Source organism: Myripristis murdjan, chromosome 15 (genome assembly GCF_902150065.1).
Source record: "Myripristis murdjan chromosome 15, fMyrMur1.1, whole genome shotgun sequence".
Lineage (NCBI taxonomy): Eukaryota > Metazoa > Chordata > Actinopteri > Holocentriformes > Holocentridae > Myripristis > Myripristis murdjan.
The window spans coordinates 27903545-28047723 of NC_043994.1; the positions used below are offsets into that span (position 1 = coordinate 27903545).

The 144179-nt window shown below is 43.0% G+C and overlaps 7 protein-coding genes and 1 long non-coding RNA gene across 8 annotated transcripts in view; 5 read left to right on the forward strand and 3 right to left on the reverse strand.

Moving 5' to 3' along the window:
• Nucleotides 1-254: 254 nt before the first annotated feature.
• LOC115373126 (L-threonine ammonia-lyase) lies at nt 255-16645 on the forward strand. Its single transcript, XM_030071394.1, has 11 exons — nt 255-490; nt 4125-4452; nt 5158-5274; nt 8734-8975; nt 9820-9985; nt 11623-11722; nt 11898-11973; nt 12382-12507; nt 13141-13308; nt 15615-15672; nt 16436-16645. Exons 1-11 carry the CDS (start codon nt 375-377, stop codon nt 16532-16534), a joined length of 1596 nt encoding a protein of 531 aa, XP_029927254.1. The 5' UTR covers nt 255-374; the 3' UTR covers nt 16535-16645.
• A 1961-nt stretch (nt 16646-18606) lies between these two features.
• Nucleotides 18607-23907, reverse strand: tmem254 (transmembrane protein 254). Its single transcript, XM_030071407.1, has 4 exons — nt 23798-23907; nt 21512-21615; nt 20516-20575; nt 18607-19530 (listed from the first exon to the last, which is right to left on the reverse strand). The coding sequence occupies exons 1-4, from the start codon at nt 23882-23884 to the stop codon at nt 19410-19412; spliced, it is 372 nt and encodes a 123-aa protein (XP_029927267.1). The 5' UTR covers nt 23885-23907; the 3' UTR covers nt 18607-19409.
• Nucleotides 23908-27843: 3936 nt separating this feature from the next.
• LOC115373130 (retina and anterior neural fold homeobox protein 2-like) lies at nt 27844-29929 on the forward strand. The gene is made up of 2 exons (XM_030071400.1): nt 27844-28183; nt 28899-29929. Exons 1-2 carry the CDS (start codon nt 27941-27943, stop codon nt 29661-29663), a joined length of 1008 nt encoding a protein of 335 aa, XP_029927260.1. The 5' UTR covers nt 27844-27940; the 3' UTR covers nt 29664-29929.
• An 8400-nt stretch (nt 29930-38329) lies between these two features.
• rhoq (ras homolog family member Q) lies at nt 38330-55994 on the forward strand. The gene is made up of 5 exons (XM_030071404.1): nt 38330-38908; nt 39311-39369; nt 47424-47588; nt 50760-50855; nt 52302-55994. The coding sequence occupies exons 1-5, from the start codon at nt 38767-38769 to the stop codon at nt 52461-52463; spliced, it is 624 nt and encodes a 207-aa protein (XP_029927264.1). The 5' UTR covers nt 38330-38766; the 3' UTR covers nt 52464-55994.
• Nucleotides 55995-63031: 7037 nt separating this feature from the next.
• Nucleotides 63032-66527, reverse strand: LOC115373138 (uncharacterized). Its single transcript, XR_003929502.1, has 3 exons — nt 66449-66527; nt 63360-63444; nt 63032-63211 (listed from the first exon to the last, which is right to left on the reverse strand). It is a non-coding gene; the product is annotated as an uncharacterized LOC115373138 (long non-coding RNA).
• Nucleotides 66528-86376: 19849 nt separating this feature from the next.
• Nucleotides 86377-99709, forward strand: socs5b (suppressor of cytokine signaling 5b). The gene is made up of 2 exons (XM_030071393.1): nt 86377-86758; nt 92693-99709. The coding sequence occupies exon 2, from the start codon at nt 92712-92714 to the stop codon at nt 94404-94406; it is 1695 nt and encodes a 564-aa protein (XP_029927253.1). The 5' UTR covers nt 86377-86758; nt 92693-92711; the 3' UTR covers nt 94407-99709.
• Nucleotides 99710-130812: 31103 nt separating this feature from the next.
• Nucleotides 130813-134950, forward strand: prop1 (PROP paired-like homeobox 1). Its single transcript, XM_030071403.1, has 4 exons — nt 130813-130900; nt 131975-131977; nt 132558-132787; nt 134564-134950. The coding sequence occupies exons 1-4, from the start codon at nt 130813-130815 to the stop codon at nt 134948-134950; spliced, it is 708 nt and encodes a 235-aa protein (XP_029927263.1).
• An 8161-nt stretch (nt 134951-143111) lies between these two features.
• mcfd2 (multiple coagulation factor deficiency 2, ER cargo receptor complex subunit) overlaps nt 143112-144179 on the reverse strand; it is a 6466-nt gene continuing 5398 nt past the window's right edge. The window contains exon 4 of the mRNA XM_030071405.1: nt 143112-144179. This exon is cut by the window's right edge and continues 997 nt beyond it. The gene's annotated coding sequence lies outside the window, so the exon portion shown is untranslated.

A 144179-nucleotide genomic window follows, 5' to 3' on the forward strand; every position in this document is an offset into this window, starting at 1 on the left:
AGTCGCCTCCTCAGTGTGGATGAGCCTCCAGATCATTGTTCCCTAGATAAACTCTAAGTCTGCATCTATCGCCTTAGATGTCTGATTAGCGCCACGTCACAGAAGAGGGAAGTAATCCCAGTCTGGGCCCAGGAATAGAGCGCTGGAGGAGCCAGGCCACCGACGACGGGCTGCAGGGCCACCAAGCATGTGTCCCGAGGTAATCCCTCCTTAAATAGCCAGGTGGGGAGGGCAGGAGGGAGGGAGCCGGGGCAGGGGACGTGACACCGTGGGAGCAGCAGCAGTCAGTGTCCTCCTGTCCCTCGGACACAGCGCAGCCGCCGGAGGAGGAGAGGGATTCAGACCGAGAGAGAGAGGAGAGCGGATCGTGCAGGATGAACTTTGCCGCTCAGTTTTTCTACTCGAGCTACCTGAGCGAGCGACTTGAGCGGCTGCATTCACCCCATCTAGCGATTAAAGACAGCGAGGAGAATGACCCCTTCTGGCAGAGGTGGGAAATTACAACCTGCGACCCCCCAGACCCTCCAGAGCTCCCTCCCACCCAGATCAACCCCGTAGAGGCAGATGTAGCTCCCAGCCAGGCCTCAAATCGGCCTCCATCCCGAGACCAGCAGACGCCAGAACACGCAGCTAAACCTCCTGATCTGAGTCCTGGAGCAGATCCTGCTTTGATAAACACCGTGCCTCCTCCTCCTGCTCCTCCTCCTCCTGTTCCTTCTTCTCCCTCTTCTCCACCTTGTTGCCAACCTATCCAAAAAGACCCATCCTCAACTCTCCTCTCTCCTCCTCCGCCGCCTCCTGCTCTCCGTAATCACACACACAAATTAACAAAACTCTCTGCTGGGACAAAAACTCTTCCAGACCCAGGTTTGGCTGCTCCGGCCCCCAAACCCAAGACCTCCAAACGCCCTTCTGAGGCTCAGAGGATCCTGCCTGTACCTGCTCCTGCTCCGACCAGGCCCATATCCCCGTCCTCCCGCCGCTTGTCCTCCGCCCCCTCATCCTTCTCAACCTCCATTAGCTCCATTCCAGATTACGGCGGTAGAGGAGAGGTGTACCCTCCCTTCCCGGTCCTGGTAGACTTCCTCCTCCGGCTGTTCCTTTCCTTCATCCTGCTCTTCATTCCCGGGTAAATGACGCAGAGCGACAGAAAGATAGATGCGCTAAAAAATGAATTTCAGGATTTTTGCACAGAGCACCCGACGGGTTACACTGCTGTTTGTACAGTAAGTCATTAACCACAGAGGAACAAACTAAATACATGTTTCAAGTACTCCGATCTGAGTGTGTAAACTCTCTGGCATTCATTGTATTGCCTTATGTGGAGTACAAGGCCCTTCTGGCATGCACGCTGAGCTAAAACAAACCATAAAGAGACTGTAAAAATGCTTTATAGCCCCCGTCTGAATGACATACAGATGCTGAATTGTGAGTAATGATGAGGCAGCAAAGGAGTGAGGTCATGTGGGCCTGCTCCGACTACAACATCTGACACCGTGGATGTTATCAGAGCTGAATGTCCTCGGTGTTTGGAGGAGTTTTCCCGTGTATATGTCGTCTCGTTCGACTGGGAAAATGAACTTTAATAAGGATGGATCAAAAAAAGGGCATTAAGAAGCAGAGGGGCTGAAATATCTGGATCCATTTCCGCTTTGCTCTTATTTTTTCTTCATTTGTTTTCTTGTTGTTTTTTTTTGCACCATGTCAAATTAAAAGAGCCTGTTTTTTTTTTTTTTTAATATCTCTGCTTCTTAATGTCATTTTCTGAGTCTCGGCACTGGCTGGTGTGCTCTTTGTTCCCTTGTGACGGTGGTTTTGAAGGCTCGGTTTGACCTACAGTAATCACCAGCGCCTGGGTCACAACACAGGCTGAGTATCAGATGATTTTTTATTCACAGCTTCATAACAAGCGCACAGTGTTTGCCCCCCCATGGGAAAGTGAAAGTGACTGGCATTCGTGGCAGAGGGCAGCGACAGAGAGAGGCATCCGCTGCAGAAGGGGGTGAAAGGTCGCTGTATTGTTGTTTGTGGCAGATCACTGTGATATAAATAGAGGGGGAGACTCACAAAGGCAAAAGGCACCGAACAGGAGCTCAGATGTGGTTGTTTGAGGACGCTGCTCCACCTGGTGGCCTGGTGATGCCGGCTGAGACACTAAATGTGGATTCCCAAAGTGAAAAATGGTTTTATCTCTGTATACTTGACAGATGGGTGGTGCAATAACATCACAAGGTCAATTTATTTTTCCTCTCTGTGGCTAAAGACTCGCCTGACCCCTCTCGACTGGTATTTCAAGCAGTTTCCAACTTGTTAACCATCCATGACGTGCTTCATACTCCATAAAGAGGCCATTAATTGACTAACTGGTTTGAGAAAATATGCAAAATCTCCATCTAGGGGTTTGTGTGGTGTTATTTGACTAGTGAAGGAGTTTAGGAGACTCAGAATGGAGATGGATAGCGCTGCTTGATTATAGTCGATCGAGTGAGTGATTCTCCATCAAACTCGCTCAGCGTCCGGCGTGCGTTGCCTCTTTAATCGCGGCGTGGCTCCTAAAGAGGAGCCGAGCGGCCCCGATGAATCACGGGCGGACTTACAGATGTGATCAGTCACACCGAGCGGAAGCCGGCGTGACGTGAAAAGTGAATCAATTCACCCGAGGCTGAGATGAATTGGGCATCCTGCCTGACTGGATGTGTGTGTGTGTGTGTGTGTGTGTGTGTGTGCATCAGTCCAGGAGGGGGATTCTCTTTCAAACTCCAAAACTGCTAGAAAACCTGCTAGAAAGATTTTGACGTACAAATCTGACGTTATTGAGAGTGAGGGCTGTAACTGCAGCAGATTATGACTGGATTATGAGCGAATAAAAAAAGTGAAATTACTCAGCGCCGGTGTGTGTAGGCTGGGAGTAGAAGTTAACAGCCCGTGGCGTCCTGCAGCTATTATGGATCTCGGTAGTGCTGCTTTGCATATTATCCTTTTCTGTTCCTCGGAGAACACTTTCAGCCAAATAGAGGCCAAATAGAGGCCAAATAGAGGCTCTCTACTTTGGTTTATGGACATTTAGAACAGAAACATTTACTTACGCACCGATAGACCCAAACCCTCTTTTTCACCTTTTCTGCCCTGCCTCAGTTTTCTGTCTGTACAAATGATTAATCGCACTTTTTACCTGAACAATGCCCTCAACAAGCAGGGCCACACGGAGCCGGCACCTTTTAATGCAGCAGTGCATTCAGCACAGAATCCACAAACTGGATTTACAGAGACAAGAGTGTATAGAGCTGTGTGTGTGCTGTGTGGGTGAACACACTGCAGGCGAGGGCAGGGAAACTACACTGTTGAGTCTTTGAGCTTTTTCTTCTTTTTCAATTCCTATTCCTATTCCTGAAGCGACCTGAAGTTTGTCATTTAATAGTGTGTCTAAACCAATGGCTCTAACATCTTTACATCATACATTTGCATGAATACATTTTATAGCGTTTTGTTGTTGTTGTTTTTTTGACTGGAAATGTTGCTCTTGTACATTCTGCACGTGAAATCATTTCTGCTGTGTTACGTCGATGTAACGCTCGTTTGCTGTGGATCCTGAATCTCATTTTAAGGATTTTTAAGGAGTCATTTTCAAAAATCTTCCTGAAAAAAACCAGTTCATCTCAAAAGGTGACGTGTGATTATCGCCACCACTCACAATCTCAATCTGGCAGAAAACAGACCGCAGGTTCACTTCTGGTCTCCTGTGCGTGTGCCGTCGTCTCTCACCAGGGCAAATATTTGGGTAAAACGGGACTGAACTCTAATTACAGCCAGCCTATGGAAGCTGTGATTAACCTGCTGCACGTGTGAGACTCACGGTGCTTGGTGTGAATAATCTGTGAATAATCCCACATCACTTTGTGAGATGAACTATTTCAGGACGAGCTGTGAAAACGGCTGAGGTCGCTGGAGGGGGACGCTGTAGATCCCAGAGCAAGAGCCACTCGTCTCAGTGATGGAAGATCGCACATTCCCGACACATCGTTCATTATTATTTTAATGTTGTGCTATGAGGCATTTTGCTAAAGTAGGGGTTAGTTATTTATTCCCTCTTTCTTCCCCCGTGTCGTTGTCTCCCTCCTGCCCAGAGATGAGCTGCGTCTGGGCCCCAGTCCGCCGGGCGGCTCTTACAAGGGCCCCATCAGCAACGGCTCCGTGGGCCGCCGACCCACCCTCATCGAGCCGGAGCGGCTGAAGGACTTCGGGGAGGAGGAGCTCCTCAACGGGGACGTGAGGGTGTGGGAGGCGACGGTGGTGTGTCCCCCCGAGGTCCAGCTCTTGGACCCCCCCAAGACCAGGAGGGTCAGCGAGTTCACGGCCCCGGTCAAGCCTCCTCCCCCGCAGTACCTCCGCTTCGAGGACATCAGCGCCGCGGCCTTCAAGATCCAGTCTGGGATCCAGAGGACGCCGTGCACGGTACGCTGGCACCGCTCGGCCCTCTGGGACACGCAGGGGAGGGTGACCTTTGACCTCCAGCTGGTGAACAATATCAGGAGAGCCATTTTTTCATGTTTCTTTACCAATGATCTATCTCTTTCTCGAGTTTTGATGAGGGATCAGCTAGTAATCAAATCAAACCAAATCTGCACTTTACACATTTATATGCACGACTATACAATACACAATAAACTGTATATATTTGATGAGGTGAATTTTTTCCCCCCCACTATTTTTTGTGTGAATAAAATGCACACTTTTCACATGAATGTTGTAAATTCACGTATTTTGGTTGACATTTTAATATTTTCTCTTTTACGATACATGTAATTTTATCTTTGTATTTGTTATTACATTGCATATATTTACATATATCATACATATTTTTCCTTTTTGTTGCCATTTTTGTCCCAGCATACTATCATATTATCATGTATTATTCACATACTTACAATTTACACATTCTTGTGCTGTAGATGGAGGTTAGCCCTTTGTTTTATGCTGACTTGCATTTAATTTAATGCATTTACATTATTTTATTTTCTTTGCTGCAGCGATGCAAGTTACAATCTAGGTTTTTCTAAAGGTCTTTTCGATATCATCAAAAAATAGAGATTCAAAGGAATATTTTGAAAAAAGGAAACAGGTTCATATGAGCTTACAGACGTTTGTGTGTGTGTTCAGTACTCCAGACTGTCCAAACAGTACGGGATGGAGATCTACCTGAAGAAGGAGCACCTCAACTACACGGGCTCTGTGAAGGAGAGAGGAGTGCTCTACCTGCTGACATCACTCACACAGGTAAACAGAGAGAGAGAGAAAGAGAGAGAGAGAGAGAGAGAGAGAGAGAGAGAGATGACCTGCTGCCTCTGGGATTATGTAGACACACATGAACTTTCTGGCCTCTGATGAACTCTTGCAGGGACAAAAGTGTGTGTGTGTGTGTGTGTGTGTGTGTGTGTGTGTGTGTGTGTGTAGTTGTAGGAGTAGTCAGTAGTAGGTTTATTTATATAGCACCTTTTCACATAATTAATTAAAAGACAAACAGTGAGCACATAAGAAAGACAATAAAAGATAAAAGACAACAAAATCCAGACTAAAAAGATGAAGTTTTAGCTGCTCCACTGGTGATAACTGAGAGGGATTATTTCTGTATGAGGGTATACATTATTATTATTATTTATTTATTTTTTTTAGGTAAATCCTACTCATTCTGCCCACAGAGTCCAAGAAACGACAAAGCCAAAGGCAGAGGATTACACAGTGTAGGAGCAACTCGATCCCCCTGATATACAGACAATAAAACTTTATCAGAGGATTTAGTTCTGATATGGTGCGATGGCAAATTCGATCAGATACGCAGGACGGTGCCTGACGATGTAAAGCTCTATAGGCGAACACTGAAGCCTTGCAGAACTCGTACAGCGGCGATCTGAATCATTTGCAGCTGATCCAGGGAGGATTTGCTGAGGCAAGGAAAAAGTGAATTACAAGAGTCCAGGCGCGCAGAGGTGAACATGTGAATAATGAAAAAAATCGACCCTTTTAAACGTAGACTAAAAATCCATCTCTTTGGTCTGGCTTTTATCTAGTGTCTTATAATTTTATAATTTTATGGTTTTATAGGTATTATTTGTTTTCTTGTTATTTTACTGATTGCTTCTATATATTATATATATTATTTGACCAGGACTCCCTGGAAGAAGAGGCATTGTGTCTCAATGGGACCTTCCTGGTAAAATAAAGGATAAATAAATTATATTCTACATTTTATTTTATTTTTATATTTTATTCAGTATCTTATTCTTGAGTTTTCTTTTATTCTTTTAAATTTATTCTTTACTCTCTTTTCTGATTATTTTTTATTTTTATTTTTTTTTATTATTATTTTTTTAAATTCTTGATCTTTTATTTTTTAATTAACCAGATTTTATGAGTGTGCATCGGTCTCCTAGTCCTTTTACTTCTTATTTTATGCTTATTTGTCAATCAAGATGTGAAGCACTTTGAATATCGTGCATTTGTTTGAAAGGTGCTATATAAATAAATTTGATTGATTGATTGATTGAATGATTTCCAGAAACCAAACCATGAACCAACAATATGAGCTAAACTAAGTGAAAACGACAAATGCTGCGTCTCGGTTGAATGCCTCCTCCAACCAGTCAAGTTGCAGTTTACATCCATGTCTGTCCACACTCATATAATATTTGTAGTGAAGACTATGAAGGACTAAGCTTCTGTTTTTTGGTGAAGTGGAAGTTACAACTATACTGACATCCAGTGAGTAACCTCCAGTGAGAAACATGCTGTGTTCCGTTCAGAGGACTGGCAGAGAGCTTCGTCACCGGGTGCAACCATGATGGAAATGCAAAGGGGCGACTCATGCAAGCACCTCGGAGTCCAAATCACCAGACACTTAAGCCTTTTCAGCAAGGGAACAACTGAGTATCTGACCAAACATGAAATATAATCACAATTCCTCTTCTATCACCTTCTGTTCCTGAGTTATGGAGTCGAATAATGGCCAGAACATTATAACTGTGTCCCAATTCAGGGTCTGCATCCTTTGAAGTCCAGGTCCTCCAAAGTCCACGGCCTTCGGAGGACCTGGACTTCGGACGAAGCGTCCTCCCCGTCAACCAAATGGGACGGTCTAGCCTTCGGAATATTTCCTGGTCAGGTAACCGCCGTTCCCATGACAACAAACTCCGGAGACAGAAAGATCCAGGTTAAGATCCGTCAGACAAGACAAAACAGTAAAGAAAGGGGTTTTGGTTTAACATATATGGCGTTGGATGTTCAAATGAGTAAAAACCGAATATTTTATAATAGTGAAATCTGAATTTAGATGCCGCCGTCGCCATTTCAGTTAACTTTTTTAGACTGAGCAGCAGCACGCAAAGCATCTTGGGATACGGGAGCCCGAGAAGGATAGTCGCAGTGCGTCCTCCGAATCGGCTACCAACGGCTGAAAAGGAGGACGAATTTGAAGGATCCTTCGACTTTGGATGAATTGGGACAGGCCTTGGCGCAGTGTTGTGACGTAACTGGCCTTCAAATGCGGACTTTGAAGGATGCAGACCCTGAATTGGGACAGATGTCACAGTGGAGGTGACCTTTGACCTTTTGGATATAAAATATCATCACTTCATCATTTTATCCTATAGATATTAGCGTGAAACCCTGTCATAATTAGTGTATGAATTGTTGATTTATGGCCAAAAATGTGTTTTGTGAGGTCAGAGAGATCTTTACCTTTTATCTTTGACCACCAAAATCGAATCAGTTCATCCTTGAATCCAAGTGGACGTTTGTGCCACATTTAAAGAAATGCCCTCAAGGCTTTTCCTGAGAAATTCACAAGAATGGCACAGACAAACGTACGGGCAGACAGAGCACATCGAACCTCCGGTCATGGCTGTCAGCAGAGCGGAGGCAGAGCAAAAACAGTCTCCCGCACGGCTGTAATGTCATTTGTTAAAATCCATTAGGTACAAATCAAACAGCCAGTCTCCTCAAGGCGGTATCACTGCCTCCGTGCCAGTGACGTGCACGCACACCGTGCACCGCGGCTGTGCACGCTCACCGCTCCTCCCCACGCAAACCTGGCGCTGCCCGGTGCCGTTACGGTACTTTAACACCGTCGCTACCTTTAGCTCCAGACTTTAGCTCCCCACTCTGCCTCGGCATCAGAGCCTCAGCAGGAACTTTTTCATGAAGTTCCAGCCATTCAACAAAGTGACTTACACAAGATTTGAACAACTCTGTGTTTCTGTGTGTGTGTGTGAGAGAGAGAGAGAGGGGAGAGAGAGAGAGAAAGACACACAAGCAAGTTTGTCTCATAATTCTGCAGATTTTGACGTGTCGAAGATTAAAACTAATTTCAGTCATTGTCAGCGGCATGAATAATAGCAAGTTGTTATTTTCAGTCTTACACTTTAAAATGATATGTGGCAATGCTGGCCTAACCCAGCGTGTGTGTGTGTGTGTAGGTGTATGTGTTCATGAGCGTGTGAGTGTGCAATATTTACGCATGCACGTGTACAGCACACTGAATAAAGGTTTGGTCTGGCAACACTAATGCAAGTGTGTGAGGAAGGATGAGTTGTGTGTTTTTCAGTACAATTTTACAATCCAATCCATAAGCAGTGTGACATTAACTCTCAAAAAACTTTAACAAATAGGAGCATTTCACACTCATTTTCCCTCGGTGTATGGCCTTCCTCATGTGTGAATCCTGCTGTCGCGTCCCTGCAGGGGCAGCAGAAGAAGGGCGTGATCGTTGCCACCGACTGTAACTTCTCCATGGCCGTGGCCCACCATGCAGTGGAGCTGAAGATCCCCGTGTTTGTCATCATGCCGTCCTCCTGCTCCGCGCCCCGCCTCAGGAACTACAGGGACTACGGCGCCATGGTCATCTCGTACGGAAGCACGGCCCAGGACTCCCAGAACCACGCCCGCCATCTGGCCAGGGAGAATGGATACCTCTACCTGGAGGAGTGAGTCTCACCGGCGCTCAGTTTCACAAGAGTGTTCATAATAAACTGAGACGAGGCCGATTGGTCTTGGATGTCAGAATGAAAAAAAGTTTTTGACTGAACGCTTTACAAAGAACAAAGGTTTCAAAAACTGCAGCCATGTCTGTTGGGATGGAGTTGAGGCACACTGCTAAATAAACCACTTCTAGAAAAGGCCTCTTTGCAGGAGCACCTGTGCAGGACTGTCCTGCAAATTCACTGACCTGAGGACCCGCCTCCAGGCTGCTCATTGGCCAGTCCTCCTCCTCTCTCATTGGCTGCACTGATGCGTCGGCTGTGTTATGACTGAAGGTGACTCAGTGTGCTGACTGAAGTGTCAGGGCAGCCAATCAGAGAGCAGGACTGCCGGGCAGTGAGCGAGCTGCAGGCGGGACCTCAGCTCAGTGACCTTATACCTGCTCCAAATCCTAAACACTTGTCCTTGTACACAATATATTTGGACATATACTTGATGAATTGTCAAATAATTTGCTGATGATACTTATACTTCCCAGGGAATGACCCTGATCGATTTTGGTGTCAACATGGTGTAATCTTTCTTCTAGGGACATTCTTAAGTCAAATTTCATATCTCAAAATTGATTGAATAGATAGATAAACTTGATTAGCACATTCAAACTTTAGAAAGCTATATTCTACTATTGCATTCACCTTGAAAATTGATTCTTTTGTCTACAATAGCAAGAGCTTACAGACAGGAGGGAGAATGTGACATGATATATGCACGGTCTGCAGCTTCAGGACTCTAAAAAAAACCAATCAGTGTTTCCTCTCTGAGCTCTTATTTGTCTTTCCTGCTTGCCAGAGATGAAAGTGCAGCGTACCTCGCAGGCCTGGGCACCGTGGGCATGGAGATCTTTGAGCAGGTGCCCAAGCTGGACGCAGTGGTGGTGCCGGCCGGTGGGCAGTACGGTCTTCTGGCTGGCACGGCGGCGGCCATCAAACACCTCAATTCACGCATTCTTGTTATAGTAAGTGGGCTAAGTTGGTTCATTTTGTAATAAAAGATGTAACATGAGGCATTTAACCCTATAAAGCCATTCGTATCATATATGATACACATTTTCAATTCCGTTTTTCGTTTTCAGTTTAATCAATACTTGACCAAAATACTGTTGTATACCTTTGAACACTTCGCCTGTTCACCCTGGACCATACCATTGGCACTTCAAGTACATATCATATTTCATACTCCAGAAAGGTCGTGTAATAACATATTTTTTATTTTTTTTTTATATATATATTTTGTTATAGGACTAAATAAAGGGTTCAATTTCATAAAAATGGAATTTTCTGCCAATTCTTTCATAGTTCAGGCTTTATAGGGTTAAAACATCTGTGAAATTAATTATGATGAATAGGTCTAATTATTGTAAAGAAACAAGACCATGGTTGAGATGACTGACAGCCTCTATTTGACACTGTTGGCTCTATCAGCAGTGGTATCCACATCGAGCTGAATGGAGGTCAACTGGACTTGTTTAAAGTTTCTCAAAGACGTTTCACTCCTTTTCCAAGAGGCTCCTTCAGTCCTGACAGACCAGAGGCGAGTCCCAGGTGTTTAACCTGTTGGGGACGTTTTCCAGGTGTTGGCTCTTTGGTGCTCCTCTGTTGGAGTCACCCGTCCACGAGTACACGATGCTCCTGTCATCCCTTCCCAGGAAACTGAACGGTTCACTCTTTACAACTTGTGGCCCAAACAACCATTTTTCACTCCTGGAGTCACGCGTGGAAAACGTCCCCACACAGGTCAAACACCTGGGACTCCCCGCCCAGTCTTGTACTATTAGCAACATGGGTGTTTCCCAAAATGACACCCACATTCCCCATACGCACTGTTCCTTCTCATCGCAAACAGGGTGTTGCTACTTGCCCCCTTTCCTCTCACTTGCATCACTTCAGATGTATCTGTTGTCTCTCTGGCTTCACTGAAGTTGATAAAACATTGATAAGGTGATTTTTTCCCCCGTTGCCTTTCCCTCTTTCCACCATCTGCCATTGTGAGACACTCAAAAAGCTGCAGCTCTGTTTGGCCCCCTCTTCCTTTTTCTGTGCAGTAAAGCAATCTACCTTTGTGCTGCAAAAAATTAATTTTGCTACAATAAAAGATTTCTCTCTAAATCTGACTCAGCGTGTAAACACAGAGGCAGGTAAAGGCTTCAAACCTTCTCAGTGATGGTAAATTTGTTTAATTATGCTATTGTCTCACAGCAATTTACTGGTGTTAAAATGTAAAATGTAGTATCATTTATTGTAGTGGACAGGTTGCTGCATGAGTAACTTTATTTTGAAACTCACAGCGCATATGACCTGGGTGTACAAAATAGATAGTAGCGGCACTTGCTCCATCAATACAAGAGATTTAACAGGCAATTTCAAGAGAAAGCCGTCCTCACGTATTGATGTTACGTCCACGTCTGTCAATGAAGGAGATGGAGCAGAGAGGGATCTTTAAGCCTCGCAAATGAGGCGAGAATTGCATAAAAAGGGGGCTGCAACTCCTAATAAGAAAGGTGGTGTCTGGCAGAATCAATAAGGCAGCATGCACTGTAAATTCATTCAACACTGTAGGATTTTTAAATCTAACAGGATTGATTTTCTTCGACAGGGAGTTGAACCTGAAGATTTCCCTCTGCTGCTACAATCCCTGAAAACAGACTGTCCAGTCAAAGACATGGCCAGCATCCCCAATAAGAAACTCTATGGAGGTAATCTCACTTCATTTCATACAGGGCCAAAATGTGGCTAAGTAAGGTAGAACCGCTGGTGATGCTGATCAGTTCTGTCTTTGTTTATGTCCTGTTTTTCCTGTACAAGTTCACATGACACTGTAATTTCTGTGGTGAGAGAGCGTCAGACTCCTGTCTCTGTCTCTGCTGTCAGATCTTGTGGAGCATTCGCTGGGCGTCAACACTTTCCAGCTGGCAAAGAAACTAGTAGACAAAGTCATCTCTGTCAGGTATTACATCTGTGCCGCAACCTTTCAGCACATTCTTCCCCTTTTCAATTTAAAACCTTCATCTGGAATGACATATTCAGCCATTGGAAAAAAAAAAAAAAAAGAATGAAATATTCTGGGTTTCTGTTCAAGTTCAAGGTATGACTCATTTGAAGACATTTCAGGACATTGGCAGGCCAGACATCCTTATTCAAGCATGAAAACATCCATGTGTTGAGAATTTTAATGTGAATACTTTCCTCCAAAATGGATTTGATTATTTTGGAATGGAAGCCTTTCATTTTTTTTTTCAAAACCCACAAAATCGTTAAACCGTCTGTGTAATTTCAAATTCCACATTTGATTTTGCCACGGCTTCTGAATATCTCACTCTCGTCTGACGTCTGTCTCTCGCTCGCTCGCTCGCAGGGAGGAGGACTCTCTGGTGGCGATGCTGCGCTTCCAGGAGTTTGAGCGCTCCACCGTGGACACAGAGGGAGCCATGGGACTGGCCGCCATCCTGGCCGGACAGCTACCAGAGCTCAAGGGCAAAAAGTGGGTCGGACTTGTTGAAATTGTGATAGCTCGCCCTGAAGCCCGTAGGGAAATTTCCCTGTGCTGTCATCCCTGCAGGAAGCCCGGAGGTCACGGTCAGCAGCCCTGAAGCTGACAGCCATTTAATGTCCTGACCTTAAATGATTTAACGTCTCATTCAAGGACACGTCAGCCTGGTAGATCTTTGCCAACACGGGGACTTAATCTTTCTAACCACTGGGTCACCTCACTGTGGCGTTCACCATAGAGCTGCTCAGGCCGTCATCAAGACCGCACAGCTCAATAGATATGGCATACAGATCATATAACACACACCGATGTGAGTGGAGATAACATTAATGCATTTGCAAGGGGGAAAACTCGGTAAATGTAACTCTGATTTTCACATTTCTTCAAAAATCAGATGCCACTTATGTGCAGAGTGAATTTTGGGAATCTTTGAAACATTTCAAATATAGGCGTCACTCTAAAAGTGGAGCTGTTTTTTTTTTTTTTCTTTTTTTCTTAATGCCTGAAAAGCTGACATTTTGGCAGTAACAGGGATTTCATTCGTCAGCAGAGATAATCTGTTTGGCTGCAGATGAAACAAGATTCCCTCTTTCTGTGTGTGTGTGTGTGTGTGTGTGGCTGCAGGGTGGCGGTGGTGGTGAGCAGCGCCAACATGGAGCTGGAGCTGGTGAGGCAGTGCGTGGAGCGAGCGCTGGTGCTGGACGAGCGGGTCAGCAAGTTCTCGGTGCAGCTGGGCGACGGGCCGGGAGACATGGCCAAGCTGCTGGACTTCCTGTCCAGAGAGGACGTCAGGTGGGGCTCACCCTGCCGCCGGCGTGTCACATTAAAGGAATACACCGTCATATTGAAGGAATACACTGTGTCCATTCATGAGAACAACACTGAGATCCTCCTGGTGTCCCTGGCAGGCGCTTCACTCACACTTTGTCGCTCGATATTTTTAATACACGTTTCTCACAAATGCATACACTCTCGCAAGACGCCTGTGTCTCCATGGCAACAAGAGACCCTCGGCTGGCCACGGGCGTCAGACTCACATTAGGTCGTGGGCTACACCCGATCAAAAGGGACCGTCACCGGGGCCAGACCGTTTCAGCCTGCCTTCTTATTTATTATTTTAAATCAGTGAGAAATGGCGTGCTGGCTCATGAAAATAGCTCATAATGTAGAATTACATAAAGCAGAGGAGAGAAATGCAACAAATATGCAGCATAAAGGTTTGCCAGAAGAAAAAAAAAATGACTGCCGCTTCCTTCTTTCTTGAAGAAATTTTACATTCCACGTCCAGCTTTTGCTTTACTGGCAGGCTTGCTAAACCAAGATACCACAGAAACCGTCAGCGCTGGTTTTTCCTTTACTTCCAGACGATGGGTAGTTTGTAGAGCTAGGTCTAATTAATTTATCATACAAACCTCTTATTTTGCTTAGTACACATAATTCTTTTTTTTTTTTTTTTTTTTAATTATGTAATAGTGTTTTTTTTTTTTTTTTCCCCTCTCCCTCCAAAACGTCCCGGAGGCCAGATGATCTCTGACATCTCAGTGCTCGGCTGTTTGATTTGTTCAGGTTTTTCTAAAACGTGGCGACGCCGCCGGCTGACATCCAGCTAAGTTACGACACGAAGCGCGCCGTAACCTCGCCGGCGCTGCAGACGCGCGGTTGTGTTTATAATCCCGAGCTCTGACAGTCAAAGTGCTGCTGGTCTGCTGCCATGGATTCGCTGCCATCTGTGCCTCTCTGCCTTGTTTACATGAGCTGTGACATAAATGATGGTATACTCCTCACCTCCTCCGCCAACTCTACCTCTCGCCCCTCCATGCTGCTGTTGTTGTTGATGATGACGGTGATTTAAAGTGAGTGCTGAGCATCCAGTCACTCCACGCGACTCCGGACCGTGTCGGCGACATTAAAGAAGCCAAATAGTGCACGATTTTCTGGCAGATTCGTGAAACTTGCATGAGTTATAATGATTAAAAAAAACTACTAATGCGAGTTACCAAGGACTCTCCATGAGTGTTAAGGCTTTCTGAGGGCAGTTCACACCCTGAGGTCACCTGAGAGTCGTTGCCTGTTGTTAAGGTCACACGGTGGTCATGTGACGGTCGTCGAGGTCACACGGCGGTCATGTGACAGTCGTTAAGGTCACTTGATGGTCATGTGACGGTCGTCGAGGTCACATGATGGTCATGTGACGGCCTCGACCACTCTCTACTTTGCCGGTTTCTGTAAGAAATGAGAACACCTTAAAAAAAATAAAAATAAAAAATGCAAAATTGGTATATGAAACAAAACGTCCTGTGAACGTTTTCCCTTAAACTGTTTGAGTCTGCGCGTCATAAAATAATAACAAATTTTGCCACTAAATTGTTAATTATTGTACTTTGAGTAAGTTTAATGGCCTACTACAGCTTGATATTCTGTATGCTATTAGCACAGAGCGTCAAAGACAAATTATTGACTGGGAACATGAATGATTTCAGAGGCTATGCTTTCCTCATCACATAACCGTTCAGATGAAGGTTGGAATAGTTATGATATTATTATATTATAATAATTAATTTTTCCACCTTTGGGGTATACACTTTTGACCTGTTTTCTGCACGTCCTTATTAAGCTGTAGGATTTTTACCCCTCTACTTTTAATTCATACATTTCCACTGAACAGCTTCTATCATTTGAATTGTTTGGTTATGTTTGACTGCTGCCTGTGCTCTTTTTGTATTTCTATCCTATTTTTGGGGTCTGTATAATGATCAACACATGAACGCAGAAGTGAGGACAGACCTAACAGTTTTAAAACTGTCCAGCTCATGTAATATTTTTAAATATGAACTTGAATTCCTCTGGATTACATTTGTTTCAATATGTTTTTCAGTGGACAGTCCAGGAAAATGACTTACGCCCTCTCCTTTAGCATGACAGTCAGTTCACCTCCTGCCAAACACAAAAACAGAAGCACCAAATGAGTCTCTTCCTCACCTCTGCTCCTCGCCGACCGCGGCCGGCGTGTTTCATCGCGTCCAAAAAAATGTCACCTTTATATTATACGTGCTCACAAATGCCATCTTTAATTTCTCACCGTTCCTCTTCACCTTCAGATTGTTGGACGTCTGCCATCGGAGACACAACGACAAGTCAGAGCTCTTCAAGACCAAGGTAGGCTGACGGAGGCCTAATCCAGCCTCCCTCTTCCTCCTCCTCCTCCTCCTCCTCTCCAATCCACTCGTCTGTGTGTTGTGCCTGCTTTGCCATGGAAACCTTGGCTTGGAGTTGACAGTGAGCTGGCAGGACGGGGTTGTGTCACCTCGAGGGACAAAAACACAGACAAACGCTGCTAAAATCAAGAGAAATTCAAACTTTCTATTTATCTTATGATGGCATATCCTGACATAAATCAATGCTTAAGCTGTGCTGCAAAAATATCCGTCTTATCAAGCCATTGTATCTGGGATGGAGGCTTCATATTCTATATTTTCATGAGACAGGTCAGAAGACCTACCAGTGAAGTGAGGGGATTTCACTTGTTTCGGATGCAAATGGGCTTCTTCCAGGCGTTTTCTTGTTTCCAGATCAGTGATCTGCCTCATTCTGCCCGCAGCAACACAGGAGAAACTAGATTGGGCATAGGTGCAATTATGTGGTTTTACTGTCAGATTATTTCGCTTGTTTTCAGAAAAAACATTTTTAAGACGCAGCACTGGACCAAATGACTTGTTAAGATGGATTTCCAAAGTAATGGAGCAGCGCAGTTCATTACCTGCTTCTGTCATAAGGTCGGCCCTGTTGGATAATTAGCTGGCAGCTCATTCCCTGCTGTCAGCCTCTGTGTGTGTGTGTGTGTGTGTGGGTGGGTGTACTGCTGCACGCATGCATCTGATGTCAGAGGGTTAACTAGCTGTGTGTGTATGTGTGTTGACAGGTGGAGTGTGTGGTGGAAACCAGGGATAAGGCACAGAGCATTCAGCTGCGCAAGACGCTGTGCGAGCGCTACCCCTCTCTACGCTGGCTGGACCGGTGATGCGGACTGGCACACACCAAACACCAAAAAAAAAAAAAAACAAGATTTGCGACACAAATCAAAAACCGTAACGACATGCAGTATTCTTAAAACGTGTGAAACAGATTCCTGTAACATTAACACTTTGATCAGATCATATGTGAACTCCACTGGATGAAAACACTCAAAGGCGCCGGCTGCTGGGCTCGCACAGGGAAGCCTTGAGGCTGTAGAGCACTTATAGTCCAGTAATTTTAGGCCAAAATTGGGGTCAACCTAGGACAAATTGCAAGAGAAGCAAACTCAACTGATTTTGTATCCTCAGTTTGTCCTGAGTGAGGGGAAAAAAAGTCCCAAGAAATCCCATTGGTGGAAAGTTTTGAAAATCACCTATTTATGACCACAAATTACCAAAAAAACACTGTTTTTAACACACAGGGGAAAGGGGTTCAAAATTTTACTTTCAGATATCACTATAAAAATTCACAAGTTGATTACACACACAAAGACAAGAAAAAAAGTCAATGACAAGTTCTTTGAATTATTCTGTTTTCACATGCATATCACACATTATCTGATTTAATATGCGCTAATAAGGAATATAAGGAATAAATGCCAGAAGAGATATTTAAACAGTAAATTAAAAGGTTACTATATATATAGTAACCTTGAATTAAAAGGTTACTATATAACAGTGAATTAAAAGGTTACTATATATATAGTAACCTTTTAATTCACTGTTTTAATATCTGTTCTGGCATTTATTCCTCATGTTCCTTATAAGTGCATATCAAATCAGATAATGTGTGATATGCATGTGTAAACAGAATAATTCAAAGAACTTGTAATTGACTTTTTTTCTTGTCTTTGTGTGTGTAATCAACTTGTGAATTTTTATAGTGATATCTGAAAGTAAAATTTTGAACCCCTTTCCCCTGTGTGTTAAAAACAGTGTTTTTTGGTAATATGTGGTCATAAATAGGTGATTTTCAAAACTTTCCACCAATGGGATTTCTTGGGACTTTTTTTCCTTCACTCAGGACAAACTGAGGATACAAAATCAGTTGAGTTTGCTTCTCTTGCAATTTGTCCTAGGTTTTTTCATAAAATGACTGGACTATTACTGTCACACTGCTACTCTTACTAGTTCTTTCACCATGGCACCATGTACTTAGAGAGTTGAGGTGATGATACTGTATTAGCTGGTTTTGAATATAGTGCTTGATGCTTGTCATTAATCCCGAAACACAAATTACACACTCTGCACTAGCTGCTCTTGCACATGTAGACCGTCTGAGGCTTTGCTCCTGTAGCTCCCAGGCTCTGTGCCGCTGCTCCGTACACAAACACAATACACGAGTCATATTTTTCCAAAGCACACTGTTTTTAAACTGTTGTACATATTTCTGTATTTCTAACACTGTCTGAGGTGGTAGTGGTAATCTAATCAAATGTGTTCTATAAATAAAAACTGGAAGTGTTGTACGACCCGAGCTGAGGAGTTTGTGCAAGTGCAATTTTACATTTGGGAGTATTTTTCTTTTTTCTTTTTCCTTTTTCTTCACGTGCTGGTGCGTTTAATGACCACGCCGTTGCAGGGGAAACTAGGATAGTGGGCCAAACTGGCTCCTCTTTCGCAGTGAGGAGGGTGGAGATTAAAGGTGTCACTGTATCCTGGCGATGATGGTTATCAGTGTGTGATTAATGGCTGGAGACAGCTTCAGCGGAGAGTGGGTCTGTTTAAGACGGCTAATGCTCTTAGTTCGTTAGCAGAGGACATTGTGACCCTGAGCTGCTGCTTTCGCCTCGTCTGGACAACTTCTGCCGGTGTGACACAAACACCTCGGCTGCTTCTGGGGCCTCTGCATGCAACAACAACGTGATTAAGGGCCACGTCTGAAACTGTGACTCTTACAGAGACGTTTCTTTTCTGATAATGAACAGATTAAAACTGCTTTCAGCCATTCTGCAGAAGTAGAAATGAAGTACATATTTCTATGTTTTTATCATTCTTTGAAATAATTCTCCAACAAAATGCCTGATGAATGAAATGTTTTAAACATTTTCAGAGGAGTGAATAAGACAGCAAAAGGTGGTTTGTTAAATCATGAGTCAGTCTTTATTTTTTTTTTAGTGTTAACCATGAGAAATCCACACTTGAGATCTGAATTCAAAGCACTTCAACCTGAAAGGCAAATGGGAGCGGGAATCGCGTTCAGCGGCTCCTCTCGTTCTGTCCATCGTGACTTCTGAGGCTGATGGCTCTGCACCATCTGCAGCCAGTCTGCCTGACATTATCTTCAGCACAGCAGCAGAGAAAACACCATTATCGGCCCCATCCGAGTTCAATGTAACCGTCATTAGAGTGCAAAACATTTTGTAGAAAAGTTTCCCTTTGTATGGACAGATAGGATTCTTCCCATAACTTCTGTGAGGATTTATTTGTACGCTTTATGATCAAGCACAAAAGAGCACCGATTGAGATGAAGACTAAACAGTGTTAGCCGTAACACAGCTGATACTAAATTACATTGCATATTGTCATAATCTTCCCCTGCTTCAATCACTATAAAAATTATCAGTAAACGTTTAAATGCTATCGTTTGAGGTGCTACTGCCCCCTCTGAGCTTTGTGTGCACAAGCTTATGGAATGAAATATCAATATTGGTCCAGCATAAGTACAAACTCTGAGAAATTGCTGTAGTGCATCTACCCAAATTCACTTTTGACTTGTCTGATTTTAGGATGTGAGAAAAATTACAAGTAAAGGCTCAGGTGTCGCCCCTGACAGGATCTGAAGGGGAAGACTGGTAAAGAGAAGCGGTGCAAGACGGCAACAGATTTGTGAGATTCAGCTTCTGTCGTGGCGCCGCACGGGTGCCCCCCTCGTCGGCCTCAGTGATGTTTGGGGCGTTCGGGTTTGTACTTGATGAGCAGGCCGAGCGAGGCGAAGCCGAACAGCACGGTCTGGACGAACCACAGGCAGCGCGTCGCCATGCTGTCGATGCCTTTTTGGCTGCAGGGTGACGGAGAACAGCGAACAGCACACGTTAACCACATCACGATCCGGCAAACACGCTCACAGAGATGAAGAGTAACCAAGTACATTCACTCGAGTCCTGCACACACAGTCTTGAGGTTCTGCTATTTACTTCCATTTAGTGAGACTTTTTATTTTTCCTGCTCAGAGTGACTTTGCAGAAGAAGCTTTTCCATGCAAAACATCAAATATGATCAAGAGTTAGAGTGTAAACAAGCCAACAGGATACAGAGCAGTCAGAGCTACAACATTAAAATACTTCTTACAGGTTAATGCAGCGATCATTTGATGACTACTTATGCCTCTCATAATTAAATACATTTTCCTGATAACACCTCTATTCTTTTACAGATGTAAAATTGTCAATGCAGGATGTTTGCTGTTTATGCTGCAGTTTTCCATCATGCTGTTTTTACTTAAGGATTCAAGTGGTTTTTCCGCAGCTGGGTGGTAATTCCCTAAAGCCTGAGACCCAGCATCAAATATCATTTGCCAAGAAATCTTCAAACAAGCTTATTTTGACTTAATATATTTATTAGGTCAGTGTGTTAAGCTGTGGGATGTAGGTGAACAAACAGTGATACGGATGTTCTTGATTTTTACTCTCCATTCTAATGATAAAATTTACAAGACCACATCAGGACAAGGTGCCACCCTCTGCCAAATCCAGCTGGCACGCGTTCAATCCAATGTAATTATTCCATTTTTGTCAAAATTTCCCACAAGACAAGATAAAGCCTGAAGCGGAGGCACAGCGAGACGGGCCGCTTTTAGACGTTTATTTATGCTGACATGTTTTCAAGATAAATATTCAGGCTTTTGGGGGGGATTACAGCGTCTTGGATCGGATACACGATCCTCATTCATTCTTTCATTGTGGAAGGTGAAGGAACCTGTGCGGAAAAAAAACATGAGATCACAGCACCACCTTGTGGAGAAAAGGGGTTTAGCTCATTCTTACCTGCATACCTTCAGTGCAATACAGGCTTCAAAGGCATGAACAGCCCAGGCCGCCCACCACCTGGAACACAGACACGCATGACCAGCTGATAGAAGACTCAATGTGACTATCAACATCATCCTTAAGAAATAATATTGTGTTTTGTTTTGTTTTTTTTTATGTATATATATATTCAGTGAGCACTTCAGTCTCTGAATCTGATGAAACTTGAGGCCATGCTTTGTTTTTGTCACAAAATCACAGCTGCCACTATTTCAGTTAATAGGAGCCAGACTGATAACTAGTCTATGAAATATTTAAGAGCTGCAGGACAAATAAACCACATTTATTTAGCATAAAACAACATTTTTAATTGTTTTTTGATCGTGCAGGGAACTGATCAAAACCACCAAGCAGCAAACCATGCCTTCCATTTTTTTTACTTACAAGTTCTTACAGGACGCACAGGCTCAATGGCCATCACATGACTTTAAGACAACAACAACAACAACAACAACAAAGCAGGGTTATCCTTTAATTGCTGTATTCAAACCGAGGTGTAATATTGTAATGTTGCTGCAGCAGTCATGTGACCGTACGACTGATTAGCACAAGTGCTGTGTGTGAAACTGTGGTGATGATAATCTGTAAAAGCTGAAAAATCATTAAGGATGTGGTTGATTAAATAGTGTATTTCAGCCCTCTGTGGGCACTTCGCACATCATTTGAATCCCATTCACGCCGAGCCACCTGAGGGCCAAATCTGGGGGAAGTGGCTGCCTCCCATTCAAATGACAGGAAAAGCACAGCATTGTTTTTTTTAATTATTATTATTACTAAGACTTGTTAGGACGATGGATTTCAAATCCTTCTCTGAAGCAATTGGTATTGTAAGTAGACCATCTATAGTTGAAATAACAACCGTTTCCACTCTGATGTGTCCGATCTCACTGGTATAGCCTCGACTATTTTCCTCCAAAGACATAATTAACAACAGTGTTTCCAATGCCGTCTTACCCTTTGTACATTAGGTCTGCATGGTTATCCACAAGGTGTCTGGACAAGGTGCCGAGCGGGCCGAGGCTTTCAAATGGGATTTTTTCTGGCACAAACACAGTGCACTGCAAAACACAGGTACAGCATGTCATCTCTTAGCCTCAATCCAGTATATTTACTAATACAAGAAGGACACCCTTAACAAACCATCACAGGGAAAGTCACACACAGTCACACAAAGCACCAGTGCCATGCCTTTGTCATCCTCTGTTCACCTTTGACGTGTCAGGTATGTGAACAACATGGATTATATCTGCGGCACAGAAAAAACATAAAGGGCTTTTATCTTGTCGGGCCCCTCAAAACTCACAGTCCAAATGGTGAAGGAGAGAATAGAGGCAGAACTTTGTATTTATGTGAAAGGGCATATGGACTAGTTACTAGTTAATTAGGACAATCATCATGAACTTTCACTCCAACTGTACATTTTTCATTGTTTCCTCTCCTCTATACTTAAGAATATCCCGGATTTACATATTGAGAAACTCTGCTACGGGCTAGAGCCAGTTTGCCAGTTATGGAGACAGTAACGCCAAACTCCTTTCACAAATATTAGCATTTGGACGCTTTCTTGGCTGTCGGCTATGTTCACAGCTCTGTCTCAGACATAAAAACGTGTTTGCGAACCGCAACCGTCTTCTAGAAATTCGGCCTACGGCTGAACCACCATGTCACCTTTACTGTAATAAAAACTCAGGTTGTGTAGGTTGACAGCTGGCGTGTCTTAGCGGAACAAACTTGTGAGAACAATCACAAGCGGTCTGACGTTATATAGCGATAGATGAAGAATAGTCCAGTCATTTTATGAAAAAACCTAGGACAAATTGCAAGAGAAGCAAACTCAACTGATTTTGTATCCTCAGTTTGTCCTGAGTGAGGGAAAAAAAGTCCCAAGAAATCCCATTGGTGGAAAGTTTTGAAAATCACCTGTTTATGACCACATATTACCAAAAAACACTGTTTTCAACACACAGGGGAAAGGGGTTCAAAATTTTACTTTCAGATATCACTATAAAAATTCACAGGTTGATTACACACACAAAGACAAGAAAAAAGTCAATTACAAGTTCTTTGAATTATTCTGTTTACACATGCATATCACACATTATCTGATTTGATATGTGCTAACAAGGAATATAAGGAATAAATGCCAGAACAGATATTTAAACAGTGAATTTAAAGGTTACTATATATATAGTAACCTTTTAATTCAAGGTTACTATATATATAATAACCTTTTAATTCACTGTTTACATGTCTCCTCTGGCATTTATTCCTTATATTCCTTATTAGCGCATATCAAATCAGATAATGTGATATGCATGTGTAAAAAGAATAATTCAAAGAACTTGTAGTTGACTTTTTTTCTTGTCTTTGTGTGTGTAATCAACTTGTGAATTTTTATAGTGATATCTGAAAGTAAAATTTTGAACCCCTTTCCCCTGTGTGTTAAAAAACAGTGTTTGGGATTTCTTGGGACTTTTTCCCCTCACTCAGGACAAACTGAGGATACAAAATCAGTTGAGTTTGCTTCTCTTGCAATTTATCCTAGGTTGACCCCAATTTTGGCCTAAAATTACTGGACTAGAAGTTAAACTTTTATTTAAGTAACTTCACTGCTGTATAGTGGATTGTAAAGGAAGCCGAATGACGCAGAATCATTGTGTAACTTCAGATTGTTATACGGGTTTTAATAATATTGCATTGTGATTTGCCGATAACTACCTAAGCATAAAAATGACAGATTTTTGAATGGAGTCTGGTTTACACCATTGTCACCATACAAGAGAACGGGCCAGTGGGGGCTAATATGAACTGGTTTGCCAAGTAGCTACGTGGTAAAAAAAAAAAAAAAAATGAACTTTGCCCACAAGCTTTGTACAGACCTGTGCTAAAAGTCAGATTGTGATAGAGAACTGGGGGGATACCGATAAGATTAACTGACATGGCATTGACCTGCAATTTTTTACTTGCATGCATTCCATAAATATGCACAAATTCACAAACGAAATATCTAGTGCGATTGACTAAAATTAAAACAAACCAATATCGAGCTATGTTTTTTTCTAATTACAGTAAAGTCTGTGTTAACTGGCCGGGATGCATTTAATGAAACGCAATAGCGGTCTCTCCGGTGCGACCTGACACGGTGGCAAGAGCAGAGCCGAGACAGAAAACACCAAATACGCGTCGTGTCCTGCTTTTATTTTACTTTCATTCGGCTTGTATCTGATTCGCTTAACTTACAGTGAAATATCCCATCGAAAGCGTCACTGTTATTATCCAAAACAGGCTCGTTCTTCTGAAGTAATCGCACCCATCACTCTTAGCCATGGCTGCTCCGCGGCGGTCCCTCTGTCAAATAGGACCGTGTAATAACAGCGGCACAAACAGCTGGGGCGAACACCAGGGGACACCACACCGAAAACACATCTGACAAACTTTGAAAATATTTCATAAAATCCATCTTGTATCCTCATTTGAGATTTTTTTTAAAAATTTATTTATTTGTTTATTTATTTATTTATTTTAACAAAAATGACTGAGTATGTAATTTATAGTGCAGGAGCTTATAGGCTACAGAGAGCATAGAGTTCATTGAACTGCTGCCCTTCTCAGTTTCTTTGGTGGGATTTTAACATAGGACAAGGTGTTTTTTTTTTTTATCTAATTTATTATGGTAGGGGAATAAGCTAGACCAGCTGTGGTAGTTCTTATAACTAGTAGCAAATTGTTTATGGAATAATCAGTAATACAGATTCTGCCAAGAAATATATAAGAAGAGGTTAGAGAGAGAAAGAGAGAAAGACATTGATTAAATTTCCAAGGTTTTTAATATCATGGACCTTTATTGGAGTTTTATACCTTTATATAAGACTTAGTGACTTAGTGACTTTGTGCTTCATCTTATTTTCCAGGTTTGAAAAGAAAAAAAGAAAGAAAGAGAATTAATACTTAAAGTGTTATCCAATGGGCAAATAAACAATAAACAACCTATTTTCTTAATCTGGCCTTTTATTGTGGAGTAATGATACAGCCTTGGTTTTCAGAGTAATCATTTTTCACATTTTTTTCCACATTTTTTTTTTTTTTATCCTTGTGTTTATTTTATTTTTATTTTATTGACTTTTATTGACTTTTATTACTGTGATGTTGAGTCTAGCATGATTTTTATTGTTGTCTGTTAGTTTTTTGTTTTTTTTTTTCTTTGGGCTGCATGTTCATATGAAAGGTGCTGTATAATTATAGTTGAGCTGAGTTGAATTAGCAGCACACATCACTGGTGTGGTTTAAAGGCCATTTCACTTCACTTCATATACGTTTTTTAACTGCATTATAACTCAAAACATGAGATGAATCTGCAGCTTTGTGCAGATGTGTTGTGCTTCTCTTTTCTCCGTGCAGCCCCAGGAGTGTGTCATGTGACAGATTCTTTGTTTTTTTTTTTTTCTTGTTGACGATTATGCATGACAATTTACATGACAACACAAGCTGATCAGATGACTTTTTTTGTCTTTTCAAGCCTGTGGATAACAATAACTAAGCACAGCTCTTCCTAATGATTATGCATTAGCTGAGGAGGCCGCGATCTGAGCCACGCAGCCTTTAGTTATCTTTAATCACTTACTCAATCATTGTATGTAAACTTGGGCATAGCATGTATTTAATCTGTTGAGATAGCTTGTTGATAAAGTGGGGAGGAGAGTTCGGCTTTTCAGATGGTGAAATAAAGTGTACGGTGCAAGCTTTACAACATGAACACAGGTGATGCAGTGGAATAATTTACTGGGTGGAGACTCCAGATGTTTGTGTGCAACCTCAGTGAAGCTGTGAGCTGCCAAAGTGCAGAGGCCTGATGGGATTTGGATAAACCCCAGAGAGAGCGTCCGGGCTTGCCTGGGACTCTCAGGAGCCGTGTCAAAGCACGGAGACATTGATCCTGCCGCTCGCCCAGATAACGCATGAAAAGGAACGCTCCTGCCTTGTTTTGTTTTCTCAGATAACCTCCAGTGAAGTTACAGCTCAAAACAACCTCCCCGCTTTTCTGTCTCATCCTCACCTGAAACTGTTTCTGCCCCTTGACCCCTGAAATATTCCAGTCTTATCCGGTAAACCTGCACTTTAATGATCCAGTTCAGAATCAGAGTCAGGAATACTTTACTGATCCCCAAGGGCTCAGCTGCAGTAGCTCAAATACTCAAGAGATGAATTAAACTCTAATAAATAGAAAAAGAAACACAAAATTGAAAAGCATTTGTATTTTGTGCAAAAAGTATGTGCATTATTTATAGACATGTGCATTAATACTCCTTGTGCATTATTTGCAACTGTAAAAAATGTGCATTATGTCTAAATTATTTCTGCATTATGTCTATTTTTGGTAACATTTACATTTCACATCAGCTTAGAAAGTGTAACTGCAGAATGAGCTTTGACTTATAAATCTGCAACATTACAGAGAACCAACAGGAAGGAGGTCAAAGGTCAAGACAGTAATTTTGCGACTGTATGTGCTGTGGAGGAACAATGAGATTTTTTTTTTTAAATAAACATACAGTATAGCACAGATTATCTTTTGGAGATTGCGTGACGCTGGATTGTGTTTCTGAATGCATGTCAGGGAGGATTTGACCCTCTGAGGTCAAAGGTCGCAGCATCTGCTTGGTCAAGGCCTGGGCAAACGTCCGCTCACTTTGACTCTGCCATTCACTGGAATGAGCCGCAGCAACAAATAAACTGTGAGTGGGTAACTGTCCAATTAATCACAGAATAATTATCCACCTTTGTTTTTCCTCCTGTGATAAGCGGGAGCTGCTCTGCATATGAACAGAAACCGCAGCTGCTGATAGGCTTCGGCTCAGAATGGGATTTTGCATTTTGCTAAGGGCTGTGAGTTAATATTTCTTCAGGTCTATTGTTTTGTTGATTAATGTTCAACAGTTTGCCAACTCTCTGATGTTTGTACTCAGCACTCATCAGTCGGCCCCCGGTAGCCAAAACTGATGTGGAGATAGTCGAGAAATATTAAGCATTTATTGTTTTTCTTTTGTTTTGCTTTAACAAGAAACCCCAGCTTTTAAAATGCCACAGTCACTGTGATTGCCTATCTTATCATATAAAAATATAGGATGCAAAGCACTCAACTCTACAAAAGTAAGAATTTCAAAACTGACATGTTTTGAAAAAGGTCTGCACCCTATGATTTATATTTAGCATATGTTTTCAGAAATAAAACTGAAATTCAAGTCATCGTGTGCAGATTTGTATTAATTCCATGCTGTCTTTTTACATTTTAACATCCATATTTCTCTTTATATAAACAATAGGGCAATAAACTGTTCATTAAGGCAAACACTTTGAGAAAGATTTGCTCTCGCCAATCCCAAAACCATTCAGCGCCACTCACTAAGTCATATTTGCCAATGACCTTGCCATTACTTTGATAGGGATTAGGTGATAATGGGGGGTGGATGGGGCGTTCACTTTGGTCACTGTACCTCTTTTTTACCATTGATCCTCAAAGACAACACAACACACACACACACCAGCCCAACCCCAACACACACTTGCTGCACAATCAGCACCTTTTCTGGGGAGGGGTTACGGCGGTCTTCTGGGGTCTCAGGTGATCGATATAAAAAGCTTCCCTGACACAAACAGGACACAGAGATTCAGAGAGTCTCCGTGAAGGGACACACACTGCTATCCTCAACTCCGTCTCCTGGAAACTCCACTGGAAATCCATCTGGTTCCTAGAAATCCATTTTAGCGCCACTATGTGGAAGGACTCCAGTGTTGGTAAGTAGCTGCTTCTGGCTGGCAGACACAAATACTTGGCTTTGGATCCGGTCTAGATGAGCAAAGGCTTGTACATGATGAGATTTCCAAGAGTATAGCTCTGTTCGGTTTAATTTGCAGTTTGTAGCCGTGCCTTGGGTTTGTACATGTTGTGTGTGGACTGAAACGGAGTTGACTCGTAGCTGCAAATAATTCTCGATGTTGAATGAACCTGCTCGGAGGGCCAGATGGTTTGGGGTTTAAGGCCCCGGGATAGCTTAGAAAGTGTCAGGCAAGTTGGCAGTCAGAAAAAGGGCAACGAAATTGAATCTCAACTTCTTTCCAGAGGTTTCGCAGACCAGATCTGACACTGTCCTCGATGGCAAAACCCAGCATTCTGGTGTCTCATAGGCCAAAAAACCTTGTAGGGAATTTGCAAATACTGGACCAAGGTTTGGTAACAACAGTGGACAAAGAAGAGCGGAGACTGAAATAAAAAACAGAAAAAAAGTTGAGAGCACATATGACTCAGCATACTCATTGTCCTGTGTCTCTGAGCATCAGTTGCGGTTTAGTTGCAGATGTTGAGGGTAGTGTGAGGGGCCAAAGCTGATGTTGAGAAGTTACGAGAAACTCCTTCCTGACGTGGGACCCTCCTCTCTCCCCTCAGAAGATCCCGTACCCGTGGCCTCCGGTGGGGCTTCCTCCCGCAGCGCCAGCCGCAGGAAGAGGACCAGCTTCTCCAAGGAGCACGTGGAGCTGCTGCGGGCCACGTTTGAGACCGACCCCTATCCCGGCATCAGCCTGAGGGAGAGCCTGTCCCAGACCACAGGCCTACCAGAGTCACGCATCCAGGTACGCAGTCTTTTTACACAACACTAACGTCTAAATCCAGTGTCTCGGGAAGGGACGCTGGATCCAAAAAAGCTGCAAAAAAGACCTTTTCAGATACTGGAACACACGTTGAACAATTCACTTTTTCAGCTTTGTTTGTTTCAGCAGCATGAGCCTGGCCTGGTGCCCTGTCGCTTGTCATAGTCAGATGAAATGAATCAAGCTGAGCTATTGAATTTGTCATTGCTGTCCATGCAGTCAAGTGCAATCTAGTTTCTGAAACGTGTTTATTTGGAGAATTGGGGATACATTTTTTTTTTTTTTTTTGCCATGCACAGAAATGCCTACATATGCATGCATTACTCATGAGTATACAAATGGAGACACACACATGAATGCATGCGAGAACACACACACACACACAAACACACAAACACAGATACTGTTAATATGGATTTTTGTACTGGGGGTTGTTGTCATAAGAAAGGCTCTGTTTTCAAATGTATCCTGCATAGAGTTGTTGATACCGCTATCTCTTTATCACTTTATTTCTTTATCTCTGAGATGACACAAACTGACAAAAGCTAGATAGCTGCCTCTATGCCGCTGGTGTCTGTGTGTTTGCCCAGAAAATGATTAACAGGCACACAAAAGCAGAATGCGCCGTTTATCTGTTCTCGCTGTGAATCTAACCTTTCTATCCTTTCTTTCTTTCTTTCTTTTCTTTCCTGTCCAGGTGTGGTTTCAGAACAGAAGAGCCCGCACCCTGAAGTGTAAAGGGGCCAAGAAAGCGCTGTGGCAGTCGGACAGCCCGTCCCAGGACGCTCTCCCTCCGTCCCACACCATGGCAGCCAGGAGCCCCCAGCCTGGCTTGGTCCCGTTGCCACCCCAAGGCCCCCCGCCGGCCTACCCGACCCAGGTGAAGGAGGAGATGGAGGAGGACTGCTTCTATGGACGATGCCCTCCAGCTTACTCCAACCACGGAGAGCATGGACATTTTGGCTACGGGTTCCAGCAGGGCAGACTGCTGGGCGGAGGCTCCAGCCCGCCTTTGAAGAATGGCTGGCCTCAACAGGGTGGTCAAATCCCCCCCGCCACACCGCTGTGGTGCCCCTCTCCCCTGGAGATGAGAAACTACGGCTTGGGCTCCAGCCAGGCCGCCACCTTCATGTACCCCGGCCCAGGAGAGCAGCAGGTCTTCATGCCCTGTGGAGGCTCCACGTCCCAAACCTCCACGCCCGACACGCCCGATTCAGGATACTGGGAGGGCGGCCTGGAGAACTCCCCGCCGCTGGAGGGTCAGTACGCCCAGATGGAGGATTCCTGGAACGGGATTGGTCTGGACGGCTGCGGGGAGTCAGGACATCCAGGGCTGGTCCAGCACCCCCCCCTGCCTGAGCTGTCCCTGCATGAGATTTTGGGCGAGCTGGAGGAGGACTGGTGGGGAGGAGAGACTGGACTGGACGGCCACTCTGCCGAGGAGAAACTGGCTTTCTGCTGAGGACGGTGTGACAGAGCGTGCAATGGACAGTTTTGATAAAACATAGCTGATCATATGTATCATTTTGATTTGGTGCGATAACTTGGTCATTGTGTATTTCTGTTGTATACAGAAGAAGTGGACTTGGGAAACTAAGAAACTAAGAAAAGTTAAGGCTACAATTGTTTATTTGCCCTTTCAAAATCAACTCCATTTCCTCAATCTATTTATTCACCTATTCATTATTTATCGCCTCTATTTATGATTTTCTGCACTTTTATTTAAATAAATCAGTTGTAACAAACCCTAAAGCAGTTTGTTTCTGTTGCCACATGTAAGAATTTACTCTGCTACTTTCCAGCTCATTTGATTTAAAGGGAGCGGGCCTCGTTTGTTCTTAATATCAGCACGGCTCAAATCCATCACATGAATTCCTCTGTTATCCAGATGTGACAGATTTGCTATCAAGCTGGGTGCAAAAAGTAGGTCACATCCCTCAGCCAGCAGATGGCGCTTGTGAGTTCAGGACATGCAGGTGAAGGTGACGGATTATTCCTGACCTGGAGGAACGTGTCGCAAAATGAAGATGTATACTTTAAAATGAGAGTCAGGCCTAAGCTGACAAAACAACCTGCATGTGGCATGAAAGTAAAATTCACTATTACATATTACTGAGCTCTTTTGTGACAAATATCGTTTTTAAAGGGTGTATTATAAGAATCAAACAGTGACTGTCAGTGTGCATTTCCCCCCTCAAAATGTACACATTGTTATGCAAACCTTCAGAATGAAACCCTTTACATGTTTCGACATCCTGCAGCATTTTATTTTGGGATGTTTTTTCAGCCGGTTTGTTCAGACATTTTCTGCTTTCAGACACATGAAAAAAAAAAAAAAAGCCCCTTTCAGTTTGTTTTCCGACTCTCTTTTGTCCCTTTAAACACGCTCCGTTAGTCCACCATCAGGTTTTAGGAGTGAAAACACCGGGTCGTGATGAAAGGGAGTCTCTCGTCATTTTTAGCTTTGGCCAACAAACATCCCGGTGGCTGTTTTCTCTCCTGACCCGCTGACCCCAACACATATTTCTCTATCAAACACACAATGGCGAGTGCGCACGGCAGTATGCAGGATGTTGTGCTGTTTTGGCATGTCGCCCCTAACCTCCAGCGGAGAGGAAGGGTGGTGTCCTTTTGTTTGCGTCTGGCGTGGGTTCCTCTCCCGCAACACAATAGGCCGGGGCGCGGGAGGGAACGCGGCTCTCTGGCCTGTTTTAGTCACTAAAGATAGCTCGGGGAAGGAAGTGCCGCAGACGGCCGGGCCCTGACGTGTGGAGACAGGTGTTCACCGGGACCAGGCGACGCAGGCACTTGAGTGAGAAGAATACTGACAAGCCAGAGCAGGACTTGGCTCATATGAGGCTCTGATGACCAACACTGATAACTGCACTTCTGGACTGAGGCTGCCGATGCTCAGTGCAGATATTCAGGTTCTTGTCCTTTTAACACTTTAAAGCCAAAAAAAAACAAACAAAAAAAAAAAAAAAACACATTATAAGGATTAAAGGAATACTCCAACGTTTTGGGCAAACTACCAACAATGTTTTTCTGACTTCCCCAGACGGAGTCATACCTGTCAAGTATCCCGTTTTGGCTGGGATTTTCCCGTATTTTACCTCCCTTTCCCGGCCCCCTCCCGTATTAGTATTTTCCCGTAAATTTCCGGTATTTAACCTGCATTTATTAAAAATAATAACAATACCCCAGGGCGAGCCGCCCATTCCCAGTCAGACTGGTGTGATCGCTCCGTTCCGTGCTTGAATACAGTACACTTCCCCCGCTCTGGCACGGTTGGAGGGGGTGTGCTTCAGCGCAGTACGGGCGCATACACGAGCACATGCACGGTCACGCACACAGTGCGCGGACGTAAATCATGCAACTTTCCTCCTGCCTCTGCAAAATTGTTTAATGCACGCAGTGTGATTACTGGCGAATGGCCGCGTTGCGCAACCAATAATCAACCATGTTGTCTGTGTCATTGTCCGTTGTGCTGCTGCAACCGCGGATAAACCGCCGCAACCACAAAAATCTCCCGTTTTTTAATACTCAAATGTTGACAGGTATGGACTGAGTCAAGATGTTCGATACCATTTTCACCTCTGTACGTCCAGTGGGTCGGTTCATAGAGGTAGCATTTCATGTTAGCTTAGCATAATGACTTGAAGTCTATGGGAGTCGTTAGCCTGGCTCTGTCAAAGAGAGAAAGCAAATTTTCTATGAAGTTTTATCCTCCGTAAAGTGGGAAAAACTATGAGCTACTTCTACTACTCATTCTGCTGTGATTATTATTGATGCTACAACAATGACAACAATATTATATGACAGTAATATTATATTGATCATACACAATACAGAGAGGCAGATATACCAGTTCAAACCCACTGACATCAGTGAATTAGTCCCTACACTTATATATATCTAAAGAAACTGCGAAACACAGAGTTTCATGTGTCTTGTACATAAAAACCCCTGACGCCTAATAACGCCTTATTTTGTTTTTTGTAATAATTTTGGGACACAAAATGATTTCCCTTTTTCTTTTTGCTTACATTTACTGGCAGCTCCATTTTCCTGCTCTCTATCGATGAATTAGTATCACCCATCAGACGAAAAAACACAGAAATCCTATTACTTATCTTATAATAAGAATCTTATTTCTGTGTTTTATGTTGTAAAATCTTTGCACATATTTATACATAATGCCATTTTTACAAATTTTCTGATGCACATATTTTAATATTTATTATGTCTTTTTTGATTTCTTATAATTTAACTTATGCTTATAGTTTAATTCTTCTCTTGAGAATTTGAGCCACTGCAGCTGAAACACTTTCCCCTTTGCGATCGATAAAATATTTCTGTCAAAAGTCAAAAGGTCAGATGTGACATGTTTCCTAATCCCTCATCAGATCATGAACAACACTTGGTTCAACGTCAGCTGAGGACTCTAAACGAAATTTGCAATATTTTTTCAGCCGCCCCTTATGATCCCAGCTCGCTTTGCAGTCCGAAAGCCTACATTTCACCGGTGTTTGTGCAGCTACTTCCAGAAAACCAATCTGTACTCTCACATGACCTGCAGCTTCAGTGACGTCCATGAGAAAAAACCACATGAATCTGCCACGAGAAGAAAAAAAAAAAAAATCAAATTATCCCTCAAGTCTTTTGAAGTCGGGCAGTAACATGGGATTTTTCTCCCCATTATAAAGACATAAAATCTAGATTTATGGTGCTAATCAGTTCTCTTGTTCTTACTGTAAATGATTTAGTTGGCGTCTCCGGGACTGTGCTCGACTTGGCCTCGTTAGAGAGTTTTGCGATTAAGAGAAAGCAGCCATTGCATAATATAAAAACTGTACAAAAAAAAAAAATACTATTTAATGGCAGCAGGGTCAGCAGATCTCAGCGGTACAAGATGACATGCAGTGTGTCGCGTCATGGGTTGTATCATGTGTTTCAGGGTTACTGTTTCTAAAGGTCCACCTATTACTTCCCTATATGCTGTCGCCCAGTCCTAATCAGCTGGGCAGTTCATGTGAGACAGTGTGTGTGTGTGTGTGTGCATGGTTAGAGGTGTCTAGTGAGGTTTTGACATGACCAGCATTTCTGACATGGCCAGCATTTTCCTGTTGACAGCTTCTAGACGTACACCCAGTCCTCCAATCAGCCTGTCTCTGTCTGTCTGTCACACACACACACACACACTCACACACTCACACAAATGAGGCCCTTGCCGGTGATTGACATCTGAGTTAATCTCATAGAACGATATTCTCTTTTGTTCATTTTTCATTCCTCAGCCCGTTGGCCGGATTACAACTGTGTCCCCTGCTGAATGAAACAAAAAAAAAAAAGAAAAAAATCACTCCCAGTGAATTATTACTTGCAATTAAATGCAATAGTACACACACACACACACACACACACACACACACACACACACACACACACTGAGCGATATAAAATTCTAGGATTCAAAGGAATAGTTGTCACTTTGTAGACTCGGTCATCAAGTGCACACACACACACTCTCACACTCACACACACACACACACACACACACAAACAAACACAAGTGTTCGCAGCTGCAGTGTTTAACAAACGGGGGGCAGACAGGCGTATGAGTGATGGTCCTCAGCTGCTGGCAGTTCCAGGGGATGAAGCCTAGCCTTCACTAAAAATATGGCCTGTAATTTAACCAAACCCTCCCAGGGAGTCAGCGCTGGCCACATGCTCTAATTTAGGAGCTCATCTGAGAGCTTTGTGATTGCACTGCACCACTCTCTCCTGTCCCCTGGCTCGTCTTCACTTCGCACGTCCAGGCTGTGATTGATGCCGGTCAGCGACAGGGAGGAAGCGCCTGTGCGTGGTGGGTGTGTGTGTGTGTCTGTGTCTGTACGCATGCCCACAGGTGCGGCTGCGTAGTATACGATGCTGAAGATACGATCCGGAAACTTGATAGGGGACAAGGGACTGAAGGGCCCTTGCATTTGTTTGCCTTTCCTGAAATAGAAAAAGCGAGGCACTTGCTGGCCGCAGGCTGCAGTCCACTGTAAATAGCCTGATGTAACAGTATACTATTGCATATATGTTTCCTTTCAATTGAAAATCACCCACGGTGGTAGTAAATACACTCGGAGGCAGCTAGACGCTTCGTTTCCGTCCAAATGCCGCCCAGAGCTCACGTTTCTCTGCTGAGAAAACACACTGCACAGGCACGTTTCATATTTACATCTACAGCACTCAGGTGTTAATGCGCCGAGATACAGAATTCAGCGAACTAATATATTTTATTGAAGCCTTCACCTTTAAACTTAGTCGAGTCCAGAAATAGACAGCTGATATTAAATGTCGTCCACACGGGAAATAAGGTCAGCCGCTCGCTAATGAACTCGAATGCAGCAAAGTCCTCGGCTCTAACCTATGGCGAACTACGAAACCACAGCCTGAGAGCAGAGGGAGGGATTTTGGAAAGGTGTCCCACACAACAACACCACCCCTTTCCAAAACAAAAAAAAAAAAAAAAAAAAAACAAGTGGAAAGAGTGTCCTTTAAATACATTTTAGAAGGATAAGCATAAGTATAAGACTATTAAAGGAATGCCAATAAATAAATGAATAAATAAATAAATAAAATAAATAGACAAATAAATAAATAAAAATAAAATCAAAAATGTAAATCAAAAATAAATAATTATAAAAATAAAATAAAAAAATAAAAAATATATGTTGTTTGATAAAACCACTATAAATTCACTATTAAATCAAGATACAAACCTTTTTAATTTGCAGAATAGAATTTAACAAATGGTGTCAAATTGATGTGAGTTATATAATGAAATGTCATTAGAAGACAACAAAAATTAATCATTTTTCTGAATGTATTGATGTTTTTATTTATTTATTTATTTTTGTTACATCACATTTTGCTAAATGAGGATCACAGGCTGCAGGCTGTGGCTTACCCAGGTTTTTATTTACCGCTGCCTCCCTGCCTTTAGGAACACTGAGGGGATATTTTATATAATGTTGCACACACACACACACACACTGGCAGCAGCATGGATGCTTCCAGGAGGCTGAGTTTTTGTGATTTCAGCTGAAAGGGCCTTGCTGCTGCTCTGCCCAGCCCATCAGGAGCAGCGGGGTCTCCAATGCAACACCTCCAGCAGGAGTACTACATGTATGAGGTAATTGTTGTTTGGTCATGTGAGTTGCTGCAGCAGCTGTCAAATGTGATGATAGCAGGAGGAACTCTAGCCCCGCCCCCTGCAGCTGATTGGCCAGCTCACATCTGTCTAGGGACCATCAACCAAGATCTCAGCCTATCGCAGGACTCAGGGCTCAACTCCACAGTCCATGGAAAGGCAAAAAATATTGGTGCCCTTTTTTTTTTTTTTTTTTTTAGTGTTATAATTTTCTATTTTTTAATCTGATCTTTTTTTTTTTTTTTAGTAAACTGCTAATTTTCCTTGTATTCCCATATTCTCTCTAATGGTTGTAAATAATGCATTAATCTCATTTCTTTTTCTCCCCTTCTTTGTGGCTGCATGTATAATTTTTGTTTTAATATTATTAAAATTTAATATTTTTTCCATGCATTTTTCCTTGTGTGAGTGTATTGTACAGTTATAATGCTACAACTCATATTTTTTTTTTTTTTTTTACATTTTTTTACATTCACACATTTCCACCCAAATACCATTAAAATGTCATAATCGTCAGCTGAGTAATATTTAACACTTACTCATTTACTTTATTCATACTTAAAATCTATTTTGAATTTTCTTTCCCCATGTTCTACTGTCATTTTGCTGCTTCGGTGACCAGAATTTGAATTTGGTATTATTAGAAGTTGATTAGAAGTTAAATACATAATATGGGACATGTTAATTTTGCTGTCTCTTGTGCCAGACAACGATACAACTAAAAAAAATTTAAAAAATCATGACTTTATTAAGGACGATTAAATGGTAACAGGCCAGGAATTACATTGCACATTTGTGACATCCTCAAAACAAAATATCTGCAAACAAGCTGATGTTGGTACCTGGTAACACTTTATGAGCCAAAATCTGGAAAATGTCAGAGGGATTCTTGAGCAAAAATACACAAAACTCTGCAGCAGAAACCTGGTACTTACTGCAACTTAGGCCAAGGTTTTGTCTGCTGTAAGTCACAAATTAACAGTTTAATAGCGATGATTTTTTTCCTCTGAAGCAACAACAAAATGTGACTTTGGATGAGACAAAGCAGAAATTACTGTTGCAGTGCATGAAGAAATTTGACAGCTTGACAGTTGGAAGAGACATAAAACATGAATTTTAATATCACTGTTAATGACTTTCCATCTTCTCTTCTCTCTGGTCATTTCTTTCTCTCTTTTTACATTTATATCAAAGGAATCACTCCTACAATCGCAGCTAAACTGCAGCCTGTATAACGGCATTAGGTTTATTACACTGGTACCTCTATTTACTTTCTTTGTCGGGCTTTTATTATGTAGCATAGAGCCATGTTGAGGAGATTTTTGAGAATTACGAGCGTCAGTAACAGTGTGATAAATCAGCTTGCTGGTAGCAGAGTGTTACTTGGTAATGTCAGTGCCGGCTCTGAAAAGGGAGATTAAAAAGAGAAGAGCAGCCTAGAGCACAGAGATTCTCATACTTTTTTAATATCAAGGACCCCTAAAGAGATATGCACATATTAAGCCAAGAATACTTGTTTTGTAATATTTTGTCCCTGAAAAAAAAGTAGTGATTTGTTATTTTACTTGATGACCCCCTGGAGTCCTTCTTGGGCCCCCTGGAGTTCCCGAGCCGCCTCTTGAGGAACCATTGGCTTAGAGAGCTGACAGAAGAAGAGACAGAGAAATGTGGATGTGCATGTGTGTATGCATGTGTGTGTGTGTGTGTGCTTTCCCATTGTACAGAGCCCGGTTTATTAAGATGTTTATGAGTGCACTAATTCAAGGAGACAGCCACACCTGGCCAACTGCACCACAGAGGTCAAATCTCTGTACCTCCCCTCTCTCTTTCCCCAAATCATACCTCCTCCTGTGGCGCCTCCATCTGCAGCTCGGCGGTCCCATCTCTCATACCTCTCATTCATCCACCTCCCACACACACACACACACACACACACACACACACACACATACAGAGTGGTGAGCCTGCATCATCTATTCATGCTGAACCACAGTCATGTAAAAAACAGGCAGAATTTATGACATGCAAGTGGCAAAGCAATAGATTTGGATATCTAATCAAACAGTTTGAACAGTTCTTTTTAAAAAATGTGTACCATGTGATATAATAAGACAGGACAAAAACTCAGTATAACAGTGTATTCCTATAATATTCCTAGATGAACCCATTTTATCTCTATGATTCTCCACTGTGAGTTACAGCATTGTACTTTATGCTGATTCTATCTCTATAATATTTCTGTAATATTCCCATAGGGATTCCTTTAAGATGGCCATGGTACTCAGCTGTTACTTTACAGTGACTTTATCAAATTTAATGATACTTATTTGTGTATTTTTGTTATCAGTATCAGTATTACTGTAATATTATTACACTGTAATATTCCGATAGAGACTTAAAGTGTGCCTGTAATGATTTGTAAAGTTTAGTGTGACATTAACATTGTTTAGTGCTTTTATTTGGTATACCTGTAGGCTAATATTATATAATGGTATTTCTATAGGGACCTTAAGCGCGTCTGTGGTGCTTGTAATGGTCTTATGGTACTTTTTAAATTATTATTAGTAGTCTCATTATAATATTCCAGTAGGGACTTAAACTGTGTCTGATGTGCTCAATAGTGAATCTGTAGTGTCCGTTCTGCTCTATGGTATTTTTTTTTTTTTTTTTTTTTTTTTTTTTTATACACCTATGGTATCACCACAACATCTTTGTCTCTGTAATATTCAGATTATAGTTTTGATACGGTGTTTATAGGCCTACAGTATCCTCCTAAAATGGGATTATAGGATTACTTTAGAGTATCAGAGTACGTCCCCAGCAGGCGGAGTGTACTTTATCCAGAGCCCCTTGGTTTCAAACCCAAGCCCCGCCCCTCCACCAAGCGCACCCACCTTATCCACCACCACAGTGCGCCAGGCAGGCAGGGACCCGGGAGCAGGGGCGAGGGGCACACCGGGGAGCAGGCACGGCGGACCGGACTCAGCACGCGTGGCGGCGGCGGCGGTGGTGGCACCTCCGGGAGAAAAGGCAGTAGCTTGTCGGGGCAGGGTGGGGAAGTCCTGCCGGGACCGCGGAGAGCTGAAGGATCCTGTGCATTTTGTCAAACCGTGGAAAAGGAAAGGAAACTCCTCTACGGCCAAATTTGGGAGTACCGTAACCGGTGGGGAGGAGGGGAGAGAGATGCAACTGCCGCCCGTGTCGGTGCGTCGCGCAGTCGGGCTCCGACGCTGGTGATGCCCGCCGTCCGGGGATCACCGCCCAGCACCAGCAGCAGCAGCAGCAGCAGCAGCAGCGGCAGGAGCAGGTCGGGAAAACAGGGCGTCGGGGGGCGGATGATGAGGATGGTAACGTCGGGATCATGGCAAACGGAACCGGCACTATCATGTTAAAATGCGTCGTGGTCGGAGACGGTGCAGTGGGCAAAACGTGTCTCCTGATGAGCTACGCTAATGACGCCTTTCCCGAGGAGTATGTCCCCACAGTGTTTGATCATTATGCAGGTAGGAGCACAATGAGACCCGGGCACATCTGTCCGTCATGAGCGACACCGTAAAGGACACATCCCTTATGTAAACTCATACAAAAGCTATTCTGCTTAATCTGCGGTGCAATAAAATCCATCCGCGTGAATAATAACACACCGAGGAGGGTGATATGAAACATGTTGGAGTTGGAAAATGTGCCCTGGGTTTCCTCTGCCACTCTTTCTCAAACTGCATTGGGCTGCATCTGTTGCTATAATCAAAACCACTTGTTTGCCTTCTCCATAACAGAGAGGGGTAGGGGACCCCAGCACCACCCCCACCCCCCCAATCCCACCCCTCCTCCATCCTCACCCCCATCACCCCCCCTCACCCCTTCCTTCTCTCACTCTGAACTGCTCTTTGTCTTTTTCCTTGCAGTGAGTGTCAACGTCGGCGGAAAGCAGTACTTGTTGGGACTGTATGACACAGCTGGTCAGGTACAGTTTATTTTTTACCCTGGCCTTGTGCCAAGCATGTCAAGGACACTCTCTCTCACACACACACACATGCACACACACACACGCACACACACACACTGAGTCGCTATCTCGCTCTCCCCATGTGCTCCTGGGACCACGAACTATCCAGCGCTGCCTCTGACACACCCACGGGCTCCATATTCAGGCCAGACGCTAAGCTGCAACAGGTGATGGTTTTTGCACATGGGTTTAGTGCCAAAGTCTGGTGTTGCATGGGACAGTGGTGGTAGTGAGGGGGTTTCAATAGGTCTATTATGTCGAGAACAGGGCTCCTATGTCCAGTAGTGATGTCACAGTTTGGTTAATAGGGCTGCCTAATGCCTGGGCCGCTTCTTTACAATGTGCCATTCAGCTCGCAAGAGTTAAAACTGTACTGAAAATGCACTGGTCTGCATGCACGCACGCACGCACGCACGCGCGCACGTACAATAATGTTTCCACTCAAAAGAGGAGCCTATGTACACACACGCATACACGCCCACGCACACTTAAACAGGCATACAGATAGAGCCGAGCTTGTATAGATGCACAGCAAAGCTCATTCAGAGAGGATTCGCTAAACTGTGAGATGTAGGAAAGGCCTCGCATCGTTCACTCCCGAAACTTCCAACACATTTATAGGGACTGAATTTAATGGGCTAAAGTAGAGGATGAGATATCGTTTGATCACAGTGATAGATTAGATTATTACACACACTATACAGAGTATGCAGCTGGTCCTGAATGTGCTGCTGATGTGTTTTTATTTATTTTATTTTTTTTTTTCGATGTGGTTTCCAAAAGCGTTTCTGGAAGTTGTTTTGCTCAGTATGTGCTCGCCGTTCTAGCAATTAAAGTTAAAGGATCAAGTTTGGACTGGCTTAATGCCGCACCTGAACACGCCCGCTTGACGCCCGTGCGCTCATTCTCTGCCCCCGGGGACCTTTGACCTCTCGTCTTTCCAGCACCTAAAACAGCACGCATGTCACATGTTGAATAGTTAACACTTTCCTCAGGACCGGATTTAACCGCGCGGCGTCCAAATGCGTCCCGAGCTGAAATCCGACCCATTCTTCGGAAAGGTGAAAAGCGCCGAAAGGTCGCCTCGGAAATATTCAGCCGCTCCCATTGTTGTTCATTCATGAATGCTAAATGAACCAGTCCATGAATAGCAAATCACAGCGTCCCTCCCTGCCTCCTGGACTCTGATTCCCACCCAAACAACTACCTGTGACTGCGTTTTTCTCAGAAAACAGATGGTAGTGGAATCACTACTCGGTTGTAACCGAGGAACACGGCCTTATTGTCTATTCCAGTGTGTTTGATCGGGTGTGTGTGTCACAGGAGGGGTTGTTTTTAGCTGATTCAGAGCATCTGTGAAATGGAGAAGTTCCCCCAGATGTCGGCTGTGGGCGCCGGCGGCCTCCCAGAGTAAAGTTACTTCTCTTCAAACGCAGCCCCTCCGCCCCCAACTCGGCTGACCTCTTTATACCGAGCACAAGGCCAGCTGGTAATGTTTATAGCCTCAGCATCTGATCAAAGACCCGGCGCCCCGGAGAGAGAGAGAGACGGAGACAGAGAGAGGAGGGGGGTGGGAGAGAGAGAGAGAGAGAGAGAAACTGAAAGAGGGAGAGGAAGAGAGAGACGGGGAAAGAGGAAGAGAGAGAGACAGAGGGGGGAAACCAAATAGTGAGAAGGAGTGAGAAGGAAGGAGTGTGTGTGTGTGTGCGTGCAAATGTGGAATCCTGTAAGTCAGACCACATCATTGCCCAGAATGTGGATATATTCAGTCATCATTTGTCTACATTTAGCTACTTTCACTGTCTCTTTCTCTCACTCCATCCGCCCCCCCACCACCACCTCTGGCCTCTGCTACACATGTTTTACTGGCTCCAAGCTCCCTTTTTAATATTTATATTCCCAGCATGGCTGCAGCTCCCACAATGCCTTGCTGTTTCACTGGGGATGTCTCAGCAGAGGTGGGGCAACGGGGCCTTTACAGATTACCCCGTCATGGATCCGTGCCGCGGCGTCGGCACCGCATGTCAGAGTCACATCACAATCACGGCGCGGCACTGAACCGAGCGCGCCGCCGTGCTTTGTCTGCTGTTGATTCTGCCTCCCTGCCTGCTTTTGTCTGCGAGCTGCCACGTCGCTCCCTCAGGCTCAGCCTATTGAATTATTCCATATGGAAGGGGCTGCAAAGTCTGTTTGCCGAATGTGACGAGGGAACAGAGGGAAAGTCTTTACTTATTCATTTATTTTCCTGCCGCTGCCGCCGCCGCTGCCGGGGCTGCACTCGTGGAAATCTAGCATCGCTGCCCTAGGAGGAGCAGGAGGAAACAGGAAGTGGATGCTAAGTGCTGTTGTACCCATGGCAACACTGGAGGCACTGGAGCAAGGGGGGGGGGGGCTGGTTGGGAGATGCAGCCCCATGAGATTTGTCTCCTGCAGCCCTCTTAACCCTCCCTTTATTGCCGTGTAGTTGCTCATTTGTCCCCTCAAACGCTCTCACACTCAGCTGCACATCCCATAATCACTTTTCCCACTCCAGTTCACCCATTACCCCCCCGTCTTTGTGAGGTTTGGTACAGTCTGATGACTCTTTTTTGACTCAGCAGCCCAATGTGGCCCGGTGACCCTGAGACGTCCCAGCGGGGGGAGGGGGGTGATGGGGTGATGGGGCGGAGGAGAGGACTGTAAATGGCTTTGCCCAGCTGGGGACCTGTCGCCGCTCAGCTGAGCAGGACCAGGACCCCCCCCCCCCCCCCCCCTCCCCGCGTCCAGCTCCAGGATGTGGATGGCACTCCATAATAATCCTGATTACATCTCTTGTGTGGAGAGAGCATCGCGCCAAACTCCATTAAAAAAAAAAAAATCTGGCAATCCGACCTCACTTTGCTTAGTGGCAAATCTCCATACCTCCTGAATTACGAGGTTTTTTTCTCAACGATTTGGTGCCATTATTCCATCCAGTGGACATTAGATCCAAGAGGCAGCGCTTATTTCAATGAAATCTCAACTTTTAGGTGTGGTTCTGGTGTTCATGGCTATATTTTGTGTAGCCTGCTTTTGTTCCTGTGTGATGTCTGGATAACCTGCTGCTGTAACACAAGAACTTCCCAATTTGGGATCAATAAAGCACACATATCGGTCTATCTATCTGTGGCACACATTGCAACTAATTATTATTTTCATTACAAATTGATCTGCACTGCAAAAACTCAAAATCTTACCAAGAATATTTGTCTTATTTCTAGTCAAAATATCTCATTACACTTAAAATAAGACATGATCACCTAAGAAATAACTTGTTTTTAGACAATTTTCACTTGTTTCAAGTGAATTTTCACTTGAAAATTTGCTTGTTTCATTGGCAAAATGAAATTTTTTAACTGATCAGACATTGTCTATAAAGTGTCAGGAATATTGACAAATGGCCATCACAACTTACCACACTCCAAACTTCAGCATTTGGGAAACGAGTAAATGTTTGGCATTTTAAGAAAAAAAAAAAAGACATTTAAAGGTGCAATATGCAAAATTTAGAGTTGGTTGAGTGACTCAAGGTGAGGAAGAACCGTGTAGATTCAACAAATTTCCAGATTTTTGGTCAGTTGAGTCTAAAGAGTTCTCACTTCAATGCAATTTTACATGTGTGTCTTTTATCGATTATCAAAATTATAATCAGTTAATTTTGTGTCGGCCAGCTAAACGATTAATCCACGTTTGTTTCAGCGTTAACCATCTAACATTGTGTAATTTCATCTTGAAAGTTACATTTTTACTGAAATAAGTGCTTTTTGGTGTATTGGATGTTATTCCACACGGATTAACGGCGCGTAATGATTCATAAATGTTCGTAAGTCGTGTGCGATATAAACAAGCCGACATGAATCCGCCAGATTTTTGAAAGGAGTTTGGCTCGATTTTCCCGCCACACGAGATTAAAGAGGATCTCGAGTCGGATCTCTCGTTCATCACCGTTAAAGGGCAAGTAAAACACGAACGGGGATGAATTGCTTTGTGGAGAAGGTGCAGAGCGGCGGGTTCACAGGGGTGCGACGTGGACGGAGGCGTCTGGCGTCTGGCTTTGCTTTCCCACCCCCCGGCGGCCATGTTGGAGAACGAGCGCCCACAACTCGGTGACACAGCAAACATATAGAGCCCCGAGGAGGCGAGAGAGAGAGAGATAGAGGAGACACAGAGAGGCCGGGGTGGGAGGAGGAGGAGGGGGGAGGAAGAGGAGGAGGAGGAGGAGGTGGCGGTGACTCACTCATATCATAGCGCTCATATGTCACTGAGTCAACAGCACACATTCACACAGCTGAGCTCACACACTAGCCAAATGAAAATGCCAAGCCTCACCCTGACGGAAATGTATGGGCATGTGTAGAGACAAGCTGGTATGAATAAGATCTATTAACAACCTCCACACGCACACACACACACACACACACACACACGCACACACACACTCTTATTTCTGTATTTTCTCCTCTCTGATTTCCCTCCCCCCCGCCTTTCCCCTGATCATAATATTTACTGTACACTCTCCAGTACCTAGGAGAGTGTGTTATGTAATGTGTTGCTGATGTACTCCTGCAAACTGCACTGTTCAAACTGTGTCACATACATAACATATGCCTCTTGGTGCAAACTTTTATCCCGAGCGCCTCGCGGTACCACGAGCGAGGCTCAAACCTTGGCAGCGTCTGAGCCACGCTCTGCTCATTGAGCTATGTAGGAGTGTGTGTGTGTGTGTGTGAGTGTGTGTATACTACTCAATACACACTATAGCGGGCATATTGTATTATGTAATGTGTCGGGGATGTACTGAGGAAGCAGTGGGAGAGACGGAGAAGCTCCGGGCCTGTTTACAGTAAACTGCTGAGTGGCTTACACTGTGTTCCTCCGTGTCTGAGCTGCACCGGGGGATCGGCTCGCTCGCTCGCTCAGGAAGGGGGGCAAAGGTCACGGGCGCACATACGCAAACACACACAGTCACGGTACATCTGATCCCAAGTGACGGATACATATGGGGGCCACGGAGGAAAGCACATACGCACAGGCGAGCTCTAGATGTGCTGGAAACTCGTTGTATCTGCCTTTTTTTTAATATATTTATTAAATTATTTTTAGTCTCTCTATAAGAAGAACCGACTTTGCCTCAGCTTTTAAAATGTACAAGTGAAAATCAGCCCGTAGTGTTTGCAAATCATCTTTAGAGTTTGTTTCGGCTTGCTTGGCGGACCAGGTGGGTGGAGTTTACTGCATCTGGACTGAGGTTATTATCTTTATTGAAAACTAACAATATAACAAAAATTAGGTGTGGAGAAAACATTTTTTTGTAACTGAGATAAAAATGAAAATGAGGCTTTACAACAAAAAAACGATAGCTAACCGAAACTGTGTGCTAAAATAACCTAAAATGACAGAGAAAGTGTCTTTAGTTTTTCTATTTCATACCATTTTTTTTAATAACTGGATGTTTTGTTTAGTTTTTATTGCACAACTTTTTTGCTCACCCCTGACAAATACTTCATCTTACAGAAAAACCCCATAAAACCAAGCATTTCAAAAAAAAAGAAAAAAAAGAAAAGCTAAACTAGCAAACCGGCTTTAAAAACAAATTAAACCCAAACTGAAACTGAAAATAAAGACTTAAAGCCAAATAAAAATAAAAAAAATCAACGAGACATGAGAACTGTAAAAACCTGGATCTTGATCTTGTAACCTTGATGTTGCGTCATCACATCATCCGCTGAGAAACTGAACATGTCAGTCTTTCAGCGTTGTAAAAAAAAAAAAAAAAAAGTATTTATAATGCCTTGCACTTGTTGATCAGCTCTGTGTGAACGCTGCAGAGCCGTGCATGACCTCTAATTAAATCTGCAGGACGTTAACAGGAGCGACAGACGCAGAAAGTGACACGAAAACATCCTCAATTTGCAGGATGTCTCTCATGTCAGAACAGGAGGGGCTTTTATTTTCTTAACTGTTCTTGCGTCAATGAAACAATCAGGGTAAATAATAATAATAATGATAATGATAATGGCTTGTTAATTTGAAAAAGTAACTAAGTAATGTGCCATGTTTATATCAGCTGATCGATATTGGCTCATCACAGACACATTCATAATATAAATTGGCTCATATACAAAAAAAAAAAGACAAAAAGAGAAAAATTGCAATAAAAAAAAAACAAAAACACTTGAGGTAATTTAAAAAGCTTGTTTTCATGAAATAGTCAGTCCAGCAGACTTTATTTGTTCACGATGCTTTGTGCAGCAGTGAGTTGGCAGAAGGGCCAATCACAGCTGAGCAGATGGCGCTGCGGATTGTGCTAAGAAGTTAACAAGTTTATTGTTCAACTGTAAAATATCAAGCCTCCACTCCACCATGCTGCAGTTATTACAGCTACAAGATCTGATTAGCAAATTTGAGGCTTCCTGGCTCCAAATGGCTTTTCTTTTTTTTTTTGTTTTAGTTCAGTCTCAGTGAGTCATGTCATGTAAGAAAAGTATGCTGAGATAATTTTGCTTGTGACGCTCAGGTAATCATCTTGTGCGTCACACCCGACCCGTCTGGGAGGTTCTAACAGCCACTATGAATTATTTGTAAATTCACAGTGAGCCACGTTTAAAACTCATGAAATACCGTAGTCATTTAGAAGTATGAGAATGAGTGACTCATAAATTTTTGAATGATACCCAGTTGACCTCTCTCTCATCCAGCGAGGAGTAGTTTGAGTCATCTGCATCCCGAACACGAGCCGGGAGATTGGTGCACTGTTTCCCTAATCTGCTCCAATCTAATATAAAGTCAATATATCTTAAAGTCATTAAACAGGCGGGGAGGTATGACGCATTTGCGTGGCTGATCTAGTGCTGTTTGGTGAATCTTAAGTCATTCCCTTCATTTGCATAACCTTTTTTTTTTTTTTCCTTTAATCCATTTGCATGAGAATGAGCTGTCTCCGAGGTTTCCCTCCACAGCAGCGGGATCGTATCGGACCGCGGTGTTGTGCATCTGGTCGGGAACGGGAAGGGGGGGGGGGCGGCGTGAAGGCGGGAGGATGAGAAACGGTCGCGCCGGCGCTTGCTCGGTTGTCCGAGGCGTTGCAGCAATCTCGGGCACAGTTGGGTCTTGTATCTAATTAGCTTTGATTTCCAGGGATGTTGACAGTAAACGCCCTGGACAACAGAGTGAGATTGATTCACTTGGCCCGAGCTCGTCAGGTTGAATCATATCTAATGACTGGAGATCCATTGATTCCCTGTGGCTCGTAGCTAGCCAGAGACAGCTATCCTGACGCGAGCGGGCATCGCTCAAAAACGTCTGTCACCCCAAGTGAGACGGGTCATGAATATGCATGTGCGCTCAAGTCGGACAGTCTGTCAGAAGGGTTTATCTTTGGCGTGGACAAGGGAGCGCTTGATCTCGTGCACAAAGGAGAGGCTTGCGTATGTGAATTAGCCATTTACACCGCACAAATATCAGGGGTGGCAGTGTGTCTGGTTTTGAACGTTTCGTGGCAGTGCCACTTGCTCAGCTTGCATTAGAGGACTGCAAATGTGAGGCAATCCTTAATTCTGTGTGCCAGAGGGAGAGAGAGCGAGAGAGCTGGGCAACGAGAGCGAGCAACTCTTATGTGAAGGTCATCTTCTGCACATTCTGTCGTTTCAGTAACTCAATTCCAGTTGCCATTTTTTATGCCTATCATTCCTGTCATAAACCTGCTCATCATTTGCACAAAACAGCCGAGCAGCTTGGCAGCGCGCACGCAGGAAACGCAGCAGATAAGCACACCAGAAAGTTTGCGCTCACACTTTCTCCCCCTGACTCTCCTGGCTCCTGCGAAAAGAGGAAAAGGGTGCCTGCATTTTCGAGCTCACTTTTCACACGCTTTAATAATTCATGAATAATAACTCCACAGATGTGACAGAACGGAGATGATCGCGTCTGTTTTTCCTCTGCCTCCCTGAGCCCAAACGTTAAACCTGACCCGCTGCCGTCCCGTCTCTCTGCAGGAGGACTACGACCGGCTGAGGCCGCTGTCCTACCCGATGACCGATGTCTTCCTCATCTGCTTCTCGGTGGTGAACCCGGCCAGTTTCCAGAATGTGCGGGAGGAGTGGGTCCCCGAGCTGCAGGAGTACGCGCCCAGCGTCCCCTACCTGCTCATCGGCACTCAGGTCAGTCCCTGTGGCTGCAGGCTCCGAATCGCTGCTCGCATCTGGCTTCTGCATCGATTAGTCGACTGACACAATACTCATCATTTTAGTCATTTGTCACATAAACACCCCTAACACCTGTTGATTCCAGCCTCACTAAGATGCTAAGATTTCTCTTCTTTTCTCTATTTATGTCACTATCAAATGAATACTTCTGTTTTTGTTGGCTGCTAGTCAGATTAAGGAAGCGATTTGAATACATCACATTAGATTCTGCTGACTTCCCATGAGCATGTGTGATTATTTTTGACACTTTAAAGACACTTTACAGAGAAAATGATTTAATGATTAACCCTATAAAGCCATTTGTATCATATATGATACACATTTTCAATTCCGTTTTTCGTTTTCAGTTTAATCAATACTTGACCAAAATACTGTTGTATACCTTTGAACACTTCCCCTGTTCACCCTGGACCATACCATTGGCACTTCAAGTACATATCTTATATCATACACCAGAAAGGTTGTGTAATAACATATTTTTTTCTTTTTCTTTTTTTTTTTTATATATATTTTGTTATAGGACTAAATAAAGGGTTCAGTTTCAAAAAATTGGAATTTTCTGCCAATTCTTTCATAGTTCAGGCTTTATAGGGTTAACCATAACAGTAATCAAAGTGATCGTTAATTGCAGCTCTGCTCTCTGTTTTAGGATGTAAGCCATATGACACCTGTAAAAATGCTGTTGAAAAGACAATAACTAAAGATGTCACGTGTGTTCCTGTACCTGTGCTACACACACGTCTTCTTTCACACACATCACCGTTTCCATTTGCTTGCACGTCTTGCTTGGCTTCCCCCAATACCAATTAAGTGCCTGTATTTTGCCTTCTTTCCATTGTTGTGTCTCGTTATCTTCCGTGCTAATAGTGGCTCAGCCGAGCTGCGGCGGGTGCCAGAATCATGACGGTTGTCTCAGGTGAACGGTGTTGTCATGGCAACGCTGACAAACTCCAATTTCGGCGTTCGAATTCAAGTCCCATGTAGGTTGCATAACGCAAGATCCAGTTTTATACCACGTCCAGATTGGAATAAATAAGCGTGCAGCTCCATGCAGCTTGTTTGGGGTTTTTTTTGTGCCGTTTGAGTCGAAAACATCAGAAAAAAAAAAATCTGAAGTGGGGCTTTCAGCTGCAGTGTGAGCTGTGATATGGGCTTTTTCAGCCGTACTGTCTGATGGCTTTGGGCTGAATCAGTGCACACAGCGTTACTTGACTGCATTCGGCCGCTGGTTCAGAAACAGTACAGCCATAATTTATCAGCAAAAGCCACATGCGAGCAGTCACTTTTCCTCATTGTTCTGAAATGTGCTGCTTTCGGGGTAAACCAACTGGACCAGCAGCTGCGCCCTTTGTTTTATTTGCTGTTTAACTCTTTGTGGGAAACGGCCCGTTGTGTTCCTCGCGTGTCAAAAATGTTGTTTTGGTTTTGAACTGGAGAACAAGCGCCCCGCTCAAAAGTCAGAGGTCAGAGACGATTGAAAAAAGATCTTTACACAAAAACTAATATACAAAAGCAAATACACTCAGTGTCCATTTTATCAGCTCCACCTGCACAGTCTAATCCAATATAATCCAACTGTTGTGCCGTAAAGTTTCCTCTCCTGCTGCATATAATGCTCAGGTTTTCTTGTTGTCACAGTGATAGAGGTGTTCATTCACTTCTATGTTTGGCATTGAGCTCATAGTTTGTGCTGCTGTTGGACTGGACTGCATTTTACTGACAGCTGTTTCCACTATTCTGTCCCGCCTCATGTATAATAAATACGGAGGGACAAAAAATCAGAAACACCTCAATATAATGTAGTCCAGTTCAAGACCTCTGCAAACTACAACCTCAGTAATAAACACAGACTTAAATGTACACATTCTCGACAATGTCAACACAAACTGAACATCATAAACTTTGTTAAAAGGTAGAATTTATGGCAGAGCTGCTGCATCAGACTGGAGAGGTGGAGCTGATAGAGTGGACACTGAGGGTAGATACTGTATATATAAAATATATGAAAGTATATAATTTTAGCCGGCCTCAGCTCCTCAGGTAGACTGATTTGAAGTCGACGAGCCGTGACTGAGATGAACTGATTGTCTTTCGACTTGAGAACAGCCGGTACGAGCCCCGTGATTCGGCTCTTATGGCGTTAAAGGGCCTGTGATGAACGTAACACAACGATGCTAAAACCAGGGGTGATTTTTAAAAAAAAAAAAATCTTTTGAAGAAATGGCACAAACTGTAAGCATTAGCTCATTGCTTTGCTTCCACCCACACTGCCAATACCATATGTACTCTTAAAAAACGAGCTCTGACTAGTGGGTGTCTCTCAGTCTGTGTTCCCTGGCAACCGAACACCAGAGAAGCCAAGACCCAGCGGTGATGAGGAGGATGGAGTGGGTGTCTGATTTATCTTGTGTCAGCTGATATTTACTGCTCTTTTATCAGCTCCCGTCATAACTCACTCTCCTCCTTTCGGCTGCATGCTGATACGTACGCACGGCCAGAGCTGCCGCGAATCAAACAAACCCACAAATGGGTTAATTAAGGGTGCTCCGTGTACGAGTTGTGTTGATGCGCGGCGGCGGGGCCCGTGCACAGTGCAGGTGGATGTTTTTTTGTGTAGTAATTGGTTATTAGTGAGATAGGGAGAGCGCGTGTGAGTGTGTGTGTGTTCTGCATTCCAATGAATAAAAGAGGAGTGAGGAACCTTGTGGTTGGCTGTGAAATGACTTTGCACAAGAGCAGGAAGTGTGAGCCAACATGGCTTTGTTTCAAAATGAAAGAAAAAAAAAACTCAGTCCATTACACAACTCAACTGTCCAACTGGCAGCTCAAAGCTACGGTTACGAGCACAGGTCTGAGTGCACGGGAACAGAAAAGCACCGCACAGCTGCCTCCGTATCTGATTGGCTGTTGACTGGGGCTGCACGGCAACTGCACGTCATGATTTTACTCTTGGCAGTCGGAGAATAATAACGGCACATCAGCAGTAGCAAAATATTTCATCTGCAACATGCACGGTTGTCAAAAAACATTCAAGATGTTGATACGAGATGCTTTGTGCGGAAGCGCTGCAATCGTGCGTCCATCCTGTCCACCTATCTAACAGGAAGTGTGTGTTATCTCCCTCAGATTGACCTTCGTGATGACCCCAAGACCATTGCCAAACTGAATGACATGAAGGAGAAGCCCATAGCCACCGAGCAGGGACAGAAGCTGGCGAAGGAGGTACGGACATCTGTCTGCCCGCCCCGAGCAGAGAGACATGTAGTCGGACCAGGACAGAGAGAGAGAGAGAGGGAAAAGCTGATTTTTTTCCACCGGTGTTGCAGAATTGAGCTGCCGGGTCTCATTAGATTCCTGTGTGTTGAACTGACCCCGGGAATGTCTCTCTAGGAATGTAATTTCTTTAGTGAAATGGCTGGAATTCAGACCTCTGTACATATTTCACCTTAAAACGAATCCAGCAGGACATTCTGGGTCCTCCTGGATGTCCCGCGTAGCCACGGGCTGTAGGATGCACACACACCAAGTGCGGTTCGTGATTAATCGCTGCTGTCAGGCCGAAAACCTAAAATACACAGCAAGTCGACCTTTCAGAAAATGCAGAAAATTGGAGTCATTTTAAAACCGGCATCCATGCATTTTTGGCAGAATGCATCAGGTTTTACACGGGGGCCTCATGAGTGACGGGGTCACGAAGCCGGCCGAGGCCACAGAGGTTTGTGTAAGATATAATTTCAAGTGAAAATATGAAAATCGCTCAAATTGGGGCTACAAGAATTTCATTTAATGGCGGTAGTATTTTAAGACAGGATCTGGATGCTGTCCATAGATCATCAATCCACATATTTTTTAGTGTATGTCAAGGTTATAAATCCTTAATAACTGCTGGCTGACCGTTGGAGAGACCCAGCTCTGATAGCTTAAGAGGAAAATCGAGGAAAATTGTTTTAGACTTTTTACTACTGACCATTTTCCAAGCATACCATACCATTTCACATTTTTGAATGTCAGAAGTAATAGCCATATGACTTTTGTTCAGAGAGCAATACTTTCTTTTTTCTTTGTGTCTTTCTTTCACATTAATTATGATAACTTTTTGGAAGCAAGAAGCAGCCAAATCACATCATCGCTGTCACAATGTCCTTGTCTGCTTCATGTTCGTCTTCTGGGCTTGATTTTTTTTCTTCTTTTTTTTTTTCTTTTTTAATTTTCGGATGTCAGAGCTTCCCACCAGCATGTGAACACACCAGACGACATGCAGACACTTTCAAATCACTGCAGGCATTAAACTGAATTGCCATGCAACGATAAAGCTACTTTGACAAGCTGTGATGGATTGCGTATCTTAACCAAGTTTTCAAGTCTCTGAAAATTGATTTTCATACCGTCCTGAAATGAATGGGAAAGAATGTCTGCCTTGAGGGATGGAGAGCGAAAACACACATCTGAATAAAAGGTAGGCCTATAGTATGCTTTGGAAATGGCCAGTATTAATGCAGAGGACACATGAATTGCAGTAAAAGAGCTGGAACTTGCAAAAACAGTGGCAGTGGAGTCTCCGCTGCTGGGTACGGGACGCTCTTCTGCCGCATCACGACTTTTGATATTTGTGCAAAACTCGTGCAGCTTTAAATAAGTGCTAATTGGCTGTGCTTCCTCCCTCATCAGATCGGTGCATGTTGCTATGTGGAGTGTTCAGCGCTGACCCAGAAGGGCCTGAAGACGGTGTTCGACGAGGCCATCATCGCCATCCTGGCCCCCAAGAGGAAGAAGGGAGCCCTGAAGAGGAGGCTGGGACCCCGCTGCATCAACTGCTGCCTCATCACGTGATGCACAAGCCCAGACACCATTCAAACAAAAATCCACAAACCAAACCTGGACTTGAAGGCAAAAGACAGATGACGGAAAAAAAAAAAATGCATAGACGGGAAAAGAGAGGCAGAGGGAGACCGAAGGACCGAAAAGGACAAAAACAAGAGCTGCTTTTAAGCTGCGGCGCTCTTGAACGGCCACCGGTCTCTCCTGCCGTCCAGCACTGGGGTTTAGGATGCAGTTTACTACCAAAGGAGCACAAAACCCAAGTCAGTCTCTTCTGATAGACTTTGTTTGCCTCAAAAGTACCTTCTTTTATAACCATTTTTAATCCTTTTCCTGTATAAACTTACTGAAAGCTGTCATGAGAAAAGAAAACACCACAAAGTGGACATTTCGAGTTTTAAGGGAAAAGCTACCCTCTAAAGAGGTCAGATTATTCCTGTGCAACTGGATGGTTCAAGCTTGCGTCTCAATTTGTGAATACCAACATTTCTCGCCTTCCTAATTTGATGCCATTGAGAGAAACAGCCTGGAATTGATCCGGTGCGTTGAAAATAAATGGTGAGGCTGACTTTAGTGACACTGTGATCAGATTTCTGGGTGTATCGGTGCACTTTCTATATTCAAAGAAAGTGCTGCAAATCCCCTGTAGGCCCACAAAGTCTGTCTCCAATTATTTGTCATTTGAGGATCTCCAAATTATACCTCTCGAAGGCCGAGTTTGTTCCTCCAGTTTCTCGCTCTGTGAGTGTCTTTCACATTCACAAATTTTAATTTAACTGTCCACGATGGAAGAACATATATGAATTTTGTTTGGTTTTTATTCCTCTTAAGTTATGGTATGTGTGTGTGGATTGTTTTCCCAGTATTTTTTTTTTTCTTTTGAAATCATATTGATAACAATAGAATGGATGGGTTTATGTAGCGCTCTGTAACTGGCCTCTAAGCGCTTTTCTCTTTTGTGTGGGGTAGCACACACACACAATCCAAAACCAATGAAAAACGGTTCTGAAAATAGACTTTGGACCCACAACTATATTATTTTATACTTTGAGAGTATTGTTTTTCCTCCCAGCCTTTATGAAAGCTTCATGATTTTGTAGAAATTAGGACTGGGGCTGATGTTATTAGAAGCCGAAGAGGTCTACTCCAAAATACTATATATCTACTTTTGGAAAAAAAAAAAGAAAAAAAAAAAAGAAATATATTATCTGAAATTTATGGTTCAATAGCTCTAAAATATAGATGATCCAGTCTGTAAAAGTATTATTTTGTCCACCGAGGACATAAGTTACATACTATGCTTTAAAAAGTACCATCGTTTCTTTTTATTTATTGTTATCCATCATCTTAAAAGCAGATGTCATGCTTTTCAAATGGTGGGTATCTCTGGAGACGAGGCTCCTCGCCCAAAGAAGCAAACGCGCACACTTTCATCAACATCGTGGTTAAATTGACCTAATACTGTATATCTGATGCACAACACGAAGCACAGTCTGCGTCCCCTCATGTCCCAACAAAGCACATCCCTCCGCTCCCCGACGCTGTCCCTCTCCCCCGTAAAAAAAAAAAAAAAAAAAAAAGGCTGATTTAAGCACAGAGCATGCACACTTTCCAATCAGGCACTAGTGAGAGCACAGTCCATCATCTTTCCGTTCATCACCGCGGTCCATCACCCCGACAAAAACCACGTGACGAGGCATCGCTGCCGGGTGAAAACCTTGTACCTCCCAAAAGTCAAATCTTCACTAATAAAAACACACATTTGCAGTTTGGCTGCCATTGAATTTTGAGGGATTCATAAACTTTGAGGGGTCATAGAAATGTTTGAGCCCACAGACAAGCATGCAATCCTTCAACAGAAATGAAAGCTGCAGTATTAAAACTGCCAAGGGCTGATTTCAGTGAGGACTGTTTAGACTCAAGTGACAAAAAAAAGTGGAATAAGTGCGTGACTTGACGCTCGCTTGGATGCACTGACCTGCCGCTACATAAGAGGCGGTGTGTCGGCAGCAGCTCTGCATCTGGCTAGTACACAAATTTTGTAATTCTAGCTGCAAAAAGAAATTATGATTATTATGATAAATTATTCATCAAGGCCGAACTTAATCATATGTGTGCTGTGTGGACAAATTCAGCTTCAGAAAGCTTTATTTTTCTTTTAGGAATCTGGGACAACTTCAACATTTTTTCTCTGATGAAGATGGTAATTTAGCTGTAATAAATGTGAATGACATTAAGCAATTCTCCTATTTACCAGCCTCCGTTTTTGGCCATGCGTTACGACAGTGGTTCTCAAGCGGTGAGATAAAATATAAGTCACGTATGAGTCCGAAAAATAATTAGCCTATGCTGTAACTTCAATAAAAATGTAAATGTAAGTTTGATGAACCAGGTTTTCTATTCAGGTTTCCCGAAGGTGTCAAATGTGTTTGTGGTTTAAATCTGCAGCCTGTCTGTGGAGATTCTCAGTCATCCAGGTCATGACATGCAAGAAAGTTGAAATCAAGGTCAACTGGACTTGATAGTAGGTTTTTGAAGACGTTTCGCTTCTCCTGCAAGAAGCCTCTTCAGTTCTTGGAGGAGAGGCGAAACGTCTTGAAAAACCTACTGTCAAGTCCAGTTGGCCTTGATTTTAACTTTCTTGCACAACAGAAACAACAAAACCCCCTAAGTATCAGGTTGTTGTTTCACACACTGATGGAGCTGGGTTGGATCCATATTGGCTTTTTCCTGTCAGTTTTTTTTTTTTTCCAGCAGCAGCAGCAGTCAGGAGGCATTGACTAAAAAAATATTTTAAATCGGATGCATGTTTGAGAACCACAGTCGGGCACAGTGCCAGTTCATGTGCTGGATTTTAATGGGATGGAAACCATGCATGCCGGGTCTGTTGAGTCTGAATGGTCCTCAGTTCAATTATTGCAGCTTAAAAGTGGATTTACGAGGTTTTCACGTAGCAGTGAAGGCTATTTACAGTCTGAGGAAATGCGACTTTCGGTCAGCTTCCATCCATCAAACAGCCGTGTCTTTTTTTCCTTTCACAGCAACACTGTAGAAACTGGAAATCCCACAGGAACTCGCTGATCTGCGTAATAAAATCACACTGACGCGATATATGAGGTATACCAGAATTTGGTAAATACTTAAATGATCTATGGGTCCACAAAGCAGTTTCACACCCACACGGCTCAAACAGTCCTGAAGGCCTCGATGGAGTAACTCGTGGTAAAAGTGTGACTGAAGATCCAAAAAATACAGGCTCTCCTTGTCTTTATGCATTTGTTATTGGCTTTTTCTAACTTTTGTTTTTGTTTCTAAATGTTAATCAAAGGTGCCAATACTTGCTAAATGACCTCTGTTAGCCTATATTTAATTTTCCGTTCAGAATCAGACGTGTTGATTGATTAAAGCTTTAATGTAAACGGTGCTCCTCTCTCTCTCTCTCTATCCCTCTCTCTCTCGCTCTCTCTCTCTCTCTCTCTCTGTCCCAGCCTGCGTTGTGTTCTGTCTCTTGACCCTGAACAGCAGAAAAATGCCTGCAGGGTGGAAAAAAACCCTCTCTTTCTCTCTCAGAAACTGTTTTTGCTTGCTTATTTGTTGTTTGAGGTACACCCTCAGGATTTAGGATCTAAGTGCCGCAGCCACCAATGCATTCTCTCGTTGATGCTCCTCTCTTCTCAATAAATGTGTTTACTGTGTTAATAAGCCGGCTTAGAGGGTTTACCTGCGGCCCTGGAACGCTTTTATGAAATTAACCTTCGCCGTGTTTATTTCTGGAACTAACTGCACTCCATGTCCATCATGGCCCAGATTTAATTGGGTTGACTCGATAAGCTGGGCAACACAATTCAATTTGGAGGTTACATGAATATGCATACTTTTTTTTTTTTTTTTTTTTAATTTTAATTTTCATATACTTTCAGCAGAAAATTTATGTGATGATTGATTTTTCGTTTGTTTGTTTGTTTGTTTTTCAAAGTTGGTGAGGTATTTCTTCAGTTTTCTCCAGATGCAGCACTATTTAATCTGGACTAGGATGAGTTGTGGTAATCTCTTGAGCAAGGGCGCCACTTGGTGGCTACATCTTTAATGAAGAATATCCCACACTTTTTCTTTTTTTTTTTTTTTTTGGCGAGGCACACATGCAGTATTTAATTAGTGTTCTGCTTCACATGTGTAAAATTTTACACAATAACACAGTGTCATTGAGAGCTGACTCTTCCTGTAGCAGTTTGAAGAAAAGCGCCTCATTCGCATGGATGATAGTCAGCACTGAGGGAGGCAGGAGTCCTAACTATCCAGTTTATTTACAGGCAGGTTCTCGGCCTGTGTGGGATTCAAACTATGAAGGAAGTGCTGAGTGAGGGTCCTGGAGTGCTGCATTGGATCCCAAATTGAATGATAAATAAATAAAAATAGCAGCTGTAACAGAAAATGTGAAAACAATCTGATGATTTTCCAGGATGAGGGAAGACCAGACAGTAATAAAAACTGTCAGTGGGGCTGGGACGAGACACTCAGAGCTGGTTTGACTTTGTAACGCACCCCGAAAATCTCTCCTGCTGACGTCAGTTGCTCAGTTGCATTGATTAGCAGTGAAATACAGAATTTAAAAATTTTATTATTGGTTTTCAAGGTCTGACATGAATTATCTCCTCAATACATCACTGATCTGCTGATCCCATATTCTGCCCTGCAGGTGGTCATCCTCACTGCAGCTCCTCTCAATCCCCCAATCCCGTCTCAAATCCAAAGGTGACCGGGCCCTGGAGCAGCCTCCCGTCCTGGATCAAGCCCTGTCCCACCACTGGCACTTTTAAATCAAATTTAAAGACCCAGATTTTTTCCTCTCGCATCTTCTTCAGTCTGAGGTTGGCCAGGGTCAAGTCCATTCTTAATTTATCTCTAAGATCCTCCTGGTGAGGTTTTTTTTTTTTTAATCTGCTCATGATTTTATTCAATTTTACTTATTTCCCCTAACAACCAGTTATTTCTATCCTGTGTATTCCACCGTTTGAATGACAGAGAAAGAGAGCGAGAGAGAGAGAGAGAGAGAGAGCAGATGCACCAAACCACCTTAAGGCCAATTTAAGGTTCTAGTCCAGTAATTTTAGGCCAAAATTGGGGTCAACCTAGGACAAATTGCAAGAGAAGCAAACTCAACCTTTGTATCCTCAGTTTGTCCTGAGTGAGGGGAAAAAAAGTCCCAAGAAATCCCATTGGTGGAAAGTTTTGAAAATCACCTATTTATGACCACATATTACCAAAAAACACTGTTTTTAACACACAGGGGAAAGGGGTTCAAAATGTTACTTTCAGATATCACTATAAAAATTCACAAGATGATTGCACACACAAAGACAAGAAAAAAAGTCAATTACAAGTTCTTTGAATTATTCTGTTTACACATGCATATCACACATTATCTGATTTGATATGCGCTAATAAGGAATATAAGGAATAAATGCCAGAAGAGATATTTAAACAGTGAATTAAAAGGTTACTATATATATAGTAACCTTGAATTAAAAGGTTACTATATAACAGTGAATTAAAAGGTCAGGGTATGAAGAAGCTTTGCAATCCCACCTCGAGCTTCATTGTCTTTTCAGCCACGCAGTCATTTTATAGCTAACGTTAGACATAGTGTAGCTTTGTGGTGTCTGTAGCTACTAGCTACCTAGCAGTCAGAGGCTGATCCATGAAACATCCTGCACGGGTAGCAGAAAGCGGCATCTGCCTCTACAGAGACTCTAGCCAGTCCCTGTTTTGGTACCAAGAGGTGCTGAATGACCTTTTCTTTCCACAGAAGAGTCTCAAAGGAAAGTTCTTAAGGAAAACTCTGTTGGACTTCTCTGTACCAACGTCACTTGGCGCTGCTGTGGCCGTTGGCACCATTCATGTCATTTCCTTCATTTCGTCATCCAGGTGTCGCAGGGCGGTGAGGTAGAGCTTGGCAAAGTTCACGCTGGAGCACGGTTCCTCTGTCACCTTTCTGTTTTGAGGACGCGTTTTAAACTGCTCCACCAGGCTTATGAAATCACCGCTGAGCTGATGGATTTCTTCCTCCCGGGCTTGCTTCTTCAGAGCCCGGGTGTCCTGCTCCATCTTCTTTTGAGTCGCCTCTCGTTTTTTGCTGATGCTAATCATCTCTAAGCACATCACCACTTTGCACGAATTGTACAAGATGAAGTGGCCGAAAACGATGCAGAGGATGGTGTCGATTCGGCTCGATTTCATCCCTGCGTTGTCCAGCACGTTCTGAATGTCGGTCCAGCCGTCCAAGGCCACCAACGCTGCAGCGGTGAAGAAAGAGCTGGATTTCTCGCCAGTGCAGAGGATCTGGACCGTCTGGGCCACCAAAAAAGTAAAATCCACAGATGCCAAAGAAGAAGATGAACAACAGCATCAGGCAGAAGGCAGAGAGTGCTTTCTTCGAGATGAGGAACAAACACTTGGTCGTGTCCCAGAGCACCGGGATGCAGGAAAGGATCCTGAAGAGGCGGAAAGTTCGCAGCTCCACAGACACAGTTTCTGGGCTGAAAAAGGACAGGTAGCTCACACACAGGATCAAAGCATTAAACACACTGGACTTCCTCTTCAGACACTGAAAGCCTTCAGCCCACACTTTGATCAGGAACCCCAAGGTGGACCACAGCATCGAGGATGAAGCTCGCCAAGATGAGGCTGTGGAACCAGGACGACTCGTGGATCCTGACAATCAGACGGCCGGCTCTGCTCTGGTCGTGCTGGCTCTCTGCTGATTCCCTCCCGTCATCGCCTTGCTCAGACTTTGGCTGCTGAGCCGTCCGGCTTCCTTCCTGGTCAGCAACAAATTGAGCTTTCCTCTCTTTCACCTCTCCTGTTTTTTGCTCCATTTTTCAATCATAGTTTCTCTACTTTGACCTGGCTGCGTAGGTAGGCAGGATCAGCCAGAGCTTTAATCGCATATAGTATATGCATACAAAATCAAAATCGATGGCTTGTGAGCTTGTTGGCCGGGGAACGGCGGCAGACTGTGGGCGGAGTCACCGTCTTCATGACATCATGAAGTAACGGAAGTGCAATCAGCTCGTTTTACAGGGAGAGTTTCAAAAAACAGGCTGTGTGCACTTCTCCATTTATCACAGGTTTAATGCATGGGACAGTATTTGTGTGGCCCCAAGACCTTCCCTATCGCGCAAAAACAATGAAAATTGTATTTTTCAAGCCATGGGGCCTTTATTGTCATTGCACAAAAAAACACAGCAGTGAGTTTTTTGCAACGAAATGTCATTGCTTGGCTTCCGGATTACAACAGAGATGGAATTGTGGGGCAGTTTAAATAATTAAAATATAATCTATATAACTAGTACGTAAAAAACAAGAGCTAAATAATAATGAGTGCAAGAAAGAATAAATAGATAAAACAGAATAAACAGTGTAAACAACAGAAACATCGTAGCAGCAGGGTGGAGAGTATTTCACAATAGGAGGTAAGTCTCCTCATCCCAGGGGGTCTCCCGGTACTGGGCCACACACCCTGGGCCTCTTCCTAACATTACCTGCGTGATATTGGTGATGTGAGAGAATCTAACACTTGTTCCCAATTACATTAGACAGGAACACAGGCAGAAATAGTGGAGGAGGTGAGTGCAGGTGAGCATGGTGAGACAGGAGAGGGCAGCAGGGAAGAGGAGAGTGAAGGAGGAGAGAGAGGGAAGAAAAAGAGGAAGCACAGGGAATCCAGCTGGGTCCCAAAATGGATCGATACAGCAAAGTTCCACCAATGGCTGTATCACACAGATCAAGGTGAGTATTAAGCATTGCAATATCATGCAAGTTATTACTATTATTTTTTAAAAATATTTTATTTAACTTTAATTGAGCAATGACTGTACCATTTGACACTGTGCCTGCAGGAAGGTTCTGCTGGTTATGCCGCCAACACAAACAAACTCCAAAAGCAGGAGTGGCCAAGCGTCCATTTATTGAAGCAGGAGGCCAGATTTACCTGGACAGGCACATGGGGACAGAGCACCACAAGAACAGTGTCAAGTCACAAGCCTTTTTGGCACAAGGTGAACTCCCCTCAATTAGATGTCATAACAGATTATTTTAAACGCTTAAAATGTCTCGGGTATAACGTTTTTGTTAAAATAACCATCAAAGATCACATTTATCTGTGCCTGCTTTGCATAGGTTCTTCAGTTATGGCAGCCTTTGACCCAATAATAAATATGGAGCATGAGGCAATCCTGGGTGGCTTTAAATGTCTGTATTACCTCACCAAGAGGGAACAGGCACACCATGCTAACTACGCAGCTCTTCTGGATCTGGCGGAGTTGCTGGGCTGTGATTACTGCAAAAAGCTCAAGGTAACGTTATTGTGATTGGTCATATTTGTATTATTTCATGCTGCAGATCAGCTAACCTCAAAATCTTAATATTAAATATATTCAATATTTTATTTCATTTACTCTTAGATTGGGAAAAAAACAAATTACAGGTCTCATCTAATTATTGATGAGATGCTGGAGATTTTGGCCACTGTGGTGGAAGAGCCAATCCTCAAAGACATCCACTCCACTGTTGCCACTGGGTTAGAGGCGGATGACAGTACAGATGTCTCTGTGACAAGACAGCTGGACCTGCATGTAGGGTATAAATTCAGAGGGAGATTATTTCTGACTGAATCTGAATTATATTTCTTTATGTTTACAGTGTATTTGTTGTATATGTTTTCAGATATATGGACAAGGAGGGGCAGCTTTTCAGCCAGTTCCTGGACCTGGTAAATGTCAGTGATGGAAAAGCAGATACCATCGTGGCAACTGTAAAAGAAGTGCTGCACAAAAAGAAGATTCCTACCCGAAGGCTTTATGGATTAGGAACAGATGGAGCTGCTGTGATGATGACTGGGATGAACTTGCAACATAAGAAAGTAGAATGTTAATCAGGGTTCTGAACATGATTAGTTACTGCATGTACTGATTTTGTTTTATTCTTGAAACAGGGAGGTTGAATGGTGTAACAAAGCAGCTCCAGGATGACTTCCCTTGGTTGCTGCCGGTTGCATGTGCTGCACATCGCCTGGCCCTGGCATGCAGGGATGCCTCATCTGATGTCACCTATATGGCCACCTTCAGGGACCACTTGCAGCAGCTCCATCTTTATTTTCACAACAGTGCCAACAGAATTGCTGTTTTAAAAACTGCAGCACAGTCCCTGGGCTTGGAGGCCTTGAAAAACATACGTACAGTACAGGCCAAAAGTTTGGACACACCTTCTCATTCAATGCATTTTCTTTATTTTCATGACTATTTACATTGTAGATTCTCACTGAAGGATAGATGAAGTTAGCTGATTGGTTCTTGCCATAATATGAATTTTAACAGTTGTCCAATAGGGCTGTCGGCTGTGTAGTAACCTGACTTCTGCACAACACAACTGATGGTCCCAACCCCATTGATAAAGCAAGAAATTCCACTAATTAACCCTGATAAGGCTCACCTGTGAAGTGAAAACCATTTCAGGTGACTACCTCTTGAAGCTCATCGAGAGAATGCCAAGAGTGTGCAAAGCAGTAATCAGAGCAAAGGGTGGCTATTTTGAAGAAACTAGAATATAAAACATGTTTTCAGTTATTTCACCTTTTTTTGTTAAGTACATAACTCCACATGTGTTCATTCATAGTTTTGATGCCTTCAGTGAGAATCTACAATGTAAATAGTCATGAAAATAAAGAAAACGCATTGAATGAGAAGGTGTGTCCAAACTTTTGGCCTGTACTGTATATTGTATCTTGTAACAGCAAGTGTGGCTGTTATTGTGCACAGATGCACTTTCTTTGTTATTAGCTTTTATCTCATGACTGAAATATTTTTCAAAAGACACCCGCTGGCTGTCTCAACACCTGGCAATCACCACGATACAGAGAAACCTGCCGGCTGTTCTGGCTGCTTTGGCTGAAGAGACCGAGGTGAACAGGTGCCCTGTAGCCAAGGGCCTTTATGGTTTCTGCTGCACATACCGCTTTGTCGCAGGAGTCTACCTGCAGGCAGGCGCGCTGCCACATCTGGCTCGGCTCTCCAAGATTTTCCAAAAGGAAAATGTAAACTTCCCGGCAACACAACCTATCATGGCTTATTTAATCATTTTTTGTCTTAAACCAAAAAGCTAAGCATTGTGTGACTGCCCTTATTAGCTCCCAGTGACAAAGGCAAGGAGGGGCTCTGGTCCCACTTCAGGACTCAGGTACATTTTGGATGGCTGTGAAGTTAGATGCTATAATCAGAGAATCAAATAAGGTTTTCAATCTATCACTTTAAAAAGTTACTCATTTTCTTTTTTGTGTTATGTTTAGGTAATGGAGCCTTATCTGGCTGGCCTGCGAGACAGCTTGGACAGAAGGTTTCAACACCTGGACATCCTGGGAGCCTTTCACGTGCCTTTCACGTCAACACAGGACATCTTTGGACCCTGTCTGCAAAATTCCTTCAAAAACCTGAAAATCCTGCCCTGCCCCAAGAATGGACATCATATAAGCAGCATCTACTGACTGGAGCCTTCAAGGTAAAATGAGAATTTAATCAAGAGGGGAATTATACAGAAACATGATTGAGGAACCCTGATCAGTGTTTTCCATTTAATGTGTGTCAGAATACAGACCAGCTCAACATAATGATGAAACTGGCATCGCAGAGCGATGAACGGGGACAGCTGTACCCATGCCTGAGCCAGCTAGCAGCCATTGCCCTAACAGTGCCCATATCCTCTGTGACCTGTGAGAGAGAGTGATTTTTCAGCAATGAACAGGGTAAGACATTTGGTTAATAGTAAACTGTAAGTCAGAGATGATTTGGCTTTTCTCAATTTCCCAAATCCCTTTTAATCACTTTTAATTGTATTTTTGTGTAGGTGAAGACAGACCTGAGGAGCAGGCTGCAGGGGGGCCATCTGGCAGCATCTGTGGGCCACCTCTGACTGAGTTTAACTACAACAGAGCCTTAGAGCTCTTTTTCAAAAAAAAAAAAAAAAAAAAGATAAAGTGCCAGGCTGCACATTGTGCCAGTAGATAGGGATACAGTGACATCTTGCAATATAAATAAAGTATTTATTTATAAAAACATTCAGTTTTAAGTTGTCATAATTTCACTTTTATTTTTTTTTCGTGGCCTGGCCATGACCTGACACTGAAGCCCTCCCCCACACCTTCAAAAAATCCTGGAGGAAACCCTGACCTGTCTATCTATCTAGACAAAAATTGTCTTTCATGACAAAACTTGCCAAACATGAAGCTTATGCTAAATTCTCACCACAGAAAATAATTACACATTCAGATGCAATCACACAGTATTCTCACATGAAAGCCTTCCTAACCAGCGTGTGTGGGTGATAACAGTGACTTTCACTGACGCCTGTCTAGTATAACGAGCAATTATCTTTTCTAACACTCTGAAAAGTCTTGGGTTAAAAATAGACTAATTTGCGTTATTGTGGCTGTTAAGGCTTTCATTTATTAATGCCTTGTTGATGGCAGGTTTAGCTGGCAGTATGCCCACACAAATGTCTTGCTTCACCAAACTGTATTTCTGTATTTGTCTCCACACTCATCATGACAAGCTGCAGTGTGAGCTAAAGGTATTTATTGCTATTTACAGTGTACTGGTTCGTGCTGTTTTTAGCTTGTTCTAGCTGTTAGCATGATGCTATGGACGCACAGTGCATGGGCCACAGTGTCTATAGCTGCAAACTTCTATAAATACTTTATAAGGGCTCATGCTGAAAACACAGTATAAGCAATTAATAGCTCAAGTTAGCTGACTCTAGAGTGCCTGTAGAGAGAGAGTGGCGCCACCGGAAGCTCAAAACGCTCGCCGATCACGTGGTCTATGTAGCCCCCAAAAGTTCCAGGAAGTGCTCGGCGGGCAATAGAAAGCAATAGGAATAATACGATAATCGGTAAAAACATGATCAATAAATGCTTTGCTGTGCAATATTTTTTCATAGTTGTGTTAATTGATTTGAACTATGTTAAATTTACTAAACCTGTATGGTCATCTACAGCAATGTAAATCGTAATATTTTCTCATTTTATCTCTCAGTTTTGACTGAGGCAGACTAACAGGTGACGAACATTGATTTGCCAACTGACAACACAATAAGTCTGGAAATCCATGTCCAATAAATAAAATTTGGATTTCTAATCATAGCAAATAAATGGACTCCTATCATTTTGTTAACTACTCTTACTTATCAACATCTCCTTGTGTGAATTACTTTTAAGTCTGTTACTTTCACTAAACCTGTACAGTCGCTGACAGCAATAAAATATAAATATTTTCAGTTTTATGTTGTTTTTTTTTTTTTTTATTTTGACTGAGGCAGACTATGATTTCCCAAGTAACTACACAAGTCTGGACTCACAATATAGAGTTCTTGCAGGTAATCCATGGCAAATAAATACAATTTTGATTTCAATTCATTGCAAATATATGGATTTCTATCACTGTTAACTATCCCAAACTTACTCTCTACATATTATACATAATAAATCACACACATACTCTGTTTTTCCAAATACACTTAATAACAAAATGAATTCCTTTACAGCAGCATAGAACTCTAATAGATCAGCATGTCTAGCCATGTGTTTTCTCTGCTGTCCTTGAATAGTCTTCACCATGGTATGCTGTGCTGCATGGGGATGCTCCAATCGTTCAGAGAAAGGCGTGCGCATGTATGGCTTCCCCAAAGACAGGCACAGGAGGAAAATATGGATGGCTAAAGTCAGCAGGAGAAATATGACCACCTTCATTGATTGTGAAAACAAAAAAAATATGTGAGGTAATCATATTCAAACAATGCATTGCACATTTTCAAAGACCACACCATAGGGAAGTTTAATATTTTTTAATTAAAAACAGAACACAGAACAGAGAAAATAACACAAAAGCCATGGAGCTTCCTAACGCTGTGGGTGTGTTGGAGAAGGAAGCTCTGGCACTCTCCAACAAGCTTCCATCATGCTGTGGAGGAAAAGAAAAAATCATCTGGAGATTTATAAGGCTGAGGTTGCGGATTCAAGCAAAAAACAAACAAACAAAAAAACAAAACAACAAAATGACAAGAAAAAAATCACATCACTGCTTCTTGACCACACAGCACCTAGTATAGGTAACTGCTATTAACTGCACTATTCCACAAAATAGCTCACTTTCTAGTTATGTAAAATGACCTGTGTTATTATTGGCCTGTATAGAGTTAAGTGTGTGCAACGCGGTGGTAATAAGACACATTATGACCCACAGTCCAGAATCAATATCTTCATATCGAGTGCTTTGCCCATCATTCCGCAGCCTCAATAATAAATTAAAATTAAATAGAAGTACAATAGTTCTCCCTACATATTAACCTCGCTATCAACAGCGTTGGATGAAGTTATATTTAACAATAGAATTTGCATTTATAAACCTGCGGCATGTGTTGCTATCATTATCCAGTGTGCTAGCCTAAACTTTTATCGGTTTATATTCTCTAAATCTACTAATCAAAGCGGTGACAATCCGTCAACATACTTAATTACTCGTGTCAATTTGATTTCGATGCACAATTGATATGGAAATACGATTATTTAAACATTTTACCTTGAAAAGTGTAGCTCCGACAATCTGCTCCGTTGGAATACATTGTGTGGCGGTTAGCTTATGCTAACTTCCGGGAACTTTCGAGGGTCTCCGTACGCCGCCATTGCTGTGAAAAAACTGAACCGTTGCAGTGAACGGAGTTGTCGCCACTCTCTCTCTACAGGCACTCTAGCTGACTCTAGCTAACATAAACTATAGCTGGAGAGCACACGAACCGTTGGCAGAAACTAGTGTTAGGTAGCGTGAGTCACAGCTTTGTTTAGCTATTTATTTGTATAGCTGTGTACAGGTTGTGCTCTCTACCTGTAATACACCAAGATAACTAGGCTAAGTTCATGTTAACAGTGAAATTTGAATTAGTTACAGGTTTACCGTGTTAGCGTAGCCCAGTTAGTCCAAATGCTGGGCTGATGGGTTGAGGCTGTTGGGTTACAGGTTGGGAGGGTTTGACACGACACATGACCTGACCTGACTTTATTTGAACAGGAAATGCTAAGACAGTACAACTGGAGCAAATTCTTTTTTTTTTGTTGTTGTTGTTGCTTGTAGCAAGAAAATAATGGCTGGGAAATCATGGACTTGTTTCATTACTGCATCATTTCATAACAATTAAAAATTTTCAGCTAATTTCTAAATGCAGAAGTTGGCCAAAATAAAATAAAACAAGTAATTTTAATCAAAGTGACACTGATAACCAAGGATTTGCATTAAAATTTTCAACCCAATATTTGGTCACTTTAACTGAACAATGTAGTCATTTTTACCCAGTTTTGGGTGGAAAGCACAGCCCACCATGTTGGGTCAAACTCATAACCCAACCCTGCTGCTTCATAGAAACCCAGATCTGGGTCGGCCCCTTCCTCACCCGGCGCTGGGTTACCAAAATTACCCAAAGTGAGTCATTTTTAACCAACAGTTTTAAGAGTGTATCAAGACTGAATTGTTAAGTTCTTACTCTTTCAATCTTCGGTTTCCACCAACAGAATCGCTCGAAACTTTTTAAAGTGAACGTGTGATTCACAGGCCTGGAACGAGGCTACCTCTGACTGTCACAAAAGTAAAAAGTCCAATATTTAGCAGGAGATAAACATTTATAAATGTTTATTCCATTTCTGAAGTTCATCACTCCAATTCCTCATAAACTGTAAAACGTATGTTTTATGTATTAGCACTATTTAACGTTTTTAATTGGAAGACATTGTGGGAAAAAAAGTGAAGTGATTTACAAGAAAATCATTCCTTCTTTGGGTTTAGGAAAGCATTTAAATTACTGCTGTTGCTGACACTCAAAAATCAAGAAAAAAAGTATTGTAGTATAGCTATCCCTCCCTCATTCCCACCTTTCCTCCTGTCTTCCTTGCGACATTCTGCATTCGTTCCCTTCTTCCTTATTTCCTTGTTTCCTTTTTCATTGATTCCTCTTTGCCTCCTTGTTTCCTTCTGTCTTTGATTGTTTCCCCTCGTTCTCTTCATCATTTTCATTCGTCGTCTTCTTCATCCTCTGACTAAAGCTGCCCTCCCATGAGCAAAGAACACACACTCCTCATGGAGCAGCAGCTCACAGTTTGATGAATGTGTTGATGTCAAATGTCCGTCCTCCCCCAGGTGCCTTATTGCTGCTCACAGCTGTATTTTTACTTTATTTAGTTTCCAGAAATGAAGAGTGAGTGAGGCAGTCGTAACACGTTCAAATGTAAGTCAGGAAATACTGTACGTGGTAAGTCGTCAAGCAGATGATGATGAGCAGATGAAGTTGTGTAAATTTGCTGGAAACCGGAAGTCATGATGCCTTTGATACACAAATTTGCAGCCTCTTCTCAAGAAATTTCCATTGATTTTCCTGGAGATGTCCATGCGTGTGTGTACTGTATGTGCCCATTGTTTGTCACACCATCTTTACCGCTATGACACAGCAGGAGAGGCCATGTCAGAGGTCCACACAGCCAGCGAAGGGTTAAAGCAGTGCTGTTTGCCTCACTTGAACTCTCCTCCAAGAATCTATCAGCTGCTCTGCAGGTTACAAACAGAGCTCCTGCTCAAACATTTCACTTTGGAGGCAAATATTTACTTTTTAGCTCATAACTCTCAATGAGTTCACCGGGTTCATGTGTCCAGTGGCTGTAGATACACCCGCCACTTTCAAAGCTCACCTCAAAACCATACTTTCTGACAAACACAAACAATGTAGATGCTCTCAGTGTTATTTCTGTGCTCAGCAGCCAGTAAGATCCACTGGTAGAAAGTTTGAATATCTGTGGTAACTATGGATTCATGGGTCAGGGAATTGAAACTGTCGATAAACAGTTTCTGGGTAATGCAAGTCGGGGATACGGTTGCTGAGCCTGCCTGCCTGTGTTTTCAGCGTCACATGCTCTATATGCAGTCGCACACATTCACAAGCTGCCCAGTACAACCACAGACCTCCACGGTCAGCCGCTGACTGGAGCAGCTGGGGTTTCATTAGCCCACATCTTACAAAATGAAGGAGTCGCCTACAAAAATGATACACAGATGACACACAAATCTACATAACACCTACACTTACAGGGAAAGGGAATTCACAAAAGTATTTCCTGATGGTGTGGAAGCCTTTTCTGATGTTGCTTGGTGAGGCCTGGCTTTGTGGCTCATGGGCTTTGCTGCTATTTTGTGTTTTCTGTGCAAACTCTGTTCTGTTGTGCACGCTGACTAATATTTTTGGTGGTTCCCAACCCTCGTGTTTTGTTTATTTTTTTTATGTTTGTGTATGTTTGTTGTTGTTAAAAACGTTAAAAAGAAAATAAATCTTGGCATTATCTTAAATTTTGATAACCTCATCAAATCAGTAACTTCATCAGCTTATTACCATCTACAAAATATTGCAAGAGTCAAGGAATTTGTGTCCAAGCAAAAGCCATGTACAGCAAGTTAATCAGCATATAAACATATCCTACTAATATTCTGTCCTAACATGCTAACAACTGGATATAAACACTATTTCCTGGTATGACTTGTAAAATCTAAGGGATAATTCAAGTAAAAATATCTTTGAATTGAATGCAGCTTCACCTTTGTGGAAATAAAACTTTTATGTAGATTTCTGGTGACACCCTCAGGCCAACTGAGGTAACATTTCCCTTTACCAAAGGCCCCCTTGTATCTGGCCGTGCCATGATGAGGTAAAACAATAACTAATAATAACTTTAATAATAGTAATTTTATTCACATGGCACTTTTTAAAATAGAGCTATAAAAGTGCTGTATATACATAAAATTTGGTGTCAAAAACCTTTGACATTTGGAGATTTCTGTAATTGCATTTTGGATGGGTAGGATGGCAATCTTTTTTTTTTTTTTTTTTTTTTTTTTTTTGGAAATTGCTCAGAAACCAAAGCCAAACTAAAAACTACATTCTCTCTAGTTTGTGGATGTAAAGTTTCATGAGGCTGTGATTCTCCCAGAGGTCGCTATAGGTCATTTAATACAGTGACCTCAGGTTTAAAAAACTGGTCTGCCTGCAGTGAAATGGCTCCTATGGGGGCGAACATCGTCACACATGAATCAAATGTGGCTCATTGAATCCACAAGAGTCTCAGCTTTCCAGTCAAAGCCAACTGATGCAGCTCCAAGACTGTTTAGGCCCCAGTCTGCACAAACACACCATTTTACAACAGGCCACAAGAACACATATGGACTGCAGGGTTTGTGGCCCAAACTGCATGGGATCAGCAGAAGGTGGGCGTGTCTGCAAAGGGGAGAGCCGTGGCTGCCCAGAGAACCCATTTTCATTCTGAGAGCTGGAGGTCAGAGGTCAAGGGACCCCGCTGGAAATGGTCATGTTAGCTTTGACGCTTTTACTTGGCTTTAACTTGTGAAAAGTTAATATAATGCCAGTCGATTCCTAAGGTTGTCTAGTTTCATATGAAAGGGTTTCAGCTCTTTGGAGAAGCTGATCAGGCCTCCTCTTCTCTCAGCTGCATCTTCAGAGTCCCTTCAGCCTCTGAACGCATCACCATGCTTGGACTCCATGCACATGTTCAGGTATTTGGTGCCAAATTTTCCACCGGGGACGCTGTTTGTCTTTGAGGCACGGTGATTCTCCATCCTGACTCTTCATCTTCGGTTTCAGACGAAGATGCAGCAGCTGTGACAGGATGCAGCTTGAAGATGCTCGGTGGTTGGTTGATGGATGGAAACGACACACGCATTACTCTTACAGCCTCATGTGGCTCGTGTAGACGTGAGGTTTTAATTACACTGAAAACAGACGATCATGCATTGGTTTTCAGGAGGGAAGTGACACAGAAACGTTTTCCTCCATGAACACGTTGGACAGTGCATGTCCCAAACAAAGATGAGGCATCTGATCAGCTGATCACAGACATCAATCATCTGACTGACCTTGTGAACATCAAAAGGTCCCGTGCTTTGACCTGCCGTCAGATAGACTTGAATGTGAATTTAGGTCAAAATTTAGGGGGCAAACAACCATTTACAACCATTACCAATCGCAAACATTTACACATGTTCTGTGTAGGTGCATTAAACTTCCACTGACACATGCATTACTGCTACCAGGCCAAATGAGTTACAGTTACTTCTATATTTCAAATAAATCTTACATGACAAAATGAACAGAAGCAGTAAAAGTGCCATCCAGGATTTGTAATAATAACAATAACAACAACAATAAAATATAATAATGAGGAGAAGAAGAAGAATAGAGATCATTTGTATGGCATGCATTGAGGCCAACGTTACAAAGTGCTTTACAAAGAGTACATAAAGTAAAAGGAAACCAAAAAAGATTTGAAAAAGGAAATTACAATGGTAATGAGAATAAAACAGGCAAGCAACAATAAATAAATTAACAAATAGATAAATAAAATGCCAGGAATACAATATAAAACCAACAGTGCATATTAACACTTGAGCTCACCGTGTACAGTGTATGTGTATGTGGGCTCACACATCATATTAAAAATATGCAGAGTTGTGCAAACTGATCAGAAAAATGATCTGTCCTGCAGTCAGGTGTTTCCCCTCGTGTTCCCTCGTGCACATGATTGCTTTTGGAGCCGAGCCTTGGCAGAGATTTACTTCTGCGTTCACACTTTCCACGGCGAGCCACGCTTTGCATTGTGACTTGAACATGTTTACATTAGTTGGCGGCTCAGGGCGACTCGGCAGAGCGAACATGGGAGGGAATGTGCTGCCGGAGCTCAGAGGTGGCGGTGCGGTTTGATCACCACACCGATGCCGAGCCCGAGCTGTGAATTAGTTATCATGTTGATTTTACTCATGAACCTAATTGGGAAATGTTGACACATAGCGCTTTATGAGTGTGTGTAGAGCCCTGTGTGTGTGAAGGCCTGAAATCACTTCAACATTAGCAAAATGAGACCTGCATACCGAGAAGTAATAAATAAACTGAGGAGTTATATGGAGAAAAATATCTTTGATGATCACCCACTCCTGAAAGCACGGTGCAAAAAAAGTGACAGCTGCGAAAGTGTAAATATCCTAGTCAATCTGAGAGTCCCCATGTTTGAAGTCTTGAGTTTTTTTTTTTTTTTTTTTAATTGTGTTTGGAGATTGGAGATCAAGACTACTCCTGTGTAATGTATTTCACCAGATCTTCAAAACTGCTTGGGATTACTTTGGCTCCTCCTTATTGTTTATTCACAGTACAGAGAATATTCAGCGACTCAGTGACTATTATGTTCATTATAATGCATCCATGGTTTGGAAAGATGTGAGGAAATACTTGAAGATTCCCAAGCATTTGTCAGTATATAATCCCACTGTGCACAACCCAGATCCCCACACTGCTGAGGAATATTTGGACTTGAAAAACTGAAGGGAATCGTTCATTTGACATATCTCTGTACCTGACATATTCTGAAATATATTTTGAAAGATGAATTTAATCTCTTCAATAAGGATTTCTTCAACTATCTCCAACGCCGACATTTTTATAGAGTCGGAAAAAGGAGGGGAAAACTGTGTTGTGAGGTCGGAGAAGTGGAAAAGTTATTTATTACTCCAGCTTGCTAGGAGGGGTCTTGTATCTGAAATATATTGTATGCTGGCAAACACTGGAGCCTCCTCTTATGATCCACTGAAGCAGATTTGGGAGGAAGACATTGTGGGGGAATGGACTAAAAGCACCTCCATAAATTAAATATTATTATTAAAATAAGTTTAACTTTGAATTTTTCCACAGAGCGTATTATACACCCCCATTCGTCTTCATGGAAACAGCTGCTGTGATGCATGTCTTCGCGCGATGTGACCAAAGTTGACCATTCTGCAGGCAACAATCTGGCCTCACATCTAGTTTATATTTATTGTTCTTGACTCCGACTCTGTTTGCTTGTTGGACACCTTAGTACATGTCACCAAAAGTGTATTTCATTATTATTATTGTTTTTATAATCCACCCAAGAAATACGCTCTGTGGAGATGCGGCTAATAGCTCAAGCTTCAATCTCTCTCTCCTCGGAGAAACTCACATATGATCTCCACCAAGGAACTGAGATACTTTGGAATATATTTGTGAGGTAAAGAAATACATAACATGATGCCACATATGACACATACACATTTTTTTTCTTCCCTCTCTTTTCTTTTTTCTTTTCTTATTCATTAATGAATTGATTGATTTCGGCATTCATTTATTTATTGTTATTTTTTATTAATTGTGTGAGTTTTATCCATATTAACCTTATATTAAGTTTTTGACATTTTGACACTTTAAATTTTAGGATAATTTTAAATCACCAACATTACAGTGAAAATCAGTCATATTGTGGTGGAGTAGTTGGTGGTTCAAATATCCAGTGCCATTTTACTATATTGATTTTTTTTTTTTTTTTTTTTTTTTTTATAGTAGTCTGCCTTTGTTTCTTACAACAGAATAGAAATTAGTGAGAAGTTGTTAGTATTTTTTTTTTTTTTTTTTTTTGTACCATGATATCAAAGGTCTTAGAGGTGGTGCTGCAGGCTGTAGGTCATGTGCCTCTGCATTGCTGCATATTTATTGATAGGCTGTAAACAATATGGGTGTAAAAGCAATGAATCTGTCCTTCTGAGGTGTCCTTGAGCAAGACACTGAATCCCTGCCGGACAAAAGAGTATTCCCCTGCAAGGAACAACAGAGTAAAGCATTATTACTCTTAACAGCATCTCCATGAGGCAGCCTGGCACCTTGTGACTCCTTGCTGCTCCAAAATGAGCTCAAAGATCTCAGGGATGCCACCAGAATAATTATGTTTTTTTTGTTTGTTTTGTTTTTTTTTTTTTACGAACTGACTGAAATTCTTCCATGTTTTACAAATTCATCTTGGGAAGCATGACTGTGCAGACAAATTCAAGGTCCGGCTGGCTGAGCATCACAATGCTACCATGACTAATAATAAAAGGTCTTCAAATTCTTCATGCACAGCAATGCGTGCAATTTCACTCATTATTCATCCCTATTTTATTTAGCTAAAGGGATGACTGTTGGCAGAGACTCGTTCTCATGCATTAAAGGAACATAATAAACAAGCACAACTATTAAGAAAGACAAAATAGGGGCGCCCCGGTGGCTGGCCTGGTGGACCAAGAGTAACTTGCTGTACAAATGGCCACAGTGGCAGATTATTTTCCCATTTAAATTCCTCAGCGCTTCTTTAATTTTTGACTGATTTCATTTCATTGTTTTCCTCCATTTCTTTGTAATTCATTGCATTCACTCAACTTCAAATTTATTACAGCCATTAAGAAGACAGAAATCTTTTTGTGGTCAACTGGTTCATGGGTTAGTTCTTTAGAATTAACAACCGGTCCTAATATTTAAAGTGGCCAAAGAATGATTCATGCACAATTTACGGAGCACACTGATAGATGTTGTGCCTGCATATGAGAGTAAAGCTGTTTCTTATTTTGCTGATAAACGACCATTTTTGTGCGATTTAAGCATGATATTGTATGCCTTTTATACTGCTGGCTAAAGATTGCAGTGTATGATTGTCCAAAATTTGTCCAAAACATTAGGTCTATATTCACTGTTTCTATTATTCAAATAAAAAATGTGGGGCACCACCAATAGTACAGTATGCCATTAGATAGATTAGTTGCAGCGGTGTTATCCCATTACAGCACCACGCTGGAATTCAGTGAGCTCGTTAGTAGCACTTTTCTTTTTAACGTTTTTAACAACAACAAACATACACAAACATAGAAAATAAACAAAACACGAGGGTTGGAAACCACCAAAATATTAGTGAGCGTGCACAACAGAACAGAGTCAGCTCAGAACAAAGACACAACATAGCAGCAAAGCCCATGAGCCACAAAGCCAGGCCTCGCCAAGCAACATCAGAAAAGGCTTCCACACCATCAGGAAATACTTTTGTGAATTCCCTTTCCTTGTAAGTGTAGGTGTTATGTAGATTTGTGTGTCATCTGTGTATCATTTTTGTAGGCAACTCCATCATTTTGTAAGATGTGGGCTAATGAAACCCCAGCTGCTCCAGTCAGCGGCTGACGGTGGAGGTCTGTGGTGCATTACCCAGAAGTTTATCAACAGTTTCAATTCCCTGGCCCATGAGTCCATAGTTACCACAGATATTCAAACTTTCTACCAGTGGATCTTACTGGCTCCTGAGCACAGAAATAACACTGAGAGCATCTACATTGTTTGTGTTTGTCAGAAAGTATGGTTTTGAGGTGAGCTTTGAAAGTGGCTGGTGTATCTACAGCCACTGGACACATGAACCTGGTGAACTCATTGAGAGTTATGAGCTAAAAAGTAAATATTTGCCTCCAAAGTGAAATGTTTGAGCAGGAGCTCTGTTTGTAACCTGCAGAGCAGCTGATAGATTCTTGGAGGAGAGTTCAAGTGAGGCAAACAGCACTGCTTTAACCCTTCGCTGGCTGTGTGGACCTCTGACATGGCCTCTCCTGCTGTGTCATGGCGTAGCACGGTAAAGATGGCGTGACAAACAATGGACACATACAGGAATAGCAGGAAGGGAGAGGAAGACAGCTGTCTGCAGGTTGGGGGAGGCAGCGGAAAGAGCATCTTGTTGGCTCTGGAATTGGAGGGAGGAGTTGAGCTGGGGGCCGGGACAAGATGGGCAGTGACTGGCCATCACTGCCGACCCGCCAACTGGAGGATGTTGTGGTTCAAGGTCGAAACGCCCAGTGAAAGTTGGACGCCACCTGACGTCATCTTCTCCTGGCCGAAAGCTGCAGTCATATAAATGTGACTGAAGAAGGTAGCATCAACGTAGATGTATTCAACAGCTCACATTACACCTAACTATTGATAGCTTGGGAGCACACTAACTGTTAGCGTGAACTCGCATCGGCTAATGTGATCTATAGCTTTGGATAAAACAGGTCTTGATTTTGAAAATAAAAAAAAAAAAATCCAACAATAAGAAATCTATACTTACATGTTTATAGAAGAAGTTCTCAGCAATCAAGTAATGATTCGGTGCAACCTCCTGATTTTGTAATTTTTTCATAAAATATGTGTTTTTCAGGTCCTTACTTCATTTTTGTCAACACAGTCAGACACAATAAAAAGGTCACTATTCCTATTTATTTGATCTGATATAGAGTTAGAGCATTTATATGTATAAATAAATGTTGAATATTCCTTTTTAATCACTTTTTATTCTGTTTTACATGTGCACTTTGAAAACTCTTGCCTAATGTGAGTCTTATTATTTGAATTTAATCTAAAAAAAAAAATAACATTTTTGAATATCATTGATTTGATTTATAGAAACAATTTAATCTGACAGTGGTGACAGTCTGACTGTGGTGAGTCCAAACAGTTGTGGCAGTGGCTTACTTACAACAACAGGACAAAACATAATTTTTCATCGCTGAAATCCATCCCTGCTAACCAACTTCATTTAACTGTTTTGTACAACAAATAACAATTCATCATTTTATATTTCTATCAAACAGCAATAATCAATAACCAAATGTAAACTAGTAGGCTATTGTAACATAAGGCTATTGTTTAAACAAACATCTGACCTTCCACCCATAAGGAAAGGCACTTTTCTAGACAGACATCCAGAAGGAAATTTTAGATGTTGATCATGTATGCAGTGCAACTACACGACAAAATGTACGTCTTACAAACACCCACACACAGGAAAGTTGATGAAAATTAAAGGCATGATAACATGTAATCAGAAAAATTGTATTCATCTAATTACCTGTTCTTGTCCCAATCTGGCTTATGTAGGTAAGACTACGAGACCATTGAAGACAAGAATTGCGGAACATAGAAGTGAGATCAGGACGCAGGACAAGACCAGCCCTGTAGCAGTGCATTTTACAGAAGCAAACCACAGTGCAGCTGCTATGAGGTACATAGGCAAAGAACATGTAAAAGTCCCTAGGAGAGGAGGCAACATAGACAACCTCCTACTGAGACAAGAAAGCTACTACATACACACACTTCAAACACTGCACCCACCAGGCCTTAAGGTCCTTACACACCAGTGGCGTTATTTTCATGCGAATATTTCGTATTTTTTCAAACTCATAACAAGCAATCAGTACTTGCACATAGAACGCGAAATACGAAAAGTCGAAATGCGAGAGATTTATTTTTCGCAACAAGCTCGATTTTTCTAGGCGAACAAACTGCAGCAGCTAAATCACCAGTCTCCATTCACAACAACAACATTACGTCAGTGCCTGCACGAGAGGCAGCGCTTCTCCTCAGTAGTTGCCCACTAAAATATTCTGACAGCCTACCTCAAATAGACAGCCAGTCGCTGCTTTGGGTCAGTGGGATCCCGATAGTTGGTTCTCTGTCTCTCTAGATACGGTGCCAGCAGACCCAGGAGAGTCTCGAATTGTCCCACGGACATCCCAAAATAAGTTCGGAAACGGTCATGATACAGTTTTAATTCCTGTATCAGCAGGAGGGATTCCCCTTCTCTATCCCTGCTCTGTAAAAGCAGGTGTACCCAAAATCTCCTCTTTGGACGGGTAAACAATTCAATAATGACAAGGTCCTCATCGGAGGACGAAGTTGACTCCATATTTTATTCCTGTCAGAACGCTCTCCTGCGTGCTGCGGGATTCATATTTTGTACATTCGCAAAGGAATTAGGCACATTCGCATCGCTGATTGGTGTGAATAGTTAAAGGCGAAATTTTCGCCGGTGAGTTTTTTCACACTGTCGTCCCACTATTTCGCTACGCATGCCGGTGTGTAACAACCTTTAATCGAGAAAATGAGATCACGCATTTTCTGTAATATATCCTGCGCATTCTTGTGGACAGAGGGATACCCAACATTTTAAACATGAATTTCATGTACTTGTGGAGATGTTCATCATATCTGATATCCAGTAACTTAATTTATTGCTTACTTGTTTTAAAATTCATTCATGATCATGCTCTAAATGTACTATGTAATGTATTATATGCTTCTGTAAATGTTTTCAATGTTTTCAATGTAGGCTGTTTAATGGCTCCGCCCTCCGCCCAGGCAGGCAACCTAATTATGACAATGGCCTGCACCTGGTGGAGAGAATCAGCTCATATAGGAGGCCACCAGAACACACTGCTGACTTGAGCTTGACAAAGATCACACGCTGATCGAAATGTTGTTTTAACAATAAAGGTCTAATACGGAGTATTGGTGTGTGGGCTCTACGTCTTTTCCATTGTTACTTTTCATTAGCCCAGCACCCATGGCGATGTGCGTATAGCAAAAACCCACTTTCTATTGTTTAAACATAAACATTAGAAAACATCAGAAACATTTTGTCAGCTTTATATTCTTGAGAAGTGGATCATACATCTCAAGGTGTCACTCCCAATAACAAATGTACAACTTATCATGTAGGAGACGATTAATGTGCTCCTCCTCTATGAAGTTCATGACCTCAGCAGGCAGCTGGTACAGCTCCCTTGTCCTGCTGGCACGACCCGGTGTTGATGGCCCCATCAGTTTGACCAGTATATCGTCAACTGGAATGAAGCACACATCCTTTCCACCAGATTTTGGGTGGAGGTGTGTGTTGGGCCCATGAGGACTGAAGAACTCCACTTTAGCATCCTAACGAGCATCATCCACAGTGATAACTTTGGCCAACCACCGATTTTGGTCATAGATGAACGCAAGCCAATCTCCATCGATAATGTCACTATATGTCTGTTACTGTCCCAGCAGGACTATGGCGAGGCTCCTGCTCCATTTCCTCCGTTAGTTTTGCCAAAGTCCCTCTGTTTCTCTCTGTCTCACTGAAGCCATCACTCTCCTCAGTCTGTTCCCTGGCAGGAGTTTCTTTAGTGACCTGAAATTAGAGCTGCAACTATTCACTGAATAATCAATTAATGAGCAATTACTAAATTAATTGTCAACTAATCAATTAATCAGTTTGAGTCGTTTTTTAAGAAAAAAAAAGTCCAAATTCGCCCTGCGATGGACTGGCGACCTGTCCAGGGTGTTTCCTTGCCTTCGCCCTATGAGCGCTGGGATAGGCTCCAGCACCCCCCCGCGACCCTAGTGAGGATAAGCGGTTTAGAAGATGAATGAATGAATGAAGTCCAAATTCTCGGATTTCAGCTTCTTTAATGTGAATATTTCTGGTTTCTTTGCTCCTTTATGACAATAAACTGAATATCTCTTTGGTTTGTGGACAAAACAAGACATTTGAGGACGTCATCTTGAGGTTTGGGAAAAACTGAATGACATTTCTTGACATTTTATATAGATCAACAGATTAATGATAAAAAATAATCTTTAGTTGCAGTCCTACCTGAAATGTTGTTGGGCTGAAACACTTGCACATCTGTGGCTCACAGCAGAAACATGACATCCACCTGCACTGGATGGATGATAAATGGATGGATGATAAATCATATATTCATCATATATCTTATATTAAATTTTGCAAAATTATTTTCATGAGCTAGTTAGATTTGTTAAAAATGTCAAATAATTTATGTAGGTTAGCAATAGAGAATGTGCAAATGTACACATAAATCATATAAATAATGAATGAGTTAATAAGCAAAGTGAGGTTTAACTGAATTGAACAATTTTTAACACAAGTTAAACACAAATTACTATTAATGCTGTTTATTGTAATCATAAATTATATTTCAGCCTCCACTGAGGATGATTTGTCAACACTGTCATACTGTGTGTCACCACTGTCAGACAGAGAATCCGACAGTGTTGACAAAAACACTTTTTTGGATGCCATGCATGAATTATTGTACACAGGAGCCATTTAGTTTTCCCGCTCCAGCTAGCTCTGACTCAGACTGATTATATCTGTGACATCATTTAGAAGAATTCTCCATATACAAAAGAGACAGTGTTGACGCATCATGGTTGTGACACTAGCAATGTCAATAAATATGTGAAAATTATTGAAAAAATAGTAAACTTACAGGAACTTGTGTGGTCTCGCCTCATTCAGTGGATGTAGCAGAGTGGAAAGGGGTCCTCAGGAATATGGCTGGCCATGTAGTTGCCTGATTTAAATGCTTAGTTATAAATATCTGACTGTGTTGACAAAAACCTGGGACACATTTTTGGAAAGCATGAATTTAAAGTAAATACAATTAAAAATCAATGGATTTTAGTTTTAAATGTTCTTTTCGATTCACTCTTTCATCTCATATATATATATGATGTATTTTAAATATTTTTTTCACAGTTTCATATTAAATTGAAATGATGAGACCTTGTCAGAGGACACATGCTTTGGTGGGTACTGGCCTTGTACATAATCAAATAATTAATACAATTATAAAGAAACATATGAAAAACCTATTAATTTGTGCAGAGCATCCTCAGATGATCAACCCAGATTATTTAAATAACAAAATGCGATTCATTTTCAAAGGAATTGGCACTATTCTTAGTGGGATGTGTTTTTGCCAAAGTCTCAAGAATCAGTGTTTTTTATGTGTTTTTGTGTAATTGTCTGTTTTTTTTTTCTTTTCTTTTCTTTTTGGGGTAAGTGTGTGTTTCAGAAAATTGACTTGTATTTAGATGACATACTGTATGACAAGTATGAGTCATATATATATACACACACATATAGACACATATATACACACACATATATACATATACACACACACACATATACACACACACATACATACACACATATATATACACACACACACATATATACACATATGTGTATATGTCTGTACATGTCTATAAATATCTATATATATATATATGTCGATAGATAGATAGATAGATAGATATACAACACTGAAGCAACTTAATGGGGAATTTAAAGGAAAATCAGTTCAAGGGGTTAACTGGTGAAATCAAAGAGGTGGGTGTAGTTGACCCTGTGAGGCTGTAGCTGCATGTCAGTCACAACCTCTTGTTGCCTGCTGCAGCTCTTCGCCTTTCCAACAAAAACACTGAACTCAGTCTGTGACCTTTAGAAAACATTTTTCTGCAGCAGAACCAAGAACCACTTGAGCAGAGAAGAGACCGGCAGACTTGATCTCCCATCCTGAAACCTCCCACATTCAGCTCGCCAGGATACAAACTTTGCCTCGGTGTGACCACACCTCATGATTGAGGTGCGTTTTTGAATTCCCAGCAGCTCAGGGATTGTTTTCTACCCACATCTCTCCTCACAATGCTGTCTTTGAGTTCAGTGGACAGCTCGTTGGACTTTGTGGTAGAGTTTCTGCTCTGTTCCTCAAGCTCATACAGGCAAATCATGTCTTTAATCGTTGCAACATTTCAGCTTTTCATTTTAAATGAATTAGTAAATATCTGTATGTACCAGATCCACTGTGACATTAAGTCCTGTTTATTCCTTCTACATTCTTCAAGCTGCAACACCAGAAAATGTAGAGAGAACCCAAAATGATCTTAAAATAAAACTGAAGATGAAGCAATTCAAGCATATGGTTCCAGCTTTCTTTATGAAAATGATAGTTTGTGGAAAGGATTAAAGCATCCGACTGGGTTTCATCTGTTTCTTATTGATAAAAAATAACACGTTGATTTGACATTTTCACATTTGGTACTTTCCTAAACAAACAACAAAATACATGAAATTTCCCATAGCCCTTCTTGATTTAAACAATGAGTTTACTGCACAGATGCTGTAGTTTGTGAATAGCGTTTTTGTTTTTCATGTTATATCATGATCAACCCGGCTTTGGCCTAACGAGCTATGATGGAACAGTTTATTTTACAGGGGGATCTCCGCTCTGCCGTATGTTATAGGCCCAAACCTTACACTTGTACACCAACATTACAGTAAAATCTGCTATTTTTTTTTTTTTTTTTTTGAAGAAATGTAGTAAAATTCACCTTATATGACAACAACACCTTCTGCTTAATCAAGACGGCTCAACAGATCATGTTGTTCCTTCAGCAGCCGAGGAATATTCCATTATTTCTGTTCTGTACTGAGTACAGCACCATCTGTGGATCCTCTGTATGTATTTTTAAATTAGCTCAGTGCCTCCCTCTCAGATTGACGACTGCAGTCTTCATTAACACAGACATGCTGGGCGTCCCATGAGTGTAAAATTAAATATGGTTTGAATTAACGAGTACTGTGGCACAGCTGGTGTGTATTTTAATCTGCGCTGGCATCTGGAGTAAATTATAATAACCTATCAGCAAGGAGATACTCTTAATGATTCTGTGCCAGGAAAATAATCATTTATATTGTATTTACAGATTTGGGATGTTGGAGAAATTTTTGACAAAGCAGTCAAACAGGCATTTTCAATTTGATGTCAGTCTAATGCTGTTTCCATCCTGCAGCCACAAGATGGCAACCCGGTCATTTTCCACATGAGAGACACAGGCCACACTCAAAATGGACTTCATTCTATAGAAATGGGCCCTTCATTTTTTAACCAGTCCGAAAGCAGTTTTTTTTTTAAATAAATTTTGAACAATCTATCTTTCACTACATCTAATAAAGAATACAAGTTTTCCACTTCACCATGTGCAATCTAATTCCTGTATGACGTGACCAGTCATGCTGGCATAAATCTCCTCATCAGGCCTGAGTTTATTAATTCTAGTCTCCATGCAGAGCAATAGAGTTAGGCCCAATTCGATTACAAGTGCCACTCCCAGATGAAATGCATTAGATATAGACAGCCAGGAATAGAAAGCCACATGAACTGTAAGCAGCGGCCGTGCAGTGATGTGAGATGAGGTTAGATCGAAAGGGAAATGATTTATAAGTCAGGGTGAAAAAGAAGATAAAGAGGAAAGCCATTATTACACAACATGAGATGACAAAATTCTGTATAAAGTTATGAGTCTGAACATGACTTTCTCAGAAAACAAGATCATATATTTTTTTTTATTCACTCCATCTTGATGGATTTTTCAGAAAAGATGGCATTGCACCTAATATCTGATATCTAATATCCATATATATTATCTATTTCTGTCGTGAGTGGCAGGCCCGCCTCAAACTGTGTCTGCAAAAACACTTGTGACTTATTTTACTCCTCTTTAAGTGCCAGATGAGAGGGATTTACCACGAATGTCAATCCAATTAATGGGAACAAGTTCAGACAATCACAGAAAAAATAAATAAATAAAGCCAATTTACTGGATCCCTAAGCCATTTATTTTCCCGTGACTGACACCTCACCTCAAATAACCTGAATTGCCCTGGCAGAATCAAACCCCACCCTCCTGCCCTTCCAGGTCTAAGAATAAACTGCAAACAGCGAATGAAAATGACTTAATTGCATAATAATGGATAATAATCCTAATTGGAAATGATCTGGTGAGTGGTCAGTTTCTGAGTATCCTTTCAAATTGGGAAACTTTGCTTATTTTGAAGTAAAAACCTGCTTGAGCCTCTCCAGGAAAGTGCCCTCACACTTTTCTCTCTCCAAGCTCTCAGGTCCAACAGAACCACACTCATCCGGCATGGACACGGTAGCAAATCACCGCTTGCTTATTGGTTGCAGATGATGTGAAAATGCTATAACTCATCAAACATGATGACGGCGATTTCAGGGTGGAGGCGCAGGGACTGGGAGTGGAGGTACATGCTGACTGCTAAGTAGTGCGAATCACCTTGGACAGAAGAATCAGCACTAATGTAATTCTCTTTCATTTCCTTCCTTTCGTAATAGCACAAATTAGATCAGTAACTCTGAGATGTAAACCCTAATGTGTTCAGACTGCTGGTGATTTCCCTGGAAGTCGACCTCGGCTCCGGCTAACTACTACATTACTCACACCGCTTCCTCTTCCCATTATGCCCCCGTGTCATGTGCTCATGAATGATCTGACTCCAGCAGATGACCTCATCTGTGGGTGCAAGCGCCTATGAATGCTCCTTTGAGACGTTTTAATTGTCCTAAGATTTACTAGAGTGCATGCTATGACACATTTGTACTGGTTTGCATGCCACATGTATTTCTACAGCAGTCAAGGCCTAAAGAGGGTGGCAAGGGAACATTCAGCTTTACTTAAATTCATCAATTTTTTTTGCCACCTTGGCATCTCCTCACAAAAATCCTTCAATTTCTTGTTTACTTTTTGTGCATACACACAGCTCTATGAATACCTCCTTTTGTACTGGAAAATTACGTTCAACAATATTGCAGTTGATGTCTGTGTTGCATGCAGAGGAACATGACCATAATTCGGAGCAGAACCTGCTGGTGTCAGGTAACACAGAACAGGGCTTTACATTCACAAGTCCATACAGTAAAATAATCAAAATCATGAAGCTGTGGTACACTGCGTCGATATTCAGTGGGGAGATGTTCAACAAATGTTGCTGATTTTTGAAAAAGTAGGCAAAAAGACATAAGAATTATAAAAGCTGAAAGATTGAAATATCCCGGGAGCTGCAATATAGATAATAATATTTTGATTTTCAACATAAAGAGGAACCCAGAAACAGTCTGTAAAGCATGGACAGGAGGCCTGTTGACATAGAACAGTAGCTTCAACAGTATTTCCATTTCCTTGGCTTCGAGCAGAGCTAATTATTAAACATAGCCATCTGACTTATACTGGTGTTGCCTGGCACTAAGTAGGCACTCTGGGCTCCGGTGAAGAAGTGCCATGTGTAGCTTAGCAGCTCAGCAGGGGAGTCACATCACCATCACTTAATGCGATCACTTTATCCCTGATACACTGCCTGCATCTAATGTCACCAAAAGTTGTGAAACTTCATAAACCTGCTTACAGCCACTAAAAATGTGAGGACAAGAGGAGCAATGACATTTTGTCTTCGTGGCAAATTATTCGACACGGTCTACCAAACTGTCTTGCACAGATCTGGCCATGAACGCTGCCCTGATGTGGCTTTGTGCATACGGCTCTCTGGGATGTTTGCTTGTTTGCTCTCCATTATAACGGTGTAAATAAACCAGATGGGTGAATTCAACCCAATGCCGGATCTGTATGTGCTGTTTACTGTGTGATATCCTCACAGCCTCCAACACACGTAAAGAAGCCTGGCTCGGTCAAAATGTCGCTACAGGAAAAACGTCAAATGTTGAGTGGACCTACTTTTGAGTTTCGCAGTTTGCAGAATCTCTGTCTATCTCCTGTAAAAGAGGTGAATGTGGATCTCATTTTGATTTACGGAGTATCCAGTTCAGTCCAGCCCTTACCTCCTTCCTTCTGGTGGGAAGATTCGGGCCACGAGGTGCAAAACAGAGTGAAGATAAAGCTTTTGCACTGGAAATGGTCGCACTGGCATCATCTTACTCATGTTACTCATCTTAGTCATGTCATTTATGTCTTTATGTGAAGCACATTGAGCTTATTTGTAGTGAAATGTGCTATTCACAGTAAATAAAATCGCCATTGCCATTGAGAAACTATAGCTAAGCTCCACTTTCAGGCCATTGTGTGTAAGGGCATAAGCACTTTTTCTGATATTTAGGATATTTTTAGGCTACCTGTACATTATATGCCTTTTGTATTATTGCAGTGTCTTTTGTGTTTCAGCTTTGAATGCTGAATGTCCTGCCTGCCAGTAGAGCTGGGAAGTACAGAAAATATCAACTAACTCATCATATCTTTTTTCCTAAATACCTCAATATTGAATGTTGTAATGATATTGTAAAGATGACTTTAGATTTACATACAAGTGATCTCTGACAAACAGTCATTAGTAATGAGTGGAGGCAAATCACAGGACAACAAGAGCAATCAGTTCAGATTTTTGCATCCCTTTACTGAAATGCAGCCTCTCAAATGGGGTGAAAGGACAACAACAATAATCCAAAACCCAAGACGATATTCATCATATCACAATATCAGTGTAACATATTGCCCTGGCATACATTCAAGACATATTTACCCTTAAGTAATGATGAAAAAAAAAGAAAAAAAAAAAAGACAAACTTGAATCTTGAGCCTTGACCTTGGATGACTTGTTTCATAGTTCAGACCAAAGTTCTCACCCATGATGGTTGGACCTCCAGGGCGACTGAAAGTTACCTGACCATGGGTGTTTATTATGCTGTTGCAGAACACTTAAAATGGAAGTGTTTTTTTTCTCCTTGATGTACAAAACTAACCGAACCGCAGCTGAAATCGTGACATAAAAAACGCAGTAGGCTACAAACCGACCTGAGGGTTTACCTCCATTCACACCTCAGCAAACTCAGTTTGATAGATGTCTTTCCAGCAGCGGTGCAAGTGATTGCAGTAACCAATTTTATACATTCTCAAACCATTTTCACCAGGGGTATTGTAAATCAGAATAAAAACAATAATCTTCATTTATACAGCACCTTTAAAAGCGGGGTTTACAAAGTGCTTTGGCAGACACAGCAACAGAGAGCAAAATAACAACAGAAAGTTAAACAAGAGAAATACAAAAATAAAAAGATAAAAATCAAGACATGGTTAAAACAGTAAAACAGCACACACACACACACACACACACACACACACATACACTAAAGTACTGTTTTATTGTTTTATTTTGTGAAACACTGTGTTAAATGTAGATAAAGTCTGATTAATTGATTGATTGAGGGTTAAATCACTAACAGGGAGATGAAACTTTTTTTTTTTTTTTTTTTTTTTTTTTTTTAATTTGCAGGGGGATTCCTGACACTAAGATCTGCCTCCGTGCCAGACTCACCTGGATGCTGCCTGGCCTCTGTGGCAGCATCACTTTACCTCTCCACGTTTCCAAGTAGCTGCCAATGGAGAGCCGCGTCCTCCTCCCGCCGCTCATTGGCGACCCCGCACGCCCGTCACGCAGCTCCAGCCCCGGGGGTTTCCCTATCAGTGAATGCCGTCGGAAACGTCCGTCCTTCCCAGTCTCTCCATTGGAGTGGGTCGCTGTCAGTCCGGGTCCCTCATGCTAAACACCGTCCGCCTCCCCAGCTCCCTGTCTGCTGGGACACCGCCGTCATATTGGCTGCCAGGAACAGGAACGACCACGGCAGAGAAGGAGAAGACCCGACCATGAAAAAGAACGGGCTTTTGCGGGAATCTTTTTTAGCCATTAATTGAATCCACTGTGTTAAATTTAAGCCCTTATTTCCGCGTCTTAAGGCGTCCGGAAATGAACCCGACAAGTATCCGCGTACATTTCTCGCTTTTCTCCGACACCGTGGACCGCAAGGGGGATATGTGCCTGACTTCTCTGGATAGCCATTTTTTGCAGACAAAGAGAGCTGTTGAGTAGGGGTTTCTAAAAGACACAAAGGGTAAGCTGTGAACACGGGGAAAGTGGCGATTAATTGCCGAGCATGTCCACATGTGTCTGCTGTGCACGGCCGGCCGGCACAGCACCTGTTTTGCGGGGTTTTCCTGCGTGATTTTTATACCGAATTCCCCCCCAAGCTAACACGCTAAGCTAACGGCTAGGCAAACCGCTAGAAGCAGCTAACGGCTAACAGCTAGCATTTTGACAGCTCGCAAGCCTGTGGTACTTGCAGCCTGGATTTACTGACTTTCGTTGCCAGCACACAATAATGGTGTACTCTTAAAATCCACCACAGAAAATACGTGTAGATCTAAGGTCGAGCCGTGTAGGTAAATGTTAGCCTAGCGCACATTACCCTCGGTGGATGGATATGCTTTAAGAGCACTGGTTAACGTGTTAGCATGTCGGCTAACTTTGGCTAACTGTGACCGGGGAACAGTGGGGCCTCCATAGAGCCAAAGGCCTCCAACTATCTCCATAGAATAAACTAATTAAAAAAACTAAATGTAAAACCTTCAGGTAGAGTCAGGATATCCACTATAACCGGACTCACCTAATCAGTCCCAGTTTATATGAAGAGACAATTATCTAATGGTGATATTGTGTGTCATGCCATTTTATCCTGTTCACTATTGGTCTGAAAACCTTATCAATTTCTTCTTGTAAGTTTGATTAACTAGTCTTTATTAGTGAAACAGGATTTTAGTTTCTGGCTCCGTCATGTTTAGTGATCACAGATGGCTAGGACAGGGATGGATTTTAAGTCACTCTCAGGGACCAGGCATGTTATTAATAGTGCACTGCTGTAATGTTTCACTGAATTCATAATTATGTGTAAGTTTCAGCTCACTGTATAATACATCAAGGGGTTGTGTATGTGTAACGCTGCCCCGTGTCTACAGTTTTAAAAAGTGTGTCTCACATCTCCACGGGTAATTAGGCCAATGCTGTCATGAAAGTTTAATTTTTGAGTGATGGAGGGCAAAAACGTGTCGTATCAGTCATTTACAGACCGGGTATGGCTCTCTGCCATCCCACACGTCTCGCAAAAAATGCGAGACACCACAGATATCTCATTTACTCTGGTCTGGTCTGGGCAGAGAAAGCTTCCTGCCTTTATCTTGTCTGCTCTCCAGCCCTCTCTTAGATCACTGTGATCCCAGGAGAATGGGTGTGTTAGGCTGTCGAAGAGCAGAAAGTAGCCTAGTTCGGTTTCAAGGCAGGGCTTTTAAATGGGTTGGAGACTGGGTCGCAGTCATTGTCAGTGGTCTCAGTCATAGCGATTTGGGCAGATTACTGTAGTTTTAATGCTTATTCTTAATAAGCTGAGCATGGTTGATTGGCTGCTGGTAAGTTCTTGGCTTCCGTCAGGCTTCTTGATTTTGTTTTTTTCTGTTAAGATTTTTCTTCAAACACTGCAGTCGAGGCTTTAAGTGTCATAACTTTGAGTGTATCCTGCTCTGGAAAAAAAAGTTGAATTTCCCACCGAGGTTATGGTGTTACATTAATAGTTAACGCACAAAGCTATAAACCGTTAACGTCACACTTGAAGTTTGTTGTTTTAAACTCTGCAATTTCATGCCTGTTTAGCACTCTGCTGCTGCAGATCTGATACCAGAGCCGCTGTTGTGTTGAAGTTTTGTCTTATTAACTCTGTTCATTAAATGCACTGGCTTTGCAAGGTATTGGTTTTGCGAATAGGCATGTTTTTATAAGAGTTTCATTTGTAGTGTTTTTTTTTTTTTTTTTTTTCTTTACTGTCTGTTTTGGAGAGCTCACAGAGTTCCTTTGATGCCTAATCAGAATGGAGCCATGCTAATGAGGACTCAGTCAGGACAGAAGCAGATTAGCTAACTGACCCTGTTGCACACACTGGCAGAGCTTGTCCTCACTGCTTATTTCTTCAAACTGGTAGTTACAGATACACACAAACCATTCAGGCACTTATTAGGCACAAATAGCTCACTGGCATTGCTGCCACTCTCCTTGCCTGCCTGGTAGCATGTTAAAGTCGACAGCCCTCGATGTTATCAGTGGAAGGAGGTGAAGCAATTTTAATATGTAATAGATGGCATGGCTAACAAATGCAAGACATGTTAGTTTTTATTTATTTATTTTTTATATATATAAACAAGATATAGACGACTATGCACTGGTGGTTGGCATGGTTTCGCCCTATGTGTCCTTACTTCTTTTTCGGTAAATTCATAGTTCTGCTTTTATACTTTTACACCAGCCAGTGGTCAATCAGCATTCTGATTCAGCAGTTCCTGTTTCAGGCCCCTTTTTTTAGTCTTTTTTTTTTTTTTTTTTTTTTGTAGTGTAGTTGAACACAGAATGGAAAATGCTGCCTCAGTTGTATAGAAGGTGTAAGAAAAAAAGAGAAAATTAAAAGCACAGTATCTTGTCACCATTACCTTGTACTGATTGAGGCCTCTCACTAATCCCAGGTCTAGTAGATTAGGACTATAGTCTCTGATTTGACATTTCCTACTTTTGACTGGGCATAAAAACAAGCAAATCACAAAATCTTAGTTGCTGATGCATATTGAAACTATTGTAACGAGATGATGACATGAACATTTGGATTTATAGGCAGTGGAAGACTGTATGTGTGGCCTAATGTGTTTTTTTTTTTTTTTTCAATAAATCATGGTTGAGACAAACAAATTCAAGGAAGCCAAATTACATTTGATTTTTATCTCGAGATCCCTGGCAGCGGCAAATACGCTCCCTAAATCATAACCACAGTCTTAATTTTCTCTCTAAACCTTCATCCACATGTTGTAATGATCCATGGATACAGTTTAAGTAACTTTTTGGAGAGCCTGGGCGCTTCTTGCCTCTTGTCTTGTAAACCAGAGCTTTTCATTGTTTGTTTTTTTGTTGAGGTGATTAGCAAGCAGTAGGATAAAACATGCCAGCCCACATGGAAAAATCCTGCCTCCCAAGATGGAGCTGATATAATGTTAGCCTCACAATTCCAGTTCATCGCAGAGGGAAGACAGACGGGTGTGAACATACAACAGTATTAGTTCCTCGAGCAGCGTTTCTTGTTAGCAGCTGTACTGTTACCGTCAGACATCTCAGCACACACTGATAAATCGGGGGGCGTTTGGTTTGTTAAACTTTGGCAGTTGAGCAACCGTTGTTTGGATGTTTATTTTTTTCCCCTAAAAATTAAGTTGGCAGGCTGAACAGTTTGAGTAAACACATGACTTAAAGAGCTATGAGTCATTTTTGCGAACTGATGAAAATTTAGTTTTTGTCTCCCAGATTTGCCTTTTATGATTTTGAAATGGACTCGACAGCTTTTAATTGGTCCCATATCTAATTCTAGCAATACGACCTGTGAAAGTACATTATTGAAATCATTGTTATAAGACTGTTGAGTTGCACATTAGTTGACATGCATCTGTGAGGATCATAAGCACATTTTGAGTTGCTTTAAAAAAAAAAAAAAAAAAAAAAAAAACTGTGGCTCCTGTGGGTGCTAGTAATAGGTTTTTGGACAGTACCATTAAAATCGGTTAATCTGTCAACATGGTGTTTAGCGTTTATTCTTTCCCTTTGAGTAACGCTGGCATGATTTCCACCCACAACAACACATTTCGCTGATTTTCACTGTAGGGAGGACGCTCCCTCAGAGTTGGAGCACGCTGTCAAATACAAGGATTAACTGCATGTGGCTCAGATTTCTTCAGGTTTCACAGAAAAAGTGCCCACTCTGAACAAAATAAAATGAGCTGTATTTAATTTCCCTCATGCAACAGCCATTGCAAAGTCAACCAGGAGAAACGCAAAGACCCTGTGCCTTTGCAGCATTATTACAAAGCTGTGGTATTAATGTGTATCAGAAGGCCATTTATGTATCACCAGCGTTAAATTATTAATAACCCAGAGATGTTGTTGCCCCAGGGAACCCAGAGGAGTATAATTTCCCTTGTTTGCACTTGCTCGTAAATTTGCTGAATTGGCATTTGGTGCTGAAAAGCATGCAAATGTATTGCCAGCTGGTTTGAGTGCTATTGAGTATAGTTCTTAAATTTTTTTGTACGACTCTTGCAGAGCTCCCTTCTTCTCATCTGTAGTTCATCACTCGAGCTCAGTGGGGATCAGAGAGGGAAGTGTACAGTCACTTCCTGTGCAGTTTTGTTGTGGTATCACCCTTTGAGAGAATGGAGGGAAAACTCCAGTGAGCCAGACAATGCACAACACTCATCCCAGACCAAGTGGTTCAGTGTGGAGTAGAGCTGTACCCGACTCATAATTTCCACAGTCGACTCAGAGTCGGCCTTTCAATACAACAAATTGACTATTCGCACAATAACTATGTTTGAAAAGAAATCGAAAAACGTCTCTTCATTCACCTTCTGAGTCGACTGCAGAGGTCTTTGAGTGACTATTTGACTTGTCAACTTTTCAGGGGGCAGCTTTTAGTGTGGAAGGACATGCGGGACAAAGAATGGGAGACGCACCACAGTGAATGAGTCATGTCTCATCCGGTGGTGCAGCTTAATAGTTGACAGCTTGAAGAAGAACATACCCCATTTTTCAAGGCATGTGCATTCGCAATGTCTGATAGCTATCAAGAAGAGAGATTTTGACAATCACATCCTCTGTGATCTCACTTGAGTACAAAACTTGAGTCAGTAAGGAGGATTAATTTGGCTGTGGCCTGGCTGAGACATGAGTTTTGTTAGTGATAGCCTTGGGGGGACTGCCCCCCGTGAGTAAATCAACTTAATCAGTCATGTGCTGAAGGCCCGTCCAGCTTCCTGGGCATCACAGAATCCTGTCTGTCGCAGCTGACTGGCTAAATTCATGATGACTTTATCAATACTTAACAGGAAAACCTCTCGCCGGCTTGCTGGACAGTTCCTTTTATCCCAGAGGCAAAATAAATTAGTTTATCAGTGGAAATAGAGGAGAGGAAGGAAGTGAAGTGCTTTGGCTTGAAAGGAGCTGACATGCTTTGTTGTGGTCTTACCAATCAATGAATGGAGCATTGCATCAATGTTGACAGGGTTAAGGGTCTGATTCCCATTGGGACCACCCATACATGTAATGTATGCATTTATGAGCACTGAAAGGTGTGCAGCAGCTGTTACAGATGATGTAATTAGTGTTGGATAATCTAATAATTGGTCAAAATGCAATAAAATGTGCCTTTTAAATGGGTTGAACATGTAATAAAAAGAGCTGATGTAACAAAAAAAACATAGTGTCATAACAGTATGGGTTGTATTAAATTATCAGTAACAAAATTTGAAGATGTTATTCAGCTTACAAAAGTCACTACATTGTGACCCATTTAAATGTAAATGACAAAATTTGTTCTCGATTTTATGCAACAATGAATTAAACAGGCAAGGAGTTGCTGCATTGTGGAGTCCTTTTGAGGTTTTGTGTTTGGGCCACCTACCTGCAGTGGCTTTGCTTGCTGCAAAATTTGAATCCCAGCAAAGCAGTTTGGTGCTACTACTTCCAAATTTCTGTCAAAACCTGGTAGAGTGATGAATCAACTAAGTGTGTGTGTGTGTGCCCGCGCGCTTGTACATGTGCCCTGTCTGCCGCCGTTACAGGGAAAGTTTTTGGTCAGGTCTAGACTGGCTCTGTAATACAGTACATACCAGCAGATCAGCTGTGAGCAGATCCAGGGTTCATTTATAGCCGTGGCCTTGTGTCCCTGCACGTCTGCCTGGCAACTCCTAACTCTCTGCTGTTCCAGCTACTCAAGCTCACCCACCTCTCAGACACTTTGGCCCCGTTATACTCACACCATGTCTAATTACTAGATACACAGTAGTCCAGGGAATTGAAATGTAGGACATTCTTTATGTAGCTTGTACCTCAGTGCACAACGCAGGCACCACTGCTGTTGCGATATTTCTCCAGCTGTGACATAATCAGTTTTGTCTGCTGTTATTTGCAGGTCCAGGGGGCTCCTATCGATGGAGAAAGTGGGAAAGATGTGGAGCAACCTGAGGAGCAAATGCCAAACACTCTTCCACAGCGACAGCTCTGGGCCCAGTGAAAGCAGCATTGAGGCAGATGCCGTCCACTGTGTGGTGGATCTCGGGCAGGGAGGCAGCTCGTGTGAGGCCCAGGCTTCTGGCACCTCCAGTCCATCTAGGAGCCTTCTACCACTCCCAATGGTAACAGCAGCCGGGCGCCGCCATCACAACTGTGTGTCCGATATCCCTCAGATAGTAGAGATCACTATCGACAAGGACACTGAGGATGTGCGGGGCGGACCAGGGGGTGTTCCCCTGACTCGGAGAGACTCATATTCCCGCCATGCTCCGTGGGGGGGCAAGAAAAAACACTCATGTTCCACCAAAACCCAGAGTTCCCTGGAAGCAGACAGGCGGTCTGGGCGCTCACGGGGGAGCGGGGGCCGCAGGGATAGGCGCTACGGAGTCAGCTCCATCCAGGAGATGGGTGACTCTGTGTCAGGAGGGCGCAGTCTGAGTGCTCGCTCCCTGCGCCAGCGGCTCAGCGACACAGTAGGTCTTTGCCTCCCTCTGCCTCCTCGCCGACGCTCCCGTTCGTCCAAGACCCCTGTCACCTCCAAACGTAAGATCCACCTGACAGAGCTCATGTTGGAGACCTGCCCTTTCCCACCGGGCTCGGACTTGGCACACAAATGGCACCTGATCAAGCAGCACACGGCGCCGGTCAGCCCGCATTCCTCCACCGCCCTGCTAGACGCCTTCGACCCTGCCCACCCCTCTCCTGAGGATGAGGAGGAGCGTCTGCGTGAGCGCCGCAGGCTCAGCATCGAGGAGGGCGTGGACCCACCACCTAATGCTCAGATCCACACCCTGGAGGCCTCAGTGCCAGGCTCCTCTCTCTACAAACTGGGACCAAAGATGGCTCCCGGCATGGGAGAGGCCTCCGGGGAGGGCCGGGGCTCAGCGGCCAGCTGCTCCGGCGCTGCTGGGTCGTCGGGGGCCTGCGGGCAGGTGCTGGGGGCTGCGGCGTCAGCCCAGGACTGTGACTCTGAGGAGGACTCAACCACCCTCTGTCTACAGGCCAGGAGGCCCAAGCAGAGGCACGCCTCTGGGGACGGCCACCTGAGCCGGCAGCAGCAGGGGCCCTGGAAGGTTCACACCCAGATCGACTACATTCACTGCCTGGTGCCGGACCTGCTGCAGATCACAGCTCTGCCCTGCTACTGGGGTGTGATGGACCGCTATGAAGCCGAGGCGCTGCTGGACGGGAGGCCAGAGGGCACCTTCCTGCTGCGCGACTCGGCCCAGGAGGACTACCTCTTCTCTGTTAGCTTCCGCCGTTACAACCGCTCGCTGCACGCCCGCATCGAGCAGTGGAACCACAACTTCAGCTTCGACGCCCATGACCCCTGTGTTTTCCACTCGTCCACGGTCACGGGGCTGCTTGAGCACTATAAGGACCCCAGCGCCTGCATGTTTTTCGAACCGCTGCTCACAGCACCTCTCCACCGGACCTTCCCCTTCGGCCTGCAGCACCTGGCGCGCGCCGCCATCTGCCGCTGGACCACTTACGATGGCATCGGCGCTTTGCCGCTGCCCCCCGCCCTGCAGGACTTCCTCAAGGAGTATCACTACAAACAGAAAGTACGAGTTCGCTGGCTGGAGAGGGAGCCGCCTGTCAAGGTCAAATAGGGCGGGGCTTCCCCATGGCCTGTACACACACTGCAGGAGGATTACAAAACATTGAGGAACTCCCCATTAGCCAATCAGGAGAGGCCATACTGACATGGCTCTCCATCCGGTGGGGGATGGAGTTTAGGTGAAAACGAGCTATACAAGATTCATTCTAATCTCTTTGTTTTAGTTATTACTTACATCACAGAAAATACATGATTATATTCAGTATAACGCTGTCTGGCAAGCACATGTTTTAGTGTTGAACAGGTTTTTCGACTGGGAGGGGAAACACAAAAATCAAAAGTTTTTGTGAGTTTTTTTCCTCTCCTGCTTTGTGCTAAGTGTCTGCCTGATCCCACAACATCACCCTGCCTGTAGACCTGCCTGCATGCCGCCCCCGTTCATCCCAAATCACTAGTTAGGCCCACATGGCTAGCTGTGTTGTACAGTTCACTTTGTGCTTTCTGTATTTTTTTTTTTGTTGTTTTCCTTTGCTTGACAAAGCGCCTAGCGGAGCGCCGGCCCAAGAGGGTTTTGACATGTGTTGGGTTGAGAGGGCGTCTGGAGGTGCTGTTGGCAAACTGCAGTCAGATTGTCCCATGGATAGAGCTACATAGGAACATCCCGCCGTCTCTTTGCGTGGAGTGGAGCTGAGAGAGGGACAGATGCTGAGAGGGTCCGCACAGTGCAGGGCGATGCATCAGGTGCCCGCAGGGGAACTGGGAAATACAGTTTAGTCCGTAGGAATGAATACTTCCTCCTTCGACAGGAAATAACTGATGAATCTGTCTGCTGCCTCTCTTTTAGCGAGCAAGCTAACCTTGTCAGCTTTCTTCCCACTGAGCGGCAGCGCTTATGTAACCGAGGGACGGCTCCTGTGGAAAGATTGTGACAATTCTTGCCATCGTAGTTTTTAAAAGCAGTCTGTCAGTTCTTCACTGGCCACAGGCACTTTATCTCTGTGCATGCAGTTGTGTATACACGCGCACCCACATACACACCCACAACCATACACACAGTGAAGTCTCCCCGTCTGAGATTTGGTTCCCAGGGTAACTGTCTGGTGTCTTTATGGACTTGTTTTATGACTTTATAGTGTCTAGGAGTTTTCCCTCTCTTCCCCTTGTGCGACTCTTTCAGTGGCATCTGACTTACTTGATACTTTGACCCCATGAATCTGAGTTGGTTATTTTCCTTCACCAGAAACTTATACCAGTGGTGCTAGCTGTGCAGCTTGGGTTTAATAAGGATTTTAATGAGCCCTTCCAGGGGAACTGAGGACAAACGCAGAACGTTCCCCTCACAGATCTGACGAGTGCTACTTGAGGACAAGTAATCGACTGAAATTGAACATTTCAAAGTGTCCTTTCAGCCGTGACTGTAAGGTAGAAGCTTGCTGACACTAATAGGGAGGTTTTCTTGGGAACAGTGTTTTTCTGGGGAAGTGATTCCTTATAGTGAAAAATCCTAAATATGGAGGGCAGCTAACCTCACATGACAGCTCAGAGACTTTACAAGAGCTGGCCTGCAAGGTTAGTGAATTGCCGCTCCCAGGATTAGACCACAGCACATTTTCTTCTCAGTGCGTAATGTTTCTTTTACACAGCTTTGATAAAGACACTGTTGAAATAATTATGAAGAGCACTGTGTTGAGAAGAAAGTGATGTTGCAGTCTGTTCTTGGCGGATGTGCTTCCTCTCGTTTGGGACTTGTTACTATGAAGGTTCATTGTTGACTTTTGTCAAACCCGAGAAATTTCCTCTGTGCTTGGCTGTGTGTGTGAGTCTGACTGTGCAGGCAGCGCTTATCTTGTAGAGGATTGGCAAACTTTCACCCAGTTATCTCGATTATGTAATCTGAGTGAACTCAGTTATGCGACCTACACACTGCTGGCTAGCTGGTCATTTCCACTGAGTTTGCAGCATGAAGAGAAAATACAACTACGTGTAACCTATGTGCCTTTTAGAGAGCCATTCGTCTTTTTACCAGAATATTCAGTTGCTTTTCAGTCCAAACCAGGAGCATGAAATGCTCCAGCGCGGCCCATCCGGATGCCAGTTAACGAGACTGAAGAGAATAATAATGAAGAGGTGCATGAGCTCTGAGCTCAACTTATTATTCATGGTGCACGTAAAATTTTTGTAAAAAAAGAAAAAAAAAAGGTTTTAGTGGTGCTATGTTGGTTAAACTAGGGGGATTAATGTAATGGTTTTAGAGTTGTTACACCTCTTTTTACTCACAAATGCATGTGTCCGTCTCCACCGCCATGTTTTTTGGCTTCTGTACTGTAAGTTTTGAAAATTGCTTTGGTCTTTAGTGGGTCCAATGCCAGCCCAATTGTAGCATCTTGCCTGTGCAAGATAATCCTGTTTGTCCACACCTCACATGAATAGATTCATTTGATGTCCACAGTTTGAACACATCCTAATGGGAGGACATACAGGCCAAACACACAAACATGAGGAGTTGAATCTGAAGAATCCTTTGTCTGACAGCGGCAGTGCTCAGGTCAGGCCTCGGTAAAACGTTGCATCTTAATCATGAGTGAAGACACGTTACCCGGCTCTCCAAGAAATGAAATGAGTTTTTAATCAAACTCTCGGTGTCAGTGTGGCTGTGGGATGATGAGGTGGGTGGAGACGAGCAGCAGCTCCCGCACTGCATTTAGAGAGATTTTTGTCTCGTGTATAATAAGGGTTACATGTCAAAAAGGAAAGTATAGCCGAAACTCACTTGAGATCATGAGCGTTGGAAAGGTTCGTTTAACCTCAGACGGATATGAACTGGTGTGCATTTGTATGTTAAAAGGTTATCATTCTCATTGTCAAAGATGAATCATGAACAACGGATATCAGTTCAACTTTTATTTTCCTCCTTCATGATTGAGTCTGACCAAAAGCTCTTCAAAAAAAACAAACAAACAAACGAAAAAAAAGCTCTTGCACACGGTTAACCTGTATGAACTAGAACCGCTCGTCACTGCGTCTCCGCGGTGTTCAACTCGAGCTAAATTATATTTCAACAACTGAACAAACATTTCAAGTGAAAGCCTGTTCCATTTCAGATACAGGCTCCACTTTTTTGGTTAACAACAGCAACAAAAAAAAAAAAAAAAAAAGCATTCATGGCAAAGACTGAGAAACCTTCTGGCACTATCCAGCTTGAAACTCTGCTAAACCGCCCTCTTTCTGCCAAACCCACTCTGGTTCTGTCACAGCATACTCATGAAAAACGACTGATTTTTTGTCATGCAGGTGGTAAAAGATTGATGAAGAGGGTTTGGGTGTTAAATTGCAACACATCTCATTGTCCCGCATTTGCCCTCTCCTTTATTTGGTTAAAAACCCGTCGTTACGCACCCAAACATTCGAGTCCGAAACATTTCCCTCTGCCCTGCACTTTGTTTTCCGAAAGCTTGAATATTGCATGTCTCGTCGCCCGTTTGTGTTTTTTTTTAAAAAAAAAAAGTACAGTAGGGGCCGAAGTGACTGTTAAAGGGGCGGGGGGGAAAAATAAAAAAAAGAAGTTGACATTTTAAGTCACTCGCATGTGCACTTTTCTGTTTCAGGACTTATCGCATCCACACTGTAAAAACCACACAAACACGCACTCTGTCTTCCTCCTTTTGCCACCTGTCCGTCACCGCCGCCGCCGCCGCCTCGCGCTCGCAGACGACTCCTGGCCGCGCCCCACCCTGCCCGCGGGCGCTAATCACAGGCTAATTTTACCGCGCCGGGATCTAAATTTACCGAGGCACTAAAAGGGCCACTCTGTGTTGCCTAATGGGTGCTGTGGGACTGAAGGAGACGGTTTCTCTCTCCCTCTCTCTCCCTCTCTCTCTCTCTCTCTCACCTCTCTTTTTTTTCTTTTCCTAACCGCATCCTCAACATCACTCTGCTGATGCGGGGATACGTGTCGGGGGAGAGCGGACTTAAGGCCTGTTTGTCCACCCGCCCGCCTGCCCCCTCCCTCCTCACCTCACTTCACCACACCCCGCCCGCCCCCCCACCCACCCAACACAAACCACGCAGCCCTGTTAGCGAGATGTGAGGCTAAAGTTAGCATTAAAGAGCGAGCGGGAGAGAGAGAGGCAGCGCCCGGCTCACACAATGCCCCATTGAGCGCCCCGGCTTCCTGTTGTGGGAACGGCGTGCGAGGTGGTGTGTGTGTGTGTGTATATGTATGTATGGGAGGGGGCGGGTTGTTGAAGTAAATGGCACTTTAATTGTGTATTTGTATTTTGTGTGTATTTGCAAGACAGGGATGAGCATTTAGGAAAAAGAAAAAAAAAAAAAAAAAGTTGGTGGTCCTGGATTATTTCATTTGTGTTCAGCCATTGTGAGCTATTTCAGCGGACATGCTACAGACTTGGTGGTGTGTGTGTGTGTGTGTGGAGTGTGTGTGCGTATATGTGTGTATGGACGGTGTTAGTTGGGTGGAGGGGATGCAGAGTCGACTGTGAGGGGTGATGACAGTGACCTCTATGAACGACGCGCCTCCTCGTAGCCCCTCCCCCTTGATGCAGCGACCCCCTTCATTCTCAGGCAGGCCCGGTGCAAGGCGAGTCCCAGGACCCTCTCAACCCAGTTTTCCCCATGGGAAATATCTGACATTAAGCGTAGCACATGTTTGCCGTATGACCTGTAGATTTTAGGAGAGAGAAGAAAGAAAAATTGTATGTCTGATGAACGATGTAACAGGAGCCTGATGGAAAGACGTTTTTATTCATCTGTGGTGCATCAACTGTATCAAACACACATTTTGCACACACGATCACACTTCCTACACCTGCGCCACCCGAGATATTCACACACACACATGCATATAAACACACACACCCTCCCCACCACCCCGCCCTAAACCAGGGATGTGTAAACATGGACCACATTTAGCCAGCACCACCTCTATGTGTGACTCCCCCACAAAGGGAAAAACAAAGATAGGTGTTTACATGTATATTCTATGTTCTGAAGAAGAAAGAAAGAAAAAGAAAGAAAGAAAGAAAGAAAAAGAAAAAAAATGCCGTGAAATGAACTATTTTGAACTTATATCGTTATTAGTACGACACTATTTAGCTGCACTATGAGAGCCTTGTTTGTGGCGAGAAACCACTGGGTCTGGTCCCAACGAGAGACTGGCCGGTCCTGCCGCCGGCCGGCCGGCCGTCCCGTTGAAACCACAGCGACACCCGCCTGGATCTAGGTCTTGATACCCCCACCTTTCCCCCGCCCCTCCTCCTTCGTCCCGATACGGCTCACGGTCTCACCACTTAGAGGACAAAAACTAATAATAATAATTTTAAACAAACAAAAAAAAAATGAATAAAAAATAAAAGTTTTATTCTCGTGTTTCCCATATATTTTTTGGAAAGCTGGGTTAAGTGCTATATGCAAACAGAAAAGAAAGATGTATGATTAAAGAATTATTATTTTTCATTATTACTTCTCCCTAATATGCAATGGAGTGTACTGTAACAATGGTTGCAATCCTCTGTCACTTTAATGCTGTATGTGCACATTGGTTGCTGTGTGGATGTGGGTGCCGAGGCAACAGGACTTGACAATGATGGGAACTAATGGTTGTCACTCTGCAGCGCCGCTGTGTTCCCACACCGCTTTATTCGCTCTGACCAATCACAAGAGCCCCTTAAATCCGGGGCCGCAGCCACTGCCATGGGCTAACCAAACTCTCGTCAGACGAATATCGCCGTTCCATTTTCTCCTTCTCCTCCTCCTCCTCCTTCTTCTCTTTCTCCTTTCCCATTGTTTTTTTTCTTTTTTCCTGTTATTTTTTTTTCTACTTCTGTCAGGTAGGATTTGGAGTGTAAACGATGTAATCATGTTCACATTTCAGTGTCTTTGTTCTGTGTATCTGCTTCACTGTTCAGAGAAGAAAAAAAAGAAAAACAAAAAACAGTTTTTTTTTTTTCTTTCCAGTATAACCTGTTCATTTTAAAGAGCCGTATGATGCGACACTTGTAGCTGTCACTCTTGGTGCTTGGCTTATGCTTCATTGTCTTAATATTCCAAATAAAACTGTTAAGTGTAATCCATGCTGGCCCATGTTTTCCTGTCGCTCGTGCTTTCTCACACATTCTTGTTGGAGGTCAAGGTGACATCCGGATCTCTGATTTCAGCTGATGTGCAGGAGACAGTTGTGGTGGATCGATGAAATGAAAGCTCAGCATTACTGAAAATACTCAACCTCCAGCCTGGCCCTCAAATATTGATTTAAAAAAAAAAAAAAGAAAGAAAGAAAAAATCTCACATGGCTGATACAGCAAATCAGTACAGTTCAAGGAAATGAATCAGTGGCTTGAGATTTTTTTTTTTTTTGTCATTATTAATAGTTTGAGTTCCAGTCAAAAATTGTGCACTTTTACCCAAATCTATTGAATAAACATGCAACTGTGAAAAAGAACTTTTTTTTTCTGCAACACAATAAAAATCAGATAACATAATTATTAACTCTAAAAGGAAAAACTACAAAACTAAACTCGAGGTGAACGCTTCAGTTCAGAGCGTTTCATATCGATTCAGGCTGAAGTCTGAGCGACCCACGCTGCTGATTTCTTCTAACACACCGATGCAGCTCAATCTAAAATCAATGCAGTAAGTCTCATTACAACGAGGCAACATATTTAATCTTACAGCAAATAAAACATATTTTCAAAAGGGGATATTTAAAAATGTTTTAAATATACCTGAAATATTCACACCTGCAAATAATCATCCGATAAGTAAAGGCAACATTTCAACAAACAGGATCAATAGTAATGTTTAAATGCTCCTCAAGGTAGCATCTTAAGAAGAATCAAGAAACTGGGTCTACATCTATTAGGGCCAAATGAACAGATTCAGATTCAGCAGAACATAATTTGAAATCTGCACTGAAAACTTCTCATGATGGGTTTGATTTGGCAGAGGAAAGGCGAGCTGATCTTTCTGGGTTTCAGGTTATGACTGGTTAGAAATGCATTTATACATGGAAGACGATTAAAAAATACATGTATAAAAAATGTAAATGAAAGCAGACGACACGGATGATAAAGCCTTCAGAGGAAGTTCATGAATGGAAAGACGTGAGATGAAGTGTGTTACCTCCAGTTTCTGTCCTGTAGTCTCACCTGCAGCTGCTGGTTCAGCCGGTCTTCCAGTAGACAGATGAGCCCCCCTCCGACACACACACACACACATACCCACAGCCTCCCCCTCCCCGGGCCGAGCGCTGGCCATGCAGACAGACACGACCAAGCTGCCTGGAGCTCCACAGTTAAGTATTTGTTCATTTGAAATGAAGTATAAATAGCATGTGGGTTATCGGTTTCAAGTTAGCTACCCGAGGCTTATAAATAATTGACGCTCGCCCAGAAAGAGAGAGAGAGAGAGAGAGAGAGAGAGCGAGCGAGGGTGAGCCAGCACGCAGGGCAGGAAGCTCTCTTTGGGCTCAACGGGAGGCCGAGGTACCGACGCTAAACTTTTAACCCAGAAAACCGAGTCCCGGGCCCGTCGGACCCACGCTTCTCAAAACCAACCCAGTTAAACCCACCAGTATGTCCAGAACAGAAACCAGCAACAAGCTGTGGAATCCAGAAAGGCAGGGTTCAGACACAGTCATCAAAAACCAGGAAAAGTCAGTAAACATGAAAATACGACTCCCAGGCCTTGCAGAAGTTACGGAAATTTGTAATTTTTTTAATAAAAGGTTTTGGAAAAGTCGTGGCTTTTCCATGCAACAAAGACTGACTGACCAACTAAATCAGAGGGTGGAGCCATGAAGGGTGCATTTGAGGATTTCCATTGTATGTTCATGCCTGGTGGATAAGGATAAAAATAGCTCATTTTACCTCTGTGAGTAGATAATCCATATTTTGGTCAAGCCAGTTGCAAATTGTGTCTCTTCATCTTAGACTGGAATTAAAAAAAAAAAAAAAAAAAAAAAAATGTAGGTGTATGTCTTAGTCATAGCATATTTATTCACAAATATAAAACACACCTTTTCAGGGGAACACTTAGGTCTAGGAAATTACACTAAAGTGTTAGAGGTCATAAAATCAAAGGAAACCAGCGGTTAAAATAAGAGGGTGAGTATGAACCGTGTGGAGTTGGATGCAGGTCACTGAAGAGAGGAGGAGGAGGAGGAGGAGGATGAGGATGAAAGCGCAGATGATGAACGTCAGTATCAGCGGTCCAAACCTGCAAGACGTCACCTGGCCGCTCCGTCTGACACACCTCCTTATCAGTGTGTGGGCCTGCACGACACACACTGCTCTGTACATGCAGTATATATGTATATATGTATGCATGTGTGTGTGTGTGTGTGTGTGTGTGTGTGTGTGTCGTGTTTCTGCTGTTGGTTGACCCAGCCAAGAACAATTCTGCCATTTCATCGCTGTCAAACGATAACGTCTCGCATGAAAGTGGTGTTTTCACGGTAAGACGCGCTTATTTGACTGTACATCCGTCGTCACGGTATCCATGGCAACCTCCCGGGCAAGATCACTGACCCGGGACGGACCCCGGGGCTCCAGACCACCAGGAGGCCCCAGGTTTTCATCGCCTGCTTATTTTGTGGGTATTTCAAAACAGATCAAGCAGATAAATTTTTAAACTCTTCATGCTTTAATTTTATGTTGAGCAACAAGCTGGGAGCATTTGTAGTGGAAGTGGAAATATTTGCATGAATGTGTGCAAAAAAAAAAAAAATACAGTAGCCAATCAGGAGGAATTTAGAAAGGACGATTTTAGCCGAGAGAGGTCAATGAAATTTGTGAATTTTTAGTTGTTCCGTGCATCGCAGGAATAAAGAACGGAGACATTTTCATGATCGCCGATGTTTTCCGAGCTCCTGACAAATGTGCAGAGCGTGTCTCGATTCATCTCTGCACATATTCATCATTTAATTCAGCGTGAACGTGGAGGAGGGGGGCCCAGATGAAGGCCGTGCCCCCGGGGGCCCTGTGGTCCTGTGATCCGGCCCTGGCAAGCGTCCCTCCACACTTTATTTTTCTTTGTTCCAGCTCGCGGTGCCAGCAACCGGGAGAGTGGAAAATGTTTGGTCCAGAAAGTCCCCCCCCCCCGATCTTCGCCGGTTTGACGCGATTGCGCAACATTTTGCAAAATGTCATGAATGTTGATCGCAGTCAGTATTGTATTTTTTATTTTTTACTGTAAACCCGGTGATAGCAAGCCAGCGAGGCAAGTTTCACAGCATCGTTGTCTATGTGTGTGTGTGTGTGTGTGTGTGTGTGTGTGTGTGTGTGTGGCAAACTCTGCTCCTGTGTCCGCCTCCCGGGCTCATCTGACTCCCGTCTCACTTGTGAACCAGTTAGGCTTTTCATTTCCTTCGCTTCTCGTGCTCTGAGCCCACATTTCTCCCCACACACAGTGCTAAGTCCGGAGCTCAACGCAGATACACACCACATGGCTCCCTGCATCTCATCTGCACGCAAACGAGGGAAGAAGAGAAGGAAGCCGAGAAGAGAGCGAGGACGGAGAGCGAGAGAGAGAGAGAGAGAGAGAGAGAGAGACGCTGCTGCTTTTCTAGCGCTGGAGTGCCGCCAAGTCTGTGGCGGCAAAGTGAGCGTTGACCTCCAGTTAACCTTTTGCAGACACACGCACACACACACACACACACACACAGCCGCGCGCACGGGGCTTACATCCATATTTCATTCCAGAAATATATCCGCCCGACAGTATTTTACACCCGCGGCAGAGCTCACCTCCCAGTGGCAGAGAGCGCCGAGGGGGGGGAGTGTGTGTGCATATATGTGTGTGTGTGTGTGTGTGTGTGTGTGTGTGGTGCGGGGGTGGCAGCTCGTCTTTAACCGCCCGAGCCAAGAGCAACAGGCCGATCACACCGTCATCTGGAGCAGAGGAGCCGCCGCCACCGCCGCCGAGGATCAGCGAGGTCCAGAGCCCGGGGAGATTCTCAGCCCCCCCGTCCGTCCTCCAGTTTTGTGGATTGATAAGTCGGCCCCGGGACGGCTGGCCGGCGGGTCGCGGGTGCCGCCGCCGCCGCCACGGCCTCGGCGCTGCACGCTGGAAGCTTCTACCTCGTGACCTTTGGCCCCGCTGGAAAGACGAGCCCCCCACCTGTTGAACATCTGCGGCCCGCGGCTCGCAGCCACGCGATCCGACCCGAGCCAGCTCCCACCGCCGCCCCACCACCTTCATCTGCATCTTCGACACCCCTCCCCCTCCCTCCTCCCCCATTCTCCTCCTCCTCCTCCTCCTCCTCAATCCCTCCATCCCCCAGCTCCAGAAAAGTTGGAGCACATGTGACCAGCGAACGGCATCTGGACTGACCTCTTTTTTTTTTTTTTTTTTTTCTTCCTCTTCTCTGGCAGAGAGGCTGGAAAATTTCAGTGGGCATGTCCTGTTAATTCCTCCCCCCCGCTCCTCCTCCCTCCTTCCCTCTTCGCTCTCTTTCGCTCGCTCCCTCACTCCCTTATTCGCTTTCTATCTACAGTATCTCTCCAGGAATGTCTTTTCTTTTTCTCTTCCTCCTGTACGCGTCCAACGTCCAGAAAGCTTCACCTGAACCGTTCACTTTGTCTCACCGTCAGATTACGGTCAAACGTGTTTCTGAAAACATGAAAAAAAAAAAGCGTGCCAGCTGGCTGAGGTAATCCCGCTCGTTTCCAAACCTAATCAACTTGATCCAGAAATTTCTTGAAACAAGTTGTGTTTTCTTGGTACTGGTGGGCTGATGACTGCTGGGAACATAATTTCCCCTTATGGTGATCAGTGAAAGCAGCAGTCTGTCTGTTTATCTGTCTGTCTGCCTGTCTGTCTATAGATCTGCCTTACTTCACTAAAATTAAAGTGGGATTATCTCATCCTACAGGCAGATTCTTTCCATTTTTAACACTGAATGTGAGACTAAACGACGTGTTGAGATGGTTGTTTGCAGTGGTTGGTATCTCGGTCTGCTATCTTCTCCTTCCTTTTCGCTTCTTCCAGTTTTCTTCTCTCCCACTCCCTTGCATCCTTCCCTTCCAGCGTACTGTATCATTGCTGCTTGGCTGGCCTCTGCGTAAACCCTGCGCTCGCTCTGCAGCCCTGCTCACGCTCACCCTCGGCCTCCCCGCCGCTCCGCGAGCCTCCGGAAAGTTCTCCCCGCTCGGCGCGCGCTGGCATCGGCGTCCGACTCCAACTCCGTGTATGTGTTTATGGAGTTCTGACAAATTCCTTCCTCCTCGCTCCCTCGCCTGCGTCGCGGACTTGACGTGCGAGCATTATATTTAATCCCCGGTTCCCTGTGAGAGCGGAGGCCGTGCGGTGGAGGAGCCCTGGGGCCCGGAGCTGCAGCGGCGGCCCCTGCGGTGGCGGAGGCCGCGGGACGGGCCGGGCGACGGGCTCAGGCAGGTCTTGTGGTGGAGCGGTGGGATCTGTGGCAGAGCTGGATTTTCTTACGGCAGGGCACGGCCTGCATCTCTGGCACTGTGAATACCAGCCACCCTTTAATTAATTACACTGAGAAAAACATGTTCTTATCTACTGGCTGCTGAGCTCTCTAATTAATATGCGCCGGGCATAGGCGGTTCTAGAGGGTGGCAGGGGGTGGCAGCAAAATGCCTTGCCACCCTAGTTGCCACCCCAATTTCAGACAATTTATTTATTTATTTTTTAATTGTGGCTGTTCGGAAACTCGCTGTTACGAGACTCAAATGTCCGAGTGCAAGTAAATGCAGCAAAAGATGACACTCCCACTATTTAAGGGGTTGATAAATAAATAAATAAATAAATAAATGAATATTTCTAATGCCACCTTTTGGTTTTCTATTCAATGCTTTACTCGTGTACCACAATAATAGAATGTTTTTGAGTTAAAATATCCTCATTTGGGGGTTTTCCAAGCAAATACTCATATATGTGATCGTTTGGTATTAAATCAGCATATATATTTCTGCCACCCCCTTAAAGTCTCCATGCCACCCTCTTGCCACCCCATGAATATTTGTCTAGATCCGCCCCTGGCGCCGGGTAAATAATTGCAGCTTTGCTCATTTTTGTGTTGAGTAGACCATCTATAGTCAAACTTAAACTTCAAACCTGCAGAGTTACCACGAGCATTGCAACTAATGACTTTTTTTTTCATGATTATTGGGTAATCTGCTAATTATTTTTTGATAATTAACATTGTTGATCTCCTCAAAGTTAGTTCATAGTGCAATATTCCATCCAACAGTCCATAGTTTGGATTGCGTATACATTTAATCGTATTCACCTCTGTTGGAATCTGTTGTTTTTTTGTGTTTGTTGTGTTTCTGAACAAAACATAGCTGGCAAATAAACAATAATTTGAAACATAGGTAACACTGATCACCTGCTAATGTCGGAAGGATGGGATGTTTTTGTTTTCGAGGTGTTCCTGCCTCGCGGATGTGTGTGTGTGTGTGTGGTGTGTCAGGTCACTTTTGCACAGCCTACAGACTTCTGTATGACTGGGCTTCTGATGGAAAAACATACAAAAGCTGCCATATGAGTAGTAATAAGTCAACTTTTTACAAAATTATTACAGTTATGTCCATCTGTAGTTATATGTAAACATACAACTTATGTAATAATATTGTGACTGAATGGGAGAAGCAAGTATGACGAAGTATAAATCACTCTTATTCTAAAAAAAAAAAAAAAAAGATACTTTAATGTACTTGGGGCACTTTTAAGATGGAGTTTACAATATTTGATCACATAAGTTGTCAGTCACAACAAACCAAATGAAGCTTTTGAGTTTGAAAAAAGGGCCAAACTCCGACACCCACCGCCTCTGTGACCAAAAGCCCACAGAGCTGCGTGCAAGTTATTTGCACTTTACAGTCAAAAGAGATAAGGACATGATATACGATGAAAAATTCAAGAAAAAAAACTCTGCCCGTGCTGCTTTTGTCCGGGCCGGACTAACGCCTGGAGCGGCCTGCAGCACCAGCTGATGAAACGAAAAGCACCTCCGTCTCTAGCCGGGCTCCACAGCCGTGATGTCTGCAGGGCCTTCGGTGCAACATCAAGAAACGAGAGAGAGAGAATGGGAACGGAGGGAGGAGGGGGGGCGATTGAGCCAGGAGAGAGAGGAAAAGAGAGAGAGAGAGCGAGAGAGAGAGAGAGAGAGGCTCTTTGCGGTTTCCTTTCCCAGCTGGCTTTCCCAGAAGAGTGAATCAGCTCAGGGCGACCACAAAGTAGCCCAGAGGCGTTTCATCCAGGCCCCAGGGTGTCTCCCAGGACAGCTGGGGTGGAGCCGGGGGGGGGGGTGAACCGGACCACCACTCCCAACCCCCCCCCACTCCCACACACACACACACACACACACACACACAGCTGTGGCCACACCGCTGCACACCGGCTCCACAGCCACGGCCCAGCCGGCTTCCAGAGGCTCCTGTTGTTTTGCTCGCGTGTTGACATGTTGTCTCTGGCGTCGAGGCTCCGCGCGCTGTTTACACGTTTTATTTGGCGGGTGACTGTGACACATGTAACTCTGCCCCGGGCGTGTAAACACAGCATATGGGCTTCTGCAGGCTTCAGTGATCTTCCATGAGCTGCGTGTGCATGTTAATGTTGTTCATCACACACGGGGCGGCGGCGTTACTTTACTGCGACGTTCACAATGATGTCGTTAACGCAGGCAGGACTGAATATTTCAGAGAGACAGACAGACTTTATTGATCCCACATTTGGAAATTGTTGTGTTAAAGCAGCAGGTAACAATAACAGACAACACAAATACACCTTTCAACACTAGAAGAGAGAAATATACATCTGTAGAAAAATTAAACTTTAACCTTTTACCTTTTACTTTCCTGTTCTATCTGTGTAAAGCGTCCTTGGGTTTCTTGAACGGCGCTATGCAAATTTAAGTTATTATTATTATTGTTATTATTATTATTATTATTATTGAACGCGAGTAATAAAAGAAATAAAGGTGCAATACAAGATATATAAAAAGAAAGAAAAACCTTTGCATGCCCTTTGAGAGTAATAAACAATAAAATATACTAAAATATATCTGCGTGATAATAAGTATGCTTTGACAGCTTTTTTTTTTTTTTTTTTTTTTTTTTTTTTCAGTTGCTATGGTTACAAGTTAGCGATTAAACGTGAGCTGAAATGCGTGCTGCTGGCCAATCAAAAAACAGCGTTCACCCAGATTAACCACGTGTTTTTTCATGTTTCTCACCAAACCTCTCGCCCTTTGTTTTGGAGCGTGTCGAGCGCATTTCCTGCATCAAAACACATTTGCAACGTTTATTTAAGGACATTTTGAACGTTGAATTGATTACGTTGGATGTCAGCTGTTGCCCGAATGCTCCCGGTGACCCGGTTTTCCCACGGTGCACTGCAGCGCCACCACTGGTCACAAACCGCACTGGACACCTTTAAGCTGGGGTTGAGATCAATGCGAAAAGTAACGACCTAAATATAAGAAATAACACTTGATTTGAGACGATACAAGCTAGTGAATAAGTAAAATGACGTGCCTGTGTGATTTGTTGAAATAAGAAAACACATCCAGGCTTTATGAAGTGAGATATGTCTTCAAATCATTAATAAAACACTCATTCCAAGGCTGTTGCTTGTTGTTGCTTCTCAAAATAGCAACCAAACTTCATAAAATGTGTGCATTTTTTTTTTTTTTGACAAAATATAACCTTGATGATGTTAATGCACTTAAAAATGCAGATGAATAACACACTCTGGATGAGGTGTATAAGGAGTGTGGAGGATTTGTTCCTGCTTTGTAAACAAATGTGTGGATGTTGACCAGGAATATCAGGAATAATTAATAATAATAATGTGACTTAACAAACCCCCAGTGTGACGGGTGTTACTGGGTCATCACCCAATCTTAATAATCCTACCCAGTCTGCTCTTGTATAGTGTATTATTCTCAAAACAAAGTCAAAAAGACTCGATTGCTGTGATGTGAGATTGCAAGTCTCGGTTAGATCAGGAGTTTTTTGCAGAGTTGCACCGATAAACAGTTTCAACTTTTACAGAAATCGCGTCAGATCAGTTTTTGTGATGGTGGTGTTATAATCCCAGACAGAGAGTGAGACCTCCGGCTCCATCTGTAAGGCGAAGCTTGATCGGCCATGTGCGCCTCAGACACAAACGGAGGCCCACCAACGCTCGCTCACGTAATTTATGTCATGCGTGTGACGGTATTCGGCAGAACTCGCTCGGCACACGCCGGGGCGACGCACGGCCGCTCTCCTCCGCAGCTGCAGGCCTCGCCGCCTCAACACACACAGCTGTAGCATGTTCAATGTATATTTGTAGAGCCATCTGTATAGTCTGCTGCCCGTCCGACGTCCCGCGCTCTGCATGGGAGGTCCCGACGGCCTCGCGCCACACGGGTCGGCGCTGGGAAACCCTGAGACTTACCTCCAAATTATGTCTGTGCGCTGATGTCACCGAGACACGCGGGAGTGCATTCATTGTACCTTGTTATTACAGGGCCTTTCAATGAATACACTGCAAAAAAAATAGCACTTTTGTTTCATATTCCTTGTTTTTCCTCCAACAACACTGCAAAAACGCGAAATCTTACCAAGATTATTTGTCTTATTTCAAGTCAAAAATGTCTTATTACTAGTCAAAATATCTCATTACACTTATAATAAGACATGATCACCTCAGAAGTAAATTGTTTTTAGACCATTTTCACTTGTTTCAAGTGAAAATTTGCTTGTTTCATTGGCAAAATTTGCCAGTGGAAAAAGTGAAAATTCACTTGAAATAAGTGAAAATCAGCTAGAAACAAGAAACAAATTTTGCCAATGAAACAAGCAAATTTTCACTTGTTTCAAGCAAATTTTCACTTGAAATAAGAGACAATTGTGTAAAAACAAGTTACTTCTGAGGTGATCATGTCTTATTTTAAGTGAAATAAGACATTTTTGACTTGAAATAAGACAAATAATCTTGGTAAGATTTTGAGTTTTTGCAGTGAAGGTTAAAAATCTGCCGGCGGGGCGAGATAATCTCACTTGTTTCCGGTGCAGTTTCACTTGTTTCAGAAATTTCTGCAAGAACAAGGGTATCTATGTTGAAACAGAGCAGGAATAAGGCACATTAGCCCATCAGCATCAAGAAAATGAAAAGAAAATTTTCTGGGAACAAGTTGATCAGCGCTGGAAACAAGTGGGATTATACCATCCTACATGCTTGGATGGATTTTTACCTGGTTTGAGGAAAAACAACAACATGAAATGACTTCTATACTTCTATTTTTATGACTAGATGAGGTTAGATTTTTGCAGTGCATTCTGGTAAAAAAAAAAAAAAAAAAGAAGCGCCAGGCTCACTGTAAAAAAAATATATATATCAAAGAAAACACCTTTGAATATGAATTTCGGTGTCAGATTCACATTAAGTGACTTGTTAGCCGTTTTTCCTTTGAAACGTTTGCGGCTCTGTTGGTCGACGCAGAGCGAGGACACCGGCGGCTCACCGGTGAGGTGTCACTCAGGCCGCGGGTGTCGGGAAGGGTATGATTTGGAGAGCGAGGCACAGAGGCAGCGCTGGAGTCTGGAGCTTGTGGGCTGAGCGCTGCGAAACCCTCCAACAGGAAATGACAGAACCCGGCGCAGCGGCTAAAAATAATGCCCGTTGTTAAGGGAGAACAGAGCCGAGGAGGCAGCGGAGTACAGCAAATATTATTCCAATTAAACCGCGGGGCCAGAAACCGCGGCCTCACTTTGGGAGAAACACCCAGGTGGGGCTGCCGGCGGGGGGGGGGGGAATGAAGTGAGAGGAGGAGAGGAGGTGAGGAGGTGAAGCTCTCACAAGCGGAGTCAAAGGTTAAAGGAGCTGGAGAGCGAACAAGAGAGAGTGCATGTGGAGCGTTTTTTAGGATTTCGGGTGTTTGGTCTTTTCCTCAGTGGCTCCGACCGCCTTCACTTCACTATTGTTACCAAACCAGAGGAGGAGGAGGAGGAGAAAGAGGAGGAGGAGGAGGAGAAAGAGGAGGGAGGCCATGCAGAACTGTTATGCTGGCACCAAACTGACACCCAGTGCTGCTCCAACTTCTCCTCCTCCTCCTCCTCGTCCTCGTCACCCCCACACCCCACCCTGCCCCTCCCCATCTCCATCTCCGTCCCCCCCCTCCCCCACCCTGGCAAGCTCCACACGCCCTGGCACTCAGCGGTGCCGAGCTAAGAATGGAGCACTCCTCCAGCTCACGCAATGTGGTGTGCTGAAATTTCCTGCAATAAAAACCTGATTGGGAAGATACCCATTAAAACGTGTGAGGAAAGAGCTGAGCGCCTGCCAGCCAACTGCACACAAAGAATGAGAGAGAGAGAGAGAGAGGGAAGGAGAGGGAAGGAGGGAGGGATGAGGAGGAGGAGGAGTGCAGGGAGAGTTGATGGCAGGGGGAGCTGGAGGTGGAGGTGCAGGGATCAGCGTCTCCTCGCTGCCACCCCTCGGCTTCGCTTCACCCCCCCCCCTCGTCGCGCTCTCTCCATTATTTTATTTTTTTTTAAATTTTGTTATTTATTTATTTATTTATTTTTTTCAAATCCTGTTTTCATTTAGCACATGGCAGCGCTCCCTCGAACTCTGAGTTTCCCAAACCAAGAGCTATTTCCTGATTCACTCCCTCTCTCATATAATTATTCCGCTGGACTGTGTTTCTCCGAGCTTTTTTTTTTTTTTTTTTTTCAGGCTTTTTTTTTTTTTTTTTTTTCTTCTTTTCCAGCCCTGCCTGTTCTGTGTTCGGGGGTGACATCACAGCCTTGGTGGGGCAAAGGCCTCATGACAGCGGCCCGGCTCACACTCTATGGGTCGGAGGTCACGCGCGGTCTCACACACACACACACACACACAGTGAGTCTTTTTATGTAACGCGTTCACACGGGACGATGAAATTCGCTGAAATCACCACTTCCTTGAATGGGATTGCATCAAGTCAAGAAACTGCTTTCAGCGGAGCAAACCTCTCCGTCTTTATCGAGCCTCATATTCAACGTTCAAATCTTCAAGCTTCAGTCTTGCTTGATGAGATAATCCCACTTGTTTCTAATTTCTAATTTCTGATCAACTTGTCACCCAAATGATCTTGAATCAAGAGTCATTGTCTTGATCCTGCTGGGCTGATCTGCTTTATTCTGCCTTATTTCAACATATTTATTCTTGTTCCCAGAAAAAAAAAAAATCATAAAATAAGTGAAACTGCATTGGCAACAAGTGGGATTATCTCATCCCGCTGGCAGGTTTTTTTTTTCCTCCCCTTGTTTTAAGATAAACAAGAATTTTTAAGACTGAACACGAGACTAAACAACTTGTTATGTTTGTGTTGAAAGGCATTCGAAGGCGTCCTGCACGGATTCCTCGGCTGTTTCTATTTTTCCGTGACAGGAATAAAGTGAGAAGTGTTTTGTCTGCCGGGAGTGAAAGAGGAAAAGGATTTCTGAGCAATCGCAGCAAAATCAGTCAAACTCAGCGCGTCGTTTAGTCTCGTGTTCGGTGTTAAAGTCCCGTCTTTCTTAAAACAAGTGAATAATCCCACTAAACAAGACTGGAAGAATGAACATGCAGCAAAACCTGAATGATGAATGGCTTTCTTTTTTTTCTTTTTTTTCTTTTTTTTTCCGAGTTTAAATTCACTGACAGTCCTCATGTTTTTCCACACACTGCAAAAACTCAAAATCTTACCAAGAATATTTGTCTTATTTCTAGTCAAAATATCTTATTTCTAGTCAAAATATCTCATTAAACTTAAAATAAGACATGATCACCTCAGAAGTAACTTGTTTTTAGACAATTGTCTCTTGTTTCAGGTGAAAATTCACTTGAAACAAGCGAACATTTGCTTGTTTCATTTGCAAAATTTGCCAGTGGAAAAAGGGAAAATTCACATGAAACAGCTGATCATGTCTTATTTTAAGTGTAATGAGATATTTTGACTAGAAATAAGACATTTTGACTTGAAATAAGACAAATATTCTTACTAAGATTTTGAATTTTTGCAATGCAGCAGCCATTTTGACATGAAATAGCGGGGAAATGAGGGTTTTTAATGAAACTGACTGAGGTGTCATTCCATTTAGAGAGCCACTCCAGTGTGAAAGTCATCATCATCATCATCATCATCAACTATTTAATTCAGGCAGCCAACAAGACACATAAACTTGAGTCACAATTTTTATTCTAATAATTTTCAATCAGGTGAGGCCTCATCACCCCGACAGATTAAAAAAGTGACTAAAGGTAACAGGGGGGTTAGATCTACACGGGACAGACCTTCGCATCTCTGCCGACAAACACGTTCATCCTGCTGCTTCACGTCAAAGAAACAAACGCCGTGCGGTGATGAACCGCGATGTGAAACTGCGAACCGCCACGTGAACTGGACGTGCACTCCTCTCTGATTGTGGACATCTGCGTCTGACGGAGGGGTGGCTCGGGGGCGGGGGCGGCGGGAGGTCAAGGGGCGGCTGGCGGGTTGAGGGAGGGGGGGTGGTGTATATCTGAGGGGGGGCCGGGGGTTGTTACTAGACATTTTCTGAGCTCGAGCGAGTCACATGGCTAATATGTTAAGGGCCCTTGTTACAGGCTGCGGCATTCGTTCTATAAATGGCCGCATTGTTCCCGTTCACACTCACTCTCACACACACACACACACACACACACACACACACACACACACATCCAGATAGGCTTTTTTATGCCATAACCATTCTCGAATGCTCGTAACGTGCCCTCAAATCTGCCGTTAAAAGTGCACATTCAGGCCAACGGGGCATTAACAGTGCAATTTGGCCATTGATCCTGTGAATGTGTGTGTGTGTGTGTGTGTGTGTGTTGGTCGTGTTAAGCGGTGTTGACACTCTCTCGCTCTCTCTCCCTCCCAGCTGTGTGCTTCTGTCCTCGTTCCAGCTGTTCGGGTGTGGCTGCTGCTGGCACGACGGGAAACCTCGGCAAACTCTTGGGAAGTCGTGCTCATTAATCGGCTGCCGGAGTCGAGGCCGCGGGGGGAGCAGCCGGCTCCAGATGGACACACACACACACACACACACGCAGTTATTATTGTCAGTGCGTGTAAACATGCGCAAATATGTGTTTACGACAGGGAGATGGTATGTTTGTGCTCTGGTTCAGTTTGCAGAGTCGGTGAAACGCACTGGACTGGCAGCAGGCATGAGGCTCACCTCAAGAGGGCGCTAGAGGTGATTAAAAACAATCACAATCACAATAGAGTGGTGAAGTCCCGCCCTTCCACTTCCGGTACGTGGGTCCTCAAAAGCAAAAAGTTATCAGTGCGATTCAACGGGTAGATAAAAATTATTTTCTGGTCCCGTTTGAATTGTGCCATGGATTTCACATATGATGTCTGTGATATTTAAAGATAATTTTTCACGCAAAGAAGACTACAATTTAGCGCGAAGAATTTTGATAATGTTAGGTTTTGTGTGAGCCCGCTTTGTGAACTACAACTCTTCGCTGCTCTCGACGCGAATGACATACGTCACCGCCCGCACGGGTCAGCTGGAGCCAGCGATTCCTAGTCCTCTGATCAGACGGGAAACGATAGAAATTACTGCCGTTCCTGCTGGAATGTGGATAATCGGGAACAAAACACACCGGCATCTTGACTTGAATCTGGATGGAGGGAAAGGGCGATCACTGCAAAAACGCAAAATCTTACCAAGATTATTTATCTTATTTCAAGTCAAAAATGTCTTATTTCTAGTCAAAATATCTCTTACACTTAAAATAAGACATGATCACCTCAGAAGTAAATTGTTTTTAGACAATTTCCACTTGTTTCAAGTGAAAATTTGCTTGAAACAAGTGAAAATTTGCTTGTTTCATTGGCAAAATTTGCCAGTGGAAAAAGTGAAAATTCACTTGAAATAAGTGAAAATTAGCTAGAAACAAGAAACAAATTTTGCCAATGAAACAAGCAAATTTTCACTCGAAACAAGAGACAATTGTCTAAAAACAAGTTACTTCTGAGGTGATCATGTCTTATTTTAAGTGTAATGAGATATTTTGACTAGGAATAAGACATTTTTGACTTGAAATAAGACAAATCATCTTGGTAAGATTTTGAGTTTTTGCAGTGATGACATGACGTCACATACACGACACAGCATGTAGTCTTTCTAATTATGTTTTATCAACAGTATTTAACTGAACAATAGCGCAATAAACGGTCAAACTCTTGACATGAAAAATTATCATTTAAGCCTATAAAAAGCATTTGTGTAATCCAAGGCATAACGACGGGGGGGATCAGAAAATAATTATTTTCTGTTCATTGAACACCGTTCATTTTTTTCGCTCCAAGAGGTCCCATAGGGGTCCACCGAAAGGGGCGGGACTTCACCACTTTATACTTTATTTACATAGCGGCGTTCATACGGGTTGTGTAGCTTAAAGTGCTTTACTGTGACGTGAAAAAACAAGAGAATAAAATAAAAATAGCCAATTTAAAACTGCGTGATAAAGCTGAGCGAACAAACTGAATAAGAAACAACAGAGGGAGCAAAAGAATAATAACAATAAGATATTAAAAGATTTAGACAGAACACAGGGAGACATAAAAACAGTGAAATATGTAAAAGAGCAGACTAAGAATAAAACAAAGGAGGCGTGACCGCTGATAGCCATGTTGAATACGTGAGTTTTCTTTTGTCGATGACATTGTTGTGTCTCTTGAAGTCGCGGGGAGGGAAAAAGGCTGAGCTGCTTTTCCTTCTGATTTTCATATTCACGTGAAATTTTGTATTTTAAAAAAAAAAACGAAAAGAATAAAGGCACAGCACGTACCATTTTATTTTATTTTGCTGTATTTGAAATGAGCTCCAATGCACGTTATAACGCAGCACAGGCTGTTTACTTTGAGTCGGTTCCCGCAGAGCTCCGCCCATTCTGACGTTTTTTTTTCTGCAAGCCCCGCCCCTCCAACCATTTATGCGTGTGACTGCAGTGTCTCAGCTCGTGCACCTTAAACCCAGAAGTGAGTTGGTGTGTTTTTTTTTTTCTTTTTCTTTTTTCTGCTTTAATGTTCAGAAAAGTTCCTTTACCTGTGAAATTGTTATTTAACATGAAGGTAAATTAATAGAGGAAAGAGTAAAACGTTCAAATGTGTTAGATACAAAAGAAACAGCACCATCTGTTGATAAAAAAAAGATAAATGCAACATTTTCCTAACAGAAATGATTAACCCGTGACAGAGGTGAGTGAAACTGAAAGTCGATTTTTTTTTTTTTTCTGAGTTTGTGTTTTTATTAAGTCCATGGTCGACATACGCTTTCATTTTGCTTCACATTTTGTTCTACGGTGTAAATTCCTTCTCAGCTGTAAAATTTTAAGCAATTCTCTGCTTTAAAAAGTGGGCTGGTGAGAAGCTAGAGAGCCCGACAAATTTTGGGAATAATACACTTTACGTCAAAAAGTGTTAACTCGCGCCTTGCAGCTCCACGTGCGTCGCTCTGTCACTTCGTCTCGTGTTTGTTTGTGCTTCTGTCAAACTTTTTCGCTGCACATTAATGAATTTTTTAGTATCCGACGGCCACCTGGAGGAGCGACTGATAGATTTCTGCTGAGATGAACTGCATGTGAGGTTCAAAATTTGGAAAAGTGCATCGGTTTGTGGAGATTATTGAGCACAACATGTAAGTATCGTCAGTCTTTTTTTGCAGCAGAGCTTTTTTTCTGTAGCTTCAGTTCAGCAGCCGGTCACAACAGCAGGCAAGAAGGCCAAGGAAATCACTGTTTGCTGTCCCTGCATTGCCCAAAACAGCAAACAGTGAAAATCAGGCTAATAACAAATTAGTTTCTGAGGTAAAAGAAGAAAAATTAGAGGAAAGGGTAACAGTGTTTTGTAAAACCAGAGTTTATCTTGGTGCTGCTTTTCCCCGGCGGAGGGAGCCGAGACGCTTCAGAGCCGGCGGCCAAGTGGCAGCGCTCCGGCTTAGCTGGTTGAGTTTTCCAAATACTTCAAAAACCAGACGATGGATTTTGTTTTGCAGCTGAGTGACACTGATTCATGCCCATTTCTGCGGTGCTGGGTTTATCGTACATTCCAGTTTCCCAGCAGGAAGTGCACATGAACGTCTTAGCGAGTCGTCGAGACGCAGAAAAAAGTGATTCTGGATGAATTTTAACACTAAAAATGAGATTAAATGACTTGTTAGGAGTGCAAAGAGCAGCCATGTGTTTGGTCAAACCCACTGCAGATTGAGTTGTTGCAGCTTAGAAAAATGGGTAAAAAAAAAAAAAAAAAAAATTAGGTATGTGGCAACATATGCAGCATTTAAACAGAAATGATAGTTTCTTTTGTTATGAGCTAAAATTTACAGTGAGATCATGGAGATGTCACTGGAAACCACTGGTGAGAGAAAGTGCATGAACCTTTAATTTAATTTTTTAGGGACTTAAACCCAGCTGACCTGTCGTCTTTCGGGACTGACAGGCTGATTTAAACTTTAAGAGCTAAATTCATAACATACACCGTGTAGTGTCAGACTAATCAGCTAAAAAACATCGATTAATCGGAGTTATTTTTGGAAAAACAATCGATTTTTGTTTGTAGTAGAGGTCGAAGTTCAGCCGTCTTTCCATGTACCACCACATCACTAACCGGAGCGGCTGGGGAACATGGGGAAAGCAGATTATATTTATTATGTGTTGTTGTGTTGGAAGGAAAGATATATTGGCCTTTGGCTTGGAATAGCTTCTGTCAAAAGCCCTGAACCCTCAATGTCTGACAAAAATAAATGGAAACATAATAAGGCATGGTAAGAACATTTCTGTCGTGGTCCATTAAATATTCAGCTGATGATTTGTCGAAGCATGCGGCGTGTATCTGCTCCATAATCTTTAACAGCCCTCCAACTTTCCCTCGCCATGTTGTCACTTTTACCAGAGCTAAGAATAGCCGGCGGACTACAATATGCACTGGAGCAGAGGTGGAAACCCTAAACCGGCCCGGGGGTCAGCGAGTGTGCGTGCGTGCGCTTATACCAGTCAGGAGAACACGGCCTACATGTGTGTTATGTCAGGACGTGTGTGTGTGTGTGTGTGTGTGTGTGTGTGTGCACGACCATTGTACCAGGGTTGACCCGCATTCCTGCCGGTGGCACAGACGGCGGCAACAAGCGGCCTTTTTTTTTCTTTTTCTGCCACCAGATGCTGTTACCATGGTAACCGTCACCGAGGTGTCGAAAAGCCCCACCTCTGAGATGCAAATAGGAGATTCCGTCTAAAACATGTCCGGACACGTCTGACACGTCAAGAGCAACGGGAATAATAATAGTCGCTGCTGTCGTCACCTTTTTTTTTTTTTTTTTTTTTTGCTGTTATTATTATTATCATCATTATTTATTATTGTTCAGAATTGTTAGACGTATTACATCATGAAGTCAGAACGGGTGCAAAAGCAAAGTTACGAAACAAGAAGACAGCAGCAAAAAAAAAAAAAAAAAAAAAAAAAAAAAAAAAAAAGACCTAAGCATCACGTGAACTTCAGCTGCATCCTGATTTGATCTTAAGGTTTTTCGAAAGGGAACAAAGATCCTGCAGCAGACGTTTATTTGGAGGCTGTGTCTCCCGTCGGAGCAGCGTTCGGGGCCAGAGCTCCCTCCGAGCCGACAGTCTGGTGACCTAAATCGAACAATTCATCACAGTGACTCGGTAATAACATCCTGTCACGCAGCCGTCAGTCGGTGGTCCGCTTTGTCCCCAGAAATGGTTCACGATGTTGGATTTTGTCGTAACGTTTGGGGTCTGGTGAGTTGACGGAGAATGCGGGGACCCTGGTGGAGTTTAAAGGCTGAAGTCCAAAACAACACAAATATTCTACTTTTGTCCAATTTTTGGGTAAAAATATTTCAGTGTTTCCTCTGTCATTTCATGCAGCTCTGGTGGTGCTTTGGACGATCATTCTAGTTTTGTCCCATAGGTGTCGCTGTTTGGGTCTAAATTCTATATTAAATTATATCACGATTAAAAGAGCATCTCATGACCACGTTTCAAAGCTAACCTGACAAATGCAGCCTTTTTTTTCCCCAATCAACATTCACAGACATATCTACATAATCCTCCACTAATTCATTGTCAGAGTCTTGTTTTTCTTCACACAAGGGAAAAAACGAGATAATCCCACTTACTTCCACTGCAGTTTCCCTTGTTTCAGGATTTTTTCTGGGAAATATTTTTGGACGAACGCGCTGAATATGGCCGATCAGCCGACCGGGATCGAGAAATCGACTCTTCATTGAGGCCAATTTTTGGAAACGAGTTGATTAGCGCTGGAAACAAGTGGGTTTATCTCTCAACCCACTGGCGGATTTTTCCACTTGTTTGAAGAAAAACTAGATTGTCACAGAGAATTCGGAGAGTAAATGACTTGCTCAGATGGCGACGGGTTTTGCGGTGAGAAATGAAGACTTCAGAGAGGCTGGAGGGAACTGATATGGACGGAGAGACTCTTCCACCGTGTCGTCTCTGGGTGGTGGGGGGCCACAGGAGCCCCGGAGCCAATGAACCATGCCGAGGTGGGAAAGAGGACACCGGCGGGGGAGCCTGGACCAGACAACAGTCCTGCAAATCCTCCAGCACCTTCCTGCCAAACAGCTGAACCTCCAAAACCCGACGCAGGGCAGGACGCCACACGCCGCTGCAGCCGAGCCGACAGGAAAAAAAAAAAAAAAATCCAAACATTAAGACATTTTGTAGCGCCAGACACTTTCCAAAGTCGAGTGACACCTCCTTGGTACGAGCAGAGCGTCCTGGTGTCCAGATTTTGTCAAGAGAAACTGGCTTCTTTCACTTATTTAAAAAATGTGAGAGGACACCTCCCTAATGAAAACGCTACACTGCAAACAAAAAGAGCCCATCTTAACAAGTCATTTAGTCACGCAGAGAGAGTTAAAAATCTTATTTTTCCTAAACAGAGAGAAAATAATCTCCCAGCGGGATGAGATAATCCCTCTTGTTTCCAATAACTCAACTTATTTGTGGAATCTCCTTGAATCAAGTGTCATTTTCTTGATCCTCATGGGCTGATCTGCCTCATTCTGCCTTGATTCAACAGATTTATACTTGTTCCCAGAGAGATTCCTGAAAAAAAAAAAAAAAAAAAAGAAACTGCATTGGAAATCAAAGGGATTATCTCATTCAACATTCCTTTTCTTTATAAAAATTTTATGGTTAAATATGAAACTAAACGACGTGTTAAAATCAAGATGTTTCACAGTGTAACTGCAAAAAAAAAAAAAAAGTTATAGGCCTCAAATTGATGTTAAATAACTTCTCAGACGGGGGTTCTGCTGCGTGCGGGGTAATCCGCGTGAAATGAAAACTTGGCTTTCCTGGTTACACGCGGTATCTGGAGCTTGGCAAGTTGAGAATTCCCATGGCGCCGGGTAATGTGACGGCCACGGCCGAGTGAAACGACAGCAGGGAACACGATGTCCTGCCACAGGCACGGGAGGCGAGAGGGCAGCGCCGCATGCTGCACAGTTCCTGCTGAGTCATGACGGGCGTAATGGTTCCCACCTCGGCCCTCGCGGCGGAGCGGGCCGGCGGTCGGAGACACCGTCCCGTCACCAGAGGCTCTCAGGTTCACCCCCACATCACCATCGGCAGCTGCGCCGCGGATCCACAGCCAAGTGCCCCGTCCAAGTGTAACTCTCTCCGAATAAAATGTAAATCTGAGCTGAAAGAGGGGAAAGAAAAAAAAAATGGCACCGGGTAAATATATTCATTCATTCATACTTCACCCGGGCCAGTGCCCACATCAGCCATATTGTGGTCCGGGAAGGAGAAAACACACTCGCTCGACATGGGAACTTTGACAACACGCCATTGTGCAACAGTCACTTCAGCTTTCTGTGTGTGTGTGTGTGTGTGTTTTTGTGTGTGTGTGTGTGTGTGTGTGTGTGTGTGTCTCAATGTCTGGATGCACTAGTTGACCTTTCGCCTGCGGTTTGACGGTGTTCACGCGTGGCTTCTCAACAATTTCACATCTTAACAAATCATTTAGTCTCATATTCAGCGTTAAAATCAATAATACCACTTGCTACCAACACAGTTTCACCTGTTTCATGATTTTTTTTTTTTTTTTTTTTTTTAATATTAGCATAGATCAGCTCACAGATAGACAGATCAGCGTTTCAAGAAAATGACACTTGATTCAAGAAAAATCGAGACGCAAAAGCTGATTAGCATTGGAAACAGGTGGGATTATCTCATCCCACCTGCGGGTTTGTTTCACTTGAAGAAAAACAAGATTTTAACAGATGACTATTGACTATTTTTTTGCAGTGAAGCCCTTGATTCTGCAAGTGTGTTGAGGAGAATGTTATTTTCATCAGTATCAATAGTGGTTGTAGTAGGAGAGGTATTTTTGTTGCTGTTTTTGTTGTTTTAAATGCTGAACTGCAAAAACTCTCAGTCATTTAGTCTCATATTCAGTTCATCTTGTTTTCCTTCAAACAAGTGAAAAAAAAAAAAAAAACACTTTTCTCCAACGTTAATCAACTAGTTTGCAGAATTTTCTTGGATCAGGTGTCATTTTCTCGATCCCACTGGGCTGATCTGTCTTATTCCGCCTTGTTTCAACACATTTCTACTTGTTCCCAGAAAAAAAAAATGAAACAAGTGAAACTGCATGGGAAGCAAGTGGGATTATCTCATCCCACTGGCAGGTTTTTCATTTTTAACACTGAATATGAGAGAAGAAAAACAATCTTTTCATGCTGCTGCAGTTGTTGCCGTTGTTTCTTGTTTCAGAGGGACTGTACTCTGTGTCGGAGCAGCAGCAGAGGAGAAGAAACAGGATAAAAAAAAAAAAAAAGATGGGAGAGAAAAGCGGGACGGTGTGTCTGCCAAAGATGCTGCAGGGAGGCTCAGGAACTCGCTCGCTCCAAACGGGGATGAATCTTTACAACGGGGAGCTCGCGCCAGACTCCTCCAAGATTAATATTCACCTCGGTTTAGTCGGGACGGTTCATGAATTGGTGAGAGATAAAAGACATCCTGCTCGCCCTCTCTCTCTCTCTCTCTCTCTCTCCCAGCCAGGCCAGCAGTCTGCAGGATTGGGGGGGGCGGGGGGTGTTAGGGGGGTAGGAGGGTGTGGGGAGGGTGGGGGTGGAGGGGTGGGGGGGAGTTGGGTTACATTCCTTCCATCGGGGCTGTGTGTCTGCCAGCCAGGTCACTCCCAGTTCAGTCCCGGGAAATTGGGAGGGAAGAATTTCCTCTATGTGTCCATACTGGACACGATCACAACCACACAGAGGCCTGTGTGTGTGTGTGTGTGTGTGTGAGTGAGTGCACGGGCATATAGCCTGTGTGTGTGTGTGTGTGCGCGCGTGCAATCGGCAGAGTCTGTCATATTTGAAAGGGAGACCCCAGTGTAGTATGACTTGCATGTAATTTGCTTACGAGTGTGTTGTAGGAGAGTCGGGGTCGCGGGTGGTGTGTGTGTGTGTGTGAATCTGTGTGTGTGTGTGTGTGCGTATATATATATATAGATATATGAATGTGTGTCTGCTTCTGATGTGTGTGTGCAGTGTGTGTCTGTGTGCACATGCGTGTGTGTGAGAGAAAGAGAGGCAGAAAGAAGAGAGAGAGAGAGAGAGTGAGATGGGAGAGAAAGAATGCAGAGGGAAGCTTTAAGACTCTTTCCTCAGAGTTCTTCAACTGCATCTTCATTTTTGACGTTTTTTAATCTGTGCAGAGCAACGTGCAGCGTGCAAGCAGGCGGTCACAGGGGTCAAACCCGTGACCCACTACCCTGCAAAAAAATCTCCCTTTTAATGAGTAATTTAGTCCCATATTCAGCATTACCGTTTTGTTTTTTGTGTAACAAGTGAGAATAAATCTGCCAGTGGGATGAGATAATCCCACTTGTTTCCCATGCAGTTTCAACTTGTTTCAGGAATTTTTCCGGGAACAAGTATAAATGTGTTGAAACAAGGCAAAATAAGGCAGATCAGGCCAGTGGGATCAAGAAAATGACACTTAACTCATAAAAAAATCTGGAAACAAAGCGACTAGCAGTGGAAACAAATGGGGACGATGTTATCCCACTGGCAGATTTAAGACTTAATTGAACAAAAACAAGTTTTTAACACTGAATCTGAAACGAAACGACTTGTTAAGACAGATAGTTGGATGGATAGTCCCTCCTCCACTCAGCCAACCTGCTGCTTTGGTCAAACAGTGGTAACCTGCATGCTGTTATGTAAGGGGGTTAAAAAAAATGCAATAAAAATGAAGTTTACTGAGGCAAAAAAAAAGTTTTGGTGCACATTAATCCATTCTCAAAGATAAAGCTCGACACATCTGGACTGTTTTAATAGAAAATGTGGCCGTAAGCCAGTCAGATATTGAATCAATACATATATTTCAGCATGGAAATAAAAACTTGATATATTTTAGGACATAAATAAAAAATAATAAAACTTATTTTTAGTCAGATGGAGACCAAAGAGCTGCTCATAGCCCAGCATCAGTCAAAAGGCAGTATCGAAGAAAATACCCTCACACACTGTTTGTTGTGTTTCAGCTGCACGCAGCCCTCAGAGTAAAAACACAAACAAACAAACAAAACCCATTTTAACAAGTCGTTTAGTCTCATATTCAGTGTTGAGATCTTATTTTACTTTAAATAATTCAAAAATCTGTCAGTCGGATGAGATAATTCCACTTGTTTCCGACGCTGATCAACTTGTTTCCAAGATTTTCTTGAATCCCGTGTGATTTTCTCGCTCCCAGTGGCCGATGTGCCTCACGCTGCCTTGTTTCAACACATTTATACTTAATCCCAGAGAGAATCCTGAAACAAGTGGGATTATCTCACTCACGCACACCAACACAGAGACTCAGCAGAAACCAGACTGTCTTTATTTTGAGGACACTTTTGCAGAGAAGACGAAGCGTTTTGCTGCTCGGGCTCAAACTGTTCAGACGCTCTCCTCTGAGGTCACTTTTAATAAATATGCATCCCATTACAGATTACTGAATACCTGCTCCAACATGTAATCTGTAACATATTCCTTTACAGAGCTCAAAGTCAGTAACTTAACCCAAATACATAAATACACAGATTACTTTCAGGATACTGTGTTTTTCATAAATGTTAAGGCCGCACATTTCACAGAATGGCTTTATAAAGTAAAACAACTTTCTTAATCTGCACCTTTGAATTTGTTTTACATTCATTTCCAGATTACCTGCTCTCACTAGATGTCATTAATATTTCATAACAGCAGATTAAACCCAACCAGAGAGAGACTGATTCAACCTTATTGCTAACATAATCCAAATGCACCACTTTGTCATTGTAACATTAGCTGGTGAATCCATTTTAGAATAATAAACATAATCCTAATAAAAAAAAAAAATAAACACCAAGAGTCTTCTGCAACTCATTACAGTTACTTGAATTTTGCATTTTAAATATATTACGTGCAAAGGACTTCAGTTTACGCAACATCGCTGGGAGAAATCTACACAAGAAATCTCTGTGAAAGCCGAGACAGAGGCCATAAAACATCCCAGGAAATGAACAATACAAGTTCCAGTACAAAGCTCGGGATAAATGCACATTTGTCAGCAGCGATTTGTTCGACTCTGCTTCAGCTGTGGGAAGGTTCGCTTCCACTGCAGCTCTGCTGCCGCCTTTAGGGAGTCAATTTCCTCCCGGACTAAAAATGCCCGCTCTCACGGCTCTGTAAGTCCTTTTGGATGAGTGTCCACCAAAAGGCAGACTGTACATTAGACTGACACTCTGCATTATGTCAAGATTCACCATCTAACATGTTATTTCTGTCTCGTGTTATTTAGAACATACACTGAAAGGCAATATAGAAAGGAAAAACACGGCCTCTATAGTGCATTTTATATTGTGGGCGACCAAATCAGACGTGGCAGGGGATTTACGTTTCTTTACAGCTCAGAACCTGCAGGGCTAACACAAAACCTGCAACTTCACCTTAAAGGGGCAGTATGCGAAATTTGGATCAACTGAATGAGGACTATTTAGGCTTAAATGACTTGTGAGCCACCAGTAGTGTATGTTGGTGTGAGTGTGTTGGTGTGTGTGTGTGGAGACACCATGAGCCCCCCCCCCCCCCCCCCCCCCCCCCCAAACACACACACACACACACACACACACACACACACCTAGCTCCCAGCCAGTCACAGCATAGCACAGTGCCAGATAGCACAGCATCCAATAGGAAGCTACGAAAATTGTGGACACGGAAAAAAAGGAAACGTAGTGACTAGGGAGTGGACAAGGGTATTAACGGTGGCTGCTAAGGAGTTTCAAGGCAGTTGCTAGAGTGCTCAAGGCAGTTGATAGGCAGTTGCTATGGTATTCCTTATGGTTGCTAAGGCATTGCTAGGTGGTTGCTATGGTGTCTGGGGGTGTTGCTATGTGGTTGCTGTTGTGTTGTAAGTGGTTGCTAGGGCATTGCTAGACAGTTGCTATGGTGTTCCTAATGGTTGCGATGGCGTTGCTATGGTGTTACTGAGGTGTTACTAATGCTTGCTAGGGCATTGCCAGGCAGTTGCTATGGTGTTGTGTCTGGTTGCTAGTGCATTGCTAGGCAGTTGCTATGGTGTTCCTGATGGTGTCTAAGCCATGGCTAGGCAGTTACTATGGTGCTCTGGGTGGTTGCTAAGGCGTTGCTTTGGTGTCACTAATGCTTGCTAGGGCATTGCCAGGCAGTTGCTATGGTGTTGTGGGTGGTTGCAAGGGCATTGCTAAGTGGTTGCTATGGTATGTGGGGTGTTGCTAGACGGTCGCTTTGGTGTTCCTGATGGTTGCGACGGCATTGCTATGGTGTGACTGAGGTGTTACTAAAGATTGTTAGGGCATTGCCAGGTAGTTGCTATGGTGTTGTGGGTGGTTGCTAGTGCATTGCTAGGCGGTTGCTATGGTGTTCCTGATGGTGTCTAAGCCATGGCTAGGCAGTTACTATGGTGTTCTGGGTGGTTGCTAAGGCTTTGTTTTGGTGTTACTAATGCTTGCCAGGGCATTGCCAGGCAGTTGCTATGGTATTGTGGGTGGTTGCAAGGGCATTGCTAAGTGGTTGCTATGGTATGTGGGGTGTTGCTAGACGGTTGCTATGGTGTTCCTAATGGCTGCGATGGCGTTGCTATGGTGTTACTGAGGTGTTACTAAAGATTGTTAGGGCATTGCCAGGTGGTTGCTATGGTGTTGTGGGTGGTTGCTAGTGCATTGCTAGGCGGTTGCTGTGGTGTTCCTGATGGGGTATAAGCCATGGCTAGGCAGTTACTATGGTGTTCTGGGTGGTTGCTAAGGCGTTGCTTTGGTGTTACTAATGTTTGCTAGGGCATTGCCAGGCAGTTGCTATGGTGTTGTGGGTGGTTACAAGGGCATTGCTAAGTGGTTGCTGTGGTATGTGGGGTGGTTGCTAGGGGTTGCTATGGGTGGTTACTGGGATGTAGAGCCTGGGAAAAACTTGCCAATTCATTTGTAATGGGCCAAAAATCGCGTTTTAACTAAATTTTTTTTTTTTTGTAAATGGTGTTTGATGTATGGGGGTAATGCCAAAACTGCGGGCAGAGATACGGACTGAAATTTGGTGGAATAATCATCATGCAAGAAAACAAGATGCGTTTCCAAAGGCGAGCGCATGATTGTCTCACCCCGCTGGCAGATTTTTTTCAGTTGCTTGAAGGAAAACTGAACATGAGGCTAATTGACTTGACTTTTGATGGACATTTTTATTTATTTATTTATTTTTTTTGCAGTGTGCACGGAGGCAGACTGACAGACAAAAAGGGGGCTGCAGACAGAAAACACAAGCCGCCGCCGCCGCCGCTGTTTTCGCTTCGCTGGGGGGGTTTCTGGCTCGGGCGACGCTCGGGACAGGAAACATGTGAGCTGAATATGGGATGTGTAGAGGACTTGGCAGACACACACACACACACACACAGACACAGACAAACACACAATGCAGGGAAGATTGAAGGCTTTCCAGCACACACACAGAACTTGGCCCTGGCAGACACCATGTCACAAGGAATCAAATTAGACATCTCTGCGTAGAGCGCCGTCGGAGCGAGGCGAGGGACTTTCTCAAGGAATCCGCAATAAGCAAATTCAATCTCATGGGCAATTTGTCGATTCAATGGGAGCCTTTCCGTGCAAAAGTTGATCCCGCTCGCTCGCTCTTCCAGCGGGTTATTCAATCACTGTGTTTTGTGCATTACATTTTCCTGGCGAGGGGCTTGGCGGGGGGTGGGGGGGCTCTGGGCCTGGGGGTGGGGGGGTTGGGGGGGGGTATCAATCTATCAATGTAACACATTTCCACACAGTGTTTGACCTTTTGATTTACTGTTTCTTGGGAGTCACAATTATCGCTGAGGTCAAATGGCTTATGACAGACGTGTTACACAAGAAGTTAAATGGAGAGGGTCTACTTAGAATTTAGGACTATCTGACACACACACACACACACACACACACACACACACATATACACACACATGCACACGCTGGTTAGTAAATCAACTTGGTAACTACAAATCTCTCAGTGGTGTCTGCACGCATGTGTGTGTGTGTGTGTGTGTGTGTGTGTGTGTGTTTTGTTGTGCACGCTGCTCGCATATGATTCCAAGTAGCTATTACTGTCACTGTCTGAATACACACACACACACACGCACACTTACACAGGATAGTAAGTACATGAAGGCAGTGACTCACGCTCTCATAGTTGTGTATGTGAGCACACACACACACACACACACACACACACACACACACACACACACACACACACACTATGAACTATGAACTTGTGAGTCACTACCTTTGTATTCATGTGTGTGTGTGCAGATGTGTGAGTGTGTATGGTTTCCAAGTAGCCATTACTTTCACTTTCTGAATGCATACGTGCTTTCACACACACACACACACACACACGCACACACAAGTCCAGTACAAAGAAGATAGTGACTCAGAAGTTCTCATAGTTGATTTTGTGTGTGTGTGTGTGTGTGTGTGTGTGTGTGTGTGTGTGTGTGTGAGTGTGTGTTTGTGTGTATGGTTCCCAAGTGGCCATTACTTTCACTGTCTGAATAAACGCACGCACTTACACACACACACACACACACACACACACACACGCACAAACACACATGCACGCACGCACACACACACACACACACACACACACACACACAAAAGTTAGGTACTAAGAATGTGACTCACAAGCTCGCATAGTTGTTTGTGTGCGTGTGTGAGTGTGTGTGTGTGTGTGTGTGTGTGTGTGTGTGTGTGTGTTTGAGTGTGTATGGTTTCCAAGTAGCCATTACTTGCACCGCCTGAATAAACACACACGCATGCACACAGACACACACACACACACACACACACACACACAAAATTTAGGTACTAAGATAGTGACTCACAAGCTCTCATAGTTGTTTGTGTGTGTGTGTGTGTGTGAATGTGTGTTGGAGTGTGTATGGTTTCCAAGTAGTCATTACTTTCACTGTCTGACTGCACACACACACACACACACACACACGCAGCATTGTTCGACAGATATAGCCGGTGATGAATTGCTGTCTTGTCTGATGGAAGCCGAGCGGCCAGTTGCTCCTCTCCGAGTGTCTGAGCTGCCTCGTGTGACCGGGACGGGACGGGGTCTGTTCCCAGCGTCCCGGCCGTTCCCCTCCGCTGCTCCTGGACTCAGTTTAGCATCATGGGAAAGGCAGATAGCGGCCGAGGTCCCAGGAGGCCGCCCAAGAGTTCAGCTGAGTTAATCCGAGCCGACGGGGCGTCCTGTCAATCCCGTTACCGCCGATCAGGACGCAGGAAGTGAGCAGAGAGCGGCCGGCCTCGGCGCCCTCCCAGAAAGGCCATGTCAGGAGACTTTGCTTGGAAAATGCAGCGACTTGGTTTGGTCGGTGGCCTTAGAGTGTTTCTCTCTGTCACACACACAAACACACACACACACACTGACATTAGAGGGCCACCTGGTGGACACTTCATATATTACACCTCTCAAAGACACTCAAAGCTCACCAAGATACTGGACTAATAATCCATAAATAATAATAATAACTTTAATAACTTTATTTGTATAGCACTTTTCAAAACACACAGTTACAAAGTGCTTCACAATAAAATAACAACATAAAATAATAAAATAATAAAATACAATACAATAAAATTAAAAAAAAATAAAAATAGAAGTGAGGATAAAACAAAATGAAATTACAATAAAACCAGAAGGGGTCCCCATAAAATAGTAAAAGACCATAAAAGACAGAACCAGCAACTAAGAAAAGGCCAAACGGTAAAAGTGAGTTTTAAGAAGGGATTTAAAAGATGACAGAGAGTTTGCCTGCCTGAGGCCCTCCAGCAGGGCGTTACTTAAAAATACTTAAAAAAATAATGTGTTGCCATATATTTCCATGGTTCCCTGGTTTTCCAGAATTTCCCTGGTTGGGATCAATAAAGTATATCTATCTATCTATCTATCTATCTATATTGCCAATGATCCATTTTTTTTTTTTCCTTTTACCACAAGCGAGCTGTAGTTAGAGTGTATGCAGGTGTATAAGTACAGGACAAGTTAAAGGCACAAGACAAAACAAATCAGAGACAGAACAGAGCAAGACAAAAAAAAAAAAAAAAAAAAAAAAAAAGAAAGAAAGAAAAAAGAAAATGGAAAAAAAATGTTAGGTAGATAATTTTGTCAGACAGGGACGGGGTGCGCTCAATAAACAGCACATAGTAGTTATGCATGTATGCCTGAATATTTTGTGCATGTGTGTATAGGCATGTAGAGAATATGGTGTTGAGTATACTGTGTAATGGAATATGTAGAGCATGAAAATGACATATTTATGGGGATTTGTGAGTAATGGAGGTTGATAACTATGCATATACTAATGAGGAAAACAAGATAATACAGATAAGGAAGTGAGGAATTTCATGCAAGCATAAATTGGGATTGTTTGCATTGGTGCATTGTGGTTTTAACAGCTATGGCCCAAAGCCGTGCTGTACTGTACACAAAACAAAAACCTCTGTTTAGCAAGGGAAAAGGCTGAAGAGGATCATTCTTCCTCCCCTGTTTGAACCAGCATATCCATTTATGACATTTCTACTGCAATTTGTGGTAATAAAAGTTATAAGAGGAGTAAAAACCTGGTTGAAACATTAAAATTTGGTATTCACATCTTTGCATTGCAGTTTACGTCAGTGTCAGTCTTCTAGTGAACAGCTGATGACATCCCAGCCATCGACACACAGCGGCTCGCACACAGATACACACAAGCACACACAGGTGAAAGGTGAGCCGAGTGGGTGGGATGAGACATCACCCTGGCCTGTGATGTCACGGCCGGCTGTGTGTGTCTGGGGGGGTGAGGTGGTCGGGACCGTCCCGTCGGAGAGCAGACCTGCAGCGATGGCCCAGGTGAAGACAAGAGGGGCCCCCGTGAGGAGCGACTGTGCAGAGATGTTCTCCGACGTGGCCGCTGTCAGCTCCAGTGCAGGTGAGTGTGCGCCGTGTGTTTCACCTGAACGCCTCACACACAGTCAGGTTGGGCTGAGATACTGGGCTGCTGTGGTGCTTTTATTAAAAATCAGATATCATTGACATTGAATATGATGGAGACTCTTCCCAATTGTACATTATTTCCTTTTTTCTTTTTTTTAACTTAAACTTTTATTGTTTTTACAACAAATAGAAAGAAGAAACAGCATCTTGACATACATATCAGTGTTAGTACCTATATTAGATGAAAAATAAATAAAATGCAATAAAAGAATAGAGACTAAAATGGCAAAATAAGACGAGGGTCTAACAGACATACTGAGCAGAATAAAATGTAATTCAAGCCCTCTGATAGAATAATAAATAAAGGAAATGTGAGCCTTTTATGTTACCTTTTCTTTATTTTCTCATTTATGTTTAGTAATGGTTCTTGTATTTTGTGCCTTCAGATTCATTTTAAGGCAGTGATGCACAGTTTCCTCTGTCATCGAGCAGGCTGGGGGGGTCAACTTGCCTTAACCCCAAAGAATTTCATAAGTTTGGGTTTTTTCTGACCCATGATGGTTGAAATGCAGTTTCAGGGGGTTTTCCTCCCAGACGAAAATAACATTTTAGGGGTAACATTTCCAGTTTTCCAGTTTTGTTTCCAGGTTTCGCCTCTCAGGAGTTATTGATCAAAATCAGTCAAGCTCTAATTAGCTGCCAGGTTTAGGTTTCACTCAGGTGAGAAATGTTTACAGTAAATAAAGGATTTCAGCAAAACCTCTTTATTGTAACAAGTTTATTATTGAGTTTTTAAACCTTATTAAAAAACAATCAGACAGGATGGGATAGTCCGACTTGTTTCCGTTGCAGTTTCAACTTGTTTCAGGATTTTTTCAGGGAACAAGAATAAATCTGATGAGTCAAGGTGGGATAAGGCAGATCAGCCCAGTAGGATCAAGAAAATGACACTTGATTCAAGAAAATTCTGGAAACAAGTGAGATTATCTCATCCCACTGGCAGATTTTGTCCGTGTTTGAACAAGATTTGAGATTTCACAACTGCATGAGATTTTTTCAGTGCTCATAGCTGGTGCTCTATCCACAACTAATCCTTAAAGCCAATCAAATTATCTTCTTGATCCCTAAATTACTTTAATGAAACAGTTTGAATGAAATTTGCAGGACTGGTGAAGATAATTGAGAGTGAAAAATTGGGCATAAATAACATTACAATTTTATTACAAATTGTTAAATCAGCTTTTTCGGTCTCTTCTCCAGGCACTATAATGTGAATGAACAACTTCGGCTCAGGCACCAATTTTACAAATTAGTCACTTTGTTCGCTGTTGTTGGAATAATCTTGGTGAAATCCCTCGGTCTCTGGTGTCTTTTCTCAGGAGATTGGCTTTGGCAGCTAAAGCCTTTTGGTTCTCAGGTTGCCCGATAGCAGTGGGAACCATAAACTCAGCGTAATCCCTCTTTTCTGGGACAGTCATCAGTGAAATGTGCTTTTAAATTTAGGGTTTTTTTGTATGATGCCAACCTGGGAAACACGAGCAAACCTGAGTCAAGAAACTGGAGCTGGAGAAATCATTCCCCAGAAAACTGAAAGCTTTTACAGATTCTTTTCAAAACCCCAAAACCTCCTTTTTTCCTCATCCTGAAAACAGATATCAGTGAGCTGGGCAGGAGAGGTTCATTGTGTGAGACCTCCGGGGCCGCTGGCCTGGGCCGGCGCAGCAGGGCGTACCCCTCCCCGGCCCGCAGACGGCACCGCACCACCTTCAGCCACAAGCAGCTGGAGCAGCTGGAGATGGCCTTCGGACAAAACCACTATCCCGACATCTACTACCGCGAGGAGCTGGCCCGCATCACCAAGCTCAACGAGGCTCGCATCCAGGTGGGACACCCCAGCTCTGTACCCTCATGATGTGCATATATATATATATATATATATACTATATTGCCAAAAGTATTCGCTCATCTATCCAAATCATTGAATTCAGGTGTTCCAATCACTTCCATGACCACAGGTGTATAAAATCAAGCACCTAGGTATGCAGACTACTTCTACAAACATTTGTGAAAGAATGGGTCGCTCTCAGGAGCTCAGTGAATTCCAGCATGGTGCTGTAATAGTAATGTAATAGGATGCCACCTGTGCAGTAAGTCCAGTTGTGAAACTTCCTCGCTACTAAATATTCCACAATCAACTGTTAGTGGTACTATAACAAAGTAGAAGCGATTGGGAACGACAGCAACTCAGCCACGGAGTGGTAGGCCACATAAAATCACAGAGCGGGGTCAGCGGATGCTGAGACGCATAGTGCGCAGAGGACGCCAACTTTCTGCAGAGTCAATAGCTTGAGACCTTTAAACTTCATGTGATCTTCAGATTAGCTCAAGAGCAGTGCGTAGAGAGCTTCATGGAATGGGTTTCCATGGCCGAGCAGCTGCATCCAAGCCTTACATCACCAAGCACAATGCAAAGCATCGGATGCAGCGGTGTAAAGCACGCCACCACTGGACTCTAGAGCAGTGGACACGTGTTCTCTGCAGTGACGAGTCACGCTTCTCCGTCTGGCAATCTGATGGACGAGTCTGGGTTTGGTGGTTGCCAAGAGAACGGTACATTTCAGACTGCATTGTGCCAAGTGTAAAGTTTGGTGGAGGGGGGATTATGGTGTGGGGTTGTTTTTCGGACGTTGGGCTCGGCCCCTTAGTTCCAGTGAAAGGAACTCTTAATGCTTCAGCATACAAAGACATTTTGGACAATTTCATGCTCCCAACTTTGTGGGAACAGTTTGGAGATGGCCCTTCCTGTTCCAACACGACTGCGCACCAGTGCACAAAGCAAGGTCCATAAAGACATGGATAAGCGAGTTTGGTGTGGAAGAACTTGACTGGCCTGCACAGAGTCCTGACCTCAACCCGAGAGAACACCTTTGGGATGAATTAGAGCGGAGACTGCGAGCCAGGCCTTCTTGTCCAACATCAGTGTTTGACCTCACAAATGCACTTCTGGAAGAATGGTCAAAAATTCCCATAAACACACTCCTAAACCTTGTGGAAAGCCTTCCTAGAAGAGTTGAAGCTGTTATAGCTGCAAAGGATGGGCCCACATCATATTAAATCCTATGGTTTAAGAATGGGATGTCACTCATGTTCATATGTGTGTGAAGGCAGCCGAGCGAATACTTTTGGCAATATAGTGTATATATATATATATATATATATATATATATATATATATATATATATATATATATATATATGTATATATGTATATGTATATATATATACACATATACATATATATATATTTGTATAGCACTTTTCAAAACATAGTTGCAAAGTGCTTTACATAACAAGTTAAAGAGTGCTACACCGTCAGGATAAGAGAATAAAAGTAAACATAAAACTTTTATTCTGAAGGCAGCTTTCCTTCCATGCCAATTAATTAGTAATTAGTAATTTAATTAATTAGTGCTGTATATTATATTATTAGCTATTAGGAAATTGATTGGCTAGATATAAAATGACTTCTTGAAACAAACAACAAACAATAATCAGAGGCATTCATTAATATTGCACCAGTTTTGCCATGTTCAGTTTCTTGCTTGCAGCACATCAGAAATGTCTTTTATTTTGTTTGTTTCTGTGCTGGCCTCTGCAGGTCTGGTTTCAGAACAGGAGGGCCAAGCAGCGGAAGCAGGAGCGGGCATCCCACAAGGTGCTCCCGGTGGGCGTGGTGCCGAGCCACGGCCCGCTGCTGGGTGGCATGTGCGTCCAGCCCGGCGTGGCTCGGCAGTTCTACCAACCGCCTCTGGCGCACATCCCCCGCCTCTCTGCTGTGCTGCCCCCTGGTGGCTACTCTCACCACTCGGGCCCGGTCAGCCAGTGCCCCTGCCCCAGCGTCCCGCCACAGCCGGTGTCCCAGCGGCAGCATGACGACTGGTACAGCCCGCTGAGGAGCATGGGGGCGCCGCCCGCCAACCTGGGCTCACCCATGTTCTCCTTGGCCTCGGTGCCGACTCTGGATGCTGCCGCTCACTGGAGCTAGGAGGCAGCACCGAGCAACACTTTTAATGTTTCACAGTAAAATATATAATTGTTTTTTTTTGTTTGTTTTGTTTTGTTTTTTTGTTTTTTTTTTTTAACTTCTGTTTATCCAGGGAAAGTCACTACAGGTGTGGTTCTGTCACTACAGGTATACTTATGTTTGCTTCCCTAAAGCAGAGGGAAGTTTTTTTGGCGATTATAGCCTAGATGTCACGCTGTAGTTCCTCAGTGTCATCCAAAACTACTAAAACAAAAAATATGTAAAATGTTTATATTTCTTATGATTTCTATGATTTTTCATGTTTTATATAGGCTAGTTTTGTATAGTTTTATATACTGAGCCCAAAGCTAACAGGAGGGTTAATGGTCAGCCTCTATAGGTGTGACTGAGGAGTTTGGCCCCACGTGATGAGGGCCTGATGAATCTGAAGATGAAGGATGCTTTAGCTGTCTCTCTGTTTCTTGATTTCTGCTGTTTGATCATGTACACACTGTACTCTGCTCCTGGCTTGGGTATTCAAATTCATGGTATATTATAAGCCCATGCTGCATACAACCTGTACACACACTACAATAATAAAATATCATTCCTCCATTCTTTCATTTGTTCTATGGGTTGGACAGCCAGCCAGTTGGTCAAAATGGTAAAATGGTTGGTAAAGCCAATTTAGTGACAGATGTTATGGAACCATCTTACAAGTGACCTCATAAAACTGATGCAATCTGCACATTTTGAGGTTTAATGTAAGGATTAATTGACTGATACCTGAGTGACAGGGCTGGACTGGGACCAAAAAATGGCCCTGGCATTTTTGGCCATGGCGGCCCACTGTGATTATTCATTCGATATACACGCACATTGCGCTGTTTTGAAAATTAAAATAAAGCTCAGTAGCCTAAGGAAGCATGGCAGTGAGTAACCGTGCTAAAAAAAAAAAAAAAAAAAAAAAAAAAAAAAAATATCAATACTCTCTTTCACTACTCACAGAGAGAATTTCATGTAGGGAGGGAGAGATGGCCATAGGGTACACAATACAATATCCAATAATATATAATGACATTGCAAGACGTTTTCCTAATAATTTTCATAATATATACCCCCACCCCCCCCCCCCCCCCCCACACACACACACCTACCCCACCCTGTACCTCCATAGCTAAATGACACAAACAATACTGACAACAAGCAGCGATACAATAAGATTTATCAGTATACTTACAACAAGAATAATGAAAAAGGGAGTGAAAATAAACAAAAAGAAAAAAAAAATACAATGTATATAAATAAATATCATAATACATGTTTTTGCATCATTAGTAACCAGAGTCACAGATTTGAAGAACAACATCCTTAGAATCAGAATCATCAGCCGAGCAAGAAAATAAACAAAAACTTATTTTTGAGGCGAATATCTGAGTCGTTTTTCTTGGAGTCGGATCTTTTGCAGACGGCAGGAAGTCGAGGACCAAGTTTGAGAAAATGTCTAAACTCTGTGAGCTGAGATCGCAGGTGATGCGGCTACAAAGTGCAGCCGCCGAGGAGACGCTGGCTCTGCTGGAGGAGCCGCTGGCCGAGAGCAAGCGTCAAAACTCCCGCCTGAGACTGAAGGTGGAGCGGCAGCAGAGGCTCCTGGATGCCATCTTGCTGCCGGAGGTGCGACTGCACAGAGGTTCGTCAGCTTTAACTCTTGTATCGTGTTAGAAAGCTGCCGACACTTTTGCTGCCAGCAGCGGGTCAAGTTTGACCGGTGATTTAACTCTAAGTAGCCACAAATAGTCAATAAACAACGATTAGCCTATCATCCAATATTGTTGTTCACCTCATCACTAACTTGTTTTGCATTCATATTCATGTAAACAGTGTTTTCAATTTCATATGTGTTAGCCCCATGGAACTTTCATCTTACAATACCATTTATTTTCAATTATAAACATGTTTAAATTCACTCCATTATATTTCATACAATGAAAACAATGGATAATTGTGATATCTGACTATTAAAGACTAATATTAGTATTAATTAATTAATTGATTGATTGATTGATTGATTGCATTTAATATTATTAACCATAGTGACATCTGTGGTCTTATGGGTCAAAATTGACCCATATAGATTTATGCCAGGAGGAAGGTATAAAGTCCTTTTTTTCATAAACCCAAACTTTATTTTGCTCAAAATAGCAAATGCTAATTGACAATGAAGAAGAAAATGAACAATCTTCTGTTTCTCTGCATTTTCATGGCAGTTTTATGGGGAAACAAATGAGTTTGTGTGTTTGTGTTTGGCTGCAATCCTGCTGCACAGGTGGCATTAACATGGATCTCATCAACATCATGAACTGATGCTGACAGGCTCGGGTCAGCTTCCAAGCATCATTGTGTGTGTCTGTGTGTCTCTGTGTGTGTGTGTTTCCCAGTAGTGTGTAAAGAGGATGTCCCTGAGCAGCGGGAGCGGACCCCAAGTCTCGAGCCAGAGCCCCCACACACTGAAGAGGGACAGGAGGAACTCGGGACCAATCATCAGGGAGAGCAGCTTCAGATTGTCACTGAGCTCCCGTTCACTCCGGTCCCTGTGAGGAGTGAGGATGATGAACCGGAAGCTCGGTGGAGCAGAGAGAAACCATGGCTGTGCTCACTCTGTCGTAAAGGGTTCACACAGAAACATCACCTCAACAAACACATGAAAATCCACAATGAAGAGAAACCATGTGCCTGCTCTGTCTGTGGTAAAGGTTTTGCGAAGGAACGATACCTCAATCAACACATGATAATCCACACTGGAGAGAAATTTGCCTGCTCTGTCTGTGGTAAAAGTTTTCGATGGAAAGGATACCTCAAGGAACACATGAAAATCCACACTGAAGAAAAAGCATCTGCCTGCTCTGTCTGTGGTAAAAGTTTTCGATGGAAAAAGTACGTCAAAGAACACATGAGAATCCACACTGAAGAAAAAGCATCTGCCTGCTCTGTCTGTGGTAAAAGTTTTCGATGGAAAAAATACCTCAAAGAACACATGAGAATCCACACTGAAGAAAAAGCATTTTTCTGCTCTGTCTGTGGTAAAAGTTTTCGATGGAGAGGAGACTTCAATCAACACATGAGAATCCACACTGGAGAGAACCTGTAGAGGCACAGTCCTGTGTGTGTGTGTGTGTGTGTGTGGGACAAACTTCACCAAGCACCATACAGATGTAAGCAAACATGAGTGTGTCGGTGAGAGCAGCAGCAGGAGAAGCTCCAGAGTCAGTTCCGATGTTAGAGATGAATGCCTGATTACTAAATAAATTGTTTCACGTGCAAATGCAGACAGTGTGTGTGCGGCACTGTGTATGGTTTACACAGCTTAGCAATGACCCTGGCACAATCTTTTTCACTGGGAAGACAATTTCAACATTTTTGGAGATTGTTTTCATGATTAAAATTTAATGAGGGTCATCACAATCGATAACATTGGAACAATCCCCACCATGAATCAGAGCTTTAAGACGATTAATAGTACATTCATTAAAACTGTAGCTTCGATCATGTGTGACCCTGTTTTTTTTTTGTTTTTTGTTTTTTTCACTTCAAAACAAAGCAAAACAAAAGACAGAGGAAACTCTCCAGGGGAAACAGAATTAAACTTTTAGATTATGAAATATTTTTTTAGACAGCTGTGGAGCTCAGGATTTATCCAGAGGGTGGCTGTTTTACTCCAAACTACAGGATCCACAGCTCTTAATCATTGAATTCAGGTGTTTCATTCAGTCCCGTTGCCACAGGTGTATAAAATCCAGCAGCTAGCCGTGCAGTCTGCCTTTACAAACATTTGTGAAAGAATGGCTCGTTCTAAAGAGCTCACTGAGTCCCAGTGTGGTGCTGTAATAGTCATGTATCAGGATGCCACCGCTGCAACAAGTCAGCTAGTGAAGTTTCTTTCCTCCTGGATATTCCACCATCAGCTGCAAGTGGGATTATTGCAAATCGACTCAGCCACCAGGTCAAGGTCAAGGTCAAGGTTTCTTTATTAGTACCAGAAGGTAAATTTGTTGTGCAGACAGGAACTCAGCAATCCCAATATAAAATCACAGCCACGCAACAGACGTGATGACAGACAAATCACACAATGGAAAAACAATAGCCTACAATCATCCCAAAATATATAATCATAGAAAAGTGCTTCAACTTCTCCACGGATCCAACTAAAGCTTGATATGAACAAGATCGTTCACCTCGTGGCCTCACCATTCAGCATTACAATTGCTGTGTAACAAAGCCAAGAGTTGCCACTCTGCTCTATTTTCACTGGCTAACAGCAGCACACTGGCTTAGCTTGTCTATTCAGAGAAGAGGTATCACTTTGGCTTTTTTCTTCAATCTATCAATCTATCTATATTAGTCCGGTCTTAGCTGCCCTACACTGGCTCCCTGTAACATTTAGAGTTGACTTTAAGGTTCTCCTACTTGTATACAAAGCACTTCATGAGCTACATTGCCAATTCCCTTATTGGCTATGCACCCCAAAGAACACTGCGATCGTCTGCTGCTGGCTTATTGGTTCCCTACAACAGTCGAAGGAAAATTGGGGATGCCGCCTTTATTACTTACGCCCCTAAGCTTTGGAACACACTACCTTTAGACATCAGGGAAGCCAGCTCACTAGACATCTTTAAAAGAAGATTAAAGACCCACCTTTTCACTCTAGCCTTTAACTAGCTCCTATTTTATTCCACACTGTTGTCTTTTATTGTTTTATTTGCATCTTTTGTTTTATTTCAAATCTTATTTAAATTTTTAGCCTTTTCTTTTTAATTCCACCTTGTGCTGTGTTTTATTCTTTTTAATGTTTTATTTAATGCTTTTTATTGTGAAGCACTTTGAGCTGCAATTCTTGTATGAAAGGTGCTATACAAATAAAGTTTTATTATTATTATTATTATTATTATTATTATCACATGCATACTACTGCTCATTCATTGGTAGCTGAATTGTTAGGTCTGTTTGATAAGTAATTTACGTTTTTAAAACAAATAATAATTTAACATATTGTTCAATCATTAATAACATATGATTTTCACCTGTTATTGCTATAACAACGTAATTGTTAAATAAATAAATAAAGTGTTGTTTATTTGTTACCTCAATTAATTTAAGGTAATTTCTATTTAATTTGTGTGCATTTTAGTCATTAACATTAAAAACACACTCTTTTTGGTAGTGTTATGCCCCTCTGCACAACCATTGGCTCTGCAGTGCAGTGTAAGAGTCTTGGGTGGTGCCTGAGCTAAATTGGCTTAATTGTTCACACCTGAGAAGGAGGAGTGGATAAGAGGAAGGGAAACTGCCTCCTGAGGGGAGCGGCACACTCACCACAAACTGTTGTATAATTTGTACTGCTCCCCGGACTTTAACTTATATTATTTATTGAAATAAAATTATGTATAATCTGACGTCTGTTTCCACTTTATGTTGCGGCCCACGAGCCAGGGTCGTAACAGTAGTAAAATGAAAGTAAAAGGTAAAAAACGGAATTCCCAAAAATTAAAATGGAAAAAACGTAATTCCCAAAAATTAAAATGGAAAAAACAAAATTTGGGAAAAAATAAAATGGAATTTGGGAAAAAATAAAACAGATTTTATAGGGCCCTAAATGACAGTCCCGAGATATTTGTAACTATCCACAGATTTCACAGGTTGGCCCTTAAAGACTGTAGGGTCCCGGTTTGGAGCCTGTGCTCTAAAATCAATAGTCATGTCCTTTGTTTTGGATGTGTTAAGCACCAAGAAAGAAAGATCACACCAATAAAACCTTTCAAGACTGGCCCATGGCTGGATTCATTATTATGCAACAAACTCACAATAACAGTATCATCTGCAAATTTTAAAATGTGCCTGTTTTCATAAACACTCTGGCACATGTTTGTGTATAGGATAAAAAGTAAAGGGGGAAGAACACATCCCTGGTGTGAGCCAGTAGAGGAACACAGGGACTCAGATAAAATGACATTCACTTTGACTCTCGGTGTTCTATCTGCTAAAAAAAAAAAAACAACCCACCAGATTATGACTCAGCTGAAAATGCTCAATAAGCCTTGTGGCTAAAATATGAGGCTGGATGGAGTTAACAGCCGATGAAAAATCAATAAAAGTCAGTCTAACGTGGGTTTTGTTCCCCTCAAAATGTTTAAATAAAAGGTTTAACAGGGTCAAGCGCATGTGCTGTCCTCCCTAGAAGCTCTGACTTGACAAGTTTTTCTAATGTTTTCATTAAAAGAGAGGTGAGGGCGACCGGTCTAAAATCATTCAGCGTTTTAGGTCTGTTGACTTTAGGAACAGGGATAATCTCAGCTTGTTTCCACAGCCTGGGCACCTTTTGCTGACTTAGTGACACATCAAAAATGTGATAAAAGATAGGACTCAGTTGTTTTGCACATGACTTAAGTAAAATACCACTGATTTTATCAGGGCCAGGGCTTTTATTTGTTTTGAGAGAGAGGAGAGACTTTTCCACTTCTCTCTGTTCTAGTGCAAAGTGCTGATCATCTTTAAGATTATCTATCAAACTCCTTACTTCCTCACTGAAGTCAAACTGGTCAAATCTCATACGGAACTTATTGAGAGCACTGGCTAATTCACAGTGTGACCCAAAACCATCGATAATGATGTAAGTGCTCTTTGTCTGTTGTGTGCCTGCCATTATCTTCATACCAAACCAGGCGGCGGAGAGGTTCCTCTCTGCTAGTTTGCTCTCTACTTTGGATTTGTATTTTTGTTTAGCCCGTAAAATTTCAATTCTCAGCTCTCTTTTAGCTGCATTTAGTTCAGAAGGTCCCCCCTGATTAAAGGATCCAGGGTTTATTATTGGGGTACACCTTGATCATTTTGGTCGGAATGATCATGCTCTCACAAAAAGTCACATAAGAGCAAATCACATCAGTGAGTTCATCAATGTCTGTGCATTTTTTCACTTTTTAGTGCAGTTTTATATGTTGGGAGAAGGAGCACACAGTTGTGGTCAGCAGAACCTAATGGAGGCAGCCGGATTGATTAAAAGCTCCCTTTACTGTACCGTGGCAGAGATCTAATGTCTTGTAACATATAACATATTGAGTAACATATTGATAAAAGTTCTTTACGGACTGTTTCAGTGACGCATGATTAAAATCTCCCGATATGAAATGTGGTGCTTCAGGCAAAAAAAGAACCTCTAAATCGGCATAAAATACAACATGCACAACATCTTGTTTTATGTTTTTTTCCCTCCTTGCTGGTAGAGGCAACACTTGCGGGGGTGGGAGCTGCTTGTCCTTCAATAAGCTACCTATGCAAGTGTGTTTTTTAATAAGCTAACTATGCATTTCTATTGGCAAATGTTCAAAGTGCTTATGATACAGAATTATTGTTGCAACAACCCCAGTTGTTATTTTTTTGTTTTATTATTATTATTATTATTATTATTATTTTACTTCCTAACGTTCTTGTCAGAGAGAGTTTTTTTTTTTTTTTTTTTTTTTTTTATTTCCATACAAAGTTAATGTTGATTATGGTGTGTGTGTATATAAAGCTTAATTTGTAATATTTATACTACATTTATTTTTTTTGAACTACAGTGAGAAAGTGTCAGACTCTCAGTGCATGCAGCCAAAATAAAATACAAATAATTATGTCCTTTGTGTGTTCAGCTAATGTGTGTGTTAAGACTGTGACTCTGCACCGCGTCCGGTATCACACAATGTGGACACCGTCAGCTACCCAGTGAGGATTTTCATTCATCACGAGCACAGATATTGACTCATATTACTCGGATAATACCCGGCTCAACCCCAGTAGCAACAAAAAAGATGATATGGGCGAAGTTTGATGTTCCTGAAAGAAGCACAGGTCCTATATGAGCAGCGTAAATGTGGGAACTCAGACTGAGAGTAATGCCTTGGTAATGCCCCCGCTGATGAGGCCTGCAGGACCGCATCATCCCCAAAAAACAGGGACGCGATCCTGTGGTCACCAACTCCTGTCCATGAAGACTGCAGTTATACAGGGACCGGTACCCTGATGAAAAATGCAATACAAAAAGAAAAATAGAGACATTGTGTCAGGTATGTCAGGTGCTTCTGATTACATACAGACATGGCATAAATTATAATCTAAACAATCCAAATCCAAACATCACAAGAGACGTCTGCAGATTTCAGTATTTAATACGTCACATTCCAGAGACAACACAGTTGCGTCTGTTCTGCTATTGACTCATTTAAATATTTGCAAAGAACCTGAATCAATCAAACAATCAATACTGAATGACAAAAATAGAGAATTCTTCTGTAAGAAATCATACATTAGAAGAAATTACAGGTGGATGACACAGACGAGCAGGCTTCGCCACAAAAGACCCGTCACTGGCGGCGGACGTTTGGAGCAAACCCATCCCACGGCTGCGTTTTGCTGTGCAGAATGACAAGTGCTTTACTGAAAGAGACCCACGATGCAAAGTCCGCCTTCGCGATCTGCGGTGGCAGCAGCGTCGACCCAGTGTGTGAAATTTAGCTTATCCAGTGATGAAAACTCAACAAATGCACGATACGGCGCTGTCTTACATTCACTCCATGACGGCGTTTTTTTTATGTCAAGTATCAGCTCTCAGGAGGCGTCGGGGTTTGGCTCTTGCGGTCGATGACTGTGACGGCGACGACAGTGAAAACATCTTGAGTTGCATTCAACAGGAAAACATTCAGGAAGTTCACGCAAAATTAAAAAAAAAAAAGAAAAAAAGAAAGAAAGGAATTCCCACTCGCATCCAGATTCTGTGCGATTTGGCGAGGTTTCCTGTCTCTCTCCCTTCACCCCAACACAATGGGACTGGATAGTTCAAACTGTCAAAAATTTTACATGTGAAAAATTCAAAAGTAAAAGCTTCTCGGTATAATCGACAACTCAAACCCAAAGACTCTGACGGGGGACTATTTCCTGCCGAAGAACATCCGCCCTGTGGACTCGCATGTAAAGGGAACATCACAGCAGACTGGAAACCTCACCAAATCTTCAAAAGACTTCACTGAGGACACAAGCGGGGAAAACATCTTTTTTTTTTTTTTTTTTTGTATTTTGTGTGAACTCTTTCAAGTCTGAACCTAAAATTTTCAGTATTGTGTATTAATAATCGTAACCTTGGTCATCTCTAAAAATATAATCCTTCAAAAGCACCTGATACGTCGAGCAGTTACAGCTTCGGCTCTGTGCACAAATGAACACG

Coding starts and splice junctions, on each gene's coding strand:
- LOC115373126 (XM_030071394.1), top strand. CDS start 375: ATGAACTTTGCCGCTCAGTTTTTCTACTCGAGCTACCTGAGCGAGCGA. Junction 4,453..5,157: donor TCCAGAGGACGCCGTGCACG/GTACGCTGGCAC, acceptor GTGTGTGTTCAG/TACTCCAGACTGTCCAAACA. Junction 9,986..11,622: donor ATTCACGCATTCTTGTTATA/GTAAGTGGGCTA, acceptor TTTCTTCGACAG/GGAGTTGAACCTGAAGATTT.
- tmem254 (XM_030071407.1), bottom strand. CDS start 23,884: ATGGCTAAGAGTGATGGGTGCGATTACTTCAGAAGAACGAGCCTGTTT. Junction 21,616..23,797: donor TTTCGATGGGATATTTCACT/GTAAGTTAAGCG, acceptor TGTGTTTTGCAG/TGCACTGTGTTTGTGCCAGA. Junction 20,576..21,511: donor GCAGACCTAATGTACAAAGG/GTAAGACGGCAT, acceptor TCTGTGTTCCAG/GTGGTGGGCGGCCTGGGCTG.
- LOC115373130 (XM_030071400.1), top strand. CDS start 27,941: ATGTTGAGAAGTTACGAGAAACTCCTTCCTGACGTGGGACCCTCCTCT. Junction 28,184..28,898: donor TACCAGAGTCACGCATCCAG/GTACGCAGTCTT, acceptor TTTCCTGTCCAG/GTGTGGTTTCAGAACAGAAG.
- rhoq (XM_030071404.1), top strand. CDS start 38,767: ATGGCAAACGGAACCGGCACTATCATGTTAAAATGCGTCGTGGTCGGA. Junction 39,370..47,423: donor TGTATGACACAGCTGGTCAG/GTACAGTTTATT, acceptor GTCTCTCTGCAG/GAGGACTACGACCGGCTGAG. Junction 47,589..50,759: donor ACCTGCTCATCGGCACTCAG/GTCAGTCCCTGT, acceptor TATCTCCCTCAG/ATTGACCTTCGTGATGACCC.
- socs5b (XM_030071393.1), top strand. CDS start 92,712: ATGGAGAAAGTGGGAAAGATGTGGAGCAACCTGAGGAGCAAATGCCAA.
- prop1 (XM_030071403.1), top strand. CDS start 130,813: ATGGCCCAGGTGAAGACAAGAGGGGCCCCCGTGAGGAGCGACTGTGCA. Junction 132,788..134,563: donor TCAACGAGGCTCGCATCCAG/GTGGGACACCCC, acceptor TGGCCTCTGCAG/GTCTGGTTTCAGAACAGGAG.